The following is a 144,179-nucleotide window of genomic DNA, read 5'->3' as shown; positions in this document are numbered from 1 at the left end:
CCTCGGTAGAGTGCCGTGGCCTCACACAGCTCACAGCAACCTCCAACTCCTGGGCTTAAGCGATTCTCTTGTCTCAGCCTCCCGAGTAGCTGGGACTACAGGCGCCCGCCACAATGCCCAGCTATTTTTTGGTTGCAGTTCGGCCGAGGCCGGGTTTGAAGCCGCCACCCTCGGTATATGGGGCCGGCGCCTTACCAACTGAGCCACAGGCGCCACCCGAATGTAAATATCTTAAAACAATAACTAAGAAAATGCCAGGAAGTCTACGATAGACAGTAAGATGAAATCGTGTCAAATGGTCTATAAAATCAGTGTCTGATGCCCCATGATTGCATTAATGTACATAGCTATGATTTAATCATAAGAGAATGAGAAAAGCAATGGTAATGATGAAATAACAACAGACCCCTCACAAATTCAAAAAGTCTTTAATGACTACTAACAGAAACTACTATGAGAAATATGAAAATCTGAAAGAAATCGACCAATACCTATAAGTACACCACCTACCAAGACTTAGTCAGAATTAATTGCAAATGTTGAACTGGCCTATATCAAGTTATGAAATAGCATTAACTATACAAAATCTCCCTAAAATGAAAAGCCCTGGACCAGATGGCTTTACATCAGAATGCTACCAAACCTTTAAATGAGAACTATTAACTAGATTACTAAAGCTCTTCCAACATATAGAAAAAGAAGGAATATTACCCAACACACTGTATGAAGCAAAGGTCACCTTGATCCCCAAACCAGGGAAAGACCCACGAAGAAAAAAAAAATTATAGACCAATATCACTAATGAATATTGATGCTAAAATACTCAATAACATCCTAAAAAACAAAATCCAACAACATAAAAAAAATTATACACAACGACCAAGTAGGATTTATCCAAGGGTCTCAAGGCTGGTTCATTATACATAAATCTATAAATGTAATTCAGCACATCAACTAAAAAATAAGGACCATATAATTCTTTCAATTGATGAAGAAAAAGCTTTTTGATAATATCCAGCATCCCTTCATGATCAGAAAAAAATAAGAAAATTGATATAAAAGGGTCATTTCTTCAACCTCTTCTAGAGGCCATCTACAACAAACTCACAGCCAATATCTTATTGAATAGAATTAAATTGAAATCATTTCCACTTAGATCAGTAACCAGGCAAGGTTGCCCATTATCTCCATTGCTTTTTAACATTGTAGTGGAAGTTTTAGTCATTGCAATTACTGAAGAAAAGGGGATCAAGGGTATCCACATAGGGTCAGAAGAGATCAAACTTTTGCTTTTTGCAGAAGATATGCTCGTATATCTGGAAAACACTAGGGATTCTACTACAAAACTTTTAGAAGTGATCGAGGAATAGAGCCAATATCTCAGGCTACAAAATCAACACCCATAAATCAGTAGCCTTTATATATAGCAAGAATAACCAAGCCAAAAAACAGGCAAGGACTCTGTTCCTTTCACAGTAGTGCCAAGGAAGATAAATATTTGGGATTAGACCTAACAAAGGACGTGAAAGATCTCTACAAAGAGAACTATGAGACTTTAAGACAAAAAATAGCTTGAAGATGTTAACAAATGGAAAAACATACCATGCTCATGGCTGGGAAGAATCAACATTGTTAAAAGGTCCACACTACCCAAAATAATATATATTTTTAATACAATTCCTATTAAAGCTCCATTGTCATATTATGAAGATCTGTAAAAAATAATTCTTCATTTTATGTGGAATCAGAAAAAACTTCGAATAGCCAAAACATTACTCAGCAATAAAATCAAAGCAGGAGGAATCACGCTACCAGATATGAGACTGTACTATAAATTGATAGTGATCAAAACGTCATGGTACTGGCACAAAAACATAACGTAGATGTCTGGAACAGAAAAGAGAAGCAAAAGACGAATCCAGCTACTTACCATTTTTTGGATCTTTGACAAGACAATTAAAAACTTTTAGTGGGGAAATGATTCCCTATTTAACAAATGGTGCTGGGTTAACTGGCCCCACACTTTTCACCATTCACTAAGATTTACTCTCACTGGATTAAAGATTTAAACTTAAGACATGAAACTATAAAAATAGTAGAGAAATCCATTGAAGAAATGGGTCTGGGAAAGTATTTTATGAGGAGGATCCCCCCACCCCCGGCAATTAATGCAGCTTGAAAAATACACTACTGGACCTGATCAAATGAAAAAAGCTTCTGCACAGCCAAGAACACAGTAAGTAAAGCAAGCAAACAGCCCTCAGAATAGGAAAAGATATTTGCAGGTTATGTCTCTGACAAAGGTTTAATAACTAGAATCCACAGAGAACTCAAACGTATAAGCAAGAAAAGAACAAGTGATCCCAGAGAAGATAGACTTCTCTGAAGAAGACAGGTGCATGGCCTACAGACATAGGAAAAAATGCTCATCATCTTTAATCATCAGAGAAATGCAAATCAAAACTACTTTGAGATATCATCTAACTCCAGTAAGATTAGCCCATATTACAAAATCTCAAGACTAGAGATGTTGGCATGGATGTGGAGAAAAGGGAACACTTTTACACTTCTGGTGAGCAGGCAAATTAATACATTCCTTTTGGAAAGATGTTTGTAGAACACTTAGAGATCTAAAAATAGATCTGCCATTCAATCCTATAATTCCTCTACTCGGGATATACCCAGAAGACCAAAATTCACATTATAACAAAAATATTTGTACCAGAATGTTTATTTCAGCCCAATTCATAATTGCTAAGTCATGGAAGAAGCCCAAGTGCCCATCAATTCATGAATGAATTAACAATTTTTATATATTTACACCATGGAATATTATGCAGACTTAAAGAAAGATGGAGACTTTACCTCTTTCATGTTTACATGGATGGAGCTGGAACATATTCTTCTTAGTAAAGTATCTCAAGAATGGATGATAAAGTATGTACTCAGCCCCACTATGAAACTAATTTATGGCTTTGACATGAAAGCTATAAGGCAGTTATAACATAAGAATAGGGGGAAGGGTGAAAGGGAGGAGAGATAGGGGGCTAGAGGGAGGGAGGCGGAGTGAGGGTGATTGGTGGGATTACACCTGTGGTGCATCTTACAAGGGTACATATGAAACTTAGTAAAGGCAGATTATAAATGTCTTAACAGAATAACTAAGATAATTCCAGGAAGCCTATGTTAAAAATTATGATAAAAATGTGTCAAATGATTCATGCTTCTCCATTCTTGTGATGCTTTACTAAGAAGCATGAATCCTATGTACTAAATTTTGATATGAGGACAATTAATGACAATTAAGGTTATGGGGGGGAGCAGAAAGAGGGATGGAGCGAGAGGGGTGGGGCCTTGGTGTGTGTCACACTTTATGGGGGCAAGACATGATTGCAAGAGGGACTTTACCTAACAATTGCAATCGGTGTAACCTGGCTTATTGTACCCTCAATGAATCCCCAACAATAAAAAAAATAATAATCATGGGAAAAAAAATGTGTCAAATGGTCTATAAAACCAGCGTATGGTGTCCCCTGATCACATTAATGTACACATGTATGAGTTAATAATAAAAAAAGGAAAAAAATAAAGAAACATTCTAAGGTATGATTCTGAAATTCACATTTCTACTTATTTATAAGTATAGTTTTTTAAAACCTGGAGTCTTTACAATAAAAATCAAGACACTTGTACCAAATTTCTCACATTATTTACACATTTAATCTTATCCATAGTTAAATAAAATTTCACTATTTGATAAATTTACAGTTTTTTCTCCCACTCACAACAGTGACATATAACATTTAATTGTGGACAGCATTTTTTTGATAATGATTACTGTTCACTGGCAACATAATTATAATATCTACTACATAAGCCAGCAAATCTCTATAGCAGCACTTGTCCAATAGAACTATCTGTGGTGATGAAAATGTTCTATATCCTGTACTTTGTAATATAGTAGGTAGCATCTAGCCACATAGTGGCTATTGGGTACTTCAAGTATTGCTAATGCAACTAAAGAACTAAACTTTGCATTTTATTTAAGTTATTTAAATAGTCCTGTGTGGCTAAGAAACAGTACAACTGTTGAGTATCTAAGAAGAAAAACACACATACACGTGTTTCACTTAATATCTAACTCACATTAAAAATTGAAGATGACAGAAAAGCATAAAATCTGCGTCAGTAATCAAGGGTAATTATCTTCCTTTTGACTAATAAATGAAAGTATTTAATACCAGAAAAGGAATTTTGAGAATGACAAACTCTGAAATAAAAGCAGCTATTTTGCAAAGAAGAGAGCAACAACACACCTCCTTCTACTGGCAAGAGATAAAGTTGGTGCTGAAAAGCTGAATTGCTCCTTTATACACAAAATTGCTCACAGGTATTTATTTTATACAACTATAACTTACAAAGATTGTGAATCAGAGATTACATAAAAGACGGTGGCCTGGTAACAGTTTTCTGCAGCCAGGTGCAATGAGAGTGGCGAGAAAAGACTCCAGGTATCTCTGGCCAGTGAATTTTGCCCAGAGACTTCCCTTTGGTCACACAGGAAGCCCCTGAGAAACTTCTGGACCCCATAAGGAGGACAGAAGCGCTGGTAAATCTGGCAAATGGTAGGTGCATTTGTTTGGTCGGAGGCTGTCTGCAGCTGTACCCATAGCAACAGCAAGACTGCAAGCAAGAAAAGCTTTACCTATGGGCTGTTTTGGTTTTCTTGGACTTGGGCACTAATTGAAGTGCCTTGGGAGATCATGGCCTGGTGTGTGCAGAAGATTTTGGGTGTTGTCTGGGGCCCCAGTCTGAGATGCTGAGGTGGAAGGGAGTTAATATCATTCATTTGTTGGCTGCCAGCACAGCTGCTTTGGGAGAGCTGCCACTGTGTGTTGCAGCGCTTTGATCAGCCAGGAGACATTGGGGCCAGCAATCCAGTGACTGTGCTGCCCAAAGAAGGCTACTGAGACACTGGGGAAGTGCGAAGTTCCAAGGGTGGCAGATTAACAGCCTTGGTCCTCAGGCGCATAGTCAGATTCTGGACTTGGTGAACTAGATAAGCAGACAGCCACACTGGGAGAGACCCTAGGGATAAGTGCTTTCCTTGTAAAACTTCTGCTTGACCTAGGTTCATAGTTTGGAGTGTCTTTTAAATGGGCTGAGAACATTTTTGGGATTTGAAGCCTGCAGGGTCTGAGAGATCAGCAGAGACTTCAAGTCTCCATCTTGTAAAGCTGTATCAACATTGTGATTAACATCTTATACCTCATAAGATCACCTATTGCCCATATATTATTCATAAAGATATATATACTATTTGGTTCTTCAGGTTTTTTTTGGGGGGGTTGTGTTTTTTTTTTTATTCTTTGTTTAGTTTTTTTCTTGATTTCAAAATTTTTAATTGATTCTTTCTTATTTTTCTTTTCTTTTTTTCCTTTTTTCACTATCCTTGTTTAAATATGATCTTTCATTTTTGCCTCCTTTAACAAGAATTTCATTTTGACAGTGTTTCTGCCCCTATTATTTCTTTTTTTCCTTATAATGTTACCCCATAAGGATTTTTGCTTGTTTGTTTTGGTTTGATTTGTAGTATTTTGGCTTTCCTTTCCATGTGGTGGAGATGGGGTACTGTGTTTGATCTCGCTGGAAAAGAGCTGTTAACCTAGAGGAAATCACCCAACTCAGCACAACCAGAGTTTGGGGGTATTCAAGGTTGGGTCATAGTACCCTAATATACACCTATATTACTCCTATTTCCTTTTTTCAGTGCCTTTCCATTTTTTCACAATATTTCTTTTTACTCACCCCCTCTTCCATCTTTTTTTCTTTCTTTCTGAAATCTTTTTTTCCCTTCTTGCTCTTCAATTTTCTCATTTTCTGGTCCCCTACCAAAAGAACTCATTGAAACTTTAAAGTGTAAGAAGTGAAACAATAATTAGGGTAAGGAAACAGATACAAAACAGCATTCATGAAGAAGAATCAGCAGAAAAATCCTGGTAACACGAAATACCAGTTGAGAGTAACACCTTCTAGGGATCGTGAGGTAGCTGCAGCAGAGAACTACTTCTTTATAGCAATTTTTAGAAAAGACAGAAGTGGAATTTAAAATGCAGATGATGAAAACAATGAATTAAATTGCTAAGAAAGTGGAAAACAATTAAAAAACAATGAAGAAAATTGTTTAGGAAATAGAAAACTGAAAGGAAATCCAAAAACAGAACCAAATAAGAGATGAAAGATATGAACAATATAAAAAGGATATAGCAGAACTGAAGGAACTGAAGCAGCCAGTTAGCGAACTTAATGATGCAATAGAAAGTATAAACACCCGATTATATCATTGAGAAGAAAGAATCTCAGAAGTAGAGGATAAAGCTCTTAAGATAACTGAGATATTTAAAGAGGCAGAAAAGAAGAGAGAGAAAGCAGAATGGTCACTGACTGAATTATAGGACTCTACGAAGTTTTCAAACATACGTTTTATAGGTATTCCAAAAGGGGAAGAATTACCCAGAGAAATGAAAGCCATTCTAGAGAATATTATAAATGAAAATTTCCCCAATATCACCAAAGATTCAGACATATTCCTTTCAGAGAGATATCGGTCCTCTGGTCACCTCATTTAACATAGAATTTCTCCAAGGCATATTGTGATGAATCTATCTATAGTCAAGACAAAAGTAAAGATTTTGAAAGCTGCCAGGAACAAGTGCCAACTGACTTACAGAAGTAAACCCATCAGGGTCACTGCAGACTTCTCTAATGAAACTTTTCAGGCCAGAAGACGGTGGTCATATGTCTTTAATCTACTGAAAAAGAACAACTTCTAGCCAAGAATTTTATATCCCACTAAGATAAGCTTTAAAATTGATGGAAAAATTCAATATTTTATTGATATGCAAACATTGAGGAAATTTGCCACAAGACAAGACTTACCAGAAATATTTCAACCTGTTCTACACACTGACCATCACAATGGACCTTCAGCAAAGTAAACATCCAGAAATTAAAGGACAGAACCTAGTTTCAACAATGAAGCAAAAGATAAAACTAAGCAATGGACTTTCACAAAATAAGAATAGAATGCTACCCTGTTTCCCCCAAAATAAGGTGTGCACCCAAAGATGGCCTAGGTCTTATTTTCAGGGGACATCTTATCTTTCCTGCAAGTAGGTCTTATTTTCAGAAGATGTCTTATTTTCCGGGAACAGGGTACACACTTATCTATTATCTCATTAATGTCAATGCCTTGAATTTCCTACTGAAGAGGCATAGATTGGCTAGTTGGATTAAAAAACAGAAGCCATCTATTTGCTGTTTTCAGGAAACACCCCTCATGTCAAAAGACAAATTAAAACAGATTTAAAGGTTAAAAGTCAATTTTTCAGGCAAATTAAATTCATAAGAAAAGAGAAGTTGCAATATTAATTTCAAATGCATGTGGATTTAAAGCAAATATAGTCAAAAAAAGACAATGATGGTGACTTCATATTGGTCAAGGGATAAATACAACCAGAAGACATTTCAATTCTAAATATTTATGCACCCAATTTAAATGCTTCCAGATTTTTCAAATGGACTTTGCTTAGTTTCAGCAATATGATATCCTATAACACCATAGTAACAGGGGAATTTAATGCCCCTCTCTTACAGCTGGAAGATCATGTAAACAGAAATTAAACAAAGATGTTAGAGATTTAAATGAGACCCTAGAACAACTGTGCTTGATAGACATATATAGAACACTCCATTCCAAAGATAAAGACTATACACTTTTCTCATTGTCCCATGGAACATTCTCCAAAACTGATCATATCCTAGGACACAAAACAAACCTCAACAAAATCAAAAGAATTGAAATTCTACCTTACATCTTCTCTGAACACAAGGCACTAAAAGTGGATCACAACTTCAACAAAAAAGACCTGGAAGTTTAACAACCTTATGCTGAATGACAGTTGGGTGCAGGAAGAAATAAAAAAGGAAATAATTAACTTCCTTGAGTATAACAAAAATGAATACACAAGTTACCAAAATCTATGGGATACAGCAAAAGCAGTCCTGAGAGGAAAATTTATTGCTTCAGAAGCCTACATTTGAAAAACAGAAAAAGAACACATCAACAGAGTTACAAGCCATCTGATGGAATTGAAAAAAGAACAACAATCTAAGCCTAACCCAGCAGAAGAAAATAAATATCCAAAATTAAATAAGAGATTCATGGAACTGAAAACAAAAGAATCATTCAGAAAATTAATGAAACCAAGAGTTGTTTTTTTGAAAAAATAAATAAAATAGGCAAACTTTTGTCTAGACAAACTAGAAATAAAAAAGTAAAATCTCTAGTAACCTCAATCAGAAATGACAAATGGGAAATGACAACTGATTCCACAGAGATACAAGAGATTATCTCTGAATACTACCAGAAATTTATGCCCAGAAATTGGACAACGTAAACGAAATGGATCAATATTTTGAATCACACACTCTCCCTAGACTTACTCCCCTTGCAATAGAGCTCCTGAACAGACCAATTTCAAGTACTGAGATCAAAGAAACAATAAAAAAAAAAAAATCTTCCAACGAAAAAATGCCCTGGTCTCGATAGCTTCACACCAGAATTTTATCAAAACTTCAAAGAAGAGCTTATTCCTATATTGCAGAAATTATTACAAATAATTGGGAAGGAAGGAATCTTCCCCAACACGTTCTATGAAGAAAACATCACTCTGATACTAAAACCTGGAAAAGACCCAAATAAAAAGAAGATTTTCAGACCAATTCCACTAATTAATATAGATGCAAAAATTCTCAACAAAATCTTAGCTAACAGATTACAGTTTATCATCCAAAAAGTCATACATCATGATCAAGTTTGTTTCATCCCAGGGATACAAGACTGGTTTAATATATGCAAGTCTATAAACATTATTCACCATATCAACAGAAGTAAAACTAAAAAATATTTGATCCTCTCAACAGATACAGAAAAAAACATTCGACAAAATCCAGCATTATTTTCTAATTAGAACACTGAGAAGTATAGACATGGGTGGCACATTTCTTAAACTGATCAAAGTTATCTATGACAAACCCACAACTAATATTTTACTGAATGGAGTCAAACTGAAAGCTTTTCCTCTTATAACTGGAAACAGACAAGGTTGTCCTCTGTCACCATTACTATTAAACATAGTGTTGGAAATTCTAGCCAATACAATTAGATGAGAAAATAAAGAACATCCAAATCAGAGCAGAGGAAGTCAAACTGTCCCTGTTTGCTTATGACATGATCTCATACTTAAAGAACTCTAAAGACTCAACCACAAGACTCTTGAAAGTCATCAAAAAATACATTAATATTTCAGGATATAAAATCAATGTCCCCAAGTCAGTTACTTTTGTATATACCAAAAACAGCCAAGATGAGATGTTAATGAAAGACACAACTCCCTTGACCATAGCCCTAAAGAAAATGAAATACGTAGGAATATACCTAACAAAAAAGGTGAAGGACCTTTATAAAGAAAATTATGTAACCTTCAGAAAGGAAATAGCAGAGGACCTTAACAAATGGAAGTACATACCATGATCATAGCTGGGAAGAATTAATATTTTTAAAATGTCTATAATTTCCAGAGTAATTTAAAAATTTAATGCCATTCCTATTACAATGCCAACATCCTATTTTCAAGACTTGCAAAAAACGACTCCATTTTATATGGAACCGGAAAAAAACCCGTATAGCTAAGGCATTTTTTAGTAATAAAACCAGAGCTGGGGGTATCACCTTACCAGATTTTAGGCTTTATTACAAGGCCGTTGTGATCAAGGCAACATGGAAGTGGCACACAAATAGAGACATAGACATTTGAAATTGAACAGAAAAACAGGATATGAAACCGGCAACTTAGGGCCACCTAATCTTCTTCTTCTTCTTTTTTTTTAATAGCCTTCTTGGCATTTTTTAGTTATTGTGCTAAGACATTTACATTCTACATTTACTAAGTTTCACATATATCCTTGTAAGATGCAGGGCCACCTAATCTTCTATACACCTAACAAAAACGGCCACTGGTGGAAAGACTCCTCTATTCAACAAATGGTGCTGGGATATCACATGTAAAATAATTGGATATCCACATGAAAAAGACTGAAGCTGGACCCACCCCTTTCTCCACTCACAAAAATTGATTCAAGGTGGATAAAGTACTTAAATTTAAGGCAGGAAACAATAAAAATTCTCAAAGACAGAATAGGAAAAACACTGAAATATATCGGCTTGGGGAATAATATTATGAGAAAGACTGCCATGGCAATAGCAACAGCAGCAATAATAAACAAAAGGGATTTAGTTACATTGAAAAGTATCTGTACAGCTAAGGAGACAACCACTAAAACAAATAGACAACCTACCCAATGCAAAGGATATTTGCATATTTTGAAACAGACAAAAACTTAATAACCAGGATCTATAGAGAACTTCAATTAACTCACAAGAAAAAAAAAACAACAATCCTGTATATCAATGGAGAAGAGAGATGAAAGAAACTTCTCAAGAGATGACTGACAAATGATAAGCAATCATATGAAAAAATGTTCATTATCTCTAATTATTAGAGAAATGTAGATTAAAATCACCCTGAGATATCATCCAACCCCAGCGAGAATGGCCTATATCACAAAATCTCAAAACTGCAGAAACTGGCTCAGTTGTGGAGAGAAAGGAACACTTTTACACTGCTGGTGGGACAGCAAACTATTGCAACCTTTTTGGATGGAAGCATACAGAAACCTAAAAGAACTCAACCTAGAAATCCCAACTGATCCTGCAATCCCATTACTGGGCATCTATCCACAAGAAAAAACAAACAAACAAACAAACAAAAAACACTTTTATTATAAAGACACCTGTACTAGGCTGTTTATCGCCACTCAATTTACAATTGCTAAAATGTGGAAACAACCTAAATGTCCTTCATCCCAGGAATGGATTGGTAAGCTGTGGTATATGTATACGATGGAATATTATTCAGCAAAAAAAAAAAAAAAAAAAAATGCAGAGTTTTCAGCATTTGTACCTATCTGAATGGGGGTGGAACACATTATTCTTAGTGAAGCATCACAGGAGTGGAGATGTATGAATCCTATGTACTCATCTTTGATTTGAATGACAATTAATGATATAGTGGAGCATGGGGGAAGGGGAGAGCAGACAGAGGAGGGAAGGGCAAAGAAGAAAAAAAAATAAGAAAAGACAAGAAAATGGAGACCAATCTTCACAAAAATTTGTTTTAATTTTGACCAAGTATATTACTTAAATATATATATATATATATTTATGGCAAAACTCATCACCTCCAACATAGGGCCAACGCCCTACTTCTTTGAGCCAAAGGTGCTGCCCTACTTAAATAGTAATTTTCAACTCAACATGTTACTGTGCTTAAATATTAATTTTCAACTCAACATGTTACTGTGCTGTTTAGGATTTTGTATCCTCATTCATAAGTGACATATGTTTTTAATTTCTTCTTTATAATAATATATATTTTTCCAACTTTAATGTCAGGTGTACTAGATCAAGTAGAATGACTTTGATGGATTTCTTCTTTTTCTATTGTCGATAAGATTTAGCATAATCTGTTTTTTGAAATTATCTTTTACTTTTATTTATAAATATTATTTGTCTATTTTCTGATATTTTAAAAAAGGGAAATTGATGACTCTATACTGAATCTCAGTCAAAGCATTCTATAATAGACATACCCTTATTTGACAATGTGAATGTTACTTTCTTTGCAATATTATTATTGTTTAATATTTCTTTTTTTTTTTTTTTTGAAAATTGTCACCTCTGGCTTTGTACTTTCGTTTGTTTTTTGTTTTATTTTTCTGGCACGCGGCCTTCAGACACATGAAAAAATGCTCATCATCTTTAATCATCAGAGAAATGTAAATCAAAATACTTTGAGAATAGCCTATACTACAAAATCTCAAGACCAGAGATGTTACCGTGGATGTAGAGAAAAGGGAACTCTTTTGCACTGCTGGTGGGAGTGCAAATTAATACATTCCTTTTGGAAAGATATATGGAGAACACTTAAAGATCTAAAAATAGACCTGCTGTTAAATCCTGTAATTCCTCTACTGCGCATATACCCAGAAGACAAAAATCAAATCATAACAAAGATATTTGTACCAGAATCTTTATTGCAGCTCAATTCACAATTGCTAAGTCATGGAAAAAGCCCAAGTGCCCATCGATCCACAAATGGATTAATAAATTGTGGTATATGTACACCATGGAATGTTATGAAGCCTTAAAGAAAGATGGAGACCTTACCTCTTTCATGTTTACATGGATGGAGCTGGAACATATTTTCTTAGTAAAGTGTCTCAAAAATGGAATAAAAAGTTCAAAATGTACTCAGCCCTACTATGAAACTAATTCAGGGTTTTCACATTAAATCTATAACCCAGTTACAACCTAAGAATGCGGGAAGGGGGAAAGGGTGGGGAGGGATGAGGGAGGTGGGTAGAAGGAGGGGGATTGATACGATCACACCTGTGGTGCATCTTACAAGGGTATATGTGAAACTTAGTAAATGTGGAATGTAAATGTCTTAGCAAAATAACTAAGAAAATGCCAGGAAGGCTATGTTAACTAGTGTGATGAAAATGTGTCAAATGGCCTATGAACCAAGTGTATGGTGCCCCATGATCAAATTAATGTACAAAGTTATTGCTTAATATTTCTATGTAGCAATTGCCTGATTCCTTTTCTTCATGTATTTATGTTTATTTGTTCTTTACAAGGTTTTTGTTTCTAATCCTTATTTTAAACCTTGTTATTATTATATTTTAAGGCTTTTCAATTTTGTGAAGGCAAACAAATGGAAACCTAATTCACATGTGTATATGTAAAAATAAAAAATGAAAAACAAAAGGTAAAAAGAAAGATTCTATATCAATATATAAGGAAAATAGATATTATTTTTTTGTCAAAAATAGATCTAATTTTCACTTACTATGAATGCTAATCCTCTAGAAAGCTGATCACTCCAGAAAAAAAGTATCTAGCCAACGATATTTAGGAAACTGCAGCCTTCACAAAACAAAAGTTTAGAGTCCCAGGGCGGCGCCTGTGGCTCAGTGAGTAGGGCGCCGGCCTCATGTGCTGAGGGTGGCGGGTTCGAACCCAGCCCCGGCTAAACTGCAACCAAAAAATGGTCGGGCGTTGTGGCGGGCGCCTGTGGTCCCAGCTGCTCGGGAGGCTGAGGCAAGAGAATCACGTACGTCCAGGCGTTAAGAGGTTGCTGTGAGCCGTGTGACGCCACAGCACTCTACCCGAGGGCGGTACAGTGAGGCTCTGTCTCTACAAAAAAAAAAAAAAAAAAAAGTTTAGAGTCTTAACCAAACTGTGAGCAAAAGAAAAGAAAGCACTCCTTCTTTGGTGATAAATTTCTTCGATGGGATTGGCTCAGCAACTGTAGTTCCATGGCTAGGGTCCCAGCCACATACACTGGAGCTGGGGGGTTGAGTCCTGCCGTGGACTGCCAAAAAATAATGACAAAAAATAGCTGAGGGGTTATGCCTTACACCTATAATCTCAGCTACCTGGGAGGCTGAGGTAAGAGAATCACTTAAGCTTGAGCGTTTGAGGTTGCTGTGAGCTATGACGCCATGGCATTCTACTGAGGGCACAGCTTGAGACTCTGTCTCAAAAAAAAAAAAAAAAAGTTCTGGGATGGAGCATAAAAGGAGATGACTCAGAAGTATGAAGTAGTGGGCAGCACCTGTGGCTCAGTGAGTAGGTTGTCAGCCCCATATACCCACGGTGGTAATTCAAACCTAGCTTACTAACATGATTTTTGACAGTATTTGATACTTCACAGGCTAGTGTGCCAAGGTTGCAATTCCTCCCAAGCTGTTGGCCACCTCTTTTTATAGCGGGTTTGGGGGAAATGGCATGCATTTTTCCAATGTATTTTTCCACAGTCTTGCAGAAATTAAAGAAAGGCAGTATCCTATAATATGTAGTGGCATAAATAGGGCTAGTTTATTCTGTCCCAGAACAAGAACCTAGAAAAACAGTTTATATTCCATAGGACTTTTTCCTCTTAATTTTTTGTTAGTCTGTGACAGTTTTTTCCAGGAGTGCCTGATTTAGAGGAACCCACATGGCGAATCTCCTCAAAACCCTTACGCTATAGATGTGACTTTAGCACTGTACTGAAAAATAATATTTCTTCTATCACTCTCGTTTTTCCTTCTCCTCCTTATCTCCTGTTCTTCAATTTTCTTCTGTCATTCTATTTCCCCCATTTTTATTTTTTGTTTCTTTTTATTTCTCTTTACACTTTCTTTCTTTTTTCCTCCCTTTTGTTTCCTTTCCACTTGCTTTTCCTTGCTTGCTCCAACAATTCTCTGCCTTCTAACTCTGTGTCTTTATCAAATAAACTCTGAGACAAAATAACTTAAAGTAAAGGAGGAAGTGAGAGGGAAAAAGGTGCACAAAAATGTGAACAAGAAGAAAGCACTTTGAGGAGGAACACCTAGAATAATTTAGAAACCATGAAGAAACAAAATAGTGCAACTCCTCAAAGGGACCACAAGACAATTTTAACAGAAGTCTTCTCCTAAAAATAATTAATGGATCTGACAGAAATGTAATTTAAAGTATGGATGATTAATACAATACAGGCATTTGATGAGAAAATGAAAAGACAGAACAAAAGTCTGATGAAAGATATGTAGAATTTACAAAATATATGGATAAGCTTAAAGAAATGAAGGAGACAATCAGTGAATGTAAAAAAGCTGTAGAAAGTATCAAAAATAGATTAGATTATGGAGAAGAAAGAACATCAGAGTTTGAGGATAAAGACTTTGAGTTAATACAGGTAGTTGCAGAGTCAGAAAACAGGAGAGAGAAAGCAGAGGAGGCACTTATAGAACTATAGGGTGCCATCAAGTGTTCAAATAAACAAATAATAGGTATCCCTGAAGGGGAGGAAATTTGTCCCAAAGGCATGGAAGCCCTACTGAAGTCTATCATAAATAAAAACTTTTCAAGTTTTACTAAGGATCCAGACACACTCCTTTAAGATGTATATCAAACTCTGATCCATCTCAACTCCAACAAAGCCTCTCCAAGGCACATTGTAATGAAACTGTCCAAAGTAAAGATGAAGGATAATATTCTACAAGCAGCTAGGAATAAACACCATATAACCTACAAGGGAGAGACATTGAGATGACAGTAGACTGTTCAACTGAACGTTTCCAAGCAAGAAGACATGGTCATCCAACTCCAACATCTTTAAAAAATATAATTTTCATCCCAGAATTCTGTATCCTGTTAAACATAGCTTCAAAATTGATGGAGAAATCAAAATTTTTACAGATATACAGGCATGCAGGAAAATCATCATAACAAGAGCACCTCTACAAGAAGTACTTAGACCTATTGTCAATTCTGAACACCACAATGGAACACTACCATGATTAACAACTAGAAGCCAAACGCCAGAGCTTATCTTTCACAGTGGCACAAAGAATAAAAAGCACACAACAAACTGTCCCTTAATAACATGAATAGAATTCCACAACACTTATGAATACTCTCTATAAATGTCAATGGTTTGAATTCCCCACTGAAGAGGCGAAGGCTGGATAACTGGATTAAAACAAAAAAACAAACAAAGTAAACTGGTAGGTTCAAATTCACCCCAGGCCTGCCAAACAACAACTACAACCAAAAAATAGCCAGGAATTGTGGTGGGTGCCTACAGTTCCAGCTACTTGGAAGGTTGAAACAAGAGAATCTCTTAACCCAAAGCTTTGAGGGAACAGTGAGCTGTGACCCATGGCACACACTGAGGAAGGCCATAGTGAACCTATGTCTCAAAAAAAAAAAAAAAAAAGGACACATGCTCGGCGCCTGTAGCACAGTGGTTACAGAACCAGCCACATGCACCAAGGATGGAGGGTTCAAACCCAGCCTGGACCAGCTAAAAAACAATGACAACTGCAACAAAAAATAGTGGGGTGTTGTGGTGGGTGCCTGTAGTCCCAGCTACTTGGGAAGCTAAGGCAAGAGAATCACTTAAGCCCAAGAGTTGGAGGTTGCTGTGAGCTGAGACACCATGGCACTCTACCAAGGGTGACAGTGTAAAACTGTCAAAAAAAAAAAATAAGATACATGCACACAAAAACACAACTATATGCTGTCCGCAGGAGAAACACCTTGCCATGAAAGATAATTCAAGGCTCAGGTGAAGGGATGGAAAACAGTGTTTCAAAAAAATGGAAATCGGACGGAAAAAAAGGTGCCAATCTCATTCCCAGATACAAGCATATTCAAAGCAACTTTAACTAAGAAAGACAGAGATGGACACTTCTTTCTGGTCAAAAAACAATACAACATAAAGACACTTTCATGTTATTTTTTTATTTTTATTTATTTATTTTTGAGACAGAACCTCAAAAACAGAACCTGCCCACCCTGGGCAGATTGCTGTGTTATTACAGCTGGCAGCAACTTCCAACTCCTAGGCTCAAGCAATTCTGCCTCTGGCTACCAAGTAGCTGGGACTACAGGCACCACCTCCCCCCAAAAAAAAAACCTGGCTATTTTTTGGTTGCAGCCATCATTGTTGTTTGGCGAGCCCGGGATGGATTCAAACCCTCCAGCTCAAGTGTATGTGCCTGGCATTTTAGCCCCTTGAGCCACAGGCACTGAGGAGACATTTCCATTTTAAATATTTATTCACCTAACTTAAATGCTCCCAGATTATAAAATTGACCTTGAAAGGACTGAGCAATGCGATATCCTAAAACTCCTTAATAATCAGGGACATCAATACCCCCATGACAGATCTGGACAGATCCTCTAAATAGAAACTAAACAAGGATACAAAGAAGTTAAATGTAAAGCTGGAACAAATGGGAGTAGTGGACTTATAAAGAACACACCATTCCAAAGCAAAGGAATATGCTGTTTTCTCATCAGCTCATGGTACATACTCCATAATACGTCACATCCTAGGATACAAATTAAACCTCAGCAAAATCAAAGGTATAGAAACTATTCCATGTCTCATCTCAGATTGCAAGGCTACAATGGTGAAGGTAAACTCCAACAATAATGTTCATCCCCACACAATCTTAGAAACTAAACATTATGGTAGAATGATAGTTGAGTTCAGGAAGAGTTAAAAGAGAGATTTGTTAATTTTCTGAAACGTAACAACAATGAAGACACAATTTACCAAATCCTCTGAAATACAGCAAAAACAGTCCTGAGAGGAAAATTTATTGAGGTAAATGCCTGCCTTTGAAAAACACAGAGTGAGTACTTCAGCACACTCACAAACCATCTTAGGGACTTGGAAAAATAATATCAATTTAACCCTAAACCTAGCAGAAGAAAGGAAATAGCCAAAATCAAAACAGAGATTAATAAAGTGAAAACAAATCCTTCAGAAAAATAATAGAACAAAAGTTGTTGTTTTGAAAATGTAAATAAAATAGATAAATTTTTCATCAGACTAATTAGAAACAAAAGAAAAAGCTCTATTAATTTCAGTCAGGAATGTTAAAGGGGAAATAACAGATGCCATAGAGATTTAAGAGATTTTCTCTGAATACTACAAGAAACTACACACAGAAATTTGACTATGTAGAGGAAATGGATCAATACTTGGAATCACACCCTCTCCCTAGTCTTAATAAAGAAGAAATAAATCTTCTGCATAGACTAATTTCAACGAATGAGACAAAAAAAGTAAAAATAAAAAAACTCCCAATAACAACAAAAAAAATGCCCTGATCCAGATGGCTTCATACCAGAATTCTATCAAACCTTCAAGGAAGAGCTTATTCCCATATGGCAGAAATTAGTTCAAAAAATTGAGGAGGAAGGAATCTTCCCCAACATGTTCTAAGAAACAAACATCACTCTGATACCAAAACCAGTAAAAGATCCAACTAGAAAATAAGAACTACAGACCAGTTTCGCTAAAGAACATAGATGCAAAAATTTTCAATAAAATCTATCCAATAGATGATAGCTTATCATTAAAAAAAGTCATACACAGCAAACAAGTAGGTTCCATCCCACGGATGCAAGGCTGGTTTAACATAAGCAAATCTATAATTCGAATTCACCATATCAACAGAAGCAAAAACAGGACCATATGATGCAGAAAAAGCATCTGATAAAATTCAGTATCCCTTTTTAATTAGAACTCTGAAGAATATAGGCATTGTTGGAAAATTCCTTACACTGATTGAATTCATGTATGAAAAACCCACACCTAATATTATACTGAATGGAGTACAACTGAAAACTTTTCTCTGCATATCTGGAAGAAAACAAGGGTGTCCTCTATCACCACAGTTATTCAACATAGTGCTGGAATTTCTAGCCCATACAATCAGGCAAGAGAAGGAAATAAAGGGCATCCAAATGGGGGCAGAGGAAGTGACACTCTCAATTTCTGCTGATGATATGATCTTACAATTAGAGAACCCCAAAGACTCAACCACAGTACTCCCGGAAGCTATGGAAAAATACCGTAACTTTCCAGAATATAAATTCAATGTCAAGAAAACAGTAGCCTTTGTATATACAAATAACAAGCAAGATGAGAATGTAATCAAGGGCACAATTGCCTTCTCAGTAGCTCCAAAGAAAATAAAATTCCTAGGAATATGCCACACAAAAGAGATGAAGAACTTCTGCCCACAAAACTATGTATGTCTAAGAAAGGAAATAGAAGAAGACAGTAACAAATGGAAGAACATTCCATGCTCATGGCTGGGAAGAATTAAAATTGATAAAAGGTCTATACTTCCCGCAAACAATCTACAGATTCAATGCCATCCCTTTTCAAATACCAACATCATACTTATATTTTCAAGACTTGGAAAAAATTATTCTTTGTTTTATATGAAAGCAAAAAAACCTCATATAGCCAAGGCGGTTCTTAGTAATTGAAACAAAGCTGAGTGTTGGCCTAGTGCCTATTGCTTAGCAGCTAGGGTGCCAGCCACATACACCAAAGCTAACGAATTTGAATCCAGCCCAGGCATGCCAAACAACAATGACAATTACAACCAAAAAATAGCCAGGCATTGTGGTAGGTGCATGCAGTCCCAGCTACTTGTGAGGCTGGGGGAAAATAATCACTTAATATCGAGAGTTCGAGGTTGCTGTGTGCTGTGACTCTAGGGCACTCTAACGAGGATGACATGGTGAGACTACATCTCAAAAAAAAAAAAATAACGCTGGAGGCATCAAACTACCAGATTTTAAGCTGTACTACAAAGCCATAGTGATTAAAACAGCATGGTATTGGCACACAAATAGAGACATGGAAAACGGGAACCACATATAAAACAAGGAGATGAAACTGAAATCTTACAGCCAACTAATTGTTGATAAACAAATCAAAAACATACATTGGGGGAAAGAATCCCCATTCTATGAATGGTGCTGGGGAAACTGGATATCCACATATAAAAGATTGAAATTGGACCTGCACCGTTGTCACTAGCTAAAATTGATTTAAGATGGATAAAAGAAATAAATCTAAGGGAAAAAAAACTTTAATATTTTCAAAGAAAGTGTAGAAAAAACACTTGAAGTTATTAGCCTGGGGAAAGACTTTATGAAGAAGACTCCATGGCAATTGTAACAACAAGAAAAATAAACAAATGGGTAATAATGAAACTGAAAAGCTTTTGTACTGCTAAGGAGACAACAACCAAAGCAAATGGACAACCTACCCAGTGGGAAAGGATATTTGCATATTTTGAATCAGAATAATGCTTGATTAGTAGCATCTACAGAGAAATCAAATTAAGCAACATAAAAAGAACACAACAATCCCTTATACCACTGGGAAAGAGAGATGAATAGATCCTTCTCTAAAGAAGACAGAAGTATGGTTAACAAGCACACCCAAAAATGCTCATTGACCCTAGTTATTAGAGAAATGCAAATCAAAACCACCCTGAGATACCAACTAACCCCAGTGAGAATGGGCCACATCAAAAAGTCTCAAAACTGCAAGTGCTGGCATGGATGTCAAGAGAAGGGAACACATTTACACTGCTTGTGGGAATGCAGACCAGTATAAACTTTTTGGAGAAAAGTATGGAGAACCGTCAAAGAATTGACACTAGACTGCCATTACATCCTGCAAACCCATTACTGGGCATCTACCCAGAAGAAAAGCAATCCTTTACCATAGGGACACTTGCACTAGTCTGTTTATCACAGTTCAATTTACAATCACCAAACTATGGAAATAGTCAAATGCCCACCAACCTGGATTAACAAGCTGTGGTATGTGCATACCATGTAATGCTATTCAGCCACTAAAAAATATCTTTTGTACTAACCTGGATATGAGTGGAACACATTATTATTAGCAAAGCATCACAAGAATGGAGAAACAAAAATCCTATGTGCTAAATTCTGATATGAGAACAATGAATGACCTAGCACACTGTGGGGTGGTGGTGGGTAGTCCGAACAGAGAAAGAAAAGTGGGGAGGAGATTGGGTGAATAACCAGAGGTGGTTCACATTTTGAGGGAGGAACACTATTGTAAGAGGTTCTTTATATAACACAAGCAATGAGTGTAACCTGTTTTTTTGTACACTCAATGAATCCCCAACCATCAAAATTATTAGAAAAAAATAAAATTTAAAAACCTTTTTTGAAGTGGAAGGAATTGGAATAGTAGCAAAGAGTGTTTTAATTTTTTAAGGGTCAGAGCCACATTTTCAAATGGTATATCAGAAATATTTCTATCTTCATTAGTATTATTTCCTATGGTTATTTATTTAAAAAATTAAAATTTGGGAATATGTATTACTTAATCAGGCATCCATACTAAGTTATTTAATAATTTATATAGGAACTGACCATCTGACCATCGGAAAATATATTTTTTCTAATAACTATTTTGAGAGCAATAAAAATTAAACTGTCAGAACTATTTTTTTTTTTACCACTTTATACATAATGGTTTCAATTTGCCACCATTTTATACTGTATGTACTGACAGTGTGTAGAGGGTGCTAAACTAATCATTAGAAAATTATAATTATTATTACTTGATTCTTTTTTATTTTTTATTAAATCATAGCTGTGTACATAGATATAATCATGCGGCATCATTCACTAGCTTCACAGACCATTTACCAAGTTTCACATATACCTTGTAAGATGCATCGCTGATGTAATCACATCAAACCCCTACCCTTTTCCCATTCCTTCCTTCCCTCCCATCCCTTTCCCCCTTTTCCCATTCTTAAGTTGTAACTGGGTTATAGCTTTCATGTAAAAACCCTAAATTAGTTTCATATTAGGATTGAGTACATTGGGTATTTTTTCTTCCACTCTTGAGATACTTTACTAAGAAGAATATGTCTTTACTTGATTGTTAAAGCGAATTGAAATGGTATTTTTACCCAGAAACAATGAGTATGATAGTTTTGCACATAGAATCTTTAAATGGGTGCAGATTTCTTGCCTTTACCAATGGCTCACACAGGTAACACCCAGCACTTTGGCAGACTGAGATGGGAGGATTGCTTGCAACCAGGAACTGAAGACCAGCATGGACAACATAGCAAGACCTTATCTCCTGTAAATTAAAAAAAAAAAAAAGAAATGAATGTGGGTATATATTTAATTTATTCTTCATACCTGGATTTTGTATTTTTGATGCGTGCTTGTTGTTAATGGGCACTTCCATGGATTTAGAAGTTATGTTAAAATGTAATTTGAAACGAGTTAATGTCTTCTTTCTCATGTGTGGAATGTATTTCAGAAGTATTGAATATTTTTTCTAATGATGTTCAATTGTACTTGATATAAACTTGTCAAGAGGAGAATGCAGCACAAAGAAAAGTTTTAGATGGCTTTTTCAACTTGACTGTTGTTGGTGTATATAAAGGCTACCGATTTATGGATGTTGATTTTGTAACCTGAGATGCTGCTGTATTCCTTGATCACTTATAGGAGTTTTATAGTAGAGTCCCTAGTGTTTTCCAGATACACAATCATATCATCTGCAAAGAGAATCATATCATATCATCTGCATCTCTTCTGACCCTATATGGATACCCTTGATCACCTTTTCTTCCCTAATTGCAGCAGCTAAAATTTCCACTACAATGTTGAAAAGCAATGGAGACAATGGCAGCCTTGTCTGATACCTGATCTGAGTGGAAATGATTCCAATTTAACTCCATTCAATATGATATTGGCTGTGGGTTTGCTGTAGATGGCCTCAATCAGTTTAAGAAAAGTCACTTCTAGACCAATTTTCTTGAGAGTTCTGATCATGAAGGGATGCTGGATATTATCAAAAGCTTTTTTGCATCAATTGAGAGAATCATATGGTCTTTGTTTTTTAATTTGTTTATGTGCTGAATTACATTTATACATTAACATATATTGAACCAGCCTTGAGACCCTGGGATAAAACCTATTTCGTCATGATGTATAATTTGTTTGATGTGTTGCTGGATTCTGTTTGTTAGGATCTTGAGCAGTTAAGGACTCTATCCCATTCACAGTAGTGCCAAAGAAGATGAAATATTTGGGAATTTACCTAACAAAAGATGTGAAAGATCTCTATAAAGAGAACTATGAAACTCTAAGAAAAGAAATAGCTGAAAATTCAACAAATGGAAAAACATACCATGCTCATGTCTAGGAAGAAACAACATTATCAAAATGTCCATACTACCCAAAGCAATATACAATTTCAATGCACTCCCTATTAAAGCTCCACTGTCATATTTTAAAGATCTTGAAAAAACAATACTTCGTTTTATATGGAATCAGAAAAAACCTCGAATAGCCAAGACATTACTCAGAAATAAAAACAAAACAGGAAGAATTACACTACCAGACCTCAGACTTTACTACAAATCGATAGTGATCAAAACAGCATGGTATTGGCACAAAAACAGAGAAGTAGATATCTGGAACAGAATAGAGAACCAAGAGATGAATCCAGCTACTTACCGCTATTTGATTTTTGACAAGCCAATTAAAAACATTCAGTGGGGAAAAGATTCCCTATTTAACAAATGGTGCTGGGTGAAATGACTGGCAACCTGCAGAAGACTGAAATTGGACCCACACCTTTCACCATTAACTAACATAGACTCTCATTGGATTAAAGGTTTAAACTTAAGACATGAAACTATAAAAATACTAGAGGAGAATGCAGGGAAAACCCTTGAAGAAATTGGTCTGGGTGAGTATTTCATGAGGAGAACTCCCTGGGCAATTGAAGCAGCTTCAAAAATACACTACTGGGACTTGATCAAACTAAAAAGCTTCTGCACAGCTAAGAAGATTGTAAGTAAAGCAAACAAACAGCCCTCAGAATGGGAGAAGATATTTGCAGGGTATATCTCTGAAAAAGGTTTAAAAACCAGAATCCACAGAGAACTCAAACATATCAGCAAGAAAAAAACAAGGGATCGGATGGAGCCTGTGTCTCAGTCGGTAAGGCGCCGAAGGTGGCGGGTTCAAACCCGGCCCCGGATGAAGTACAACCAAAAAATGGCTGGGTATAGTGGCAGGCGCCTGTAGTCCCAGCTGCTCGGGAGGCTGAGGCAAGAGAATCGCTTAAGCACAGGAGTTGGAGGTTGCTGTGAGCTGTGTGATGCCACGTCACTCTACCAAGGCCATAAAGTGAGACTCTGTCTCTACAAAAAAAAAAAAAAAAACAAGGGATCCCATCGCAGGCTTTGCAAGGGATTTGAAGAGAAACTTCTCTGAAGAAGACAGGCGCATGACCTTCAGACATATGAAAAAATGCTCATCATCTTTAATTGTCAGAGAAATGCAAATCAAAACTACCTTGAGATGTCATCTAACTCCAGTGAGTTGGGCCTATAGCACAAAATCTCAAGACCAGAGATGATGGCACGGATGTGGAGAAAAGGGAACACTTCTGCACTGCTGGTGGGAATGCAAATTAATACATTCCTTTTGGAAAGATATATGGAGAACACAGAGATCTAAAAATAGATCCGCCATTCAATCCTGTAATTCCTCTGCTGGGCATATACCCAGAAGACCAAAAATCACAACATAACAAAGATATTTGTAACAGAATGTTTATTGCAGCCCAATTCATAATTGTTAAGTCATGGAAAAAGCCCAAGAGCCCATCGATCCACGAATGGATTAATAAATTGTGGTATATGTACACCATGGAATACTATGCAGCCTTAAAGAAAGATGGAGACTTTACCTCTTTCATGTTTACATGGATGGAGCTGGAACAAATTCTTCTTAGTAAAGTATCTCAAGAATGGAAGAAAAAGTACCCAAGGTACTCAGCCCTGTATGAAACTAATTTGGGGCTCTCACATGAAAGCTATAACCCAGTTACAACCTAACAATAGGGGGAAGTGGGAAAGGGGAGGTGGGTAGAGGGAGGGGGATCGCTGGGATCATACCTGTGTTGTATCTTACAGGGGCATTTGCGAAACTTGGTAAATGTAGAATGTAAATGTTTTGGCACAGTAACTGAGATAACGCTGGAAAGGCTATGTTAACCACTGTGATAAAATTATGTGTCAAATGGTCTATGAAGCAAGTGTATGGTGCCCCATGATCATATCAATGTACGCAGTTATGATTCAATGAAAAGTATCTGCTTTCCATTTGATGAAATTGTTATCAGTAGTTTCTCTGTTTTACAAATGATAAAAGTGACATGCAGAAAAAAAAAAAGAGAAAAGTTTTAGAATCTGGTTGATAAAAAGTGAGAAATTTTGTAATACAATACATTTTTTCCCCCATTGCTGAATACATTTATCTCAGTGAATGTCTAAACCCGGGTCTCTGGATGCCTGTGATTTAACTGAGGACTGTCCTTTAAGTGAGGACTGTTTTCATTATCTATGGTGGCAGATAAAATGCACAGACTTTTCTGTGTTGTTGCTACCAGCTTTTGATAATCTTGTGTATTTAATAAATGGAAGACAACTCTTCCATTTCAAATGTAATGCAGATAAGCCAAAAGGTTGGACACAACTACCTGCTGGAGATCTCCAGAGGACGTTGCAAAGATTCTAAGAAAAATTATTCCATGAACCAAAAATAGTTTGAAATTACCTGAAAAATTCTAGTTCAGTCATTCCTAAAGTGTTTATAACTCTAAGCCTTAATATTCATGCCAGGATATGGTTTATGTTAAATAATAAAGACGAACTTAAATGCAAAAAAAAAAATGATAAAGATTAACATGATTTGCCTTTGAACTTTCATGCATAAGAGTGTAATTTTGAAAATGGCAGAACACAGTAGTCTTAGAGAGGCTACTCTACCTGTTCTTTAAAATTTCCAAAAGTGCTAGCTTTCAGACTATGAAGTTTGGTGGACCTATCCCATCTCTGCCTATTGCCTGAGAGGGACAGGAAGACAGACCCTCTTTCTCTGATAACACTGGGACATTAGACAGAGCTTAAGTCTTTTAGCCAATTGTAAAAGAATATTTAAACTGGCATATAACCCGTGGTGGTCTGCTTTGAGGTATCCCATCGTTATTTTTTTTTTTTTATTGTTGGGGATTCATTGAGGGTACAATAAGCCAGGTTACACTAATTGCAATTGTTAGGCAAATTCCCACTTGCAATCATGTCTTGCCCCCATAAAGTGTGATACACACCAAGGCCCCACTCCCCTCCCTCCATCCCTCCTTCTGGTTTCCCACCCCCATAACCTTAATTGTCATTAATTGTCATCATATCAAAATTGGGTACATAGGATTCATGCTTCTCAATTCTTGTGATGCTTTACTAAGAATAATGTCTTCCACTTCCATCCAGGTTAATACAAAGGATGTAAAGTCTCCATTTTTTTTTTTAATGGCTGAATAGCATTCCATGGTATACATATACCACAGCTTGTTAATCCATTCCTGGGTTGGTGGGCATTTAGGCTGTTTCCACATTTTGGCAATGGTAAATTGAGCTGCCATGAACAGTCTAGTACAAGTGTCCTTATGATAAAAGGAATTTTTTCCTTCTGGGTAGATGCCCAGTAATAGGATTGCAGGATCGAATGAGAGGTCTAGGTTGAGTGCTTTGAGGTTTCTCCATACTTCCTTCCAGAAAGGTTGTACTAGTTTGCAGTCCCACCAGCAGTGTAAAAGTGTTCCCTTCTCTCCACATCCACGCCAGCATCTGCAGTTTTGAGATTTTGTGATGTGGTCCATTCTCACTGGGGTTAGATGATATCTCAGGGTTGTTTTGATTTGCATTTCTCTAATATATAGAGATGATGAACATTTTTTCATGTGTTTGTTAGCCATTCATCTGTCATCTTTAGAGAAAGTTCTATTAATGTCTCTTGCCCATTGATACATGGATTGTTGGCTTTTTTTCATGTGGATTAATTTGGGTTCTTTATAGATCCTAATTATCAAGCTTTTGTCTGATTGAAAATATGCAAATATACTTTCTCATTGTGTAGGTTGTCTCTTTGCTTTGGTTATTGTCTCCTTAGCTGTACAAAAGCCTTTCAGTTTAATGAAGTCCCATTTGTTTATTTTTGTTGTTGTTGCAATTGCCATGGCAGGCTTCTTCATAAAGTCGTTCCGTAGGCCAATATCTTCCAGTGTTTTTCCTATGCTTTCTTTGAGGATGTTTATTGTTTCATGCCTTAAATTTAAGTCCTTTATCCATCTTGAATCAATTTTTGTGAGTGGGGTAATGTGTGGGTCCAGTTTCAGTCTTTCACATGTACACATCCAGTTCTTCCAACACCATTTATTGAATAGGGAGTCTATCCCACAAGGTCTGTTCTTGTTTGGTTTATCAAAGATTAGGTGTTTGTAAGATGTTAATTTCATTTGTTGGTTTTCAATTCAATTCCAAGTGTCTATGTCTCTGTTTTTGTGCCAGTACCATGCTGTCTTGACAATTTTGGCTTTGCAGTATAGACTGAAATCTGGTATGCTGATGCCCCTATCCTTATTTTTATTACTAAAAAGTACCTTAGTTATACGGGATTTTTTCCGGTTCCATACAAAATGCAGAATAATTATTTCCAAATCTTTTTTTTTAATTATTAAATCATAACTGTATACATTGATATGATCATGGGGCATCATACACTCGCTTCATAAAACATTTGACACATTTTTATCACAGGGTTAACATAGCCTTTCCGGTGTTATCTCAGTTACTGTGCAAAAACATTTACATTCTACATTTACCAAGTTTCACAAATACCCCTGTAAGATGCACCACAGGTGTGATCCCACCAATCCCCCTCCCTTTACCCACCCCCTACCCTTTCCCACTTCCCCCTATTGTTAAGTTGTAGCTGGGTTATAGCTTTCATGTGAGAGTCCCAAATTAGTTTCATAGTATGGCTGTGTACATTGGGTACTTTTTCTTCCATTCTTGGAATACTTTACTAAGAAGAATATTTTCCAGCTCCATCAATGTAAACATGAAAGAGGTAAAGTCTCCATCTTTCTTTAAGGCTGCATAGTATTCCATGGTATACATATACCACAATTTATTAATCCATTCGTGGATCGATGGGCACTAGGGCTTTTCCATGACTTAGCTATTATGAATTGGGCTGCAATAAACATTCTGTTACAAATATCTTTGTTATGTTGTGATTTTTGGTCTTCTGGGTATATGCCCAGCAGGGGATTTACAGGATTGAATGGCAGATCTATTTTTAGATCTCTGAGTGTTCTCCATATATCTTTCCAAAAGGAATGTATTAATTTGCATTCCCACCAGCAGTGCAGAAGTGTTCCATTTTCTCCGCATCCACGCCAACATGATTGGTCTTGAGATTTTGTGATACAGGCTAGTCTCATTGGAGTTAAATGATATCTCAAAGTAGTTTTTATTTGCATTTCTCTGATGATTAAAGATGATGAGCATTTTTTCATATGTCTGAAGGCCTTGCGCCTGTCTTCTTCAGAGAACTGTATTTTCAAATCCCTTGCCCAGCCTGCGATGGGATCCCTTGTTTTTTTCTTGCTGATGCGTTTGAGTTCTCTGTGGATTCTGGTTATTAAACCTTTGTCAGAGATATACCCTGCAAATATCTTCTCCCATTCTGAGGGCTGTCTGCTTGCTCTACTTACTATGTTCTTAGCTGTGCAGAAGCTTTTTAGTTTGATCAAGTCCCAGTAGTGTATTTTTGAAACTGCTTCAATTGCCTGGGGGGTTCTCCTCATGAAATACTCAACCAGACCAATTTCTTCAAGGGTTTTCCCTGCATTCTCCTCTAGAATTTTTATAGTTTCATGTTTTAAGTTTAAATCTTTAATCCAATGAGAGTCTATCTTAGTTAATGGTGAAAGGTGTGGGTCCAATTTCAGTCTTCTGCAGGTTGCCAGCCAGTTCACCCTGCACCATTTGTTAAATAGGGAATCTTTTCCCCACTGAATGTTTTTAATTGGCTTGTCAAAAATCAAATAGCGGTAAGTAGCTGGATTCATCTCTTGGTTCTCTATTCTGTTCCAGATATCTACTTCTCTGTTTTTGTGCCAATACCATGCTGTTTTGATCACTATCGATTTGTAGTAAAGTCTAAGGTCTGGTAGTGTGATTCCTAAAGTACTATGTTGGTATTTTGATAGAAATGGCATTGAACAGGTAGATTGCATTGGGAAGTAAAGACATTTTAACAATGTTTATTCTTCCCTTCCATGAGCGTGGTATGTTTTTAAATTTGTTAATATTCTCTGCTATTTCCTTTCTGAGGATTTCATAGTTTTCTATATAGAGGTCCTTCACACTCTTCCTTAGGTATTTTATTAGATTTTTCATTTTCTTTGAAACTATGGTGAAGGGAGTTGTTTCCTTAATTAGCTTCTCATCTTGACTGTTATTGGTGTATACAACGGCTACGGCCTTGTGGACATTGATATTATATTCTGAAACATGACTGTATTTTTTGATGACTTCTAGGAGTCTTGTGGTTGAGTCTTTGGAATTCTCTAAGTATAAGATCATGTCGTGAGCAAAGAGGGAGAGTTTGACCTCCTCTGCTCCCATTTGGATTCCCTCTATTTCCTTGTCTTGCCTAATTGAGTTGGTTAGAACTTCTAGCACTATGTTGAATAGTAAAGGTGACAGAGGACAACCTTGTCTGGTTCCAGTTCTAAGAGGAAAAGCTTTCAGTTTTACTCCGTTCAGTAAAATATTGGCTGTGGTTTTGTCATAGATAGCTTCAATCAGTTTTAGAAATGTGCCACCTATGCCTATACTTCTCAGTTTTCTAATTAGAAAAGGATGCTGGATTTTATCAAATGCTTTTTCTTCATCTATTGAGAGGATCATGTGATCTTTATTTTTGCCTCTGTTAATATGGTGGATAACGTTTATAGACTTGCGTATGTTAAACCAGCCTTGCATCCCTGGTTTGAAGCCTACTTGATCATGATGAATGACTTTTTTGATGATAAGCTATAATCTATTGGCTAGAATTTTGTTGAGAATTTTTGCATCTATATTCATGAGTGAGATTGGTCTGAAATTCTCCTTTTTGTTTGGATCTTTTCCTGGTTTTGGTATCAGGTCGATGTTTACTTCATAGAATGTGTTGGGGAAGATTCCTTCTTCCTCAATTTTTTGGAATAATTTCTGCAGTACCGGAATAAGGTCTTCATTGAAGGTTTGAAAGAATTCTGGATTGAAGCCATCTGGACCAGGGCATTTTTTGATTGGAAGATTTTTTATTGTTTCTTTGATCTCAGTGCTTGAAATTGGTCTGTTCATGAGCTCTATTTCTTGGTGGCCGAGTTTAGGGAGAGGGTGTGAATCCAAATATTGATCCATTTTCTTCACATTGTCAAATTTCTGGGCATAAAGTTTCTGGTAGTATTCAGAGATGATCTCCTGTATCTATGTGGAATCAATTGTTATTTCCCCTTTATCATTTCTGATTGAGGTTATTAGATATTTTACTTCTTTATTAATCTTTAGTCTGGCCAATGGTTTATCTGTTTTGTTTATGTTTTCTAAAAACCAACTCCTTGTTTCATTAATTTTCTGAATGATTCTTGTTTTCAATTTCATTGATCTCTGATTTGATTTCTTTACTTCTACTGTGTTTAGTCTTAGATTGTTCTTCCTTTTCCAATTCCATAAGATCTCTTGTGAGATTGTTGATGCACTCTCTTTCTGTTTTTTGAATGTAGGCATCTAAAGTGATGAATTCTCCTTTCAAACCTTCTTTTGCAGTATTCCACAGGTTCTGGTAGCTTGTGCCTTCCTTATGCTCAAGGAAGTTAATAATTTCCTGTTTTATTTCTTCCTACACCCATCTGTTATTCAACAGAAGATAGTTCAATTTCCATGCCATTGTTTGGGGTCGAGCCGTTTTTTAGAGTTGAGTTCCACCTTTAGTGCCTTATGGTCTGAGAAGATACAAGGTAAAATTTCAATTCTTTTGATTCTGTTGATATTTGTTTTGTATCCCAGGATATGATCCATTTTGGAGAATGTTCCATGGAGTGATGAGAAGAATGTATATTCTTTATGTTTGGGGTTGAGTGTTCTATACGAATCTATCAAGCACAGTTGTTCTAGGGTCTCATTTAAATCTCTTATTTCTTTGTTTAATTTCTGTTTAGAGGATCATCCCAGCTCTGTAAGAGGATTGTTAAAGCCCCCTGCTATTATGGTTTTATCAGATATCATATTGCTATTGCTAAGGTATGTTTCAAGAATCTGGGAGCATTTAAATTAGGTGCATAAGTATTTAGAATTGAAGTATCTTTTTTTTATTGTTGGGGAATCATTGAGGGTACAATGAGCCAGGTTACACTGATTGCAAGTGGTAGTTAAAGTCCCTCTTATAATCATGTCTTGCCCCCAGAAAGGGTGACACACACCAAGGACCCACCCCCCTCCATCCTTCCCTCTTTCTGTTTCAGCCCCCATAACCATAATTGTCATTAATTGTCCTCATATCAAAATTGAGTACATAGGATTCATGCTTCTCAATTCTTGTGATGCTTCACTAAGAATAATGTCTTCCAGGTCCATCCAGGTTAATACGAAGCATGTAAAGTCTCCATTATTTTTAATGGCTGAACAGTATTCCATGGTATACATATACCACAGCTTGTTAATCCATTCCTGGGTTAGTGGGCATTTAGGCTTTTCCAAATTTTGGCGATTGTAAATTGAGCTGCAATAAACAGTGTACTACAAATGTCCTTATGATAGAAGGATTTTTTTCCTTCTGGGTAGATGCCCAGTAATGGGATTGCAGGGTCAAATGGGAGGTCTAGCTTGAGTGCTTTGAGGTTTCTCCATACTTCCTTCCAGAAAGGTTGTACTAGGTTGCAGTCCCAACAGCAGTGTAAAAGTGTTCCCTTCTCTCCACATCCACGCTAGCGTCTGCAGTTTTGAGATTTTGTGATGTGGGCCATTCTCACTGGGGTTAGATGATATCTCAGGGTTGTTTTGATTTGCATTTCTCTAATATATAGAGATGTTGAACATTTTTTCATGTGTTTGTTAGCTATTCATCTGTCGTCTTTAGAGTAAGTTCTATTCATGTCTCTTGCCCATTGGTATATGGGATATTTGGCTTTTTGCATGTGGATTAATTTGAGTTCCCTATAGATCCTAGTTATCAAGCTTTTGTCTGATTGAAAATATGAAAATATCCTTTCCTATTGTGTAGTTGTCTCTTTGCTTTTCTTATTTTCTCGTTAGCAGTACAGAAGCTTTTCAGTTTAATTAAGTCCCATTTGTTTATTTTTGTTGTTGTTGCAATTGCCATGGCAGTCTTCTTCATGAAATCTTCCCCCAGGCCAATATCTTCCAGTGTTTTTCCTATGCTTTCGTTGAGGATTTTTATTGTTTCGTGCCTTAAGTTTAAGTTCTTTATCCATCTTGAATCAATTTTTGTGAGTGGGGAAAGGTGTGGGTCCAGTTTCAGTCTTTTACATGTAGACATCCAGTTCTCCCAACACCATTTATTGAATAGGGAGTCTTTCCTCCAAGGTATGTTCTTGTTTGGTTTATCAAAGATTAGGTTGTTGTAAAATGTTAGTTTCATTTCTTGGTTTTCAATTCGATTCCAAGTGTCTATGTCTCTGTTTTTGTGCCAGTACCATGCTGTCTTTAGCACTATTGTTTTGTAGTACAGACTAAAATCTGGTATGCTGATGACCATAGCTTTATTTCTGTTACGGAGAATTGCCTTAGCTAAACGGGTTTTTTTTCTGCTTCCATACAAAACGAAGAATAATTTTTTCCAAACCTTGGAAGTAAGATGTTGGTATTTTGATAGGAATGGCATTGAATAGGTAGATTGCTTTGGGAAGTATAGAAATTTTAAGAATGTTGATAATTCCCATCCATGAGCATGGTATGTTCTTCCATTTGTTAATATCCTCTGCTATTTCCTTTCTGAGGATTTCATAGTTTTCCTTTTAGAGGTCCTCCACCTCCTTCGTTAGGTATATTCCTAGATATTTCATTTTCTTTGAAGCTATGGTGAAGGGAGTTGTGTCCTTAATTAGCTTCTCCTCTTGACTGTTATTGGTGTACACAAAAACTACTGACTTGTAACATTGATTTTATATCCTGAAACATTACTGAATTTGTTGATGACTTCTAGGAGTCTTGTGGTTGAGCCTTTGGGGTTCTTTAAGTATAAGATCATGTCATTAGCAAAGAGGGAGAGTATGACCTCCTCTGCTCCCATTTGGATTCCCTTTATTTCCTTGTCTTGTCTAATTGTATTGGCTAGAATTTCCAGCACTATGTTGAAGAGTAAAGGTGACAGAGGACAACCTTGTCTGGTTCCAGTTCTAAGAGGAAAAGCTTTCAGTTTTACTCCGTTCAGTAAAATATTGGCTGTGGGTTTGTCATAGATAGCTTCAATCAGTTTTAGAAATGTGCCACCTATGTCTATACTCTTCAGTGTTCAAATTAGAAAAGGATGCTGGATTTTATTAAATGCTTTTTCTGCATCTATTGAGAGGATCATGTGATCTTTATTTTTGCATCTGTTAATATGGTGGATAACGTTTTTAGACTTGCATATGTTAAACCAGCCTTGCATCCCTGGTTTGAAGCCTACTTGATCATGATGAATGACTTTTTTGATGATAAACTGTAATCTATTGGCTAGGATTTTGTTGAGAATTTTTGCATCTATATTCATGAGTGAGATTGGTCTGAAATTCTCCTTTTTGTTTGGGTCTTTTCCTGGTTTTGGTATCAGGGTGATGTTTGCTTCATAGAATGTGTTGGGGAAGATTCCTTCTTCCTCAATTTTTTGGATAATTTCTGCAGTACAGGAATAAGGTCTTCCTTGAAGGTTTGAAAGAATTCTGGATTGAACCCATCTGAACTATGGCATTTTTATGTTGGAAGATTTTTTATTGTTTCTTTGATCTCTGTGCTGGAATTTGGTCTGTTCAGGAGATCTATTTCTTACTGGCTGAGTCTAGGGTGAGGGTGTTATTCCAAACATTGATCCATTTCTTTTACATTGTCAAATTTCTGGGCATAGAGTTTCTGGTAGTATTCAGAGATGATCTCTTGTATCTCTGTGGGATCAGTTGTTATTTCCCCTTTATCATTTCTGATTGAGGTTATTAGAGATTTTACTTTTCTATTCCTCATTAGGCTGGCAAATGGTTAATCCATTTTAATTATTTTTTTCAAAAAAACCACTCCTTGTTTCATTAATTTTCTGAAGGATTCTTTTGTTTTCAATTTCATTGATCTCTGATTTGATTTTGGATATTTCTTTTCTTCTACTGATTTGAGGCTTAGATTGTTCTTCTTTTTCCAATTCCATAAGATCTCTTGTGAGATTGTTGATGTGCTCTCTTTCGGTTTTTCGAATGTAGGCATCTAAAGCGATGAATTTTCCTCTCAAAACTGCTTTTGCAGTATCCCACAGGTTTTGGTAGATTGTGTCTTCATTGTTGTTATGCTCAAGGAAGTTAATGATTTCCTGTATTATTTCTTCCTGCACCCATCTGTTATCAACAGAAGATAGTTTAATTTCCATGCCTTTGGGTTGGGTCGAGCATTTTTGTTAGAGTTGAGTTCCACCTTTAGTGCCTTATGGTTTAAGAAGATACAAGGTTAAATTTCAATTCTTTTGATTCTGTTGATATTTGTTTTGTGTCCCAGGATATGATCAATTTTGGAGAACGCTCCATGGAGTGATTAGAAGAATGTATATTCTTTATTTTGGGATGGAGTGGTCTATATGCGTCTATCAAGCAGAGTTGTTCTAGGGTGTCAATTAAATCTCTTATAACCTTGTTTAAATTCTGTTTAGAGGATCTGTCCAGCTGTGTAAGAGGAGTGTTAAGGTCCCCTGTTATTATGGTATTATGAGATATCATATTGCTCAGATTGAATAAGGTCTGTTTCAAGAATCTTGGAGCATATAAATTGGGTGCATAAATATCTACAATTGAATTGTCTTCTTGTTGTATTTTTCCCTTGACCAATATAAAGTGACCATCTTTGTCTTTTTTGACTTTAGTTGCTTTAAATCCACATGTATCTGAAAATAAGATTGCAACTCCTCTTTTATTCTGAATTCCATTTGCCTGAAAATTTGTCTTCCAATCCTTGACTTTGAGCTTTAATTTGTCTTTTGAAGCAAGGTGTGTTTCTTGCAAACAGCAAATGGATGGCTTATGTTTTTTAATCCAGTCAACAAATCTTTGTCTCCTCAGTGGGGAATTATAGCCATTAACATTTATTGAGATAATTGATAAGTGTGGTAGTATTCTATTCGTCTTATTTTGTGAGAGTCCATGGCTTAGTTTTATCTTTTGCATAAGTGTGTAGGTTACCTTCTGTCCTTTAATTTCTGAGTTCTTACTTTGCTGCTGATGCATTGTGGTGGTCAGTGTGAAGAACAGGTTGAAGTATTTCCTGTAGAGCTGGTCTTGTGCTGGCGAATTTCCTCAATGTTTTTATATCAGTAAATGATTTGATTTCTCCATCAATTTTTAAGCTCAGCTTAGCAGGGTACAGAATTCTGGGCTGATAATTGTTCTGTTTAAGTAGATTAAAGCTAGATGACCATTGTCTTCTTGCTTGGAAAGTTTCATTGGAGAAGTCTTTTGTCACTCTGATGGATTTGCCCCTGTAGGTCAACTGGCGTTTACTCCTGGCAGCTTGCAGAATCTTTTCTTTGGTCTTGACTTTGGACAGGTTCATTACAATGTGTCTTGAAGAAGCTCGGTTAGAGTTGAGGCTACCTGGGGTCCGATATCCCTCTGAATGCAATGTGTCAGAATCTTTGGTGATATTTGGGAAATTTTCTTTTATAGTATTCTCTAGTATGGCTTCCATTCCTCTTTGGCATTCTTCTTCCCCTTCTGGAATTCCTAAAACTCGTATGTTGGAAGGCTTCATAAAGTCCCATTATTCTGACAGTGAACGTTCTGCTTTCTCTCTCTTCTTTTCTGCCTCTTTTACTATCTGAGTTATCTCAAGAACTTTGTCTTCTACCTCGGAAATTCTTTCTTCTGCATGGTCTAACGTATTGCTGATACTTTCCATTGCATCTTTAAGTTCCCTACTTGACTGTTTCAGTTCCATCAGGTCTGCTATATCCTTTTTATATTCTTCATATCGTTCATCTCTTATTTGATTCTGTTTTTGAATTTCCTTTTGGTTATTTTCCACTTTATTAGCAGTTTCCTTCATTGTTTCCATCATTTCTTTCATTGTTTCCAACATGTGTATTCTAAATTCCTTTTCTGTCATTCCTAAAATTTCTTTATAGGTGGAATCCTCTGCAGTAGCTACCTCATGGTCCCTTGGCGGGGTTGTTCTAGACTGCTTCTTCATGTTGCCTTGAGTTTTCTCCTCATTCTTTCTCATGAGTGATTTCTTTTATCTGTTTCCTTCCCCTAATTTTCCTTTCACTTCCTCTAGCTCTTCAAGTTCTTGTGCCTGTGGAAGTTGCGGGCGGGTTTAGACGAATTGAACACACGTGTCCACTTTCCGGTTTTCCACTGTTAAAAGACCTCCTCCTGGGGTCTAGAAGTCTCTCGCTGACTCCGTGTATCATCTCATGGGTGATGATAGGCCGATCCCACCAGCCAGAGATGCCTGGAGTCCTATCTCCCTAGACTCACGGTGCCCAGATGTAAGGAAGCTGTTACTCGGCTCTGAAATGTCTTCTTCTTGTATTTTTCTCTTGACCAATATAAAGTGATCATCTTTGTCTTTTTTGACTTTAGTTCCTTTAAATCCACATATATCTGAAAAGAAGATTGCAAGTCTTCTTTTCTTCTGAATTCCATTTGCCTGAAAAATTGTCCTCCAACCCTTGAGTCGGACCTTTATTTTGTCTTTTGAACCCATGTGTGTTTCTTGCAGACAGCAAATGGATGGCTTGTGTTTTTTAATCCAGTCAGTCAATCTATGTCTCTTCAGTGCGGAATTCAAGCCATTAACATTTATTGAGATAATTGATAAGTGTGGTAGTATTCTATTCGTCTTATTTTCTGAGAGTCCATTGCTTAGTTTTATCTTTTGCATCAGTGTGGAAGTTACATTCTGTCCTTTAATTTCTGAGTTCTTACTTTACTGCTGATGCATTGTGGTGGTCAATGTGCAGAACAGGTTGAAGTATTTCCTGTAAAGCTGGTCTTGTTGTGGCAAATTTCCTCAATGTTTGTATGTCCGTAAATGATTTGATTTCTCAGTCAATTTTTAAGCTCAGCTTAGCAGTGTACAGAATACTGTGCTGGAAATTGTTCTGTTTAAGTAGATTAAAGGTAGATGACCATGGTCTTCTCGCTTGGAAAGTTTCATTAGAGAAGTCTGCGGTCACTCTGATGATTTGCCCCTGTAGGTCAACTGGCGCTTACTCCTGGCAGCTTGCAGAATCTTTTCTTTTGTCTTGACTTTGGACATGTTCATCACAATGTGTCTTGGAGAAGCTCGTTTAGAGTTGAGGCGACCTGAGGTCCAATATCCCTCTGAAAGCAGTGTGTCAGAATATTTGGTGATATTTGGGAAATTTTCTTTTTCTTTCTTGTTTTTTTTTTTTTTTTTGTTGTTGTTGTTGTTGCAGTTTGTCTGGGCTGGGTTTGAACCTGCCACCCTCGGCCCATGGGCCGGCACCTTACTCACTGAGCCACATGCACCACCTTGGGAAATTATCTTATGTAATATTCTCTAGTATGGCTTCCATTCCATTTGCCACCCTGGGAAATTATCTTATGTAATATTCTCTAGTATGGCTTCCATTCCATTCCTGGGGTATTCTTCTTCTTCTGGGATTCCTATAACTCGTATGTTGGAATGGTTCATAAAGTTTCATAATTCTGACTGTAAACGTTTTGCTTTCTCTGTCTTCTTTTCTGCCTCTTTTACTATCTGAGTTATCTCAAGGACTTTATCTTCTGCCTCTGAAATTCTTACTTCTACATGGTGTAACCTGTTGTCGATACTTTCTATTGCATCTTTCCCTTATTGACTGTTTCAGTTTCTTCAGGTCTGCTATATCCTTTCTATGTTCTTCATATCGTTCATCTCTTATTTGATTCTGTTTTTGGATTTCCTTTTGGTTATTTTCCAATTTCTTAGCAGTTTCCTTCATTGTTTCCATCATTTCTTTGATTATTTTCATCATGTCTATTCTAAATTCCCTCTGTGTCATTCCTAACATTTCTTTATAGGTGTAATCCTGTGTGCTACCTCATGGTAGCGGGGTAGTTCTGTACTAGTTCTTCATGTTGCCTGGAGTTTTCTGCTGATTCTTTCTCATGAGTGATTTCTTTTATCTGTTTCCTTGTCCTAATTTTTCTTTCACTACCTCTTGCTCATTAAGTTCTCGTGCCTGTGGACTAAGGTTTTGAAGAGTCCTTTTGGTAAAGGACCAGAAGGATGAGAAGTTTGAGGAGAAAGAAAGGGTTGAAAGAAAGGAGGAATGAGAGAAAAGAAAAAAAAAAAAACCTAGAGAATGAGTGGGGGTGGGTAAAAGGAATATTGACCAAAAAAAAAAAAAAAAAAAAGAGAGAAGCACAGAAAGAAGGAGACAGAGCAATATAAGTATACAGTAAGGTACTTTGACACAACCTTAAAAAAAAAAAAAACTTTCTTGAGGTGCTCATGGGTTGGTTCCCTTGAGGTCAGCAGTTCTTTGCTAACCTGATCAGACACTGTACCTCACCTCCACCAAGTAGAGAGGAAAGAAAAAAATGCTATAAATCAAACCAAAACCAGCAAACAGAAAAATTTTGGGATAAAATTGGGTGAAAAATTAAATGATAGCAGTAGAAACACTAGCAAAAATGAAGTTCTAGTTATTGAAAAAGGCAGTAATGGGAAATCATAATTAAACCAGAAAAATTGAGAAAAAAATCCTGTGTGGGAAATGGTTGAAATTAAAAAAAAACAAACAAAAAAAAGCAACATCAAAATAAACAGAAAACAACCAAGCAAAAAGAAAAAAAATCACAACCAAAAACAAAGCAGTATGTATATGTTTTTGAATATTGTCTGGGCAACACGTTGTCTCCTAGGGTATCAGATGTTAATCACAGTTCTCATACGACTGGAGGCTGCTGATTTCTCAAACCCCAGAAAGTAGACACCATAAATCTCTCTTCAGCCCTATTAAAAGGCACTTTGAACTTGTAAACTTGCTGAGAAGATGCTTTCACACGAAATTGCTTGTTGCTGGAATCACTGCTGAAGTGGCTATCCACTTATCCAGTGTGCCAAAACTGGTCTCTGCCCCTGAGGGTTAGGGCTGTAAGGAGTCTAAGAACCTGCCATTAGGCTACTTAGTCAATAGGTTACCAGCTCCAGCCCGATTCTTGCTCTGCGACCCTGAGGGCGGAGCTTGCTGGGGCAGATCACTCACAATGGCTCTCTGTGACACAGCCCAACACTATTAGTTCCGTCTGTCTCAGCAGCTCAGACTGGGGCCCTAAACAACGGCCAAAGTTCTCTGCACTCCCACTCAGGCTCTCCCCAAGGCAGTTCAACTGAGTGCCAAGTCCGAAGACACCAAAACAGTTCACAGGTAAGGCCTTTCCGATTTGCAGTCTCGCTGCTACTATACTTACAGTTGCCATTGGATTTAAACCGATTGAACACACGCGACCACTTGCTGGTTTTCCACTGTTTTAGTCCTCCTCTTGGGGTCCAGAGGTCTCTCGCTGACTCCCTGTGTCCTCACAGGGATGATTATAGACAGATCCCACCAGCCAGAGATGCCTGGAGTCCTATCTCCCCAGACTCACAGTGCCCAGATGCAAGGAAGCTGTTACTCGGCCACCTTCTTGCTCTCTCCTCAGGAACCTCCAACTCTTGTGCTTAGGTGATTCTCTTGCCTCAGCCTCCGAATAGCTGTGACTGCAGGCACCTGCCACAACACTCAGCTATTTTTTTGTTGCAGTTTGGCAGGGGCTGGGTTTGAACCCATCACCATCAGTATATGGGGACAGTGCCCTACAGACTGAACCACAGGCACCTCCCTGAAGTAGCTATTATTGATATTGGAATTTCACTCTTCAGTAGGTCCTTGGTCTTTGGGGCTTGAGGAATGAACCCACAGACCATAGATCAGCAGCAAGATAGGATATTTATTAGAAGTTAGAAAAGAATACAGAAGAAATAAAAGCAACCAGAGCTTCTGTCTGGGGAAAAGAGCTAACTGGTGAGTCTCTATGTGGGTACTTTTATCTAGGGGCATTAAGTCTTCAGAATTATATTTGGCCAGGACTTGGCAAATAGAAACACGTTGTCATCATTAACGAGTGTCATTGACAAAGGAAAGAATGCAGTCCTTCCAGCTCAGGGAAAAAGATCAGGGTGTTCCCTTCATGAACTTGCCCAAGCCTAGGAAAACTGGGGTCCCCTGTCCAGTTATGAATAGAAGAACCTGTACCAATAGTTTTTATTTTTTTTTTTTAGAAAACACATTTTAAAGATAGAAAATTGGAGGCTCAGAGATGATATGCAGTCTTACTGATGTCATCTGGGACTTGGCCCAGTTTGTAAACCTTCACTCATTTTGTGATGTGGATTTAGGAGCCAGACTCACTGGGTTCAAAGCCTGTCTAATTAGCTCTGTAACCTTAGGTAGGCTATTTAGCTTCCCTATGAGCCTATGAAGTAGCTATTATTATTTGCTTAACTTATCAGAAAATTAAGACATGAAATGTGACGGGCATTGGAACTTGTAAAATGTTTAGAACATTGCCGTGTGAGGGCACCACCCCAATTTCTTCCAGCCCTTTAGACCCCTTCAGCATCTTTTTCTTCAGCTTTGAATGGCCATACCTCTGTCTACTTGATGACCAGCGCTTGGGCTTTGCTCACAGGTTCAGAGTGCTGGAAATGCACTCTTGACTTTTTTGGAGCATGAAAGCTCAGATGCTTTGGTTCCATTAGGATAAACAATGGGGTAGCTCTTTTTTCTTTATTTATTTATTTTTATTAAATCATAGCTGTGTACATTAGTATGATCATGGGGCACCATAAACTTGGTTCATAGACCTTTTGACACATTTTCAACACACTAGTTAACATAGCTTTCGTGGCATTTTCTTAGTTATTTTGCTAAGACCTTTACATTCCACATTTACTAGGATTCACATATTCCCTTGTAAGATGCACCACAGGGGTAATCCCATTAATCCCCCTCCCTCCAGCTACCTCCCCCCTCCCTCCTCTCCCTTTCCCCCTTCCTTATTCTTGGTTGTAACTGGGTTATATCGTTCATGTGAAGGTCCTACATTAGTTTCATTATAAGGGTGAGTACATTGGGTACATTTTCTTCCATTCTTGAGACACTTTACTAAGAAGAATATGTTCCAGCTCCACTCATGTAAACATGGAAGGGGTAAAGTCTCCGTCTTTCTTTAAGGCTGAATAATATTCCATGGTGTACATATACCACAATTTATTAATCCATTAATGCATTGATGGGCACTTGGGCTTTTTCTATGATTTAGCAATTATGAATAGGGCTGCAATAAATATTCTAATACAAATATCTTTGTTATGATGTGATTTCTGGTCTTCTGAGTATATGCCCAGTAGAGGGATTACAGAATTGAATGACAGATTTATTTTTAGATGTCTAAGTGTTCTCCATATCTCTTTCCAAAAGGAATGTATTAATTTGCATTCCCACCAGCAGTGCAGAAGTGTTCCCTTTTCTCCGCATCCACGCCAACATCTCTGGTCTTGGGATTTTGTGATGTAGGCTAGTCTCACTGGAGTTAGTTGATATCTCAAAGAAGGTTTGATTTGCATTTCTCTGATGATTAAAGATGATGAGCATTTTTTCATATGTCTGAAGGCTGTACGCCTTTCTTCTTCAGAGAAGTTTCTCTTCAAGTCCCTTGCCCAGCCTGCGATGAGATCCCTTGTTCTTTTCTTGCTAATGTGTTTGAGTTCTCTGTGGATTCTGGTTATTAAACTTTCATCAGAGACATAACCTGCAAATATCTTTTTCCATTCTGAGGGCTGTTTGCTTGCTTAACTTACTGTGTTCTTGGCTGTGCAGAAGCTTCTTAGTTTGATCAAGTCCCAGTAGTGTATTTTTGAAGCAGCTTCAATTGCCCGGGGGGTCCTTCTCATGAAATACTCGCCCAACCCAATTTCTTCAAGGGTTTTCCCTGGACTGTCTTCTAGTATTTTTATAGTTTCATGTCTTAGGTTTAAATATTTAATCCAGTGAAGGCAAGGAAGTGTATCTAAATTGGGTCAGAATAGATCAAACTTTCGCTATTCCCAGATGATATGATTATATATCTGGAAAATACTAGGGTCTCTACTACAAAACTCTTAGAAGTGATCAAAGAATACAGCAGCATCTCAGGTTACAAAATCCACATTCATAAATTTGTAGCCTTTGTATATACCAACAATAGTCAAGTTGTAAAAAGGAATTAAGGACTCTATCCCATTTACAGTAGTGCCAAAGAAGATGAAATATTTGGGAGTTTATCTAAAAATAACATGAAAGATCTATATAAAGAGAACTATTAAACTCTAAGAAAAGAGGTAGCTGAGAATGTTAACAAATGGAAAAATGTACCATGCTCATGTTTGGGAAGAATCAACATTGTTAAAATGTCCATACTACCCAAAGCAATATATAATTTCACCGCAATCCCCATTAAAGCTCCACTGTCATACTTCAAAGATCTTGAAAAAACAATACTTCATTTTGTATGGAATCGGAAAAAAACTCAAATAGCCAAGACATTTCTCAAAAATAAAAACAAAGTAGGAGGAATCATGCTACCAGACCTCAGACTATACTACAAATCGGAAGTGATCAAAACAGCATGGTACTGGCACAAAAACAGAGAATTAGATTTCTGCAACAGAATAGAGAACCAAGAGATGAATCCAGCTTATTAGCGTTATTTAATCTTTGACAAGCCAATTAAAAACATTTAATGGGGAAAATATTCCCTATTTAACAAATGGTGCTGGGTGAACTGGCTGGCAACTTGTAGAAGACTGAAACTTGACCCACACCTCTCACCATTAACCAAAGGGATAGCTCTTGGGTCACACTAGAGGCTCTGGCCAGAGTGTGACTTCTCCTGTTCTTACAAGTTCCCAGTCTCTATCGCTCTTTCTCATTTTTTTTTAGTTTTCCCAACAGCACTTCCATGGAAATTTCCTGGTACATGGGTATTGCTTTTGGGGAGCCTGACCTCACACAGGCTCTCAGGGCTGGGAATGGAGAATGGGTAATGAGTAGAGCGACCTCTTTAAACCCACTGAAGTTTACACAGGTATCTGTCATAGTTGCTTCTGGGTACATGCCCAATGTGATAACAGGCAAGCTCTGGAATACAAAGTGTGGAACTTGGTGTTCTGAGCCTTAAACAATCCTGCTAAGCCAAGGAGCCCCTAGGAGTTCGTGAATTTTGGTGATACAGAAACCAAAATGTGTGCATCAGATTTTTTTAAATCTTCCCTTGGCGCTTGATTAAAACACATTTAGCCTGAATAAAAGCCTCAGCAGCTCTTTCAGAAAGAAGTGACCATCATGATGAAGCTCTCTCATTCCACTCCATGAGCACTTCTGACCCTGTTACCTGCCTTCTGTCTCTTGATCTCAGCCCTTTTTGCACAGCTACTTCTGAGGATTGAGCATGATTAATGTGGCAAGGCTGTGGGTAGTTGGGTTTAGGTTCCTGGCCTTTCTGCCAAGCTGGTAAATAAATACTGACAAGTTCCCTTTCAAGAAACACTGTGAAAGTCCTTAGGAAAGGGAAAATTCTTTCTTTACACCCATAGTGACCCCTGCCACCCTGCCAAGTGCAACTGTTATGAGGTGAGATAAGGACCATGGACTCAAATTAGAATTTCAAAAAGGAGTCTTATTAACCATGGGGCTGTCTCAGCAATGTCTAAAGCAGACTAAGTGAGATAGCATTGGGGGTCTGAAGTTGAGGTTTTTCTAGTCTGAAAGTTGGCAAAGGGACAAAGATGTGGGCTGAACATTAGCAATTAGAAGCAAAAAGAAAGTTGGCAAAAGTAGCAAAAAGCGAGCACGGGGTCACAATGTACCCTTTTACAAATGTGAACCTTGCAATTTAACAGTTTAGCCAATAGGTAACATAAGGGGTAGTTAGATAACAATAAGGTAACATAATGCAGATCTAGCAACTAATGCGTAAGTAAAACCATTTGTCACAGCATTTAGCTCATTAACTTTCATCATAACAGTACTTGGCCCATTTGTTCTTATCTTGTCCTGTTCCAGCCTATCTGGACTGATCTAAGAGTGATGGTGCCTGTCATCATTTCAGAGTTATGGTAGGCTCAGATTTTTTTCCTTCCATCTTTTATCCTACGATGCCCCCTGGTGCATGTCAGTGGCAGGCGGTATCTATTTTATGGGGGTGATGAGGCAACTGGCACTTGTGAGGCTGCTGGAACCCATATCACAACTACTTTGTGTCATACTCAAGGCCACAGACAGGATGTGGAATGAACTTCAGAGTGTGCTCAAGGTCAGGATTGACAATCAGGTCTCTTGACTCTAAAACCATTGCCATCTTTATGGTCTTGGGGTTTTTTAGTTACTTAAACTGCTAACAATATGTTTCCTTAAGTGATGACACCAAGGGTGCTAAGTGCATTTTTATCTCCCTTTTTCTTTTCTGAAGGCACCTGCTATGCACCAGGCACTGGGTGACATGGAGGGAGCTGCGTAAAAGGGCCACCCATTGAGGCTATATCTGCATTCAAGACTTCCTTGTGAGACTGGTCTCAGATGTCCCCTGAGAGAAGAAGTTGTAGAAGGCATTCTGGAAATGTAGTGATCATGATAGACTAGCAGCCCGCAGAGTAGTCCCCCTTAAACTTGGTTTAGTATCATTGATTGTTTGGAACATTTTGAATTAGCTGCCAACAATTTCAAGTTGGCAGTGTCACAGAGCATTCAAATTTCTAGTGTCTTTCAAAAAAAAAAAAAAAGTAACTCCTGTCCTGTGTTCCACTCTGGATGTATGTAGAAGCTTCCTCCTGAAGACAGAGCATGTGTGAGCTAGTCTTCCATAGTCTCCACCATTCTCTGACCTACCTCACCCTGCCTGGAGGGTGGTGGCTATACTATGACCAAGAACGTAGGTTCAACCACCAGGTTCTTGGGATCAGGTCCTTGCTGAGTGATCTTGGGCCCATGACTCCTTTCTGTACCATAGCTATTTTATTTGTAAAATGAAGCTAAGAATAGAGACCATCCATAGGGTTGTTGAGGGGAATAAATGAATTATTTTATACAAACAGCTTAGAACTGAGCCCAGTACATTACTGAGCAACACACAGGAACAGATGATTGATAAACGTAATGACTTAGGTAAAACAGTAAGAAACTATGATAAACAAAAGAAGTCAATCCCAAGTTATTCAATACTGGACGATTCCACTTACATAACATTTTTTAAACAACAAAATTTTCCAAATGGAGGGCATATGACTGAGGGACAGTGGTAGGTGTTTATGAGGGATGGTGGTAGATATGGTTATAAAAAGCAGTCGTGGTTATGGAACTGTTTGGTATCCTGTCCATGCTAGTAGAAAGGGAACCTACACACGTGATGAAGTTGTGCGGAACTCACTCCAGCCTGGGCACCTCAGTAAGACTCAGTGCTGCTTCTTGGAGGCTTTGAGGGTTGAAACCATTTCCTCACCATTTTCAGCTTCTCATGGTGTCTGTATTCCTTGGGTTGTGGCCTCTTCCGCAGCCTTCAAACTGAATGAAAATTATGAATAAAATTATGAATGAAATGGACAGGAGTGCTACTAAGTGAAAGAAGACCATCAGAAAAGGCCATATGCCATTGGAGAGAACTGCTGATGGTGTCAAATAATTGGTGTTTTATTGCAAAGATGGGATCCATATCCTAGTATTAAAAGAGACATCAACACGCTGCAGTTTCTCTTTCTGGATGCATCTGTGTCTAACAAAACTCCCCCAAACCAGCATGGTAGAAAGGCTGCAGGATAGACTCACAGGAAAGACCGCGCATGTCCGCCACCTCCTGTGCACATGTGCCCTTCTGTGTTCATGCTCTGTTTTATTTTCTCAGGCCTGGTGTTTTTGAGCCATCGTGATTCTCAGAGTCTGCTCCCTCTTCTAGGGCCAGAACTACAGCAGATACTGTAGTACTGGATGAGTCTGAAGTGTTGGGGGGAGAATCCGGGAGGCGCCAGTCTTGTGAGGAAGGGAAGGGGGGAATACTACGCACCTCCAAGTGCGGCGGGAGGGCAGCTTTTCCTGAGGACCCAAGGCTGGTCTACATGTGGCCAGCCCTATGCTGAGCCCATCGGGTGGTTGGTGCAACCTTGTTGGTCTGGCTGGTGGAAGAGGCAGTGCTACAGGACTGTAGGCGCACCTGGGGGGCAGGGCTTGTGGGCTCACAGCTGGGAATTGGGCATCCCACGTGGCCCGCTGGGACAGACTCCATTCCCTTGTTATCCATCTGGTTCTGAACTGCTTTCCAGGCATGCCATGAATGCATCTTGGTGTGTGCCGTTCGCAGGAATTACCTAATTTTGTCCCATTTGCTAGAAGAAAAATTTTCTTTCTTAGTGAAGGATAGTAACTTGCTTAGGATCAGTGTTTGTTAGCAGGGAAGACTAAAACTCTCATCTCCTTACTCCTAACCCAGTACAGTCTGCCTTTACACACAGGTCAAATACAAGTTTCCTATAAAACATCTTTTTGAGAAGTAGCAACTGAGTCAGGTAAAGAAACTGAAAGAGATTTTTTTGCCTGGAAGATTTTTATGGCTTTTGGTGGAATCACTACCCAGAAGTAACATTAGGAGGAACATAGCTTAGCTATGACAATTTTAGTGAACTGTCAGTGTTCCTTTATTAAATATGTTCTTAACTTTTAAAGTTAATACTGTCGGGTGGTGCCCATGGCTCGAGTAGGGCACTGGCCCCATATGCTGAGGGTGGTGGGTTCAAGCTAAGCCCCAGCTAAAAAGTACAACAACAACAAAAAATTGATTTAAAGTCAGTACTGTAATTTTAAGAGTTTTGTGAATACCAAAGAAGAATCAAGCTGTTAATTTTCTTTTTTTTTTTTTTTTTTTGGTAGAGACAGAGTCTCACTGTACCACCCTCGGGTAGAGTGCCGTGGCGTCACACGGCTCACAGCAACCACTAACTCTTGGGCTTACGTGATTCTCTTGCCTCACCCTCCTGAGTAGCTGGAACTACAAGCGCCCACCACAACGCCCGGCTATTTTTTTTTGTTGTTGCAGTTTGGCCGGGGCTGGGTTTGAACCCGCCACCCTCGGCATACGGGGCTGGCGTACTACTCACAAGGCACAGGCGCCGCCCACAAGCTGTTAAATTTCTTAGGAATCAAATATTTAAATTCAGTCTGTTAGAAATTTAGTGTCCAATAGCCCTGATTATTATATTACAGTCAAGTGGTTCCTAATTCTCCTTGCTTGTTCTGAGGGGTCAAAAGGTCCTTGCCCGTTCTCTTCCCAGGAAGTATTGTATCCATTGTATATAGCTTTCTACTGTAAAATAATGCTAGAGCTTCAGACAGGCCAGATTTTTCTAAACCTATTCTTTTGTTTTTCTAACCTAGCTATGTCTGCAAAGTTGTCTGCATCTTCCTAATAACACAAAATGAGTAAGGAAAGGTGTTTGTTTATTCACCTCCCATTTTATTTTACAGTGGCGATTGTTAGATTTGTGTGAGTATATTAAGATGAGAAATAAGTAATAGATAAAAATTGAACTTCTTAAATGTTTATCTGGGTAAAGCTTATCAAGACTAAATTATGTAACTAAATTGAGTAACTGTTGCATTGCCCTGCTGACTTCTCTCCCTTAAGTCTTCATCCTTTTCTGATACTACTCTTAGCACAGTTCTTGTTTGACATTTTACTCATTGTGTCCCATTCTTCAGTCAGTACCGAGTTTTAAACCTCGGTCTACTACCCTTCTCATTTTACCTGTATATGTTCTTTGAAAAACAAGCATAGAAAATTGACTAATATTGTTTATTTTGGGGGGTGTTTTAAAAATATGTGATTGTCTTAAGTATTTGATATACTGTTGTTCCCTTGGTTTGATGATAGTTTGAGATCTATGCTTATGTAATTTATTCCTTTTAATGCCATTGTGTGGCTATACTGTATTATAAATAGCATTTTGTTCATAGAAACTTATAGAATTGCCATTTCTCAATAAAGTGAATACTGAATAATGCAATGAACGTCTTTGTCATTCTTTGTGGGCAAATGCAGATTGTGTCCATATAAGAGCAGTGCTTCTCAAAGTAAGAACCTCTGACCAGCAGCCTATGCATCCCTGTGAACTTGTTTGAAATTCAGATTTTCAATCCCCATCCCAAGCTTCTCTGAAGGGAATCTCTTGAGAGTGAGGCTTACCAATCTGTGCTTTACTGAGTGTCTATATGATTCTAATATCCATTAAGTTCATGAGTGTCTGCTCTTGGGTATATATGTATGATTAATATTTTTGAGTTATATGATAGCAGCAAGTTTTCTTATTTTTTAGGTACATTATTGTTCACTACAAGACTACCTTCCCTGGCGGCTCCTGTGTCTCAGTGAGTAAGACGCCAGCCCCATATACCAAGGGTGGCAGGTTCAAACCTGGCCCCAGCCAAACTGCAACAACAACAAATAGCGAGGCATTGTGGCGGGTGCCTGTAGTCCCAGCCACATGGGAGACTGAGGCAAGAGAACGGCTTAAGCCTAAGACTCTGAAGTTGCTGTGAGCTGTGATAACATGGCATTGTACCGTAGGCAAAATAGTGAAACTGTCTCAAAAAAAAAACTACTTTCCCTCTGTCTTATCCAATGATAAAAATTATTTCCTAGTTAATGGTTGAAATGCACCACTGTTATAGTTTTTATGAGTGTGATTATTAATGATGTTGTGCTGCTTTCATAAATTTATAACTTTTCAGGCTTGGTGCCATTGCTCAGTGGTTAAGGGACTGGCTACACCTACCGGGGCTGGTGGGTTTGGGCCCTGTCAGGGCATACTAAACAGCAATGACAACTACAACAAACAAATAGTCAGATGTTATGGGGGGGCATCTATAGTCCCAGCTACTTGGGAGGCTGAAGCAAGAGCATTGATTAATACAGAGAGTTCGAGGTTGCTGTGAGCCATGACACTCTGGCACTCTACCGAGGGCCACATAGTGAGTCTTTGTCTCAAAAAATAAATTAATCAATTAAAAAAATAAAAAATAAATGTTTAAAAAAGGAATAAATAAAAATATTAAACTTTAAAAAATATTTAATTATTTAATCCATCTGTGTCTATTATTGCTATTGCCCTGTTTGCATCCTACTTTGCTACATGCAGAAGAATCCAATGCACACTCCCACAGGTCACACATGGATTATTATGTGATGACTTTTTTGCTTATCTGCAGTGTTTGCCAAACTTATGGACTTTATTTATTTACTCATCAGCTTTTCTTGGTGTTAATGTATTTAATGTGAGGCCCAAGACAACTGTTTTTCCATTGTAGCTTAGAGAAGCCAAAAGGTTGGACATATATGACTGGTATAAAGGGCACTGTTTTGACCTTTAGCTATCCCTTCCCTTTCTTAAGAGAATGAGTCATAAATAAAGACCAAGTAGCACAATTTCAATATATAGTATGCTCATGTTTCTGCCTCGGCTCTCCTTTTTCAGAGCAGTGGTCCCTAAATGAGGTATATGCCCAAGGGATGTCCAAAGCAATCCAATTTGATATCTTGTCCTGTACACTGGAGATCTTTCTATATTCTGTATTATTTGTCTCTGAATTGAAGGATTAGATCCTAGAATATATATGGTAATGAAACAAAATATTGGGCTGACTTTCTACAGTTTTAAATTTAAGCAAGAATTCAAATTTGTAATAAACTTATTGACAATTTATTTGTATGGTTTATAAACGTACTGTGTAAATCTATAGTGCACATAGCATCATAGTAAAAATTCACCCAACAGCTGTATTTCCTCAATGAACCTCAAAACAGAGCTAATTTTTCTTGTTTATAGCATAGTACTTATAACATGTAACTGCATATATATTTTTTTTACCAGATTATATGTTCTTCACTTTTTATTATTATTTCCAACTACAATTGTTCCAGTTATAGTGGGGATTTAATAATTTTTTTGTATAAATGTATACCTTAATGGTATGCTAGAATATTTGTTATGATTTCTTTTTCACCTACAGTATAAAGCAATGAAAAATAATCTGTAAACCATTTTGGTAAACTGTAAACAATGATCATGGTAAGAATTATTCTATTCCATCTCGTTCCATATCACCTAAATCTGAACAATTTCACATTGAGAAGTTCCAGGGATCAATATAATTTAATGATGTACTTGTGGGCTTGAGCCAGGTATAGTATAGTCCTTCGACCATAGTCAGGGATCTCTATATAGGGATGTGATGGTGGAGAGCCACAGCAACTAGGTCTCAGTAGGTAAGGCCTACTTGCTACATAATTCTAAATAGCATATTTTATTCTTATGAAGTCAATGGGCCGGCTGTAGTTCAATGATACATAAGGTAAAGAAAATTCATGTCAATGGATCACTTTTTTTTTTTTGAGACAGACTCTAAAGCTGTTGCCCTGCATAGAGTGCCATAGCATCATAGCTCACAGCAACCTCCAACTAGGGTTCAATTGATGCTCTTGCTTCACGTGTTCTGTTTTTGGTAGGGACAGGGTCTCGCTTTTGCTCAGGCTGGTCTTGAACTCGTAAGCTCAAGAAAGCCTTCTTGCCTTGGCCTCCCAGAGTGCTAGGATTATAGGCATGAGCCACTACAGCTGGCCAGTGAATCACTTTTGACAACTAGAAGATAGTTATATTCACTATCCATTGAAATGTTCTTTCTTTTTTTTTTTTTTTACATGTCTTCCTATTTTGCTTTATTGCTTTTCTCAATTGTCTTACTTTAGAATGCAGATCCTCTAGAGAGGTGATATTTAGAGTTTAGCATATATTAATGTGATAAGTTTTGCCATTTCACTTTTTTAATTGGCTTCTTCTGGCAAAAACTCCAGACTGAAAAGATCTTGGTATTATTCTTCAGTCTCATGATTAGTGCAATAAAAATATACACAGGGCACAGAGGGTGGAAGGCTCAAATACACTGGAGTGGAAGATATGAAAAGTATCCTGCACTTCCTATTTGGTTGATGACTCTCTACCTTAAGGATCTATTTAATACATTTTCAAATATTTAACCTTCTAATATATTCCAGAGATGATTGATTAAAGTTCTTAGTAGCTTAACCTTTCTGATACATTTTTAGTACAAATTTTTATTGACATATAACAGAAATACAGAAAAGTATTCTACTCACAAATGTACAGTTCATTGAATTTGCAAAGTTAACATATTCATATAACCAGGGCCAAAAACACTAGCATCCCCACAAAACCTTTCATGTCTCCTTCCAGTCACTGACTGTTTATACCAGATATACATTTAACTGATTTTTTTTTTCATTGAAATGGTCTAATGACATCTTTGTTGAGCAGCTCTGGAAGCCTCCCACTCCTTCACTGGCCATGAAGTATAGACTGGTTCAAGTTCTAAATTATTTCTGTTAACAGGGTATTGTGTTGTCAAACCAGAGGTAATCTTTGGCCTAGAGCAAAAGTAGGAACCAGAAATACTAGAGGAAGAGCGTCTAAGGAAGTGCCATCCAGGTGAGTTAATGTGCACTGCACAGATGAACATTAGGGGATTTATTATTTCAATGTAGGTTTTTTGAGGGTTGTCGTCTTGGAGATGTTTTTTAAGAATATCTCCTTAGAGGTCCTAAATCTCAGAAGTAACTTGAGAATTGATTCCTAAATCAAACCTTCAAATACTACTCTCATAAAAAATTTTCTCCTTTTTGATTTTTTTTTTAAATATTTACCATTCTTGCTGATAGTCCAATTTTGGCCACCATATATTTATGCTTGTTTTTCTCGGTTACTTTCTCATTCTTAAAGCAATTCACTTGTCCACTTTACCTTAATTATTCTGCATTTCTTCTGTTATCAGACATTCTTCTGTATACTGATTTTTTGACTCAACAACTGAATTTTGAGTAGTTTTTATATGCCACCCATTTTTCTAAGAGTTTAGGATACAGTAGTAAAAAAAATATAACTCCTTTAAATGAAAACAGGTAACACTAAATACATAAATTTATATTTGTATTTATATGCATTCATGTTCTGTGTTGTTAAAGATGATTAAAAATTAAACAAGGTTAGATTGATAATGGAGTGTGCTACTTTTTGTTTGTTTGTTTGTTTGTTGGAGACAGAGTCTCACTTGTCACCTTTGGTAGAGTGTCGGGCAGTCACAGTTTACAGAGTTTATGTTTACAAACTCCTGGGCTCAAGTGATTCTCTTGCCTCAGCCTCCCAAGTAGCTGGGACTACAGGATCCCACCACAACACCTGGCTATTTTTAGAGATGTTCTCACTCTGGCTTAGGCTAGTCTCGAACCTGTGAGTTCAGACAATCCACCTGCCTCAGCCTCAAAAAAGTGCTAGGATTACAGTATCTACTGGAAATATATTTATGAAAGAAGAAGAACAAAAGGCATTATTAGGGAAACTAAGAGACATTGTTGTTGGCAATGAGAAAAATGGCTAAAGAAAGTTCTCTAAATAGAAAGTGAATAACACAAGAATGCTTGGAATATGAAAAAGAAAAAGACAATGGAAGTTGGCAAAAATAGGGTTAAACATATAAGAATATCTTCCAGGTGGTACCTGTGGCTCAGTGGGTAGGACACCGGCCACATATACCAAGGGTGGCAGGTTCAAACCTGGCCCCGGCTGAACTTCAACCACAACAACAAAAATAATAGACAGGTATTGTGGTGGACACCTGTCGTCTCAGCTACTCAGGAGGCTGTGGCAAGAGAATCACCTAAGGAGGTGGAGGTTGCTATGAGCAGTGTGACGCCATTGCACTCTACCGAAGGTGATAATGTGAGACTCTGTCGCTACAAAAAAAAAAAAAAGTATATATATATATTTCCTCATGAGTTACTGAGATGATATTTGATGAGTAGAACAAAAGATAAAATACTGTATGATCTTATGCTCTGGTTGTAGAGAAATACAATTATATTAAAAAGTTGGCAGGTTAAATGATTTAAATTAGAGTTAAGCTTGATACATTTCACTTGAGGTCATAAAATGATGATTGATACTAATGGACTGATAAGTTTCATAAATACTTTTTATACCTAGAACAGCTACTTAGAAAACCATAAAAAGTGGTATAGTTAGAAACATTGTAAGTAAACCAAGATCAACTCTAAAAAATATCTAAGTAACTATGAGGAAAATAAGAAAAGAGGAACAGATGAATGAGAAGCTGAGAAAGCAAATAAAATAATATTGCACAGAGCAATACTTACCTTAAATGGGAATGAACAAAATACACCAGTTAATACACAAAGTGGCAAAGTGGATAATGCAGAATATACAATTCCTGCCATGCACAGTAGCTGATGCTGGTACATCCTAACACTCTGGGAGGTCAAGGTGGTTGAATTGCTTGAGCTCACGTGTTCGAGACCAGCCTTAGGAAAAATGAGGCTCCGTCTCTTATAAAAATAGATAAACTGAGGTAATAGGATCGCTGGAGCCCAAGAGTTGGAGGTTGCTATGAGCTATGATGTCATTGTACTCTACCCAGGGCAACAGCTAAAGGCTCTGTCTCAAAAAAAAAAAGAATGTTAAAGCAAATTTTCAACGTACTCAATACTAACATGAAACCAGTAAACAATCGAATTCACACCCACATCGGAAAAAAAAAAAACAAAAAAACTCATTTTAATTCAGGTTGGGGGTTGGGGGTGTTTGGAATGCTCTCACCGAATGGGAACAATGTGAGTCATATGGCACACCTTTGGGGTATAGGACATAATTGTAAGAGGGACTCCTGTTTGTACTCTCACATTATCCTGAAATTTAAAAAAAATTAATGACTGGAAATTATAACCTATTTTTTCTAGTATTGAATATAAAAGCTGTGTCTTATTTCAGAAATTTCAAACAATTTGCCAGAAGGATTGTTACTCTTCAAGGCCAGTGCTGAGGAAGGATTCCAGACCTCGAAGTGTGTTGTCAGTTAGTAATGTTAACACCAAAGCCTCCTTACATGTCAGTTTTGATGCCATCTTCATGGAAACTGCAAAAGTTGTGAATGTGTGCCTGTGTGTATTACATCATCAATTTTTATTATTTAGCTTGTAAAGTAGCTGTCCATTAATGGCTTTATTCCAGTATTATTCTGTATTAGGTATAAGAGAGCATTGAAATGAACTGTACCTACTGGGCCCCTGGAGGAATCTGTGTGCAAAAATGAATGTTGTAATTTGTGGAGTTAAATGAAGGTGAGATCCTACATAGTTATCTCCCTACATGTAACTGTTTATACTTACAAAGAAGGTGCAGATGGAAATCTCTTCAGAAGGTAGTAACTACAAAATAATAGAGTATAAATTCTCTGTGGTTAGTTTGACATTTGTATTTCTTACCTCAGAGCAACCTCAAACTCCTGGGTTCAAGTGATCCTCTTGCCTCAGCTTCCCAATTAGCTGGGACAACAGGTGCCTAGCACAATGTCTGGCTATTTTTTTTTTTCTATTTTAAGAAGAGATGGGAGTCTCACTCTTGTTTAGGCTAGTCTTGAACTCCTGACCTAAATCAATCTACCATCCTCAGCCTCCCAGAGTGCTGAGATTATCAGGCATGAGCCACCATGCCTAGTCACTGAAAGACTTCTTTAGGAGAGTTAGAAATTAATCCTGAGGCAATGAAAACATAGTATCAAAATAAATATATGCTTAGTGAAATGTGTTTTAAAAAAATCCTACAAATGCATAAGGAAATGGCTTAAAAAATCATAGAGATACAGGCAAAATTAATAAACAGGCCTTTTACAAACAAATATTTAAAAGGGGATTACATATGTACACACACACACACACACATATAAATTTCTTGATTTCATTGATTTCCGCCCCCCCAGAGGGCAAATTGGATCTACATAAAGAGGCCACCACATGCCTAATAGAATGATGAAACTGAAACACTCAGGAAATGTTAATTGTTGGTGAGGCTGGGAGCAGCCAAACTCAGAACTTGTGTGTGCCAAAAATTAAAAAGATTGTAATGAGAGGGATCACAGGAGATCTAAAGAAATAGATTCTATATTCTAGATTCTAGATTTCAGGACTGTTCATTATGACAGTTCATCTCTACTTGATTTACAGATTGAGAACATTGTCAGCTGCATCCCATCAAGGGGTTGTCTACCTGTAGACAGAATGATTGGCGATACTTGGGAAACATTATGGAAAACGTATCTTGTCATTCTTCATAAATTATTCAAAAATTATCTCAAAATGAATAGTAGAATTGTTAAGTAAAAACTGTAACATTTGTAGACCCAAAGAAAGGTGTGCTTTTTGTAACTATGGGAGTAGAAATGAAGTTTTAGACATGACATCCAAAAAATCCACCTTTTATTCAATAAATTAATGAAGACGACATTATCGGTATTGAAAATGTTCTGTGGCTCGCTACCTGTACCTAAGTGGCTAGGAGGCTGGCCACATACACTAGAGCTGGCGGGTTCAAATGAAGCCTGGGACTGCTGAAGAACAATGACAACTACAACCAAAAAAAAAAAAAGAAAGAAAGAAAATGCCCGAACATTGTGGTGGGTGCCTATAGTCTCAGCCACTTGGGAGTCTGAGGCAAGAGAATTGCTTAAGCCCAAGAGTTTGAGGTTACTGCGAGCTATGACACTGCAGCACTCTACTGAGGGTAACCAAGTGAGACTCTGTCTCTCAAAAAAAAGTGTGTAAACACTTTTCAGAGATTAAAATTCTCTGGGAATCATATATGAGAGGTGTAAATAATTGTGCCTAAAGACAAAAGCACAGTAGGAAAGAGGTTTAGGTCAGCTCTATTGAAAGGGGAGGGTGACCCACCTGGGCAGAATAAATATGGTGTCTGCCCCTGGGAGCAGTTGGATACCACATTTATATGCGGCTTTCAGGAGGGCACATTCTACATGCTCTTTCTCAGCTAGGTTCTTTTGGTGAGAATTTCTCAGGGCATGGACTAATTAGATTGTTTGGGTCTTTGTCTTAGGAAGAGAGAAGATGAATAGGGAGGGGAAAAGTGTTTGTGTGTGATTGCATCAGGACTCCCACCATTCCCAACTCTTGTTAAAAGTGGTAATGTGGACAATGATCCATCTTCCAAAACTGCTTTTGGCTACATAGGGCAGTAACTGTCCTCAGTTGTATGAATTGGATGAGTCAGGTATAAGTAGGGCTGCACGGGTTTGGGATACTTTGGGGGAGGTTTGGGGAGTAGAAGGCATTGGATTGCAACTGTTGCTGACACTATTTTTACCCTGTCTTGAATAAATGAGGACAGGAATTAGATAACACAAGGGATAATGGTTAATAAGGGGAGAATCGAGGCCGTGTGAGGTGGCCCCCACCTGTAATCCTAGCAGTCTGGGAGACTGAGGCAAGTGGATTGCCTAAGCTCACAGGTTCAGGACCAGCCAGAGCAAGAGTTAGACCCCTTTTCTAAAAATAGCTGGATGTTGTGGCAGGGGCCTGTAGTTCCTTCTACTTGGGATGCTGAGGCAAGAGAATTGCTTAAGACCAAGTGTTAGAGGTTGTTATGAGCTATGATGGCGTGGTACTCTACCAAGGGTGACAAAGTGAGACTCTATCCCAAAAAAATATATATAAATACATAAATAACAGGTGAATCGCAGCAAAGGAGCCCAAGACTGGTGGGATCCAGTGTACCCACATGCTGTCAAATCAGGGTCTTTCATTTTGAGAACACCGGTAGGTATTTTTTTCTTGAATCTGGGTGATGCCCTCTAGGACCAGAACAGACTTCTTGATGTAGAAATAGCATTACTCCTGTAATAAAGTACAAAGGTCCCCTTCTCCATCAGTGAGTAGACCCAAGCCTCTGTGATTTTGGAAAACTACTGTTGGTAGGGAGTCTAGTGATGTATGAATTCTAACTTATCAGAGACTTAGTGGTGGCTTTTGGCCAGCTCAGGGGATGTTAGTCAGAACTGGTGGGTAGCAATCCCTAGGCTGGCAGTTCTGTTAGAAGCCCCTGCTGTGATGCCCAGTCCTAGTAGGAGATGGGACCTGCAGGCCTTATCAAGGTAAGATGGTGAAAGGTTTGGCTTTGTTTCAGATTCTTATGAGTTGCTATCAAACTAAGAATTTACTTTTTTTTTTTTTCTTATAGATTGTGCTTCTTAGTCACACCCCACACATTCCCAGTGAGTGTGCCATGGTACTGTGTGGGAAAGGTTGGGCAATATCAAAGGGCCTTGGCTTTTAATAAGAGGAGAATTGTTTGACTTGGCCATAGAACTTGTAGGGATATCTGCTTTTTTCCTTCTTGCCTAACAGGTGGCTGTGTCTTGCTGGGCTGCATTTGTTTTCTCTAGTTCTTATTAATGCTGACATATTGGCTGGCCAAATTCACAACTACCAGGTAACATTCAGTCTTGGAAGCTGAGTTCAGACTCTGGTGAGAGTGGGATGAGGTAAACAGGATTGAAGAATGAACAAAGGGGGCCAGCAGTGCCATATCCCTGTTTCTGTCCATTTTCTGTTGCTATAATGGTATACCTAATACTGGGTAATTTATTAGGAACAGAATTTTTTTTAGCTCCTCATCCTGGGGAAGCTGTGAAGTCCAAGAGTGTGGCACCAGCATCTGCTGAGTGTCATTCAACAAGTGAAGGGTGTAATGCAGTAGCAAGCAGGTAAGATAGAGATGTGCCAGGGCCAGGGTCACTTCATAGTAACCTTCTCCTATAATAACAACACTAACCCATTAAAGAGGTCTTCTCTCTTGTGATCAAGTCTCTTGTACCAGGTCTTTCTTCTCAACACTGTTGCTTTGGGGATTAACTTTCCAACACATGAACTTATAGGGGACACCTTCAAACCATAGCCCTCTCTCAAAGCAAATTATGTGTGGCTAAACCAAATGCCTGTCACTGTTTTTTCATTGCTGTATTCTAGATTGTTTAACTAAAGGTCTTTCATCACACTGCCCCAAATAAAGTATTGTGTAATTGTGAGAGAAGCCCTCTACATAGATTTCTTTAAAAATAAATCTGTGCAATTTTCAAGTTGAACCTGATATATATCCCTGCTAATACATATTCCAGCACCGTAATCATACACGATGTTACAGCCTTTCAGTGACTTTCTCTATGTATGCTTTTAACAATAAATACAATAAATCTTTCTCCTTACATCAACAAATGTGGCTGGGCTGTTACTGGGTTCCTAAGACCATTCTGCCCTACATTGTTAGTAAAGCTTTTAGTTACACAGGAAAGAAACCTTAGAGACCATGTCATTGCATTTCTTCTTTGAGCAGCTGAGAGAAATGACACCCATGTTGACACAGTGAGTTAGAATAGCCAGTCTCTTCTATATTCACCTCAGTACCTATAGTGTTTGGAATCCATCATGGTATCTTTATTTCTTAACTCTAGTGCACTGCCCTCTCACTCATTCATTTAGTTTGAATACATTGATTTTCAGAAATCAAACTGAATCACAGTGTTGTACTGTTTTCTTGCCTTACCAAACGAATAAGAGGATAGAAGCACTGAACTTTCTTTGAAGCCCATTTGAACACTAATATCTCAGTCTTACAAATATGTATCATATTTAGGAATACAAAGATGTGAAGTATTATTAAAATTGGTACAAAATTAGGAATTAAGTCAACCAATCAGAACTATGGGTTGCTTCTGAATGTTATTAAAGGAGCCATGGCAGTAGTTTCTAGGTTCTGAACTCTTTCAAAACCCCTTATTCAAATTTACTTTAATAATAAGTTCCCAAATTTGTTTAATAATAAGTTCCCAAATTTGTATTAATAGGGAACACAACACATGGATAACAGTCTAAAATAATTATACAATCCTCCAAAAACAGAATTGGTATTTTTGTGAGTGTTCTCCATTTTATCTCGTACATAAACAAATTCTTTGACTAAAATTACATCATGGTAAGATTTTTCCTCAGTAGCTCTAGGGAAGAGGAGGCTGGCCCTTTTTGAGACTCTATTTATTAATATGAATACTGGCAGTTGTCACACTGTGCTCTAGAATTCCATAAGTTAGCATTATACATTAAAGTTAGGCCTTTGGATTCTAAGTTAAGGCAGACACAAGTAAGGATTGAGTAGGATTTCTCTGTGCAGCAGCAGAATAGGGAGCACACAGCACTAACCTCCTATACCTCAGAGTTAGGATGAGGATAAAGACATCCTTGTAAGACAAGGAACAATGCCTAGTCCATGTGAAGTACTCTGTAAAGAGCAAGAGCCCTTTACAAACTGGAGAAGGTAACATAAGAAGAAAAAATTAGAAAGATTAGGCACATGAGCCTTCCTCCATGTGCAGGAGGCTATCTGTAACTGAGAGAAAAGAGTCACTGTCAGAGATCAAATAGCCTCCAGGAGCTAAAAGTGGTCCTTGGCCAGCACCCAGGAAGAATAGAAAAGTCCTCAGTCCTACAGTCACAAAGAGAACTTATTTCTTCCCACAACCTGTATGCAAGCAGATTCTTGCCAGATCCCATGGACATGAGTGCAGCTGGTTCTGGATCTTGGCATTCTGAGAGTCTGTCTATGCAGACAATCCAGTCAGGTCTGCTTGTACTTCTGGCCTACAGAACTACAATAATGTTGTTGTGTTAAGCCACTCAATTTATAGTCAGTTTGTGTTCAGCAATCAAAATATAGAGTAGGTAAAATAGGCAGTTTACAATAGAGTATAGACAGTATTGTTTCTTCCTTGTATTAGTGAGTCTGCAGAGTAAAATAAGCTGAAGTATACACACAGTGTTGTTAACAGGGATGCTTGGTTGGCAAGTTGAATTAACTGAACAGAATATAACAAGCAGATAACTGCTAAGTCTCATAACTCATTATTTCCATGGGCTAAGTCTCATAGAATGAACTTGGGCATTCTGTGAGGTCTTCTTGAATGCCACCTGACTTTCGGCATTAATCTCTTTTTTTTTTTTTGAGACGGGAGTCTCATTACATTGGCCTAAGTAGAGTGCTATGGTGTCACAGCTCACAGCACCCTCAAACTCTTGGGCTTTAAGTGATTATTTTGCCTTAGCCTCCCAAGTATCTGGGACTATAGGCACCTGCTACAATGCCCAGCCAATTTTTTTTTTTTTGAGTTGTCATTTTTGTTTAGCTGGCCCAGGCCAGGTTTGAATCTGCCATCCTTGGTGTATGTACCTGGTGCTCGCTATAACCACACTGCTACGGGCACCAAGCTGGCATTAATCTCTTCGTCCTGTTTGTTTACAGAGTACTATTGTTCTGGGTTTGAGATCTGAAAAATTGCATTCCAAAATGTAACTTCACTACATAGGACCTTTGTGAAACTCAGGTAATTTAAATACTTCTTATGGCTTTAGTTTCCTCAAGTCCGAAAGCTGAAAAAGAATACTTACCAGCTGTGGTCACTGTGAAGCTTCACAAAGAAAAATGCAAAGCAAATGATATCACCATTGATATCACCCCAGCTGTAATGATATCACCATTGCTGAGTACCTGGGCCAACCCTAAGGTGAAAGATCACTGAATTATTGTTCTTATATGTTCAATCAGGTTCATCTGTGTTAGTAGTTTTCAATCTAGTTTTCCCCATGGTCCTTCTTTGATCATGTCTTGGTATTCTCAAGTACCTAGCATGGTGCCTGGCATCTATCATGTACTTGGTAACTTCTGCTTCAATTAACGCATGAGTGAATAATCTGAATCTTGGCCAAATGAAATGTTTGGTTGCCAAGACGATGCAGACTGTAGTCACTTAGCCCTGTCATGAGATGTCGGTATAAATAGGAAAACTTTGCATTTCAGGAATATTGTGGTCTATATTCCATCCCTCTTGCAGGGCTTCACAGAAAACACACAGCTGTAATAATGTGGAAGCAGAAAACAAACTTTCAGGGCTTTGTCCGCCTCCTTCCCGTTTTCACTGTAAAAACTGTGTAGGTTGTGCCTTACAGACACAACCCTGTTTTACAAAGAAAAATTTTCCTGCTGAGCTTATAGTCCTGAAGACTTAACAAGGAGACTTCTTTGGGGACAATTCGATCTGCACAGCCTTTTTTCTATTTCTGCTTTAAATCTTTGTCTTCAGGCTTGGGTCAGAAGAAACCATTGTAAAGAACACAGAGTCAAATGCTAGTTTCTTTACGGAACATTGGTGCTTCTGTGCAAGTTTCTCAACCTTTCTGAGCTTCCTTTTGTCCTGTGGAAAAACAACAAACAAACTTATACAGATCACTAATGATGCAGCTATGGAGATTTCAGCAGAAGATTATTCTCTAAAAGTCTAGTCCCCAGAGTGTCCTGGAATGAAAAGGGAGTATTTTCTTTGCAGTACTGAAAGGATTTCGACAATGAGCCCACACCTACTTGGCCTAAATCCTTCTATCTCTATCAGGTGCACAAGCTCTCTGGAAGGTCTTGCTTTGAATGATCCCCAGCTGTAACCTCCTCTTCAAAAAAGACATGTCTCTAAAAATGGCTATGAATGCTGTCCTCTCTTAGGCTTCTTGTGGTCTCCACAACAGAACCTTCAAGTCGAGTATTGAAGGCTTATAAAAATGTCTACAGCCTGTTTCTCACCTGCTTTAATGATGTTTCCTAATGGTTAACATTGGCATTGGCATCTTTTGTCTGGGCAAAGTGTTTTAAGACTGGCTTTCCCCTCCCCTAAATAGTTGGTGTAAAAACCCATGAGCTGCTGGAATGCATACCTATGATTTTGTTTTCTACAAAGAGATGTATTCTGGAAAGCAAAGGGATTCTACCTCATTTCCTTCCACAATAGGCAAAGTGGCCCCATTGCTATTGGAAAATGGTCAATACCCCTGTCCATAAAGCCACACACAATGTGTGCAGCAGCTTCAGAAGGGAATAAAAAATAGATATTAAAGTAAATGAAGTTTCTTGTCATCTATTATGTGTGAAAGAGGTTTGATGAGCTTTATTTTATTGATTAAGAAATTTTATATTATGTTGAAAAAAGCACATTATTTTGTTTAAAATATGGACTCACTTCACTTACCTAGGCCATTTCAAGGCAGCTATAAGGAATGCCAGCCAGAGCTAAAATAGCTCTGGAAATACACTTACTAGTAGCAATATATTACCTTTCATATTTCTACTAGGCCTTTCTTATTTTTTCCTACCGTCCCCATGATTCAAGACTCACAGAGGCAGAGTTCCTGCTTGACGTTGTTCTTCCTTTACTATTCCCCCTTTATCACATTTTTTTTTTTTTGAGACAGAGTCTCACTTTTTCACCCACAGTAGAGTGATATGGTGTCATAGCTCAGAGCAGCCTCCAACTCTTGGACTCAAGTGATTCTCTTGTCTTAGTCACTCAAGTGGCTGAGACTTCCAGTGCCCACCACAATGCCACAGGGTTATGCTCTACTTCAGGCTTGTCTTGAACTTGTGAGCTGAGGCAATCCACCCTCCTTGGCCTGCTGGAGTGCAGGGATTAAAGGGAGGATTTACTGCACCCAGTCCCCCTTTATCATATTAAGTTATGTTTGTTGTCTTCCAAATGCTCAATCATATTTTCTAGCCAATAAGTTCACCACTTTCTCTTTCTGAAAACTCCTTTCTTCCTCCTTCCTGATATTCACTTCTGATTCTTTGCCCTTTTTCAGTCTGTTTTGTTGATTTGGCAATACCCGTGTATTTTTTAATAATGAAAAACTATGGGGCGGTACTTGTGGCTCAATGGAGTAGGGCTCCAGCCCCATATGCCGGAGGTGGTAGGTTCAAACCCAGACATGGCCAAAAACTGTAAAAAAAAAAAAAAAAAAAAAAGAAATAGAAATAACTGGGAGAAAACTGCTGAGTGAAAATGATCTATTTGTCTTTCTTCTGTTGGCCTATGTGAAGCAGAATCAGCTTTAATAAATGTCAGAAATAGAACACAGGCTTGGTGCCTGTAGCACAGTGGTTATGGCACCAACCACATAGACCGAAGTTGGCAGGCTGGAACCTGGCCGGTGCCAGCTAACCAACAATGACAGCCATGGTTTGTGGCAGGACCTGTGGTCCCAGCTGCTTGGGAGGCTGAGGCAAGACCATCACTCTAGCCCAGGAGTTTGAAGTTGAGGTAACCTTTGACCATGGCACTCTACCAAGGCATACATAGTGAGCCTCTGTCTCCATAAAAAAAGAAAAATTAGAACACAGAATCAAGTGGGTGGGTTCATGACCTCCTCACCTGCTAATGACTGTTTCTGAAGACGGTCACCAATACTTATTTCTTCTGAAGGTCTTGAGCCTTCAAGAACTCTCATGTATAGACAAGTCCTTAAGATGTTGGAAGAGAGATTTGTGCCACCTTCAGTTCCTATAACCACACAGGTCTCTTACTCTGTCTCATGGAAGAAAAAACAGACCTAACGAATCAGAAATTGCATTTTTGTAAGATACCAGGGGATTCATATCATATTGAAGTTTGAGAAGCACTGATCTGGAACAGTGAGTTAATGCTCCACTTCAATTTGGAATCACGTAGATCAGCACACTTGAACCTTCAGTTAAACTTTGACAGCACACTTGAACCTTCAGTTAAAAAAAAAAAAAAAGAGTAGCGTGGTGCCCGTGGCTCAATTGGCAGGGCAACAGCCCCATATAGCAAGGGTGGTGTATTCAAACCCAGCCCCGGCCTAACTGCAACAAAAAAATTGCCGGTGTTGTGGCAGGCACCGGTAGTCCCAGGTATTTGGGAAGCTGAGACAAGGGAATCACCTAAGTTCAGGAGTTGAAAGTTGCAGTGAGCTGTGTAATGCTACAGCACTCTACAGTGGGCAATAAAGTAAAACTCTGTCTCTACCAAAAAAAAAAAATGCACTTACTGTGATTTGAACTTCTTTTTAAAATAATTAATGATCTTTACAATTGTTATGACATAACTAAGGTCCTGCCGTGGTACACAGGTTGAAAAATCAATGACCAATACCAAAAAAATTATTTAAAAATGCACAGTGGGTCATAGTCATTGGACAGTCTCAATTAATTAGGATGGCACCTAAGCATAGTTGTTTTAAAAATCCCTAGTGGTTGTTATAATGCACAGCTAAGTTTGAAAACCACTGATTGCAGTGAGGAATGAGAAAGCCCACAGGGAGGAAATGCCTGATCAACACCACACAGCACAAGCACTGGAGGTAAGGTTGGTAGACTGCTATTAAGCACTCTTTAAAAACTGCATTGTAGGCTCAGTGCCTGTAGTTCAAGTGCCTAAGGTGCCAGCCACATACACCAGAGCTGATGGGTTAGAATACAGCCTGGGCCTGCCATATAACAATGAGAACTACAACCAAAAAATAGCCAGGCATTGTGGCAGGTGCCTGTATTCCCAGCTTCTTGGGAGGATGAGGTGAGAGAATCTCTTGAGCCCAGGAGTTGGGGATTATTGTGAGCTGTGATGCCCAGGCACTCTACCCAGGGTGACAGCTTGAGGCTCTGTCTCAAAAAATAAAAATAAAAATAAAAAAAAATAAAAACATAAACTGCATTGTATGCACATTTGTCTGAAGTCCACCCCCATATATTTGAAGGATATCAAGAAATGCAAGCTGTCCTCATTTGCCAGGTAGATTTGGATCAGTTATCAAAGTTAATCAAATTTGCACCAAAAAGTAAGGATCTCTCATTTTTCACGCATTAAATTTATGGATTCATTCAATAAAAGAAAATTCCCATATGGGAGGTACTTCTTTAGTGCTGGGACCTTAGAAACAGAGCCTACAAAGAGACTGCAATCACTTTGTTATTTAGTGAGTTGGGTTCCTGTGTGCACAATGATATAGCGCATCGCAAGGAAGCTTGGTTCATAGGTGAACGAAGGATGTTAAGACAAAGAGGTGAAGCAATATATCGCCCAATATCCCTTGGAGACATCACCCATGTGCACTTAACTCAGTAAATGGTCGTTCACACTTAACTTTAAACTAAAAAATTTAAAAGGTATTACTATAGTCTTAGTAAAAGGACAAACATTTATTTTGAAACTCGACAGCTAAAGGAAGTATTTCTAAGGTTTCATAAACAGGGTAAAATATTTTTTTTCAATAAACATCAAACCTTGTATGTTTTATGATTTCTTTTAAGAAGTAGCTAATGCTGGCTCAGCACCTGTAGCTCAAACGGCTAAAGTGCCAGCCACATACACCTGAGCTGGAGGGTTTGAACCCAGCCCGGGCCCGCCAAACAATGATGGTCAGAACCAAAATCATAGGTGGGTGTTGTGGCGGGCGCCCTACTCCTTTGTGATACAGGCGCCACCCAGAAGTATATTTTCTTTAGAAGCCAAATTGGTGCTTTGGAAAAGGCAGCCAAATAAGCAAAGAAGTAATTTTATGAAACTGCACAAGACTTTCCTAAGGGTGTTTTACTAGAATACAAACTACTGGAATAATAATATTCACAATTCAAATATCCACTTTAATCTAACTCATGCTGTCTCTCTTTTTAGGGGGGTGAGGGGGAAATAATTTCAGTCATCTTGGGGTTGAGTGCCCTGGCATAGGTCATTCATAGCAGTGTCCAAGTCTTCATCTTAAGAGATTGTCATTTCAGTAGAAGAGAGAGGCTGCGACTACAGGGAAGTGCCATAATGCTTATATATATATATATTAGAGTGATGGGGTTTCTCTGTTGATCAAGCAATCTACCCACCTTAGCCTCACGATGTTCAATAATTATTGGCATCAGCACCACCATAATTCCATCTAAAAAGGTGAATGAAGAAGACACAATGTAAAAGAAAAAGCTCTCACAGATGGATATGACAATAACTGACACCTCAATGGAAAAGAGTCTCAAAACTGTGTAAAATAATTTATAGAGGTTGTTTCTGAGTCCCACAAGTGATCCTGGCATGGGCAGGTTACAGCTTGGTTTTGCACATTTTAAGGCGATGTAACAAAATTTAAAATCATTCCATAGGTGGAAGGTTTACATGAGTTTGGCCTGGAAAGGAAGGACCTCTGTAAGGGGAGGGGGGAATTGACAGGTTGATACAGGACAAGTGGTGCCCCAGCCAACCTGTGGAGCTGGGGTGGGGGGTGCCGTGTGGACTGGCTTCCTTCGCCTTGGCAATGTTGATGTTTTGATGCACTGGCAAGGAGCAGAGGAACATGGAGGGTAAGCAGGGGGGCCCAGAAGGAGGCTCCAGTAGCCAGAGGGGCAGACAACTTCTGGGGAAACACCAGGACCTAGGTTTCCCTCTGTACTTGTGGCTGAACAGGGAACCCCATTTCCTAGGCCTAGTCAATTTAATGTAAGTTTCATAGGCCTGGGAATGAAAGGCATTATAGCCATTCATTCATGTCCAAGACAAGCCAAAAGTAACTACCAAGCCCTGCTAAATGTAACTAAGGAGTGCTCCAGGTGACTATAAATACACCCTTAGACAAAGAGCCTGGAAGGAGACAGAGACCTTTTCTCTCCAGACTTGGGTTTTCGCTCTCTGCATGGAGCTCTGGCGTGTCTGTATTATTTTCTGTAAATAAATCTTGTCTTACAACTGATCTGTGGTCCGGGCATTCATTCTTTGAATTACCAAGGCCAAAAACCTAATGAAGAGTGAAATTCCGGTGTCAAGGTTGCAGCTGGCTTTAAAGCTGCTTTAATTCCAGGTAAGGGAATGAAGCTCCATTTAAAGGCTTGGAATATGTTCCGCTAAGAGTATCTGGCTCAGCACCTGTGGCTGAAGAGGCTAGGGCACTAGCCACATGCACCTTAGCTTGCGGGTTCGAATCCAGCCTAGATGACCAAACAACAATGATGGCTGCAATCAAAAATAGCCACAGATTGAGTGGCACCTGCAGTCCCAGCTACTTGGAAGGCGGAGGCAGGAGAATCAGTTGAGCCCAAGAGTTGGGTGGTTGCTGTGATGCCACAACACTCTTCCCAGGTTGACAACTTGAGGCTCTGTCTGAAAAAAGAAAAAATAAAAGATAGGAGTGTCTGTTAATGATAAGCAAGCACCCTGAGTGTTTACCCAAAACTCATGCGCTCTGAATTCAATGGCTGGCCTGTGTCTCCGTTAAGGCTTTGTCAGCCTTAGCTTGTCGAGCATTCCGTATGTTACCGAAGATGACTTCCAAATGGAGGGTTGTCTGTTTTCCTTTCCCTTCTTCCTTATGGCCAGCGACTGACTGAAGTTTAAAGACTTGGGCTTCAGATTTTGTTTTAGTTCACAGATGGTAGAAATGATGCTTCTGAGGGAAAGACTCAGGAATGGACAAAGAACTGTCATTAAGTCAGTCCAGCTTTTCGGGTGATCTCATTACTCCGTCACCGTCCCCTAGAGCCAGAGCCCAGGAAGAGAGGCCCGCAGGGAGGTGCTGCTCCCAAAGGAGGCTGCCTAGGCGGCACAGTAAGTTTGCAACCATGATAGCTTTGCTGGAGGAGCTTCCAAGCCAGCCGTTGGTTTGCCCTGAGGTGTTTGCCTGAGGAGTGGGGTGGGAGTGGGTCCAGCTCTTCCACCACGGAAGACACAACCCCTAGCCTGGCCACCCAGGTGGACGCTCCTGGGGGACCTGCGTCACAGTCCCTCCTCAGGCTGCCTCCTCCTCCTCTCACTCCACCCCCTTCTGCACTGACTGCGCACAAGCCTAAGCAACCTCCCTGCCTCTGGGCTTTCAGAAATGACCCTGCCCACGCCAGGTGGGCAGCCCCTTTCCAAACGCGGAATTGTAGGTGGAACCTCGCCTGAGAGAGGAAGTGTGATTCAGTAACTCGCTGGGTGTTGTAGGATAATATTTAGAAATAAACTTATCCTACATCAAGCACACAAAGTAAATTCAGTTTGAGTTTAAAATGACATGCTTTTCTTCCAGAGGCTTAAGAGGCTTGGACCCCCCTGGGTTACTCACAGAGTTAGGCCTTTTTTGGAATTGTAAAATTCCTTAGGGCTTTTCTCTGAAGCAGTACACCCCGTGAAGCCTGAGATCCAAGGGCATGCCACCCTTCCTCAGAGATATGGGCTAGAGGGTTGACATATGTTAACAACATATTGTCAGAGGTCTATAGGTACTCTGCCCTGAGGGAAAGACACAGTCGTTACTTCATACTGAGTAAACTGAGTGAATGCTTGAAGATATTCTTCTATTAACTTTGTTCCCCTATGGCTGCTTTCATCTTTGTGCCCCGCTCAGAAAACTAGTCACTGTTTAGAGGAAGGGATTTACTACACTAGTGGTTACACTGATATGATAAATATTTCCTTTCAAGTTAAAATTCAGCTAATAGATAATGGATTAGGTGTGTACGTGACTGGAAGAGTATAAAACTTAAACTTGGAATAAAGAACTTTGCTGTATGCCATCCCATGGGTATAGTCTGTTTGTTGACTTAATAATTACGGGAGCGAGTTTACACCTACAGCAAAGCTGCTGCTCATTCGACTCTCAGGTCATGCAACAGGTGTGGGCTACAAATGCCAATTCCCTTCTTCTGCTACCTCAGAAAACATTTTCAACCCTTTGACAACTGTCCCTGCTGCTGCTGTGGGAGCTGACAAACTTCTTTTCTGTTCTCTCTGTGGCCCGGGCCAAAGAGGAGTGTTAAAGGGCCAGCTTTGGGTGGTTTGGATCCATCCGCACCCTGGGTCCCTTGGCAGAGGTGGGGGGGGCGGGGGTGCCTGGAAGTCTCCCCACCAACAGGGCATTTGTCTCCCCTCATCTGGGTCTTTCACAGGGACTCTGGCTTCTCTTCCTCCCTGTCTCACCCAGCCACCCACCCTCTTTCTTCAATTGGGAACTCCCCAGCCATGTTGCACACGCTTCAATCCGCTAGGCCTGCATGTCCCTAAAACGGGGTAGATAGACAGACAGTGATAACCCCAGACAAACCCAAAGAGGAAGAGCTCTAGAGACTGCTGTGGGGCTAGATAAGGACCACCAACTCAAATTAGAATTTTTAAAAGGAGTCTTTTATCAATCGCAGGGCATGTTAGCAAAGTCTGAAGCAGACTAAGAGAGCATTGAGGGGTCTGAAGTTGGGGTTTCCTGGTCTAAAAGTTGGCAACGGGCCAAACAGGTCATCTGAAAGTTAGCAATTAGAAGTAAAAATAAAATTTGAGAAGAAAGCAGAAAGCAATAATTGGATCAGGATGACCCCCCTTTACATAAGTGAACCAGCAGTTTAGCGGATTAGCCAATAGATAACATAGAGGGCAGTTACATAGCAATAATATAACATAAGGCAGATCTAGCAAGTAGTGGATAAGTAGTAGTTAGTCATTCTCATGACAACATCACTTGACCCATCTGTTTTAATCTCCTTTTCCTCCACCCAGATCTGGACTAATCTAAGAGTGATAGTGACTGTCATCATTTCAGAGTGAGGGTATTTCTTCATTTTCTCCTTTCATCTTTTATCCTACACAGCAGCACAGTACAGGTCAGCGGCAGGCAGTATCCATCTTATGGGGGTGAGGAGGCAGCTGACACCCATCTCATGGCACCCACCTGAATGACAAACAGGCTCGGGTATGGCAAATGCTGACTCTGGTCGATCCACCCCCCCACAGGCTGAGCGTGGCCTAGGAGAGTTGGGGTGCTTCCCTGCAGCCTCTGGTCTTTCTCAGCAGCTGTTTCGTGCCCTACGTGGATGGGCCTCCCCCTTTTGAGGGGGTGCCTTTGCTGCCCAGGGTGGGTGCCTGTCCATCGTGTCGTGTACCGGCAGTTGAGCTGTTCAGTCTGTGGTGGGGTTGTGGCGGCAGCGTTGGTGTTGGGGGGCAAGAGTTGTGGTTGTGTTATGGGTGCTGTGTGCCCTGGTTGCAGCGGTTCACCGCCTGCCCCCGGGGGTGGCCGGGTCAGCCCGGCCGGTCCTCTCTCCCCCTCTCACATCTCTCCCTGTTGTTGCCGTCTTCCATCTGGTACCCCTCTAACCCAGTCCTTCTGGGCCACCGTGAGCAGTTGGGGCACAGGAGAGCTAACCAGTCATCACGCATGTTTGGGCCACGTGTCCCGGCAGGGACCTGTGGGTCTACGCAGTGTCGTCTGCCATCGTGCTCCAGAACCTACGGGCACCGACCTCCTTCTGTGTGGGGGCTGGTGGGGCACCGAGGTTTGGCGGCGCGTGTGGTTACAGGGTGGGAACGGTTCATCCTAGTGGCTGATGCACCTGCCGTTGGTTGGGGGCTGACTGCTCACTGACATCCGCTTCTGCTGTGCGATGGCACTGTGCGATCAGTCACCTGACTCCCCCTCATTTCTGGCCCACTCTGCCAGCCCCTGCTCCATCGCCGTCGCTCCTGAAACTCCCTGAATTGCCTCCAGGCCTGCCCCCTGACCTACCGCTTGCTCTTCTATCATGTGTTGGACAGTGGGTGTTGGACGGTGGCAATGCTGGGGTGTGGGGGTCTGTGGCATTCGGCCACCGTCGGAGAAGGCAGCCCCCACTCTGTTTCGCCATTGTCAGTCGCTCCCAGGCAGCCCACAGCAGTGACGGTAGTGCCCTCTGCCTCTGCCCGCCTGTGGTGCTCCCCTCCTTCCATATGCTACCTCAGATCAGACATGGCAGCCCGCTGAATCCCGCTGAATTTAAGCATATTAGTCAGCTGAGGAAAATAAACAGGATTCCCTCAGTAAAGGCGAGTGAACAGGGAAGCACCCAGTGCCAAATCCCCACTGCGTTGTGCGGTGTGGGAAATTTGGCCTACGGAAGACCCACTCCCTTGCACCGCTCATGTGGGGCCCTAGTCCTTATGATCGAGGCCCAGCCTGTGGATGGTGTTAAGTCGGTAGTGGCTCCCGGAGCACTGGGTTTGGATCTTCCTGGAGTCGGGTTGCTTGGGATGCAGCGCAAAATAGTTGGTAAACTTCATCTAAGGCTAAATACTGGCATGAGACCAATATTCAACAAGTACCTTTAGGGAAAGTTGAAAAGAACTTTGAAGAGAGTTCAAGAGGGCGTGAAACCCTTAAGAGTTAAACGGGTGGGGTCTGCGCAGTATGCCCGGAGGATTCACCTGACTGCGTGGTCTGGCCCTGCCCACAGTCGGGCGGATCTTTTCCACCCCCTGTTACTCCTGGCCCCTCCACATGGCCACCCTCCACTGCTGTCCCCACTTCTTCCCCCTCATGGGGTTTGGGGTGAGGTGGTGTGGAGGGTGGGATCAGTGGGGGACCACCGCCCCACCGGCCACAGCCCACTGCCGGGCGCATTTCCACCCTGGTGGTGTGCTGCCACCTGCTCGTGGATGGCTGGGAAGGCCCGGTAGGAAACGTGGTTTGGGGCCACCCCGCCTTTTGCTGGGAGAGCCACGTCCTGAGTGATACAGCCCCCGGGTAGCAACGCTGGCTGAACCCCAGGGCCAAGGAAGGAAGACCTTCCTGCACACTCCCCCGAACCCAGCCAGGGGTCCCTGCGGAGGCCGAGTTCTCCACCTAGCATGGTTGTGCTGGTGCTCTCCATGGGGGTGAGCCACAATTTCCTCTGTGTGTCAGGCCTCCATCCTGGCGACAGGTTGGAGGCAGGGTGGACTGTCTGCAGTGCACCCCGGTTGGGTCAGGCTATCAGGTCCAGGGGACCAGTGTTTTTTTCCTCCAGGGGTCACACAAGAACAAAAGCCAAGCGAGCACCTGGGTTTGGCGGCGACGTCGGCTCTCCACCCGTCCCATCTTGAAACATGGACCAAGGAGTCTAACACGTGCGAGAGTCAGGGGCTCGGATGAAAGCCGCCATGGGGCAATGAAGGTGAAGGCCGGCTCCATCGCTGGCCAAGGTGGGATTCTGAGGCCTCTCCAGTATACCAAAAGGGCACCACCTGCCCATCGTGCTGGCCGTGCCCGGGAGGTGGAGCATCCCATGTGTTAGGACCTGAAAGATGGTGTACTATGCCTAGGCAGTGCAAAGCCAGAGGAAACTCTGGTGGAGGCCCGTAGCGGTCCTGACATGCAAATCGGTCATCCAACCTGGGTATAGGTGCGAAAGACTAATCGAACCATCAAGTAGCTGGTACCCTCCGAAGTTTCCCTCAGGATAGCTGGCTCTCTGGCAAACAAGAAACCTGTCCACGAAGTTTTAGTCCGAATAATTAGAGGTCTTGGGGCCAAAACGATCTCAACCTATTCTCAAACATTAAATGGGTAAGAAGCCAGGATTGCTGGCATGGAAACTGGTGTGAAATGAGAGTGCCTAGTGGGCCACTTTTGGTAAGCAGAACTGGTGCTGGGGGATGAACCAAAGTCTGGGTTAAGGTGCCTGATGCCCACGCTCATCAGACACCAGAAAAGCTGTTGGTTGATATAGACAGCAGGATGGTGGCCGTGGAAGTCAAAATCCGCTAAGGAGTGTGTAACAACTCACCTGCCAAATCAACTAGCCCTGAAAATGGATAGCGCTGGAGTGTCCGACCCATACCCCGCCATCGCTGGCAGTCAGGAGTGGATGGGAGCGGTGGGGGTTGTGTGGCGGTGGTGGTTCGTCAGTGGCTATTGGGTGGTTATGGCGTCTGGGGGGGGGTCGGGGGTCCTCCTTCTTCCCTCCCCTCCCTGGGTCTGACTGTGTGGCCATACCCACCCACCTCCCCAACCCTAACCCGCATATGCTACCCCATGATGAGTAGGAGGGCTGCTAGATGAGCCTTGAAGCCTAGGGTGTGGGCCCGAGACAAACGGCGCCAGGTGCAGATCTTGGTGGTAGTAGCAAATATTTAAATGAGAACTTTGAGGGCCGAAGTGGAGAAGGATTCCATGTGAACAGCAGTTGAACATGGGTCAGTCCTGAGAAATGGGAGAGCGCGAGTGATGGCCTCCGTTGCCTCAGCCAATGGAAAGGGAGTTGGGTTCAGATTCCTGAATCTGAAGAGGAGATGGGCTCTGTGAGGCGTCCAGTGCAGTAATGCAAGCGATCCTGGAAAAGCTGGTGGGAGCCCCTGGGAGAGTTCTCTTTTCTTTGTGAAGGGAAGGGCGCCCTGGAATGGTTTCACCCGAGTGAGCGGCCCATGCCTTGGTAAGCATTGTGGTTCCAGTGGCATCCTGTGATCTCTCACTGGCCCTTAAAAATCTGGGGAAAAGGGTGTAAATCTCGTGCTGGGCCATACCCATCCAATCTGGAGAAGGCGTCCAAAGTGAACAGCCTCTGGTATGTTGGAACAATGTAGGTAAGGGAAGTCAGCAAGTCAGATCCGTAACTTCGGGATAAGTATTGGCTCTAAGGGCTGGGTTTGTGGGCAAGGGTCAGGAGGTGGTGAGGCCCTGTGGCAGGGGCCCGGTCTCCTGCAGCGTGGTCTGGGCACCTGAGGGGTCAGTGTTGGTGGTGCCTCTGGACCCCAGCTGGGCCCTTCCCGTGGATTACCCCAGCTGCGGTGGGTGTCGCAACTGCCCGCAGCAAGTCGGGCAAGAGCCGGTGGCCTCCCTGCCATGTGTTGGGTTTGGGGGAGCCAAGAAGCTGGTGTCCCGCCTGTGCCCTGTCCTTCCCTCCCCATGTTGCACTGTGCCAGCAGGCGGTGGGTCCGCCCCCAGTTCTGTGGTTTCCGCACAGTGCTTCGCCTCCTCCTGTTTAAAACAAAGCATCATGAAGGCCCCCAGTGGGTGTTGACACAATGTGATTTCTGCTCAGTGCTCTGAATTTCAAAGTGAAGAAATTCAATGAAGCAAGGGTAAACAGTGAGACTACCTACGACTTTCTTAAAGTAGCCAAATGCCTCCTTATCTAATTAGTGATGCGGATGAATGAGATTCCCACTGTCCCTACCTACTATCCAGCAAAACCAGAGCCAAGGGCACGGGCTTGGCGGAAACAGCGAAGAAAGATGACCCTGTTGAGCTTGACTCCAGTCTGGCACAGGGAAGAGACAGGAGAGGTGTAGAATAAGTGGGAGGCCCCTAACCCCCCGGTTTTGCAAGAGGGGGTGGGGCAGGGTCAGCTGGCCTTGCGGCCACTGGTGAAATACCACTATTCTGTTTTTTCACTGACCTGGTGAGGCAATGGGAGGAAAGCCCCGAGGGGCTTTCGCTTCTGGCGCCAACAAGCCTGTGGGGCATGGCCAGCACCGGCCAAAAACTGCAAAATAAATAATAATGGAGAGAGTTTGGTTCTGAGTCCCACAAGTGGTCTCACCATGCTTGGGTTACAGCTTGGCTTCGCACATTTTTGGGAGATGGGAATGACATACAAAATCATCTGTCCATATGGGATCGCCAATCAATACATGAGTGAGTTTTGCCTGCAAAGGCAAGGCCTCTGTAAAGCGAAGGAAGGAGGGGCTGACATTTTACAGCTGGCCTTCAAGGTTCTTTGAATCCTGGTAGGGAATGATGTGCCATCTAAAAGCTTGGAATTTAAAGTCCATGGCTGCGGTCCATTTCTCTGTGCTCACCCCTGCAAGCGGTGGGAAGAATGCAGGGCGAAGGGGGCGTGGCGGTTGTGTCATGGCAGACCATGACCCGGTGCCAGGCGGGGTAGTTGCCTCCACGTGGCCCTGCCGCCAGCCTTCCGCAAGCCGTGTGTGGGCGAGATCCTGGTATGTGCCTACCGGGCATGGGGTTAGAGGGAGCGGGTTCCTGCTATCTCTCTCTCCAGCGACACCTGTGATCGACCAGCAGGAGGGAGCTTCATGGCTGGGGGGCATTGGAGTTAGTTTTTCTTCCGCCCCGCCTCCCATCCCCCAGCTCTGAACTGAGAGCGCAGCCAAGGGAATGAGGAAGGACGTACGGGCATCCGGGCCACATAGGTGGCATGACTTCTGTGGGAGAGCCCCACGGCTCGACCAGAGGCCTGGGGTAGGTGTTGGCTCTCCGTTGGGGCATCTCCGGGTCGACAAGATGTCTCTGTTGGGACATTGAAAATTTTTTGATATGCTGCCGTGGATCCTGCCACTAGGGAAGGCTTGCGGACTGTTCACTCGCAGAGGGGAGGGGGTATGCCTGGCGTTCACCTTCTCCGACAAAAGTTCATCTTGCGTTTTCTTTTTGCCCACCCCTTATTTATTTATTTATTTATTCATTTATTTATTTATTTATTTATTTATTCATTCTTTCTTTTCCTTCCTTCCTTCTTTCCACCCACCCTTGTATTTATTTGTTTATTTTCCTTTTTTATTTATTTACTTATTTTCTTTGAGACAAGCCTCGGCTCAGGTAGGGCTGTGTGTGTGTGTGTGTGTTTGTGCGTGCATGAGTGTGTCCATCCCTCAGTCCCTGTGGGTCTGTCTGTCCATCCCTGGGGTTGACCAGAAGTCCGAGGCAGGTGTTTGCACTCGGTCTTGTCCTTCCCGGGTCAACCAGATGTCTATGCCGACACTGAAAGCTCTTTGGTTCATTGGGAGGGATCCTGCCGCTAGCGGGTACCCGTAGGGGAGGCCACTCTGCGGCTCCTTCCCCGATGCCACTACAGGGAGCCATAATAGCTCATCTCGGTTTGTCCCTTCATTTTTATTTTTCCTTCCTTTCTTCCAACCATCTATTATTGTATTTATTTGTTTATTTATTTATTTGTTCATTCATTTTGAGACAGAGTCTTTGCTCAGTGAGCGGTGTGTGTATCTGTGTGCATGTATGTATGTGACTGGATCCTTGGGTTCTTGAGCCACGGGTGCTGAGCCTGATTGTTTATTTTTTTATTCATTTAGTCCTTCATTTCATTTTATGTATATACTTAAAACTGTTTTCCTTTTTTCACATCGGATGGATGGGTGGATGGACAGATGGACAGGTGATGTGCTGGCCAAGTTTGCACTGAGGTATGTATGTTCTTTATTTCTTTCATTATTTTTGCTTTCCTCTCACCCAATCCCCTAGTTTCCATGTGCACTTGTGTGTGCCTGCGTGGGTGTGCTCTCCCATGGGCACATATTCTCTTTTATGCCTTTTCCCTTGACATATATGTGCGTCTGTGTGTGCTTGCCATACCTACGTGCAGACGTACCTAACGTAACACATGCGGCAAGCGGGAACACGTTTCCTTCCTGTCCTCCCTCCCTCCCTCTGTTGCGTGAACCGAGACGCTAACGAGCAGCAGCTTTGCTGTAGGTGTAAACTCACTCCTGTAATTATTAAGTCAAGAAGAAGACTATACACCGTGGGATGGCATATAGCAAATTTCTTTATTCCAAGTTTAAGTTTTATACTCTTCCAGTCACATACACACCTAATCCTTTATCTATTAGCTGAATTTGAACTTGAAAGGAAATTTATCATATCAATGTAACCACTTGTGTAGTAAATCTCTTCCTCTAAACAGTGACTAGTTTTCCGAGCAGGGCACAAAGACGAAAACAGCTATAGGGGAACAGAATTAATAGAAGAATATCTTCAAGCATTCACTCAGTTTACTCAGTATGAAGTAAAGACTGTGACCTTCCTTCAGGGCAGAGCACCTATAGACCTCTGACAATATGTTGTTAACATATGTCAACCCTCTGGCCCGTATCTCTGAGGAAGGGTGGCATGCCCTTGGATCTCAGGCTTCATGGGGTGTACTGCTTCAGAGAAAAGGCCTAAGGAATTTTCCAAAGAGCCTAACTCTGTGAGTAACCCAGGGGGGTCCAAGCCTCTTAAGCCTCTGGAAGAAAAGCATGTCATTTTAAACTCACACGGAATTTACTTTGTGTGCTTGATGTAGGAAAAGTTTATTTCTAAATATTATCCTACATTCCCTCTTTTGTTTTTCAAGAATATTATTCATATCTGTCATCATTAAAGCAAACACTTGCGCATAACGTTCATTTTCTCTTTGTGCATGCTTCACTCATTTACAAATCAAATATAAAATGAATCCAATAATTAAAAATAATGCTAATTATCCTACAGAACTTCCTATAAGTCCTTGTATTTTTGGGATAGGATTCATTCATTCAATTCCATCAGCTATGCCTTGTAAAATCTGATCTCCATCTATTCTTTGTAGCTTATTTTCAAAAGTGGAACATATCTCATGTTGTAAATTTACAATTTCCTTAGTCAAATTATCATGGTTTAATAAATGCTTTTTAACAATCTCCCAAGGAAATTTACTCTCATTATATTTAACAGGGGATATACAAAAAGTAGTTATATAGTAGTTACATTTCAACTTCATTTCTTTCTTTAAGCTCACTAATTCATCCCCTAACATAACAACAGCTTGTTCTAAGTCAGCAATTTCATTATATAACTCCGTGTCAATTTGTTTTTGAGCAGTCCATAATTGTTCAGAGTCTTTATGCCAATTAGCCACAAAATTATGTGTTTTAATCCCTTGAGTTAAAGCCACGCTGGAGACCGCAGCACAAGCTGTCACAGCAATAATTCCTAGAATAATAGCAAATAAAAATCTAATAAATCTCTTCATTCTTCTCAACACTTGATCAGCCAGAAGTTGAAGAACTGTCAGGGCAGGAGATTCTTGCCATGGTCTGGTCAAATTCACTGGCATCCACACACCTGTCCTGGCTCTCAACAGATACAGCTGTTCCTTTTGAGGATTAAAACTTAGAGAACTATTGATACAAGTAAAGAGTTGACACACAGGACAAAATAATTCTCCTGTTTTTTTCTTTCCACTTTATGTTGCCTTTAAGCCACACAAAGGGTAATTGAACACAAGCTTGAATGTATCTTTTATCATGAACAGTAAATTCTGTACCATAAGTATGAGATGTGGTGGTTTGATGATAAAACATTCTACCAGTCCAACCCCTCATAGGTTTTAGAGCTGCTGCTGCTTTCCATAAATGATTTTGTTTAGGAAAGCCATAAATTCCAGGTGTGGGGGATGCAAACCCAACATCTGTCCAACTCATAGGTGTTGTCATATTAATACTGATTTTATTTTTATTTATAAGATAGGTAAACTCATCTCTTGGCAACTCAATTTTAATAGGTCTCTTATTGCTGTCAAGTAAAGTTGCCTTGGACTCCAGTCCATTATAGGATCTTTTGAAGTATTAGTTAAGAAAAAAGTTTGATTTCCTTTACATTGAGTCCAATGCACCCATTCCATTTGTAATGTAAAACTGTGCTCCTTACAAGGAGGAGCTTCTACATCTATAGGAGTAAAACCTGGGATAAAACGAGAGATGGAATTAGCACTTAGCATCAACATCTCATGTTTGACATCATTCCCAGAAGCTGGCCAGTCATAATGACTTAGCGAGTACTGTACAGACATATTGAAACACTGGTATTGTTGACCAAAGCAAATAGGAGGGCCGGTCACCCCAGAAGTATAATTAACAAGCTTCATTCCCTCTTCTTCAGGTTTAAATGGTCCTCGGGTATTAAAAGGTCCTGGGAGCCAGACAGATTCATTTGTAAATACGCGGACTGCAGGTTCTGTACAACTAACTCCTCACAGAAGCGGTGGATTAGGGACATATGTCCAATAATGAAATTCCTTTCCTTCTATAGTTGACATAAGGAAAGCAAACATTGCAAAAAAAAATATTTACAGGTGTTAACTTACGCTTTAGTTTGCATATAATTGTCACAGCCGCTTTCCCCAGTTTCCGCATTTGTTGCATGGTCACCATTTCTGGGTGTTCTGATGTCATCTTTCTCTTCTTTCCATTCTTGTGGGTCAATGTTAGACGCTGGAATCTCGTGGCTAATTTGTTCACTCAAATTTTCATCCGATTTCTCTGTCGTTGTTTCTTCATGGGTAACTCTTCTAAGTTTAATATTTTTATCTGGAACCCAAAAAATATGGTCTCCTGTGGAAATATAAGCAAATCCTCTTCCCCATTTTACCACAGTGGCAGGGATCCACAGATTATTGATGTTGTCCTTGTAATATACTGGCTGGTCAGTAGATGAGGGTGTAACCACACTCCAGTGCTTAAATGCTGGGGTTTCATTTTCATCATTCAAATATAAAAAATTTAAAGCAAATAGTGATGAAGATAATCTGTTTTGGGGGGTGGTATACTGCCCTTACCCCTTCTGTCTTTTGAGGATATCTTTTAATGTTCTATTCTGACTTTCAATTATAGCCTGACCCTGGCTATTTTGAGGAATACCTGTTAAATAATTTATTTGATGGAGATTAAAAAATTATCTGCATTTATTTGAAATATATGCTGATTCATTATCTGTTTTTATAGTTTCAGGTTTGCCCATAATAGCAAAGCATTCTAATAGATGTGTAATAACAGCATCTGCTTTTTCCAATGATAATGCTGTTGCCCATGAAAAATGAGAATAAGTATCTACAGTATGATGTATATATTTTGTCTTACCAAATTCTGGAAATTGAGTCACATCCATTTGCCATAGTTCATTAGATTTCAATCCTCTAGGATTAACTCCCTTGGGTAAAGGAGGTGCTACTAAAGGTTGGCAAGTGGGGCAAGATCATACTATCACTCTGGCAGAGTGCCAAGTGATGCCATGTCTCTGTTTTAATGATCTTGCATTAGAATGATGAATATTATGTTCTTGTTGGGCAGTAAGTACTGACCCTATTAATTGATCTACCATATGATTGCCTTCTGATAAAGGTCCGGGTAATCCTGTATCGGCTCTAATATGTGTAATATAAATACCTTTTACTCTGGTTCTTACTAACTTTTGTAGTTTGTGAAACAACAAATTTAATTCTGAATTATTTTCAGTTAAAGTAACAGTCTCAATGTTTTGTACTACAAGTGTACAAAAGATTGAGTCACTAATAATATTTATTTCTTGATCTGGAAAATCACTTAGTAGCATTAGTATAGCAAATAGTTCAGCTTTCTGATCAAATTGATAAGGAGACTGTTCGACCTTTTGTATTTTTTCTCCTATATATCCTGCAATTCCTTTCTTGTTAGCATCAGTATAAAAAGTGAGAGCATTATCTAACGGATGTTCTTCAATAACTTTTGGTAATATCCAATGGGTTTTTTTTAAGAAATTGAATTCTTTTATCTTTAGTATAATGGTTATCTATAATTCCTAGGTAATCTGTAAGAGCGATTTGCCATTCAATGTTGAAGATAAATAAATTATTAATTTGAGAATTAGTAAGAGGAACAAATATTTTTTCTGGGTCTTTACCAATTAATTGTCTGAATCTTTGACGTCCTTTTAAAATTATTGCGGCTATTTTGTCTATATATGTCTCCATTTTTTTAACTGTCTTGTTAGGTAGAAAACACCATTTTATAAAATTATTTTCTTGTGTTAACAGTCCAGTAGGAGAATGATTGGAAGGAAACATATAAATAAAAATGACTGACTTCATCAATTCTATCTATCTGAGATTGCTGGATATGCTGTTCTATCTACTGTAATTCTTTTTGTGCCTCAGCAGTTAATACTCTAGGGCTTTTTAAATCAGCTGGTCCTTCTAAGGTTGCAAACAAATTTTTTAGAGCATATGTGGGAATTCCTAAACTAGGTCTAATCCAATTTATATCTCCTAATAGTTTTTGAAAATCATTCAGAGTTTTTAAAGTATTTCTTCTAATAGATACTTTTTGTGGAATTATTTTTTGTCTAGTTATTTTATATCCTAAATACTCCCATGGATCTGTATACTATATTTTGTCCTCAGAAATTACAAGTCCAAACTGCTGGCAGTTTTCCTTTACAGCTTCAAACATCTGTTGTAACTTTTCCTTATCAGTGTGTGCTATTAAGATATCATCCATATAATGTAAGCACATACCCTCCGGGAAAAGTGTCCTTACTATCTCTAAAGGTTGGTTTACAAAAAGTTGACATAAGGTGGGGCTATTCAACATGCCTTCAGGAAGGACCTTCCAATGGAAGCGTCTTGCAGGTTTTTCTGAGTTCAAGGCAGGAATAGTGAAAGCAAATCTTTCAGCATCTTCAAGATGAAGGGGAATGGTAAAGAAACAGTCTTTTAAATCAATTATGATGATAGAATAGGTTTTAGGAATTAGAGATGGGTTAGGTATTACAGATTGGGAGTTTCCCATCGGAGAAATAATTGCATTGATTCGTCTTAAATCAGTCACCATTCTCCATTTCCCAGATTTCTTTTTTACTAGAAATACTGGGCTATACCATTGACTGGTACTGGGCTTATATGACCTGCTTTTAACTGGTCTTGTACTATGTTATGAAGGGCTTCTAATTTTTCATAAGGGAGTGGCCACTGTTCAACCCATATCTGTTTATCTGTTGACCATTTTAACGGCAGGGCGAAGCACTGAACAGGAGACTCTATATAAAACCCTCATGAAGAGCAGGCAAGCCTAGTCCAGTTTTCTCATTTCCCATTCTTACCATTTCAGGTTTTAAATTAGGAGTGGGGTGAATGGGATTATAACCCATGTTCATCATTATAGTCTTGGCTGGTATGGAAATAGTTGGAATAGTAATCATAGCTAACCACTGTTGTAAAAGATATCTGCCCCAAATAGATAATGCAATAGGAGCCACATAAGGGCGTAGTTGAGCTTTCTGACCTCAGGGCCAGAGCAGTTTAAAGTATTTGTACATTGTTCAATATCCATTAAAGTTCCCATACCAACAAAAGTAGCCTCAATTTTCTTTTTTGACCAGCCCTTAGGCCACATGTAAGAAGCAATTATCAAAACATCAGCTCCTGAATCTACTAGTCCAGTAATTGTTATTTTATTAGCAAAAGTTACTGTTCACTGAGGTCTAGAGTCATTTCAGAAAGTATGCCAAAAATCCTGTTTTCCTGTGCTGCCAAAGCCACCTTCCTTCTTTACAGGAGCGGCCTGTCCTTTATGATAGGGCAGTATTAAAATTTGTGCAATTCTTTGACCAGCTTTTAATTTTATATTTTGAGTAGATGAAGCCATAAGCATAATTTCCCCTTGGAAATCAGAATCAATAACTCCAGGATATATGTTCAAACCTTCCATTGTTAAACTGCTTCTACCTAAAATAAGTCCCACAGAGTCTGGTGGAATAGGGCCATATATTCCAGTCTGAAGTTTTCTAGGTTTTTGTCCAGCTAAGATTTCTTCCTCATAGAGTATTGGTATGTCTAATGCTGCACTTCCTTGAGTTGCATGAAAGAGATTTTGGACATGTAATTTTTCAGGCTCTATTTCAATTAATTGTTCTGATTTACCTGTGCATGTGTTACCACATTGTCCACTGGAAATGGACCTTAATTGCTCGAATTTGTTTTCAGGCCCCAAGCTGGGCCTGATATCTCGTTTTTTGATTCCTGAGCCGTAATAAATTCTACTTTGGGTGGCAGGAGTTTGCCAACTTTATCTCTAACAGATCTACATTCATTAGCCCAATGTTTACCTTTTCCACAGCGGCGGCATAGGCCAGGTGCTTGCAGCTTAACATTCTGAGTTACCGCAGCTGTAGCATGCTCAATTTTAGCCTTGCGTCATTCAGAATGCAGATGCCTTATTTTCCCACAGTTAAAACATTTTGCCTTCATTTTAGTCCCATTAAGTGCCTCCGCCAAGGCGGCAGCATTAAGCTTTGCCTGAAATGCTCCAGAACCAATATCCCTACAAGTGCGAAGATATTGTTCAATGGAAACATTGTCCTGATTCTTGACGGGGGTCAGGGCTAACTTACGATCTGAATTGGCATTCTCAAATGCTAATTGTAATAGAAGCATCTGTCTGGCCTGTTCTCCAGGAACAGACCTTTCAATTGCTGTCTGAAGTCTAGCTACAAATTCAGAGTATGGTTCATTGTTTGCTTGCATGATTTTTGTAAAAAATTGTTTAACCCCATCTTTTTCCTCTAGTCTTTGCCAAGCTCTAATACAAACATCTGTAACCTGCATTAATAAATCTTGTGTTAATTGCAGCTGTTGGTGAATGTCAGCCGCAGGGACAGAACACATTAAAGAGTTAACTGGAGTTCCTTGAGCTCGTTTTGCAAAGTTGCCTCTTCTAGCCACCAAGCCTTGAATTGTAAAAACTGACCAGGGCTCAAGGTAGTACGAGCTAATGTTTTGCAGTCAGCAGGAATAAAGATATGATTTCTGCAATATGAATTTAAAATGCCAATTACGAAGGGTGAAGTGGGTCAATAGGCGAAAACGGCATCTTTCATTGTTCTTAAAAATTTTATTTGTATAGGGGCATGCTGAGCAACTCCTGATTCACCATTCTCATGAATTTCCCTGAAAACAGGATATGCTTGTACAACAGACTCCTTATTATAACCTGATTCTGAAATTTGAACTGAGTTTTCATTAGATATAGCCAATTCAGAAATATCTAAAGGAAAGTGATGCTGTACTGTGAAGCGAGTATCTGGGGGATTAGGCCACACAGGATAGAAGGGGCCTTCCCTCCAGCCTATAGGACCTGCTGGTGCAAAAGGAGTTAGAGGCTTGTAAGGTGGAAGCACATCTTTACAAGAACCTTCTTTAGAGCTTGCTCTAGAGGAGAGTATTGCAGCTCCCTTCTTTTCTAAGAAGGCAATTCTTTGATTCATTGTATGAAAATTTTCAGTCATAAACTTTTTAAGGTGTTCAAACTCAGACTCTTTTTGAGCTGATTCATCAGCCATTTCCACTAATTCTGGACAGGTCTCTGCGTCACTTTTAAGACTAATTAGGTCTCCCACATATTTCTTTTGAGGCTTATTAGATTGGGATTTAGAATGGGAATGTGGCATATCATATACATGTTCATATTCTGAGATATTCCGTAACCTGTTCTGGCTGGTCTTACTGACCCAGCTCGGACAAAGGAGGCGGGGTTGGCCACGCATCAGCGCCAATATTCTCAGTCTCAGAATCTTGCTCAGAACATGTCTGAAACAGTTGATATGTTACCCATATTACCCTACTTATAAAATTGCCTTCTTGGTGTGCACGACCCAGAGCCTTTCCCACTTTCTCCCAGACTTTTAAATTAAGCTGGACTTTCCAGTCAGGTGTAAACCAGCGGCAATGCTTAAAAACCACACGGAAAAGTTCCCTCAGGTTACTGGTTTTTACCGGAATTTTAGTGGCAGAAATCAGAGTTTTTAAAATGGCAATATATTGGTCCTCCAAAGAAGAAGAGAGCTGAAGACTCTTATTATTCCCTCTCATGTTTCTTGATATGCTGGAGACGTTCCACGTACTCTGCGTGGCAATCGCACCATCCCAGTTACAGGGTTCTCAAGCTTACCTCAAATGACTTCAGCGAAGATCTCTCTGAGGCATCCTGGTGGAGGCGGCCGTCCTCCAGCCTGGTGTCCAGAAAGTCTTACTGCTCCTTCGCGATCTTCTGATCCTGCCGACTACGCCAATATGTTGCGTGAACCGAGACGCTAACGAGCAGCAGCTTTGCTGTAGGTGTAAACTCGCTCCTGTAATTATTAAGTCAAGAAACAGACTATACACCGCTTGATGGCATATAGCAAAGTTCTTTATTCCACGTTTAAGTTTTATACTCTTCCAGTCACGTACACACCTAATCCATTATCTATTAGCTGAATTTGAACTTGAAAGGAAATTTATCTTATCAATGTAACCACTTGTGTAGTAAATCTCTTCCTCTAAACAGTGACTAGTTTTCTGAGCAGTGCACAAAGACGAAAACAGCTATAGGGGCACAGAGTTAATCTTCAAGCACTCACTCAGTTTACTCAGTATGAAGTAACGACTGTGACCTTCCTTCAGGGCAGAGCACCTATAGACCTCTGACAATATGTTGTTAACATATGTCAACCCTTTGGCCCGTATCTCTGAGGAAGGGCGGTATGCCCTTGGATCTCAGGCTTCACGGGGTGTACTGCTTCAGAGAAAAGGCCTAAGGAATTTTCCAAAGAGCCTAACTCTGTGAGTAACCCAGGGGGGTCCAAGCGTCTTAAGCCTCTGGAAGAAAAGCATGTCATTTTAAACTCACACTGAATTTACTTTGTGTGCTTGATGTAGGATAAGTTTATTTCTAAATATTATCCTATAGAAGAGAACAAACTTTTTTTTTTTAATTTTTTTATTAAATCATAACTGTATACAATGATATGATTATGGGGCATCATATACTCACTTCATAAACCATTTGACACATTTTTATCACAGTGGTTAACATAGCCTTTCCGGCGTTATCTCAGTTACTGTGCCAAAACATTTACATTCTACATTTACCAAGTTTCGCAAATACCCCTGTAATATGCACCACAGGTGTGATCCCACCGATTCCCCTCCCTCTACCCCCCCCCCTTTCCCACTTCCCCCTGTTGTTAAGTTGTAGCTGGGTTATAGCTTTCATGTGAGAGTCCCAAATTAGTTTCATAGTAGGGCTGTGTACATTGGGTATTTTTTCTTCCATTCTTGGGATACTTTACTAAGAAGAATATGTTCCAGCTCCATCCATGTAAACATGAAAGAGGTAAAGTCTCCATCTTTCTTTAAGGCTGCATAGTATTCCATGGTATACATATACCACAATTTATTAATCCATTCGTGGATCGATGGGCACTTCGGCTTTTTCCATGACTTAGCAATTATGAATTGGGCTGCAATAAACATTCTGGTACAAATATCTTTGTTATGTTGTGATTTTTGGTCTTCTGGGTATATGCCCAGCAGAGGAATTACAGGATTGAATGGCAAATCTATTTTTAGATCTCTGAGTGTTCTCCATATATCTTTCCAAAAGGAATGTATTAATTTGCATTCCCACCAGCAGTGCAGAAGTGTTCCCTTTTCTCCGCATCCACGCCAGCATCTCTGGTCTTGAGATTTTGTGATATAGGCTAGTCTCATTGGAGTTAGATGATATCTCAAAGTAGTTTTGATTTGCATTTCTCTGATGATTAAAGATGATGAGCATATTTTCATATGTCTGAAGGCCTTGCGCCTGTCTTCTTCAGAGAAGTTTCTCTTCAAATCCCTTGCCCAGCCTGCGATGGGATCCCTTGTTTTTTTCTTGCTGATGCGTTTGAGTTCTCTGTGGATTCTCGTTATTAAACCTTTGTCAGAGTTATACCCTGCAAATATCTTCTCCCATTCTGAGGGCTGTCTGCTTGCTCTGCTTACTGTGTTCTTAGCTGTGCAGAAGCTTTTTAGTTTGATCAAGTCCCAGTAGTGTATTTTTGAAGCTGCTTCAATTGCCCGGGGCGTTCTCCTCATGAAATACTCACCCAGACCAATTTCTTCAAGGGTTTTCCCTGCATTCTCCTCTAGTATTTTTATAGTTTCATGTCTTAAGTTTAAATCTTTAATCCAATGAGAGTCTATCTTAGTTAATGGTGAAAGGTGTGGGTCCAATTTCAGTCTTCTGCAGGTTGCCAGCCAGTTCACCCAGCACCATTTGTTAAATAGGGAATCTTTTCCCCACTGAATGTTTTTAATTGGCTTGTCAAAAATCAAATAGCGGTAAGTAGCTGGATTCATCTCTTGGTTCTCTATTCTATTCCAGATATCTACTTCTCTGTTTTTGTGCCAATACCATGCTGTTTTGATCACTATCGATTTGTAGTAAAGTCTGAGGTCTGGTAGTGTGATTCCTCCTGTTTTGTTTTTATTTCTGAGTAATGTCTTGGCTATTCGAGGTTTTTTCTGATTCCATATAAAACGAAGTAATGTTTTTTCAAGATCTTTAAAATATGACAGTGGAGCTTTAATAGGGAGTGCGTTGAAATTATATATTGCTTTGGGTAGTATGGACATTTTGATAATGTTGATTCTTCCTAGCCATGAGCATGGTATGTTTTTCCATTTGTTAACATTTTCAGCTATTTCTTTTCTTAGAGTTTCATAGTTCTCTTTATAGAGATCTTTCACGTCTTTTGTTAGGTAAATTCCCAAATATTTCATCTTCTTTGGCACTACTGTGAATGGGATAGAGTCCTTAACTGCTTTTTCAGTTTGACTGTTGTTGGTGTATATAAAGGCTACCGATTTATGAATGTTGATTTTGTAACCTGAGACGCTGCTGTATTCCTCGATCACTTCTAGGAGTTTTGTATAGAGTCCCTAGTGTTTTCCAGATACACAATCATATCATCTGCGAAGAGCGAGAGTTTGATCTCTTCTGACCCTATATGGATACCCTTGATCGCCTTTTCTTCCCTAATTGCGGTGGCTAAAACTTCCATTACAATGTTGAAAAGCAATGGAGACAATGGGCAGCCTTGTCTGGTTCCTGATCTGAGTGGAAATGATTCCAATTTAACTCCATTCAATATGATATTGGCTGTGGGTTTGCTGTAGATAGCCTCTATCAGTTTAAGAAATGTCCCTTCTAGACCAATTTTCTTGAGTGTTCTGATCATGAAGGGATGCTGGATATTATCAAAAGCTTTTTCTGCATCAATTGAGAGAATCATATGGTCTTTGTTTTTTAATTTGTTTATGTGCTGAATTACATTTATAGATTTACGTATATTGAACCAGCCTTGAGACCCTGGGATAAAACCAACTTGGTCATGATGTATAATTTGTTTGATGTGTTGCTGGATTCTGTTTGTTAGGATCTTGTTGAATATTTTTGCATCTATATTCATTAGTGATATTGGTCTATAATTTTCTTTTCTTGTTGGGTCTTTTCCTGGTTTGGGGATCAGGGTGATATTTGCTTCATAGAACGTGTTGGGTAGTCTTCCTTCTTTTTCTACATTTTGGAACAGGTTGAGTAATATAGGTACTAATTCCTCTTTAAAGGTTTGGTAGAATTCTGACGTGAAACCATCTGGTCCCGGGCTTTTCTTTTTAGGGAGGTTTTGTATAGTTGATGCTATTTCTGAACTTGATATGGGTCTGTTCAACATTTCCACTTGATTCTGGTTAAGTCTTGGAAGGTGGCGTGCTTCTAAGTATCGGTCTATTTCCTTCAGATTTTCATATTTCTGAGAATAAATTTTCTTGTAATATTCATTAAGGATTTTTTGGATTTCTGATGAGTCTGTGGTTATTTTGTCTTTGTTGTTTCTGATTGATGATATTAGAGATTTTACTCTATTTTTCCTGATTAGGTTGGCCAGAGGTTTATCTATTTTATTGACCTTTTCAAAAAACCAGCTTTTTGATTTATTGATCTGTTGTATTATTCTTTTGTTTTCAATTTCATTTAATTCTGCTCTAATTTTGGTTATTTCTTTTCTTCTACTGGGTTTGGGGTTGGAATGTTCTTCCTTTTCCAGTTGCGTGAGATGTCCCATTAAGTTGTTAACTTCCTCTCTTTCCGTTCTCTTGAGGAAGGCTTGCAGTGCTATAAATTTCCCTCTTAGAACTGCCTTTGCAGTGTCCCAGAGGTTCTGATAGCTTGTGTCTTCATTGTCATTTTGTTCCAAAAAATTGGTGATTTCTTTCTTAATCTCATCTCTGACCCAGCTATCATTCAGCATAAGGTTATTTAACTTCCATGTTTTTGTATGGGTATGCAGATTCCTGTTGTTACTCAATTCAAGTTTTATTCCATGATGGTCCGAGAAGATGCATGGAATAATTTCTATTCCTTTAAATTTACTGAGGTTAGACTTGTGACCTAAAATGTGATCAATTTTGGAGTAAGTTCCGTGGGCTGATGAGAAGTATGTGTATTCAGTTTTGTTGGGATGAAATGTTCTGTAGATGTCTGCTAAATCTAAATATTGGATGGTTAGGTTTAAATCTAAGATTTCTTTGCTCAGCTTCTTTCTGGAGGATCGATCCAACACTGCCAAGGGAGTGTTGAAATCTCCAACGATTATGGAGCTGGAGGAAATCAAGTTACTCATGTCTGTTAGAGTTTCTCTTATAAATTGAGGTGCATTCTGGTTGGGTGCATAGATATTAATAATTGAGATCTCGTCATATTGAGTATTACCCTTAACAAATATGAAGTGACCATTCTTGTCCTTCCTTACTTTTGATGGTTTAAAGCCTACTGTATCTGCAAATAAAATTGCAACACCTGCTTTTTTCTGATTACCATTTGCCTGAAATATGGATGACCATCCTTTCACCCTGAGTCTGTATTTGTCTTTTAAGTTGAGATGTGACTCTTGTATGCAACAAATATCTGGCTTAAGTTTTTGTATCCAGTCAGCTAACCTATGCCTCTTTAGAGGACAGTTTAAGCCATTCACATTGATGGAGAGTAAGGATAAGTCTGGTGGAATTTTGGGTATCGAGTTTTTCAAAGGTCCAGTGGACATTTTTAATCCTTTCGCCAGTGTGGAAGTTGGAGTTTGATCCGAAGTTTCTGATTGAGTTTACTTTTGTGGTATAGGATTGGGTTGGTCATTGTGGAGGATAGGTCTGAGAACATCCTGAAGAGCTGGTTTACTTATGGCAAATTTTTTCAACATATGAATGTCATTGAAGTATTTAATTTCTCCATCATAGATGAAACTCAGTTTAGCTGGATACAAGATCCTGGGTTGAAAGTTTTTTTGCTTTAGGAGATTAAAAGTTGATGACCAGCCTCTTCTTGCTTGAAAAGTTTCAGCAGAGAGATCTGCAGTTATTCTAATATTCTTACCTTTGTACGTTATAGTTTTCTTTCGCCGGGCTGCTTTGAGAATCTTCTCTTTCATGTTAACTTTAGTGAAGCTAATTATGATATGTCTGGGAGATGGCTTATTGGGGTTGAATCGTGCTGGGGTTCTGAAGCTGTCTGCTATCTGAATTTCAGATTCTCTAGGCATTTCTGGAAAATTTTCTTTCATAATTTCATGTAGAAGGGCCTCTGTGCCCTTGGCTGCCACGTCATCAGTCTCCGAAATTCCTATAACTCTTATGTTATTTTTTTTCGAATTATCTGAGAGCTCTCTGAGTGAGTGATCCGTTTTTGCTCTCCATTTCTCTTCCTCTTTGAGAGATTGGGAGCGTTCGAAGACTTTATCTTCAATGTCAGAAATCCTTTCTTCTGCTTGCTCCATTCTGTTACTGAGGGATTCTACTGTATTTTTCATATCTTTGAGGGCTGTAAGTTCTTGTTTCAGTGTGTCTAAGTCTTTGGTGGTTTTGTCTTTAAATTCGTTAAATTCTTGAGACAGTTTTTGAATTTCTCCTCGAAACTTTTGTTCTTCAGAGATATGATTGTATATGTGGAAACGACTAGGCACTCTATTACAAAACTCTTAGAAGTGATTAAGGATTACAGTAGCGTCTCAGGTTACAAATCAACATTCATAAATCGGTAGCCTTTATATTGACCAACAATAGTCAAGTTGAGAAAACAATTAAGGACTCTATCCCATTCACAGTATTGCCAAAGAAGATGAAATACTTGGGAGTTTATCTAACAAAGGACGTGAAAATCTCTGTAAAGAGAACTATGAAACTCTAAGAAAAGAGACAGCTGAGAATGTTAACAAATAGAAAAATATGCCATGCTCATGGTTGGGAAGAATCAACATTTTTAAAATGTCCATACTACCCAAAGCAATATATAATTTCAATGCAATCCCTTTAAAGCTCCACTGTCATAGTTTAAAGATCTTGAAAAAAATACTTCGTTTTATATGGAATCAGAAAAAACCTCGAATAGCCAAGACATTACTCAAAAATAAAAACAAAGCAGGAGGAATTACACTACCAGACCTCAGACTATACTATAAATCAATAATAATCATAACAGCAAGGTACTGGTACATAAACAGAGAAGTAGACGTTTGCGAGAGAATATAGAACCAAGAGATGAATCCAGCTAATAACCGTTATTTAATCTTTGAAAAGCCAATTAAAAACATTCAGTGGGGAAAAGATTCCCTATTTAACAAATGGTGCTGGGTGAACTGGCTGACAACCTGTAGAAGACTGAAACTTGACCCACACCTCTCACCATTAACCAAGATAGACTCTCACTGGATTAAAGATTTAAACCTAAGACACTAAACTATAAAATTAGTAGAAGAGAGTGCAGGGAAAACCCTTGAAGAAACTGGGTTCAGCGAGTTTTTCATGAGAAGGACCCCTGGGGAATTGAAGCTGCTTTAAAAATACACTATTGGGACTTGATAAAACTAAAAAGCATCTGCACAGCCAAGAACACAGTAAGTAAAGCAAGCTAACAGCTCTCAGAATGGGAAAAGATATTTGCAGGTTATGTCTCCAACAAAGTTTTAATATCCAGAATCCACAGAGAACTCAAACGCATTAGCAAGAAAAGAACAAGTGATCCCATTGAAGGCTGGGCAAAGGACTTAAAGAGGAACTTCTCTGAAGAAGACAAGCACAAGGCCTTCAGACATATGAAAAAATGCTCATCATCTTTAATCATCAGAGAAATGCAAATCAAAACTACTTTGAGATATCATCTAACTCCAGTGAGACTATCCTACATCACAAAATCACAAGACCAGAGATTTTGGAGTGGATGTGGAGAAAAGGGAACACTTTTGCACTGCTGGTGGGAATGCAAATTAATACATTCTTTTTGGAAAGTGGCTAAGGCCCCACCCACATACACCTGAGCTGGCCAGTTAGAATCCAGCCTGGGCCCGCCAAACAACAATGTTGGCTATAACCAAGAAATAGCCAGGTGTTGTGGCAGGCATCTTTAGTTTTGGCTACTTGAAAAGTGGAGGCCAGAGACTCTCTTGAGCCCAGGAGTTGGAGGTTACTGAGAGCTGTGATGTCACAGCACTCTACCCAGGGTGACAGCTTGAGGCTCTGTCTCAAAAAAATAATAATAATAATAAAATAAAATAACGAAATAAATAGGTACAGAATGGACATTAAAATAAATAAATAAATAAAAAAACTCATAGAGGCCTTAAACAGCAAATTCATTCCCAATATCATAGAGAATGAAATTTAATGAAAATAATTTCCACTTAGATTAGGAAAAAAGCAAGCTTGCCCATTGTCTCCACTGCTTTTTAACATTGTAATGGAACTCTTATACATCACAATTAGGCAATAAATACAAAAACAAGTGTATACATATACATATAGGGGCACAGGATATCAAACTTGTACTCTTCTTAGTAGATATGATTGTATATCTGGAACACTCCAGGGATTCATCTACAAAACTCTTAGAAGTCATCAAAGAATACAGCAGCATTTCTGATTACAAAATGAATTCTCACTAACGTATAGCCTTTATGTTCACCAACAGTCAACCTGAAACAACAGTCACGGCATGTATCCCTTCACAATAGTGTCAAAGATGTTGAAATATTTGGGAGTTTACCTACAAAAGACATGAAAGATATCTATAAAGAGAACTATGAAACCCTAAGAAATTAAATAGCTGAAGACTTTAAGAAATAGAAAAACTAAGAAAATAAATAGTTGATGACATTAATACATAGAAAAAGTTACCATGCTCAGGCCTGAGAAGAATTAAGATTGTTAAAATGTTTATACTACCTAAAACAACATACAATTTTAATGCACTCCATGTTAAAGCACCACTGCCATACTTTAAAAAATAAAAAAAAAAGAACCCTTTGTTTATTTTTTGGAATGGAATCAGAAAAACACTCAAATAGACATGGCATTACACATAAATTAAAAACAAATCAGGAGGAATTATGCTACTAGACCTCATATATACTATAAATCGATAGTGATAAAAAAAGGATGGTACTGACACAAAAAAACAGAGAATTAGATGTATGAAACAGAATTAAAAAAACAAGAGATGAACCCAGCAACTTACCATCATTTTATCTTTGATAATACAATGAAAAACATTCAGTGGGGAAAAGACTCCTTGTTTAACAAATGTTGCGTGGTGAACTAAGTGTATAAAACTGAAACTAGTCTTATACATTTACTATTAACTAATATATACTTTCATTGAATTAATTATATAAACTAAAGACACCGGCTGTGAGATAAAGGGTGAGGGTGATGTTGTTGTTGCTCAGCCTTGTCTACAACCTGTGCGCTCAGGGGATCAGCCCACCTTGTAGTATGAGAGAATCCAAATATTGTAGTCAGGTGTGGCAAAAATCATAGAAATCTAAATAAGAAATAACCTTTTTAAGGGCTATGAGGCTCCCTTTATTCTCAGTCTTTATCTTTTAAGGAAATATGAGATTCTTTTATGCAGCAGATATGTGTCCTGAATTTTTGCATCCAGTCAGGCAACTTGTGCCTCTTCAGAGGACATTGTAAGCCATTCACATATAGATTATTTCAGGACTGTATTGCATATCTATGATGGCAGATATCACCACAAATATGCATGGATCTCATTTGCTCAAGTTCCATTAGTGATTGTGTGTTGAACTTGTGGCCCAACACAATTCTTCTACTTCCCATATAGCCAAGAACCCAACACTTAGACACATCTCATTCATAAGTAAGGAATGTTAGAACTTTTCAGATAGGTGGAAATTCCAAATGATCATCATAAATAAATGCAGGTATTGAGTACACTACTGACCACACTGCCTAACCAGATTTCGAGAGAGTACCTTCAAAGACACACCTACTGTGATAAAAACGCCTATTCTAGATAAAAATGTAGACCTGAGAATTGTGTGATTTCCCATCTTGAAATCACAGTCTAAACATTTGGCTCTGGTTCGTGTTCTCTAACATCACATGCACGTGGTTCTTCCTCATAAATTATTCTCCTAGGCCAATTTTTTCAACCAGTCCCTCCCCTGCACTCTGTCCAAGCATTTTTATAGTTTCATGTCTTAAGTTTAAGTCATTGAATAAGTGAGTTAATTTTTGTCAGAGGAGAAGGTGTGGGTCTGTTTGCAGTCTTCTGCAACTCAACAGCCAATTCACCCAGCACCATTTGTTAAATGGGCAATCTTTCCCCCAATTGGTGCTTTTCATAGGCTTATCAAAAATCAAACGACAATAAGTGTTTGGATTCATCTCATTGTTTTTAATTATTTTCCAAATATCTACCTCTCTATATTTGTACCAGTTCCATGCTTTTTGATCACTATAGATTTATAGTATAATCTGAAGTTTTGTAGCCTTATACCTCCTGGATATTATTTTTTGAATTAATGTTTTGCCTATTCAAGGTATTTTTGTTTCCATGTAAAAAGAAGTACTATGTTTTCCATATCTTTAAAGTATGTCACAGGTACTTTATTAGGGATTGCATTAGATGTGTAAATTTGGAGGTAGAGCATGCATGATAGCAGCAATGATAGATGTTTAGTTTAGCTCTCTCAGAAGAACAGGTGAGTGTGAGTGGGCTAGATTTTTCTTGGCAAGGAATAGTAGTGTAGAAAGCAGTTAGGAGTGTGAATAAAAGTGATGGATTGCTTGATTTGGAGTGTAACCCGGAGCCGGGAAGTCTGCCACAAAAATTTCTATGCCACTGCTGCTGAAGTGGTTGTTGTCATCAGCTGTGGGGGCAACCAGCCCCTCCCTTATGAGGACTACCATTCCTGGTTCATGGGGAAACAGGGTGTTGTGTGTAAAGATTGGTAAAGTGTGGACGCCTCAGCAGAATTAGGCGGCCAGAAAGGGGACCCATTTGAAGAGGTACCGCTGGGTGTCAGTGGTTTCAAAAACAATCAGAGGAAAGGATCCCACTTAGTAAGCAGTCATATTTTGAACTTTCATAAATGGCTACTGTCACAGGTGCCTTTTCCCACGGGCCACACATGGCGAAGTGTATCTCACATGTGGGCAGCCATCCTGCCCCCCAAACTGGTTTAGGATACCCAGCATGTCATGAAAACAGTTGCAGGAATAGATTGTGAATACTGTTTGTGAAAATTTTTTTGTGATCAGTAAAATCAGCAGTTAAGCAGTGTCTAGGAAGTAGAGTATGATGGCAGATGGGATAGATTTTTAGCTCAGTGCTCCCAGAACAACAGATTTTTCCCTTGTTAATTTGCTCATTTTGTTTCAATGTTTCTTATGTTTTGCTAAATTCACAGGATGGCTATTTTCCCTAACTTCAATTTTTACCTTCAATAAGAACAAAATGTAAGGGGGGGATGATGACTAACTGGAGACACCTTTCAATAGAAGCTCCAGTCCAGAGTCAGAGATAATGCCTATAAAGGACACACAAAGATGAAGGATGAGAGCTGAGCTGAGAGAAAAGATAGATTACTGCACGTCTTCTCTGTTGAGGTAAGGTGTGTCTCCAAGGCAAAAAATTTCAGTTAAAGAATTCATGCCATAGAGGACATGTGTCCATTTCCTCCCCCCAAAGAGTTGGTTGTTTACTGTGGGATATCTACTTGTGAATGGTGAACTGAGGTTCCCTTCTCTCACATCAGCAGAGTGACCTGCTAGAAGCTTAGACTCCTTCTCTACAGAGTTCCTGCTTTGAGACTAGAAATTCCCTTTTCTGGCAGGAATTTTGAACAATACTTTCCCTGCCACCTTGAATTTCCCATGTACCATTCCCCCATTGGTTAGTGGTCCAGAAGTCAAACCCTGACAGAGACCATTATGTCCACACTTCTTGGCTAGGCCTGGGCATTGCATAGATGGTGTCAGTGCAGCTATACTATATCTGAATCCAGTAACAGTGCAGAAAGATGCAGAGAGGAAGGTGTCTGGCCTGGAGCTAAGGAAGTGTATTTCAGCAGGGGTTGAGGCATTGATCTCAGATAAATAGGTAGAGATTTAGGAAATGATGATTTTCGTGAAGCCACCTTGAGTCACTTCCCACCCAACATCAGGGTTAATTGTGCTATCCTGCTGGAATCTAATTTTGGACAGTCATCTCCTCACCTCTTTAGTCTGCCAGAGGACACTAGACCTCAGCATATGGAAATACCAGAGCTGCAGAACAGCAGTGAAAAATGTGTGGTTGCTGAGTAAGAAATACATTTGCTGTCTGAATACCCTCAGGTTTAAAATGAGCTCTGGTGGAATACTCACCAATTGCTTCGTATCACTGTCCTAGCTTGTGGCAGAGGGTGGTGGTAAAGAGGAACAGCCATTGACTTTATTTTGACTCTGGTAGGCACAAGGCCCAGGCACATTTGCTTATTGGACAGAACTGGCCACAGATACTAGGTTAACAGAGACTAGCAGTCGGATTACCAGTGCCTGTGGTTCTCAGAGTCTGGTGATGAAAGGGGAACAAAGTGGAGACAAAGGAATCATCTCCCTTGTTCCAATATTTCTACTGGAGAGTCCTTTCTGATACCTCAAAGCATGGTAGCAAGCCACACTATAGTTAGAAATGGACACCTGCTGTCTAGTTGTTGGACACGTTTTGAACTCTCCAGATAGACATGTGGTGAACTCTCCAGCTAGAGAGTGGGTGATGATTGGGACAATTGGTTTGAAACTATTGAACTGAACAAATCAACTGAGGAAACTGCAAGGTAGTACCCCAGTTCTGTTGTGGTGGGAAGGTTTTATTTTCCTCTTTGAGTTCTTGTCTCTTGGGGATATGATGACTTCATTGCTTGTATTTCTCTATGGCTGAGACTTCAATTCAGAATCACTGATTCACTAGGTTTGGAGAGAGATCAGCTGAATACAAGACAGAGTCACTTAGCACCACTACACCAGACAGGTCTTCAGAATCTCAGGCTCTATCACTGTATAGGTCCTTTGAAAATCTGTAAAAAACAATATGCAATAAGCAGTCCAAGCTCGTTGGTAAAGGACTGGTCAACAACAACCCAGGAAGCCACCCATACAATTTCATGTTACCTGCTCATCTAGCCAAATGGAGAAATAAAACATGGGGCACACTTTTTTTTTTTTTTTTTTTTGAGTGAAGAGTGGAACAACTCTGGCAACAGGAATGATCGGACCAAAGAAAGACAAACCAGCCACACCAGAGGATTCCATTCATGAACAGATGGCTGAGATGTCAGAAATTGAATTTAGAATTTGGATGGCAAGTAACATTAACAAAATTGAAGTAAAGTAGGAGTTACAAATTACAGGAATAATTTAAAAGTTTTCTCAAGAATTATTGAGTTCAAAGACAAAAGCGCAAAAGATTTTAACACATTGAGAAAAGAAGTTTCAAACTTCCAAAATATGAAACATACAGTAGAATCCTTCAGTACCAGAATAAAGCAGGCAGAATAAAGGATGTCTGACATCAAAGACAAAGCTTTAGAATGCTCCCAAACACACAAAAAGGAAGAGAAGTGGATAGCAAAAATAGATCATTCTCTAAGAGAACTCTGGTATAATTCTAAGAAAACAAATATTCCTGTTGTCCCTTCAGGAATCTCTCAAGATGATGAGTTTGCTTCAAAAGGTTCAGATGCTATTCTCCAGGAGGCAATCTAGGAGAACTTCCCAAACATCACAAGAGATGCTGACATCCAAGAGCAGAGACAATACCAGTAGGACTCAAGACAAATAAAGCATCTCCCAGAAATATTATAATTAACTTCACAAAAATTAATATGAAGGAGAAAATACTGCAAACATCCATCCGCAGAACAACCATAATTTACAAGTGAAAGAATATTAGAATGACTTCAGATTTCTCTACAGAACATTTTCAAGCTAGAAGAGGACGATAATCTAACTTCAACCTCGTAAAACAAAACAATTTTTTTTTTTTTTTTGTAGAGACAGAGTCTCACTGTACCGCCCTTGGGTAGAGTGCCGTGGCGTCACACGGCTCACAGCAACCTCCAACTCCTGGGCTTAAGGCGATTCTCTTGCCTCAGCCTCCCAAGTAGCTTGGGACCTGCCACAACGCCCGGCTATTAAAACAAAACAATTTTTAACCCAGTATATTGCACTCAGCTAAAACGAGTGTCTTTTACAATGGAATAATTAAATACATTAATGATATTCACCTTTAGAAGAAATTTACCGTTACTAAACCAGCTCTCCAGGATATTATCAGACCCCTCCTCCAGAATGACCACCACAATACTTTACCACAAAAGTAAGCTCCCTGATAAATTTTTGATCAAAACCTAAAATCCACAGTGGGAATAGGATTTAAAATGTCCACTGGACATTTGAAAAATTTACACCAAAACCAATACTAGACTTTAATGTCAATTACTGTGAATGGCTTAAATTGCCCTATAAAGAGGCATAGATTAACTGACTGAACACAAAATTCCTGTCAGATTTCTGCTGCACATAAAAAAAATCTCATCTTACATTAAAAGATAAATATAGACTCATAGTGAAGGTGTAGTCATCGATAATTCATGCAAATGGCAATCAGAAAAAGACGTGTTGCAATTTTTTTTTTTTTATTGTTGGGGATTCATTGAGTGTACAATAAGCCAGTTACACTGATTGCAATTGTTAGGTAAAGTCCCTCTTGCAATCATGTCTTGACCCCATAAAGTGTAACACACACCAAGGCCCCACCCCCCTCCCTCCTTCCCTCTTTCTGTTTCCCCCCATAACCATAATTGTCATTAATTGTCCTCATATCAAAATTGAGTACATAGGATTCATGCTTCTCCATTCTTGTGATGCTTTACTAAGAATAATGTCTTCCACGTCCATCCAGGTTAATACGAAGGATGTAAAGTCTCCATTTTTTTTTTCAATGACTGAATAGTATTCCATGGTATACATATACCACAGCTTCTTAATCCATTCCTGGGTGGTGGGCATTGAGGTTGTTTCCACATTTTGGTGATTGTAAATTGAGCTGCAATAAACAGTCTAGTACAAGTGTCCTTATGATAAAAGGATTTCTTTCCTTCTGGGTAGATGCCCAGTAATGGGATTGCAGGATCAAATGGGAGGTCTAGCTTGAGTGCTTTGAGGTTTCTCCATACTTCCTTCCAGAAAGGTTGTACTAGTTTGCAGTCCCACCAGCAGTGTAAAAGTGTTCCCTTCTCTCCACATCCATGCCAGCATCTGCAGTTTTGAGATTTTGTGATGTGGTCCATTCTCACTGGGGTTAGATGATATCTCAGGGTTGTTTTGATTTGCATTTCTCTAATATATGGAGATGATGAACATTTTTTCATGTGTTTGTTAGCCATTCGTCTGTTGTCTTTAGAGAAAGTTCTATTCATGTCTCTTGTCCATTGAAAAAAGCTAACAATCCCTTATATCAATGTGTTGCAATTTTATTCACAGATATAATGGGCTTTAAACCAACAAAATAAGGAAAGATAAGAACCTTCACTTCAAATTTGGTAAGAGTAACACTCAAGCTGATGAGATTTCAAATATTAATGTTTATACATTCAAGCAGAATGCTCCTCAATTTATAAGAGAGGCTCTCACTGTCATAAGCAAATTGATTTTCTCTAGAACTATTATTGCTGGAGATTTTAACACACATTTGGGTGTGTTAGATAGATCCTCCAATGATAAGCTAAGCAAGGAAATTCTAGACTTAAAATTAACCATTCAATAATTGGATTTAACAGATTTATACAGAACATTTCACTCTAAAAATTCTGTATACACATTCTTCTCATAAATGCATCTAATATTATCCAAAATTGATCACATTTTAGGTTACAAGAGTAACATCAGCAAAGAGAAAAAATAAAAATCATTATTTGTATCTTCTCAGACCATCATGTAATAAAAGTTGAACTCAGTAACAAAAGGAATTTTCAGACTCACACAAAAACATGGAAACTAAGTAATCTTATGTTACATGGTAGCTGGGTCATAAGTGAGATTAATAAAGAGTTTACAAAATTTTTGGAACAAAAACATAATGAAAATGTTCTAATGTTATAATTGGATAAATGAGGTGAAGGCTATATTGATTATATGATGTAAGCACTGCAATTTGTACAAATAATCAACACACTGAAATTGGCAAAAATATATTTATGATCTATGTTCAAAAGACTTAATAAAAAATAAAAATAATAAATCTAAAAAAAATCTATTAAAGACATGTACTATCAAACCTTCTTTGAAACAGCAAAGGCAGTCCTAAGACAGAAATTTAACGCAATAGAAGGCTTCCTCAAGAGAATGGAAAGAGAAAAACATCAACAACATACTGGGATGGATCAAGCAAAAAAAAAAAAAAAAATTCCACCTAAAGTGCAGCAGAATAAAAGAAATACCCAGAATTAGAGTAGATTGAAATTAAATTGAAAATAATAGAATTATACAATAATACACTAGATCAATGAATCAAAAAGTATTTATTTTGAAAAGGTCAATAAAATAGATAGAACTTTGGCTAATCTAACAAAAATTAAAAGAGTAAAATCTCTAATTTCATCAATCAGGAATGACAGATATGAATAACCACAGACTTTTCCTTAATTTAAATAATATTAAATGAATAATAAAATACTATTCTCAGAAATATGAAAATCTGAAGGAAATAGACCAACACTTAGAATTGCGCCACCTTCCTAGACTTGCCAGAAGAAGTGGAAATGTTGAACAGGCTTATATCAAGTTCTGAAATAGCATCAAACATACAAAATATTCCCAAAAAGGATAGCATGAAAGCAGATGGCTAGACATCAGAATTCTTCCTAACCTTTAAAGAGAAAGTAGTACCTATATTACTTAACCTTTTCCAAAACATATAAACATAAGGAATAATTCCAAACAGGATGAGCACTTGGACTTTTTCTATGACCTTGGTATTTTGAATTGAGCTGCAATGAATAATCTGGTCCATGTATCTTTTTTCAAAGTGATTTGGGGTATCTTGGTCTCCTCCTACAAAAGGAATTTGGAGATCTAATGGTATGTCAATTTTTAGATCCCTGAGTATTCTCCAAACTTCTTTACAAAAGAAACGTATTAGTTTTCATACTCACCAGCAGTGAATAAGAGTTCTCTTTTCTCCACGTCCATGCCAACATCTATTGTTTTGGGAATTTGTGATGTAGGCTTCTCTTACTGGATTTAGATGGTACCTCACTGTGGTTTTGATTTACATTTCACTGATAATTAATAATTATAAGCATTTTCTTTTTTTTTCATGTGTCTATACACCATGCACCTGTCTTCTTCAGAGAACATTCTGTTCAAGTCTCTTTCACACATTGAAATGGAATCACTTGTTATTTTTATTTTTTTACATTTCTTGATTAGCCTAGTGACCTTAGATGCGATCAACTTTGGAGGATTTTTTATGTGCTGATGAGAAGAATGTATATTCAGTTTTGTTAGAATGAAATGTTCTGTATATGTCTGTCAAATCTAACTGTTGTATATCCTGGATAGCTGGTTAACTTAAGCTTATTTTTTCCAACCTATGAATATAATTAAAGTACTTAATCTCTCCTCCATAAATGAAAATCAATTTACCTAAATACAGAATTCTGAGTCAAAATTAGTTTGTTTTAGGAGACTGAAGGTAGATGACCATCCTCTTCTATTTGAAATATTTCAGGAGAGATATCTGCAATCATTCTAATATTCTTCCCCTTGTAAGTTATTTTTATTGTTATTTTTTAAGTCTGGCTGCTTGCACAATTTTCTACCTCATATTAACTTTGGTGAAGTTCATTATAATGTGCCTCAAAGATGATTGAATTGGGCTTTGTTTCTGAACCTTTGTGCTATCTGAATTTCAGAATCTCTTTGCATGTCTGGGAAGTTCTCCTTTATTATCTCTTGAAGTAGAGCCTTTGTGCCTTTTAAAGCACTGTTGTCACCTTCAAAAATTCATATAAGGCAAATATTAGTTTTCTTCAAACTATTCTGGAGCTCTCTGAGAGAATGATTCATTTTCTCTCTCCAATTCTCTTCATCTTTGAGCATTTGGGAGCATTCAAAAGCTTTGTCTTCGATATCAGAAATTCTTTCTTCTCCGTTTTCCATTCTTTCACTGAGGTATTTTATTGTATATCTCATATCTTGGAAGCTCTAATTTTTTTTCTAAATGTGTCAAAATCTTTTGTGATTTTGTCATTGAATACATTGATTTCTTGAGACAAATTTTGAATTATTGCTAGACTTTGTAATACCAACATTACTTCTATTCCGTTAATCTTATTTGCCATCCAAATTCTAAATTAGATTTCTGACATTGCTGCCATCTGTTTATTAATAAGATTCTCTGGTGTGGCTGGCTTGTCATTCCTAAGGGGAAGTTAATTTCTTCTGATTATTCATGTTGCCAGATTTTCTGCTGATTTGAACCCATATATATATATATTTTTTTTTTTTTTCACTATTTGGCTAGATTAGCAGATAAAGTGAAATTGGATTGGAGGCTTCTGGGGTTTTGGTTGACCAGCCAGTCACCAAAGAGCTGGGACTGGTGACTTCATCTTTTCCTCTACTACTTTTCTTAATCTTTTTTTTTTTTTTTTGTAGAGACAGAGTCTCACTGTACCGCCCTCGGGTAGAGTGCCGTGGCGTCACACGGCTCACAGCAACCTCTAACTCTTGGGCTTACGCGATTCTCTTGCCTCAGCCTCCCAAGCAGCTGGGACTACAGGCGCCCGCCACAATGCCTGGCTATTTTTTGGTTGCAGTTTGGCCGGGGCTGGGTTTGAACCCACCACCCTCGGCATATGGGGCCGGCGCCCTACTCACTGAGCCACAGGCGCCGCCCTTCCTCTACTACTTTTCAATGAACCTTTACAATACTACAGCCTGAGACTTTGAAACCCGCTTGGGGTATTGGCGCTGGGCGGCTCTGTCTTGTATTCAGCTGATCTCTGTGCAAAGGTAGCGTATCAGTGACTGTGGGTTGAAGGCTTAGCTTTGGAGAAATATAAGCAAATAAAACTTTCCTCCCCCCTTTGCAGGCAACACCCTGAAGAGGAAAATCAAACTTCCCAACTGCAAGAAAACCAGGGTGCCAACTTGGAGAATCCTTGGTTGATTTGTCCAATTGAGGAGTTTCAAACAATTTTCCCAATAGCCCCCACTTTCTAGCAATAGAATTCAAAATGTCTCCAGCAACTAGATAGCAAGAGTCTACTGGTAGCTCAAGTGTGGCTTGCTCTGGTGCTCCAAGGAGCCAGAAAGGCCTATCTAATAGAAGGTTTTGAGCAAGGGGGCTGATGACTCTTTTCCCACCATGATCTCTCTTCACTACTGGACTTTGGCAATGACAGTTCCTGTTAACCCAGTTTCTGTGTCTCAGATCTGTTCAACAAGCAAATATGCCAGGGCTTTCCACCTTCAAGAGTCAAAGTCGATTCAATGCCTTTTCCTCTCAGCCACTACCCTCTGCCACCAGCCAGCAGGGGGAACTGAAGCCTATCTGCCTAAGGTACTCAATGGCAACTGGAGAATGTTTCCTCCTAAGCTCAATTTAAACATGACAATATCTAGACAGTGCATTTATTTCTCCCTCAGCCAGCATACCTTTGCCACTGCAGTTCTGCAGCTCTGGTATCCCTATAGTGTGAAGTCTGGTATCCTATAGCAGACTACAGATTAGGGAAAGTGACTCTCCAAAATTAGATCCAGGCAAGATTGCTCTATTAATATTGATGTTGGTTGGGAGGAGTCTCCACTTGGCTTTGAAAGCCTCTGCAGTTTGAATCTCCACCAATCACTCATAGACACAAGCCCCCGACTGCTACTGAGATACACTTTCTCAGAGCCATACCACACTCTTTATGTGTTTCTGTAGTGTTACCAGATTCACAGACACAGCATAGCTGCACTGCCTCCATCTATGCAATGCCCAGTGCTAGCCAACAAGTGCAGACACTCTGCTCTCTGCAGGGGTTCAACTTCTTGACCATATCATGCAAGAGGGAAAGGGTAGACTGGAAATTCTACCAGGTGGAAGGGAAAATATTTGTCTAAACTTCCTGCCAAACAAGGGAATTCCTAGGCTCCCAGCAGGTACTTTCTGGAGAATGAGTCCAAGCTTCTAGTACGTCACCTCAGTGGAGTTAGAGAAGAAAATGTCTGTTCACTGCTCTGCTCATTAGTAGAGATCCCACAGAATACAAGCAAATCTCTTGGGGGAGGAGAGAGATACATTTCATTCTGGGGATGAGTGCTGTACCTGAAATTTTTTTTCCTTGGAGTAGCACCTTGTCTTGTAGGGAAGACATGCAATTATCTAACTATTCTCTTAGCTTTGCTGCCACTATTCTGCTTTGTTGGGTTCTTTCTGGCTGTTATCTCTCCATTTGGACTGGACATTCTGTTGAAAGCTGGCTCCTGACAGCAGCACACCCCATTTCCCCTTGTTCTTATTGAATGTAAAAATTGGAGTTAGGACAAATAGCCAACCTGAGAATTTAGCAAAACACAAAATATATTGAAACAAAATGAGTAAATAACCAAATACCTATAAGACACACAAGCAAACAGATGCGCAGACAATCAGAAAGTAACAAACAGAAGAAAAAAAATAGTACTACTACTAATAAAATAATAAAAATAGAAAAAAAAACAGAATAGTCTGTTTTCAGCACTCTCTAAAACCATAAAAAGGGAAGAAGAGAAAAAGAAAAATAGTGTTAAGATTAATAATAAAATAATTGACAATAACTCCTAGAAGAAAAGGATAAAAGGCAAAACAGCAAAAAAAAAAAAAAAAATGAGCAAAGAAAACTTGGAAGAAAAGACACCACCAACCAAAACATTATTTATACACACACACACTCACAGAAACACACACAACTATATGTATGCCCTAAAATCAAGTTTAGCAGGAATATATTTATATATTTATGTTGCAATATACTTTCTGGATAGCAGAAGCGCCCTGAGTGGTTTTGAAGCTCATACCTGATTCATGGTTTACACTGTATTTATTTATTTATTTATTTATTCATTCATTCATTTATTGTACAGACAAAGTGTCACTTCGTCGCCCTCTGTACAGTGGCTTGGTGTCACAGTTTACTGCAACCTCCAACTACTGGGCTTAGGCAATGATCTTTCCTCGCCTCCTGAGTAGCTTGGACTACAGGCATTGCCCAACACCCGCCTATTTTTTGTTGCAGTGTGGCTGGGCCGGGTTTGAACCTACCACCTTTGGCATATAGGACCGATGGCATACTCATTGAGCCACAGGTGCCTCCTGGTTTACACTGTTTTTATCATGCTTGCCTGGCTACCCGCTTGGTGCATAGATTCCCCAAGGTATTGATTCCACCAGTTTAAAAAAGAATCTTCACAGGCAGTTTTCACAAATTATTTCTTCAAAAGTTCTCACGAAGTGTGAGGTATCCTGGACCAGTTTTCGGTGCATGATGGCTGCCTACAAGTGAGATTCAAATGGCTGCACCTGTCCCCAGAAAAAAATTTACCTGTGGCATTTGCTATTTCTGAAATTTCAAAAGGTGTCTTCTTCCTGACTCACCACCTAGCCCCAGCCGTGCTGCTACAGATGGCACCCCTATTTGACCACCAAATTCTGCTCAGGAGTCCATGATTCTCCAAGTTTTCCATTCAACTCCTAGTTTCCCCACAAACTGGGAATTGTAATTTTCTGTGGGGGAGGGGCCGCTTCAGGAAAACACAGAGACTTTTCTGGCGTTCTCTGCAGCTCCGGAATACATTTTGAGCCCAGCAATCCGCCACAACGCTGCACACTCCGAACTGCCAATCTACACTAATATTTCCTGCTGGATCACACCTATTCTTCTAGGAGAGTTAAGCTAATAGGCTGTCTTGTCTGCCATTGTGCTCCACCTCCTAAACCCTTCCAAACTGTTGATTTCACCGATCCCAAAAAATCTTCTCCGACAGGCTTCACAAACTGTATCTGCAATAGTTCTCCTGAAGTGCAGGGTATCTGGGACCAGTTTTAGGTGCAGGATGGCTGCCTGCAAGTGATCCACAAATCACTTCCCACAACTGGCCTCTGGGAAAAGGTGCCTGGGGAAGTTCGCCACTTCTGAAATTTCAAAATTTGTCTAGTTCCTAAGCAGCATCCTTTCCTCCTACTGTTATATCTCGCTACATAGCCCCATACCATTCCTAATGGCACCCCTTTCTGACCGCCAAATTTCATTCAGGAGTCCAAACTTCACCAATCTTTTCACACAACACCTGCTTTCCCCATGAAGTGGGTATTGTACTCCTCCACCTATAGCAGTGGCACAGAAATTTTTCTGAAAGACTCCAAAACTCTGAATTACACTTCAAGTCCAATAATCCACTTCACTGCACATCCTGAACTTCCTGTCTACACTAATATTCCATGCCAGTAAAAATCTGGCCCACTCACTCTCACCTGTTGTTCTGCCAGAGCTGAGCTAAGCCTGTAACCATCCACCATCGTGCTCTACCTCTCAGCTAATCACAATCTTAAACTCCTGGTCTCAAGAGATCTTATAGGCTCAGCTTCCTCAGCAAATGGGACTCCAGGTGACACTCAAAGTGACCACTTTGGATCACCTGCCTCTGCCTCTTATAGTTTTAAGATTACGTTTGTGAGCCACCACTTGAGACATTTGAGATATTTTTCAAACTATGTTTTGTAGCCAACAGTGGGGCTTCGATCTTGTCATCTTGGCACTTTGGGAAGCCCAGTCAGTTGGATTGTCTGAGTTTCTGAATCGGAGACCAGCCTGAGCACTAGTGAGATCTCTATCTCTGAAGAATAAAAAATGGCAGGGTGTTATGCAGGTCAATGTATTCCCAGCTGAGGGAGTAGGTTTCCTTAATAATAACACTTGAAGATTTCTGTGAGTTATGATCCCAGGGTACTCTACGCAGGGCAAAAAAATGACACTCTGTCCCAATACATAAATGGAAAAAAAAAATTGGTAGGGATATTATTCCTCATTTTTACATTTGACCACAAATGTAAAAATGAGGAATAGAGTTGAAATTTTATCCCTACATTAGATGTGAACTAGAGAAATTATTCTCTCCTAGGGAAATTGCGTTCCTGAGGCCTGTTTTAATCAAGCCTTTGATTTTATGTAGCTCTAACCTTTTAATATCATAGATTCTTTAGTCACTCTAAATTGCCCACGTAGTGAATGCTTGACACCAATCAGGCTTTTCATTTGACCCGAAAATAGACAGAGTATACCTTCCACCTTTCTGTTTGGGTCCTTTAACCTGGGCCAATATTCCCTTGCCCCAATCAGTCAGAATCAAGGGAACAGATATCTCTGGAGAACAACTACTCATTATATCAACTAGCAATATCCTAATAAACCAGTCACAAACCCAGTTGTCCTGCCTAATTGTCCTACCCCTCCAGAGGCCAAAATAAATCTACCCTTTTATGTGGTACCCATTTTATCTTCCTCCAGAACTACCCTTGTACTTTGCTCAGGAAAGTGTGCCTAGCATATTTTCTTTCTTTCTTTCTTTTATTATTTTTCATAAGACAGATCCTAACTCTTTTGCCCAGACTAGAATGTCATGGCATCATCCTAGCACACAGCAAAATCCAACTCCTTTGTTGAATGGATCCTACTGCCTCAGCCTCTGGAGTAGTTAGAACTAAAGACAAGGGCCACAAATTTTGACTACATTTTCTATTTCAGTGGAAAAAGGGAGGGAGATGAGACCAGAGGGTGTCTTTCTGTTGCTCAGCATTGTCTCAAACCGGTGAGCTTTGGGACTCTGCCCACCTTGGCCACCCAGAACATCCAAATATTGTATTCACATGTGACAAATGTCATTGAACTCTACCTAAGAAACAACCTTACCAGGGGCTTTAGGCGTGTCCAATTCTCAGGTTCGAATGACACACATGGTTTAAGTCAGTACTGTTTTGTATATCAGTGGTGGCAGATATCACCACAATTATCCAATATCTCTTTTTTGCTAATCAGGTTTCGTTAGTGATAAAGTATTGAATATGTGGCCCTAAAAATCTCTTCTACTTCCTATGTGGCCAAGAATCCAAATGTCTGGACACACCTGGCACAAATGTCAGGAATGTTGGAACTTCCAGATGGGCTGATGTTTCCCATGATCCTCATAAATAACTGGAGATATGGAGTACACTAATGGATGACTTGCTTCAGGAGATTTCAAGAAAGGAACTTTAGTGAAACCCCCACAGTCACAAAAAATGTATTCTATAAAAATAAGTAAAATATCACTAAAAGTACAAGAGAGAATTGTGAGACATACCTATCAGGTCTGTGATATCACTCTCCGATCTTTAGACTCAGGCTCTTGGTCTACAACACCCCAGGGCAGCACTAGGTATAACCCACATTCTTCCACTTGCTTAAAAATTTATAAATTGAAAAGGAAATTGAAGGGTTATTGCAATTGCTTGGCCACAGACACAAACAAATTTAGGAAGCAGGAATTTAGTGTGAAGAAAATAACCACACTCTTTTGTTACATTTTCAACCCAATGACAAACCTAGAAAGCCAATACACATACTTAGCAGGAATAAGCTTAATCTTCAGAAGGGTAACCCAATGCAACACCTATTGTGATGTTATCCATGTGACCAGGTACTGACTTCATCCTGTAATGTCCAGGAATCCAGGCTTCTGTTAAAAAATACCAAGTAGCCTGTTATGCCCGCTTCAGCTGGTATCCCATAAGTATTTGAACTGGAACTCTTCTTAGCCCTCCATCCACAGACAGAGAAATGATATTCTATTGTGCCTTGTTGATTCTATTGAAAGTTGAGATTCTCAGCACTAGGCTGACACAATAGTTAAGATTTTGTAGAGCAGTGTGACTCAAATTGCATCATAGCTGACAAAACTGCATGGAGTCATTTAAATAGGATGCTACTTTCTTTTTCTTTAAGACAGTTTAAATTTGTCACACTTGGTACAGTGCCGTAGTAACACAGCTCACTGCGACCACCAACTCCCCAGCTTCTGTGATACATTTACTTCCTGAGTAACTGGAACTATAGGCACCCACTACAACACCTGGCAGTTTTTTTTTTTTTTTTTGCAGTTTAGCCAGGTAGGTATTCGAACTCACCTCCCTCTATTTATGGGCATGGTGCATTAACCACTGAGCAACAGGCAGCGCCCATGGGTCTTGATTTTAAGGACCTCTTTGACAGCTACCTCAACACATCAATTTGAATGGACCTTACAAATTTACTATGCCTGGCTACAGCCTCCAAGTGGTTATAGCTTCACAGGTCTTAAGTATGTCTACTTTACTTGAACAATCAAAGTAATTCTGGCCTTTTTAGATGATGAAAAGTTTATTAGCTGGTTTGTCGAATTGTCTCTGTATAGGTATTTTTGAATATGGTTTCCTTATGTGCTCCAGGCTATTCTTTCATGGAATTAGTCTAGATCATAGCAAACTCAAACTCTAGAATTCAGTCAAATCTCATGCCTGAGACTCCCATGTGCCTATGAATACTGGTGCCTATCACAATGCCTACAGAATTATTCACTTTTTCTTAGGTACAGGGTATGACACTTACAGTCTCCATTATCAGCACCACCTTCTTCAAGAACTCAGATCATTGTCAGCCTGCAAAAAGGCTAGGATAACCAGGTGAGAACCACCACATTTGGTCATTTTCTTTCTTTCTTTCTTTCTTTTTTATTTTTTGTTATTATTCCTCCCCCTTCCCTTCACCCTCTCTCACTCTAAACTTCCTCTCTGCAACTCTGTCTCTCTCATTGGCTTGCTCTCTCCATTATTTTCCTTCCTTCATTCCTTTCTTTCCTCTATCTCTTTCTCTACACCTTAAGGGAAAGTTCCCTAATAAGAAACAAATAAACTATACAAGTGATCTCTGAATGTGTAGTCTTCAACTCTATTCTTGAAATGAGTGAATTTTGGAGTGTGTGAATTATATCTGAATAGAGTTGTTATATTTTAACCTAAGAGCTCCTATCTCTGAGGAAAATAAAGAAAAACCTTGGCCAAAACATAAGCATGAATGAGCAACATACCTGACACTTATAATCACAACAATTTCAGAGGCTGAGTCAGAAAGATTCCTAGTAAGGTGTTTCAGACCAGAATGAGTAACTTTGTAAGACCCTGCATATCCTAAACATAAGTCCAATACTTCTACAGCAGTGATGGCATTGGCCTGTACTCTCAGCAGATGAGAAGGATAACATTGGGAGGATCTCTTGAGTTTAGCAGCTTGCAATTCCTTGAGTGATGATGGTACCAACATATTTTTCTGTGGCACAGAGGGAAATGCAGTATGAATTTATTAGAGATATACTAAGTAGATTCAGGAAAAGTCCAGTAGCACAGAATATATTTTATACATGTATCCCAAATGAGATTTATTACCAGAATTGCCTGGTAATAAGGGAAATTCAATTAATAAAACACACTAACTTAATAGAAACAGTAAAAAAGACCACAATATCACCTCAAGCGACACGAACAAAGTCTTTTGACAGAGGCAACTTATCTTGTTGATGAAAAATTTTAAAAATCTTAGATGAGAAGGGAACATCTTCAGGAGTACTAATGGGATTTACAGATGCTTGGATACCAATAATGTCCTATATTTATAATATGGAATATTTTTTGACAATCAAAAAGTATGAAATGCGTATTTATTTTAAAATAGAAATGAACCTCATAATCATTATGACAAGGAAACAAGGCCAGTTATAAAAGACGACACAGAGAATGACTGAACTAAGAAGAAAACCTCAAGACATGAATTAGTCTAGGAAGTTTTATGAGTTGATCCCCACTACTACGTGTGAAGTATACATGTCTTAACATAATAACTAACATAAGAACATGGGGTAAAGGCTATGTTAACCAGTTAGATGAAAATATTTCAATTGGTATATAAAACTAGTAAATTGTCTTCCTTCATTTCATTAATGTACACATCTATGATTTAATAAAAAAAAATTAAAAAGAAAAGGAAAACATGAAGACAAAGCCAATAGTCTTCTAGGGATAGGGGATAGGTGCGGAAGGGTGGAGGGGAAGATGCGAGTGACAGTTGGTAGTTCTTTTATATTCTTTGTGTGGGGGGAGAAGACACTTCCCTGTAATTAGATTGTGATAATAGTTGCACAATTCTGTGTCTATACTAAGAAAAACAGAATTTTATGCTTGCAATTTTTTTTTTTTTTTTACATAAAGCTACTTGAGAAAGTTTTTTTACGTAAAGCTACTTGAAAAAGTTTTCCAAAAATTTAGGTACTCAAAAGTCTCACAGCATAAGAACTATGCAGGTCATGCCTATACCTGAGAGACAGTCTGCACTATCCCACCTCACACACAGGATACTATGAATTGACATGGAAAGCTCATTGTTCAATCCTGCTGAAGTTGTCATTTTTTCTTTCCTTGATAAATAGTTTATGTCCTAATCCTCTCTAGCATAGTGTGATGTCATCATATCTAACTGCAATCTCAAACTCCTGGGCTCCTGCATATGTACATATATTGCAGTTTTTTGCCCGGGCCCATGTCAAAACCTGACACCTCCATTATATGGGGCCAGTGCCCTATTCCTAATGTGTGACCAAAGGCTCAACATATCTTACTGCCTCATCCTCTTGAGCATCTGAAAGTCCAGGTGCCCCTTTAGAGTTCCCCGTTACTTTGAACCACCTGCTTCTGCCCCCCAGAGTTCTAGGATTACAGGTATGAGCCAACACTTCACCAGAAGTTCTCAAACTACAGTCCTCGTGCCACATGAGGTGGTGTGATTGCATGTGTTCCCACTTTGTTTTCTTACTTCAAAATAAGATATGTGCAATGTGCATAGGAATTTGCTCATAGATTTTGGTTTAAACTATGCTCCGGCCCTTCAACGGCCTTAGGGACAGTGAACTGACCCCCAGTTTAAAAGTTTGAGGATCCCTGTTACAGACTTTGAAGTAGGGATATTTTTCAAACTATGGTTTGTAGCCAGCGGTGGTGCTTCATGCCTGTCATCTTGGCACTTTGGGAGACCAAGTCAGTTGGATTCTCTCAGCTTCTGAATTGGTTACTAGCCTGAGAAATTGTGAGATCCCCATTTCTGAAGAATAAAAATGGCCAATGTGATGTAAGCAATAAGAGTCCCAGTGGAGGGAATAGATTCGTTTATTCACAACACCTGAAGACTGTTGTGAGCTATGATACTGAAGGCAGGAAAATCTACCGAGGGAAACATTAATATCTCTCAATACATCATTGCTTAAGGATTTACCCCTTATTTTCAGGGGTATTTTACCCCTAGATTAGATATCAACTAGAGAAATTATTCTCTCCAAGGGAAATTATATTCATAAAATCTATATTGGTGAAGCCTTTGGATTTTATGTGACTATGATCATTTGATATTCTAAATTCAGGTTTTTTTTGTTTTGTTTTTTTCCAGGCTGGGCCTAAGTCTGCTTCCTTCCCATTCTAGCATGCTGTGATATCATCATAGCTAACTACAATCTCATACTCCATATCTCAACTAATTCTTTTTTTGTTTGTTTGTTTTTTAGTATATTTTTTGATGGGGAACAATTTATAACCTGCCACCTCCAACATACAGGGCCAGGGCTCTAAACCTTGAGCCTTAGCTACCGCCCTATTCTAAATTCGTGTTGTCAGTGGGAAAGTCCCATACAGTGAATTTTTGACACTAACCATGCTTCTCATATGCACACTACAAAATCCAGAATATTTCCTCCTTCTCTTCTGTTGGAGTCCTCAAATCTGGGCCAATATTCCTTTGCTCCAATCAGTTATTTGTCAGGAACCTGACATCTTTGAAATTTCCCCGCTCATGAAATCAACAGGCAATATCCCAATGAATCAATCCCAATACTGTGTGTCCTGACTTATTGATACTCCCCACAGAATCCACAATATATCTCTAATTATTTATTTTGTTTTCTTTTATTAAAGTCTTTGTGCATAGATCATAAAAAAATGCATGCCTTTATGGAATTTGATGTGTTGATTATTTGTACAAATTGGAGTGCTTAAATCCCACTAAACATCATAGGCTTCACCTCTTTTACCCTATTACATGATTAAGACATTTTTGTTTTAAACCTGTTAGATCCAACTTGTACTTGCAATATGCTACATAGGTGTGGTCCTTCTAACAACCCTCCCTCTACGGGAACACTCATCTCCCTCCTTCTCTACTTCCCTTTTCCTCCTTCTTCCCCTTTCATTTATCACATGCTTGTGTGAGTGATTGTAAATTGGTTTCAAAATAGTACTTATTGGATTTTTTTTCCATTCCTGAGATACTTTGAAAGAAGAATATTTTCCATCTCCATCCACATAAACATAAAATAGTTAAAGTCTTCGTTTTTTAAATGCTGCATTGTATTTCATGGTATACGTATATCACAATTTATTAATCCATTCATGGGTTGATGGGCACTTGGGCTTCTTCAATGACATGGCAATTATAAATTCAGTGCAATGAACAATCTGGTGCAAATATCTTAATTTCCAAGTGATTTTTGGTCCTTTGAATATACACCCAGAAGGGGAATTGTACAATCAAATGTCAAGCCTATATTTAGATCCCTGAGTGTTCTCCAACTACCTTTCAAAAGGAATGTACTAGTTGCATTCCCACCAGCATTGCATAAGTGTTCCCTTTTCTCCACATCCATGCCAACATCTGTAGTTTTGGAATTTTGTGATGTGGGCTACTATTACTGGAGTTAGATGGTATCTCGGAGTAGTTTTGGTTTGCATTGCTCTGATGATTAAGGATGAGCATTTTTTTTTGTTTATGTTTCTGTAGAACATGCACCGATCTTCTTCAGAGAAGCTTCTGTACATGTCTCTTGACCACAATGATATGGGATCACTTGATTTTTTTTCTTATTAATATGTTTGAGTTCTCTTTGGATTTTAGTTATTAGACCTTTGTCAGAAATGGAACTAGCAAAAATCCTCTTTCATTCTGAGGGATGTCTATTTGCTTTACTTAGTGTGGTCTTGGCATGTAGAAGATTTTAATTTGATCAGATACCAGTAATGTATTTTTGACGTTGCTTTAATTGCTCGGGGTGTTCTCCTCATAAAGTTTTCTCCCAGGCCAATTTTTAAAGCATTTCCCCTGCATTCTCTCTAAGAATTTTTATTGTTTCATTTCTTAAGTTTAAGTCCTTTAACCAGTGAGAGTCAATTTTTGTTAGAGGAGAAAGATGTGGGTCCAGTTTCATTTTTCTACAGGTCGCCAGCCAAATCACCCTGCACCATTTGTTGAATAGGAATTTTATATATTTTTTTATTTTATATTTTTAATAGGCTTATTAAAAATCAAATGATGATAAGTTTCTGTGTTCACCTCTTGGTCTTCAATTCTATTCCAAACATCCGGCTTCTCTATTTTTGCACCAGTACCATGATGTTTTGATAGCTATCAATGTATTGTATAGTCTGAATTCTGGAAGCATGATTCTTCCTGATTTGTTTTTATTTCTGAGTAATGTCTTGGCTATTTGAGGTTTTTCCTGCTTTCATATAAAATGAAGTACTAATATTTCCAGTTCTTTAAAGTATGACAAAGGTGGGTTAGTAGGGATCACATTGAATCTCTGGATTGCTTTAGATGCTATAGATATTTTAACAATGTTGATTCTTCCCAGCTGTGAGCATGGTATATTTTTTCATTTTTTGACATCTTCAGCTATTTCTTTTTTCAAGGTTTCCTATTTATCCTTATAGAAATATTTTATATTCTTTGTTAGATACACTCCCAGATATTTCATCTTCTTTGGCACTACCTTAAGGGGAATGAAGTCCTTCATTGTTTTTTTGTTTGTTTGTTTGTTTTTTCCATTATTGTTTGAATATGTAAAGGCTACAAATTTGTGATAATTGTGGAACATGAGTCTTTTCTGTATTCCTTGATTAATTCTAAAAGTTTTGAAGTTGATTCCTTGGGGTTTTACAGATATATAATCATATAATCTGTGAAAAATGACAGTTTGATCTCCTCTGGTCCACTTTGTATCTATTTGCTTGCCTTATATTGCCTGATTTCAGTGGCTAAGACTTCCATTTCAATATTCAAAAGTAGTAGAGATAATGGGCATCCTTGTTTGGTAGATGATCTGAGTGGAAATTATTTAATACAGTATTGGCTGTGGAATTCCTATAGATGGTCTCTATATGTTTAAGAAATGTTCCTTCTATACCTATTTTCTAAAGCGTTTTGATCAAGAAAACAGGCTGTATATTGTCAAAATCTCTTTCTTCATCAATTCAAAGATTCATATGGTCTTGATTTTTATTTTGTTTATGTGATGTATTATATTTATGGATTTACATATATTGAACCATCCTCGGGACACTGGGATGTAGCATACCTGGTCGTGGTGTATAATTTATTTGATGTGTTGTTAGATTCAGTTTGTGGGATCACATTAAATATTTTACCATCAATATTCATTAGAGATACTGGTCTATCATTTGTTTTTTTCCTTGTTTAGATATCAGGGTGATATTTACTTCATAAAATTTGTTGGGAATAATTTCTTTATTTTTTTCTATGTTTTGGAAATGGTTAAGTAATATAAGTACTAGTTTATCTTTAAAGGTTTGGAAGAATTCTGATGTGAACCCTTCTGGTCCCGGGATTTTACTTTTGGGGAGATTTCTTATAGTTGATGCTATGTCAGAACTTGTTATAGGGCGGTGCCTGTGGCTCAGTGAGCAGGGCACTGGCCCCATGTACTGGTGGTGGTGGGTTCAAACCCAGCCCAAGCAAACTGCAACAACAAAGAAAATAGCCAGGCATTGTGGCAGGCACCTGTATCCCAGCTACTGGGAAGGCTGAGGCAAGAGAATCACCTAAACGCAGGTGTTGGAGGTTGCTGTGAGCAGAGATGTCACGGCACTCTCTACCAAGGGTGATAGAGTGAGAATCTGTATCTAAAACAAAACAACAACAACAACAAGAAAAAAAAAAAACTTGTTATAAGCTTGATCAACATTTCCACTTCTTTCTCGCTAAGTCTACGGGGGTGGCATGTTTCCAAGAACTGAAAGTTGTTATTTAGCCTTTTTCATTTCTGAATGATGAAATTAAGACTATAACACTTCTACTTCTGTTTAGTTTAGACAAAGATTTATCTATTTTATTGAGCATTTAAAAATAACAACACTTTGATTCGTTGATCTGTCACATTATTCTTTTGTTTTCAATTTCATTTAGTTTTGCTCAAATTTTAGTTATTTCTTTTCTTCTACTGGGTGTAGGCTTGGAATTTTCTTCTTTTCCAGTTGCTTGAAACATCCCATTAAGTTATTGAGTTCCTCTCCTTCCATTCTCTTGAGGAAGGTTTGCAATGCTATAAATTTCCCTCTTAAGACTGTCTTTGCAGTATCCCAGAAGTTCTGATAGATCATGTCTTCATTGTTGTTTTGTTCCAAAATAATGGAAATTTCCTTCTCAATCTCATTTATTCTCCAGCTATCATTCAGCATTAGGTTATATAGTTCTCATGTTCTTGTATCCATATGCATATTCCTCTTGTTACTGAGTTCAACTTTTATTCAATGATGATTCAAGAAAAAACAAGAAATAATTTTTATTCTTTTAAATTTGCTGAGGTTTGACTTGTGACCTCAAACGTGATCAATTTTGGAGGATGATCTATGGGCTGAGGAGAAGAATGTGCATTCAGTTTTGTTAAAATTAAATGTTCTGTAGATATCTGTTAGATGGAAATGTTGAATGTTTATATTTAACTCTAAATTGTCTTTGCTTAGCTTCTTTCTGGAGGATCTATCCAACAATGCCAAAGGAGTGTTAAAATCTCTGATAATTATGGTGCTAAAGGTAATCAAGTTGTTCATGTATGTTAAATTTTTTCTTATAAATTAAGACATACACTGCTTATGTGCATAAATGTTGACAATTGAAATCTCATCATGTTGTGTGTTGCCCTTAACAAATATGAAATGATCATGTGTATTCTTCCTTAAATTGGTTGCTTTAAACTTAAGGCATCTGTGAATAAAATTGAAACTACTGTGTTTTTCTCATTTCCATTTGCCTGAATTATAGATGACAACCCCTTCACCCTGAGCCAATGTTTATCTTTTAAGGTAAGGTAATATTCTTGAATGTAGCAGAGGTCTTGCCTGAGTTTTTGTATCCAGTCAGCCAACCTGTGGCTCTTTAGAGGACAATTAAAGCCATTCACATTAATTGAATGTTTTGATAAGCCAGATAGTATTTTTGGTACTGAGTTTTTTGAAAGTCTAGCAGACTTTTTTTTTGTAGAGACAGAGTCTCAATGTACCGCCCTCAGGTAGAGTGCCATGGTGTCACACGGCTCACAGCAACCTCTAACTCTTGGGCTTACGCGATTCTCTTGCCTCAGCCTCCCGAGCAGCTGGGACTACAGGTGCCCACCACAATGCCCGGCTATTTTTTTGTTGCAGTTTTGCCAGGACTGGGCCTGAACCCGCCACCCTTAGCATATGGGGCCCGCGGCCTACTCACTGAGCCACAGGTGCCGCCCAAGACTAGCAGACGTTTTTATCCATTCATAATTGTGGAAGTTGGAATTTAATAGTTTCTGAGTGAGTTTACCTTTTGGGTGAAGGATTGTGCTGGTCATTATGGACAATAGGTCTCACAATATCCTGGAGAGCTGTTTTTGTTATGGCATATTTCTTCAACATGTGAATGTCATTAAAGTATTTAATTGTTCCATCATAAATGAAACTCAATTTAGCTGGATACAGGATCCTGAGTTGAAAGTTATTTTGTTTTAGGAGATTAAAATTTGATGAGTGCCCTCTTCTAGCTTGAAAGATTTCAGCAGAGAGTTCTGCAGAAATTCTAATATTCTTCCCCTTGTAGGTTATGATTTTCTTACATCTTGCTATTTTCATAATTTTCTCCTTCATATTAATTTTATTGAAGTTAATTAGTATGTGCCTTCGGGATATCTTATTCGGGGTGAGTCATGCTGGTGTTCTGAAACTGTCTGCTATCTGGATTTCAGAATCCCTTGGAATGTATGGAAAATTCTATTTGAGTGTTTCATGAAGTAAAGCTTCCTTATCCTTCACAGCACCCTCATAACTCAGGCATTTGTATGGGGTGGATATTAGATCTCTTTGAATTATCCCAAAGCTCTCTGAGAGAATGGTCCATTTTATTCTCCAATATTTTTTTCCTCATTGAGCATTCTGGAGCATTAAACAGCTTTTTCTTTGATGTCAGAGATCCTTTCTTCTCCTTGTTCTATTTTTTCACTTAGGGGTTCTACTCTATTTCTCAGATCTTTGAGGTCTGCAAGTTCTTGCCTCAATTTGTCATAATCTTTGGTCGTTCTGTCTTTGAATTCATTGAATTCTTGAGGCATCTTTTGTTTTTTTTGTTTTTTTTTTATTTTTTTTTATTAAATCATAACTGTATACATTGATATGATCATGGGGCATCATACACTCGCTTTATAGACCATTTGACACATTTTTATCACAGTGGTTAACATAGCCTTTCCGGCGTTATCTCAGTTACTGTGCCAAAACCTTTACATTCTACATTTACCAAGTTTCGCAAATACCCCTGTAAGATGCACCACAGGTGTGATCCCACCGATCCCCCTCCCTGTACCCACCTCCCCCTTTCCCACTTCCCCCTATTGTTAAGTTGTAACTGGGTTATAGCTTTCATGTGAGAGCCCCAAATTAGTTTCATAGTAGGGCTGAGTACATTGGGTACTTTTTCTTCCATTCTTGAGATACTTTACTAAGAAGAATATGTTCCAGCTCCATCCATGTAAACATGAAAGAGGTAAAGTCTCCATCTTTCTTTAAGGCTGCAGAGTATTCCATGAGGCATCTTTTGAATAACACCTTGAAATTCTACTTCCACTCTTTCTTCCATTCTTTTGATTTTATTTGCTATCCAGATTCTGAAATCAATTTTTGACATCTCAGCCATTTGTTTATAAATGGGGTCTTGGGCTGCATCTATGATATAGTTCCTTGGAGGAGTTGATCTAGTCTGATTACTCATGTTGTCAGAGTTTTTCTGCTGATTCCACTTCCTTTTTTTTTTTTTTTTTCACCATTGGTTAGATGGTAAGGTAAGGTGAAATTGTATTGGAAGATCCTGGGATTTTGTATAACCAGCCCTTTGTCAAGGATTAGGGACTTATGGATGCAGCTTTTTCTCTGTATCTTTGCAGAGGACCGATAGAGTATTACATTCTGCAGCTGAGGGAACCTACTTAGTGTGGAGGGTTTAGGTGGCTCTGTCTTATATTTAGCTGGAACCAGCTAAATATGAGACAGAGTGTGTAAGTGACTCTGATGAAGTCTTAGATGAAGTTTGCTTTCTCGAAGTTGCAGCTTGCCTTTGTAGAGTGACCTACATTCTTCGCTCTTGGCTGGGTTCCCTTTTTTCAACGTAATTGGGTATTTTCTGGATATTATCTTTCCCTCTGGACAGGAGCTTCTGTTAGAGGCCAGATATAGTTTCCCATATTTCCCCTCCCCTGCCATAATATATTTCCTCTTTTATATAGTCCCCTATTCCATGAGCCTACTGACCTCTCTCCTTACTTTAGAAAGTGAGATTTAGAAAAAGTGCCTAGAAAATTTTCTTTCTTTCTATCTTTTATTATTTTTCATGAGACAGAATCTGACTCTATTGCCCAATCTTCAGCCTAGCACATAGCAACATCTAACTCTTTGACGTAAGACATCCTCTAGGCTACACCACTGAAGTAGCTAAATCTACATGAAAGTGCCAGTAGAAACCAGAACTGAGGATGTTATCTGTGGCTCAGCCTTGTCTCAAAGCACTGAGCTCAGGGGAAAACCTCACCTTGGCCTCCAACAACACTGAAACATTATAGTCATACTTGCCAATAATCGTTGATCTCTACTTAAGAAATGATAGGTCATTTGAGGTGTTTACAATCCTCAGGTGCCAATGACAGAAGGTATAATGTCATGACTTTTGACATATATGTGGCGACAAATATCACAACCACTATGCATACATCTCTTTCTTGCTTATCAGATTTAATTAATATTTGCCTATTGAATGTGTGGTCAAACATAACTGTTCTACTTCCTATGTGGTCAAGAAGCCCAAATTTGAATATCTCTGGATCAGAGATCAGCATTGTTGGATCTTTCCAGACTGGCTGATATTTCCCATGATCATCATAAATGACAGAAGCTATAGCATATTCTACCGGCACATTGCCTAACTAGATATTGAAAGCGGTCCTTCAGGTAACATCTACTTTCCCAAACATCCCTATTCAAGACAAATGACTAAATCATCATGAAAAGTAAAACTGAGATTTGTGTGACCTATCGTCAGGTCTGAGATATCACTGTGTGATCTTTGGCCTCGGGTTTATGCTCTACAAAATTTCAGGGCAAAACTAGTTGTAAACCACCCACTTCCATTTGCCTACAAATCCATGACTGTTTGATAAAATCTTTTGAAAATCTTAGATGAGAAGGGAGCGTCTTCAAGACTACTAATGGGATTTACACATGAGTGGATACATATAATGTGCTATGTTCACATGAAGGAATATTTTCATCAATCAAATGTAATGAAGGACACATTTAAGTTACAATAGAAATGTACCTTAAAACCCTTATGATAAGGAAAATCAAGCAAAGGAGGCAAGATGACTTCCTGGAGCCAGATTTCCACACAGGTTCCTTCCAGAAGGATAATTAAAGGACAGAAGTTGATCAAGAAAATGAGGGTATGTAACTAGCCAAGGGAGAACATTGAAGAGACACAATTCCTCTGCTGAGGCCAGCTGTGACTCCAAGGGAAAAAAAAAAAAAAAAAAACAATAGGTACAAAATACATTGCCAAATGGATGGGGAGTCCCCTCCCATATAAGAATGACTCACAGTTTACTTTCTACAAACAAGCAAGTGGAGTTCAAATCTCTTCCTATTTTATGCTATGAGAGATAAATTCTAAAAGTTAGAACTCCTTCCCCAGCGAGGACAGAGTAGTGTGCTATATTACTCTTTTCCTAGGCATTAAACCAAACATAGACTCTACCCACTATTCTGTTCTCCCTGAAATCTCCTCCAAACTCACTTCAAGGTCTAGACACCTTTCCCTGTGGAGTCCAGGATTTTTGGAATTTTTTCAAGAGGTGTTTATGGGGCTTGGGCCGTTCAATGTCTGTGCTGGCTTTGTGGCATGGATGTGGAGCAGGGACATTGGAGCAAGGAAGCCACAAAAGAGGCAGAGGTAGCTTCCTGCAGCACAGTTCAGTAGCATCAGTGCAGAGAAAACAGGGAACATACCAATTGGGATATTTTGAATATAGACTTCCTCACTCTCCTAGCAAACTGAGGGAGCCAGACCTTGACTCCTGTGGCAACCACTGGCAGAACAGTTCTGGTATAGAAACACAGACCTCATTAGCAAAGATTATGCCTGAGATGGTACTATCTGGGTGGGACGTGGTGGGGATGGAGAATAGAATCAGTGTGCACAGAGGCAGTCTACTCCAAGGGCAGAGCTTAGTCATAATTGCTGCTTTTGTGAGCCCAGGATGCAACTTTATCCAAGAGGATCATAGTGGAGAAAAAGCAGGTGTGGCATCAGCACCCGGCCAGTGAGGGGCAGAAACTGAGAGACATTTGTGAGCTCTAATCACGTTCACCCCAAAACAGAGTGCAGCAGCTCATGAAATGGCAGCCTCAAGAAAATTAACACAGTGTCATTGGCATAGGGTTGGGCTTAGTAACAGTTTAATTGAAATGAAACAGTGCCTGTTCCTGAGGTGAATATCTCTGAGACAGAAACACCAATTCTGTAAGAATATAAGTGGCAGCACCCTGAATCTGGGGGCAGGTTTGGACTGAGTGAAACTCCCCAGCTTCCATTACAAACCCGAGTTTGTCAGGCTTCAGTTCCTCTTACAGCTGGTGGCAGAGTGTGGTGGCCTGGCTGAGGAGACATAGATCTCCCTTTTACTCAAATAGTCAAAAACCACTGGACCATCTGCTTATTGGAAGGAACTGGGTCATAGCTCTGCAGTGTTACTAGTGCCTGGGTGAAAAAGAGATGTAAAGTAATGAAGAAGACATTGATTCCTGGAATAATTCATTTGCTGGATGGGCATTTAGAACTCCACAGAGCTCTGAAAATGTTCTTATTCCTTTCATTAGATGACTGTTATCTTGTTGCTGTTGACCTTTTGAACTTTCCAATTACAAACTCTTTGCTGACTGTGATAATTGACTTAGAACTCTTGTCCTGGATCAATCAACATAGGACTATCCAAGGGTTGTACCCACATTGGGTTGTTTTGAGAAGGTTTTATTTTCCTTTTCACATTGTTGCCCATGGGTTGTGGGTTGTCTAATTTGCAGTTATTTTTCCACAGCTGAGACTAAAATCAAGAGTTGCTGATTCACTAGGATTGGACAGAGATCAGATTAAAACAGGAAAGTGCCACTTAGCTGCACTACACCAAGTAGGTCCCCAGTGTCTCAGGCCATAGTACTATATGGATTATTTGAAAAGCTGTAGGATAAAAGCTACAGTAACAGTCCCTTCTTGGACAAAGGGATGGTTAATCACTACTCCAGGAGTCACCAAACCAATTTAACCTTACCTGCTCATTTAGCCAAATGATGAAAAAATAATCATGAGGTGGAATCAGTGAAAAAACTAAAGCAACATGAATCATCAGAGATCAACTCACCAAAGGATCGACTAGGTGGACACACCAGAAGATCCCATTTATAAAATAAATGGCTGAGATTTCAGAAATCAAATTCAGAATTTGGATAAAATTTAAGATTAACAGAATGGAGGTAAAGTTGAAATTAGAAATTCAAGGAGCAGTTCAAAAATTGTCTCAAGAATTCAATGAATTCAAAGACAAAATCATAATAGATTTTGGTATATTGAGGCAAGAGCTTGCATCCCTCAAAGGTATAAGAAATACAGTAGGATCACTCAGTAACCAAATGTAGCAGGCAGAAGAAAGGATCTCTGCCACTGAAGATAAAGCTTTTGACCACTCCCAAACGCTAAAAGGAAGAAAAGTGTAGAGCAGAAAAGGGTCATGCTTTTAGAGAGCTCTGGGACAATGTGAATAAAATTAATATTCAGCTTAAGGGAATTCCTGAAGCCAACAAGGTTGTTTCAAAAGACCCAGATGTTTTCCTTCAACAGATAATCAAGAAGAACTTTCCAAACATGGAAATAAATTTGGGATCTAGATAGCAGACAGTTTAAGAAACCCAACTTGACTCAACCAAAATAAAGCATCTCACAGATACATTATAATTAACCTCTCCAAAATTACTGTGAAGGAAAAAAATTGGCAGGTAGCCAGACATAAAAAAATCATATCCTACAATGGGAAGAATATTAGAATAGCTGCAGATTTCTCTGGTGAAAATTTTTTCAGTAAGAAGATTATGGTCATCGACCTTTAACTTCCTAAAACTTAATAACCCTCGAACCAGTATCTAAGTAAACCGAGTTTCATTTATGATAGACAAATTAAATACTTTATTGACATTCACATGTTGAAGAAACTTACCACAACTATACCATATCTCCAGGATATTCTCACACATATTCTGCACAATGACCAGCACAATCCTCTACAATCAAAGTGAACTCAGAAATTTTTGATCAAATTGCAACTTTTACACAGGGAAAAAATATGAAAAATATCCACTAGACTTTTGAAAGAATTGAAGCCCAAAATACTACCAGAATTTTCAATATTCTCAATTAATGTAAATGGTTTAAATTATTCTCCAAAGAGTCACACTTTGAATAACTGGATACAAATACTCAGACCATATATATGCTGCATACAAGAATTTCGTCTTACCTTAAATAAAGACTCAGGGTGAAGGGATGGTCAGTTATCATTCACGCAAATGAGAAACAGAAAAAGGCAGATGTAATGATGTTATTCATAGATACAATAGACTTTAAAAAACAAAAATAAGAAAAGATGAGTATGGGCACTTCATATTTGTAATTGGTAACACTCAACATGATGAAATTTTAATTATTAATTTGTATGCACCGTACCAGATTGTGCCTCAGTTTATAAGAGAGACTCAAACAGACATAAGCAAACTTGATTTTTTTCCAGAAACATAATAGATGTAGATTTTAACACCCTTTTGGCAGTGTTTTTTTTTAATTAATATTAAATCATAGCTGTGTACATTAATGTGATCATGGGGCACCATACATTGGATTTATAAACAGTTTGACACATTTTCATCACACTGGTTAATATAGCCTTACTGGCATTTTCTTCTTATTGTGTTAAGGCGATTATATTCCACATTTACTAAGTTTCACATGTACCCTTGTAAGATGCACCACAAGTGTAATCCCACCTATCACACTCCCTCCGCCCATCCTCCCCTGTCCCTCTGCTCCTCCTCTCCCTTCCCTCTCCCCATTCCCCATATTTTTATGTTATAACTGGTTTATAGCTTTCATATGAAAGCCAAAAATTAGTTTCATAGTAGGGCTGAGTGCATTGGATACTTTTTCTTTCATTCTTGAGAAGCGTTACCAAAAAGAATATGTTCCAGCTCCAACCATGTAACATGAATGAGGTAAAGTCTCCATCTTTTTTTAAGGCTGAATAATATTCCATGGTGTACATATAACACAGTTTATTAATCCATTGGTTGATTGATGGGCACTTGGAAATATTTGGGAGTTTATTTAACAAAAGACGTGAAAGATCTCTATAAGGAGAACTATGATACTCTAAGAAAAGAAATAGCTGAAAATGTTAACAAATGGAAATACATACCATAGTCATGGCTGGGAAGAATCAACATTGTTAAAATGTCCATACTACCCAAAGCAATTTACAATTTTAATGCATTCCCTATTAAAGTCCCACTGTAATACTTTTAAAATTTTGAAAAAATAATTCTTTGTTTTAAAGAATAAGTTTATAAGTTTTATAAGAATCAAAAAAATCCTCAAATAGCCAAGACATTACTCAGAAATAAAAACAAAGCAGGAGGAATTATGCTACCAGACCTCAGACTATAATATAAATTGATAGTGATCAAAACAGTATGGTACTGGAACAAAAACAGAGAAGTAGATGTCTGGAACAGAATAGAGAACCAAGAAATGAATCCAGCTACTTACCATTATTTGATCTTTGACAAGCCAGTTAAAATATTCATTGGGGAAAAAAATTCCCTATTTAACAAATGGTGCTGGGTGAACTGGTTGGCAATCTATAAAAGACTGAAACTGGACCCACACCTTTCATCATTAACTAAGAGATAATCACTGGATTAAGGATTTAAACTTAAGACATGAATCTATAAAAAATACTAGAAGAGAGTGCAAGGAAAACCTTTAAATAAATCGGTCTGTATGAGTATTTTATGAAGAAGACCTCCCGGACAATTGAAGCAGCTTCAAAAATACACTACTGGAACCTGATCAAACTAAAATGCTTCTGCACAGCCAAGAACAGAATAAGCAAGCAGACAGCCATCATAATGAGAGAAGATATTTGCAAGTTATGTCTCCTTTGGCAGTGTTGTATAGAACCTCCAATATTAAACTAAGAAATTGATGGAGACTGTGTCTATGTGGCTATGGCTCTGACCCTATATACTAAGGATGGTGTGTTCCAATTTGACCCTGGCCAAAAATACCCAGGCTTTGTTGCCAGCATATGTAGTCCCAGCTACTTGGAAGGCTGAGGTAGGAGAATAACCTATGTCCAGGAGTTGACATTTGCTATGGGTTGTGTGATGCCACAGCACTCTATCTAGAGGGATAAAATGAGACTATGTATCTACAAAAGAAGAAGAAGAAGAAGAAGAAGAAGAAGAAGAAGAAGAAGAAGAAGAAGAAGAAGAAGAAGAAGAAGAAGAAGAAGAAGAGGAAGAAGAGGAAGAAGAAGAAGAAGAAGAAGAAGAAGAAGAAGAAGAAGAAGAAGAAGAAGAAGAAGAAGAAGAAGAAGAAGAAGAAGAAGAAGAAGAAGAAGAAGAAGAAGGAGGAGGAAGGGAGGAAGAAAGAAAGAAAGAAAGAAAGAAAGAAAGAAAGAAAGAAAGAAAGAAAGAAAGAAAGAAAGAAAGAAAGAAAGAAAGAAAGAAAGAAAGAAAGAAGTAAAACAAAATGAAGAGAAGGAAGAAATATGTACCAAATAGACAATTCTGAAACGGATAGAGACCATCCACAGAAAACCCATTGCCAATATCACATAGAATGGTTTTGAATTGTAATCATTTCCACTCATCTCAGGAGAAATGTAAAATTGCCCATTTTCTCCACTAACTTTTAACATTATAATGGAAGTTTTACACATTGCAAACAGGCAAGAAATAGCAATCAAGTGTATACATATCTGGTGACAGGAGATCTAACTTACACTGTTCACAGATGATACGATTGTATATTTGGAAAAAATATATTGTATTTGTAAATCAAATACAAAAATTGTAGAAATAAATGAGGAATATAAAAATGTCTCTGGTTACAGAATCAACACTCACAAATCTGTAGCTTTATATACAACAACAATACTCAAGCTGAAAAAATAGTCATGGACTCTATTCCTATCACTGTGGTGAACAAGAAGTTGAAATATTTGGGAGTTTACCAAAAGAAAATGTGAAATATCTTTATAAAGAGAACTATGAAACTATAAGAAAAGAAACAGCTGAAGACATAACAAATGGAAAAAACATACCATGCTATGGCTGGGAAGAATCAACATTGTTAAAATGTCCATACTACCTAAAGCAATATACAATTTTAATGTAATCTCTATTAAAGCTCAATTGTCATAATTTAAACAACTCAAAACAAAATACTTCATTTTATATGGAATCATAAAAAACTCAAATAGCCAAGACATTACTCAGAAAGAAAAACAAATCAGGAGGAATCATGCTACCAGACCTCAGACTATGCTATAAATCAATAGTGATCAAAACTACATGGTACTGGCAGAAAAGCAGAGAAGTAGATGTGTGGAACTGAATGGAGAACTAATAGATGAACCCAGCTAATTACTATCAGTTTATGTTCTATAAACTAATCAAAAACATTCAGTGAAAAAATACTCCTTATTTAACAAACGGTGCTGGGTGAAATTTTTGCCAACCCCATAGTAGACTGAAACTGGACCCACACTTTTATTAATAAGTAAGATAGACCCTCACTGCAGCAAATATTTAAATATAAGACATGAAACTATAAAAATGCTAAAAGAATTTGCAGGGAGAACATGCGAATAAATTGGTCTTGGAGAATATTTTATGAGAAGGACCCCATGGGCAATTGAAGCAACACCAAAAACACTTTACTAGGATCTGACAAAATATATAACATTTCCACAGTCCAGAACACAGTAAAAGCAAGCAGACAGCCCTCAGAATGGGAAAATACATTTGCAGGTATGTTGCCAACAAAAGGTTAATAACCAGAATCCAGAAATACAAAATTATTAGCATGAAGAGAATACGAGTTCACATTTCAGTGTGGGAAAGGGACATGAAGAAAAACTTCTCTGAAGAAGAGATGTTCATGGCCTGCAGACACATGGGAAAATGCTTTTCATACTTAATCATCAGATAAATGTAAATCAAAGCATGTTGAGATTTCATCTAACTCCTGTAAGTTGACTTTACTTCAGAAGTCCCCCAACCATAGGTTTTTCATGAATGTGGAAAAAAAGAACTACATTCACACTGACATTGGAAATGCAAACTAATTCCATCCATTTGGAAACATGTTCAGAGATCACTTAAAGATCTAAAAATAGACCTGCCATTCGATCATTCTATTCTTCTATTAGTCAAATATCCATAGGAACAAAAATCACGACATAATAATAATATTTGCAACAGAATGTTGATTGTAGCCCAATTCATAATTGCTAGGTCACGGAAAAAGACCAAGTGTCCATTGATGCATGAATAAATTAATCAATAGTGGTTTATGTACACCATGGAATATTATGCAGACTTTAAAAAGATGAGACTCTCCACTTTGATGATTACATGGATGGAGCTTCAACATATCCTCTGAAGTAGGTAGAAATAAATGCAAGGGCCACAATGCTTGACTACCTTTTATATTTCAGTAGCAACTGGGTTAGAGATTGAGGATGAGGGTGTTTTGCTGTTTCTCGGCCTTGTCTCCAACACATGAGCTCAGGAGATCAGCCCCCCCCTTCGCATCCCAGATTATCCAGTTATTGTAGTCAGGTGTTGCAAAAGTTATTGAACTCTAATAAAGAAATCACCTTCTTAAGGTCTATGAGGAGTGTCCAGTCCTAAGGCCCAATGTCATATGTGGATTATTTCAGGAGTATTTGTATATCTGTTGTGGCAGATATCACCACAATTATGCATGATTGCTTTTTTCTGTAATCAGGTTTCATTAGTGATTGTGTAATGAAACCATTTCCCAACATAATTCTTCTACATCCTGTACGGCTAAGAAGACAAAAGTTTAGACACACTTGTCTCAGATGTCAGAAATGGTGGAGCTTTCTGGATATTTCCCATGATCATCATAAATAACTGCACTTATGGTGTACACTACTGGACACATTGCATAACCATATTTTAAGAGACTACTTTCATTGAGAGACCTACCATTAAGAACAAGCCTATTCTAGCAAATGAAGTAAAATTTCTTGCAAAATAGAAATGAGAATTGTGTGATTTCCAGTCTCTGAAACCATTGTCTGAGATATGGGCTCAGGTTCTTCTTCTGCAACATCCCAGGAAAGCACAAGCTATAACCCTTGCTTTTTCACATGATTACAAAAATGTGAAAAGGAAAGGAAAGGAAGGGTTGTTGAATCCCTTGGCTGGATATACAAAATTTTGCAACCAGTAATTTAGTGTGGAGAAAAGAAGCTTTTTCAGTTGTTGTCCATGGATGGTGTAGTGTCTCAGTTTCTTGTATTTCTCCACAGCTAAGACTTTAAAACAGAGTCACTTATCCTCTACTATCAGACAAGGAAAGGCTGAATACAAGACACAGCCTCTTAACCCCACACAACAATGGTCAGCCTTAGACCAGTATATTTATGGTTTATATGCAATCCTTTAGGGGACAAAGCTGCAGCCACCAGTCCCAGATCTTTAACAAAGGGATGATAACCACAACTACAGAAGCTCCAGATCAAATTTCATCATATCTGCCCATATAGTCTCCAAGAAAAAAAAAAATAATAATGAGGGGGAATCAGTGGAAAAACTCTGCCAACATAAATAATCAGAGTAGATCAACTCCAACAAGATAAGATATGGCATACACACCACAAGATCCCATTTATAAACAAATGTCTGATATGTCAGAAATCAAGTTCAGAATTTGAACAGCAAATAAGATCAACAGAATGTAGGTAAAGATGCAATTCGAATTTCAAAATGTAATTCAAAATATGTCTCACAAATTCAGCAAATTTAAAGACAAAAATCACTTAAGATTTTGACACAGTGAGGCAGGAACTTGCAACCGTCAAAGATATGAGAAATACAGAAAAAATCCCTCAGTAACATAATATAGCAGGCAGAAGAAAGGATATCTGACATTGAAGACTAAGCTTTTCAATACTCCTAAGCACTCAAAGAGAAACAGAAGTGGAAAGCAAAAATGGATCATTCTCAGAGAGCTCTGCAATAATTCAAAGGGATCTAATATTCACCTTATAGGGATACCTGAAGGCATAATGGTGGCTATGAAAGATACAGATGCTCTTCTTAATTAAATATTCAAAGATAATTTCTCAGGCAAGAGATTCTGAAATTCAGATAAAATACAGTTTCAGAATACCATCACAACCAACCCAAAAAGAAATATCATAGATATGTTATAATTAGCTTTGCAAAAGTTAATAGGAAGGAGAAAATTCTTCAGGCAGCCAGACATAAGAAAAGCATAACCTACAATGGGAAGAATATTAAAATGCCTTCAGATCTATCTGCTGAAAAATTCCATGCTAGATGAGGATGGTCATCAACCTTTAACACCTTCCACAAAATAAATTTAAACCTAGGTTCCTGGAGCCAACTAAACGGAGTTTCATTTATGATAGAGAAATTAAAACTTTAATGACATTCACATGTTGAAGAAATTTGCTATAACTAAACCAGCTCTCCAGGATATTTTCAGATATATCCTCCATAATGATTATCAAAATCCTATTCCACCAAAGTAAACTCACTCAGAAACTTTTGATTAAATTCCAACTTCCTTAGTGGTGAATGCATTCAAAATTTCCACTGGACTTTTAAAAACCTCAATACCCAAAATACTCCCAGGATTATAAATATTCTCAATTAATGTGAATGGCTTAAATTGCCCTCTAAAGTGGCATATGATGTTTTACTACATACAAAAGCCCAGGCCAGACATCTGCATTCAAGAATGTCACATTACTTTAAAATATAAACATACATTCAGGGTGAAGAGATGGTCCTCTATAATTCACTTAAATGGAAATCAGAAAAAAAAAATTGTTGCAATTTTATTCTCAGATATAATGGCCTTTAAAGTAACAAACATAAGGAAAGATAAATAGGGTAACTTCATCTTTGTTAAGGATAACACTCAACATGATGAGATTTCAATTATTAACATTTATGCACCCAAGCAGAATGTGCCTCAATTTATAAGACAGACTTTAACAGACAAGAGCAATGTAATTTCCTCCAGTAGTACAATAGAGACTTTGACACCCTTTGTCATTGTTGGATATATCCTGTCATAAGAAGCTAAGTAAAGAAATTTTAGTCTTTAACTTAACCATTCAACAATTGCATTTAACAGAAATTTACAGAATTTTTCATCCTAACAAAAATGAATACATTCTTCTCATCAGCTCATGGATCATCCTCCAAAAGAGATCACATGTTAGGTCACAAGTCTAACCTCCGCAATTTTCTTTTTTTTTTTTTTATTGTTGGGGATTCATTGAGGGTACAATAAGCCAGGTTACACTGATTGCAATTGTTAGGTAAAGTCCCTCTTGCAATCATGTTTTGCCCCCATAAAGTGTGACACACACCAAGGCCCCACCCTCTTCCCTCTGTCCCTCTTTCTGCTTCCCCCCCCATAACCTTAACCTGGATGGAAGTGGAAGACATTATTCTTAGTAAAGCATCACAAGAATGGAGAAGCATGAATCCTATGTACTCAATTTTGATATGAGGACAATTAACCTCCGCAATTTTCAAACAATAACCGTTATTTCTTGTATTTTCTTGGAGTATCATGGAGTAAAAGTTGAACTCAATAAAAAAAGAAATCCATACTGCATAGTCCTAAAAAAAACATAGAAAGTAAATAACCTAAATCTGAACAATATCTGGGTCATAGATGAGATTAAGAATAAGCTACTCAATTTTTGGAACAAAACAACAATGAAGACACAAATTACCAGAACATCACTTATACCAAAATGTTGTCATAAGAGGGAAAGTTATTGCATTGCAAGCCTTCCTTAAAAGAATGGAAAGACAGTAATTAAACAACTTAATGGAACATCTCAAGCAACTGGAAAGGGAATAGCATTCCCAACCTAGACACAGCAAAAGAAGAGAAATAACTAAAATTAGAGCAAAGCTAAATGATGTTGAAAACAAAAGAATCATACAACAGATTAATCAATCAAAAAGTTAGTTTTTTGAAAAGGTCAATAACATAGATAAACCTTTGGCTGAACTAAAAATAAGTTTAAGAGGAAAATCCTCAATTTCATTAATCAGAAATAATAAAGGCCAAATAACAACAGACTCCTCAGAAATTAAAAAAATCCTTAATGAATACTACATAAATGTCCATTCTAAGAAGTTTGAAAATCTGAATGAAATGAATTAAAACTTGGAAAGATGTCACCTTCCTAGACTTATCCAGAAAAAAGTGGAAATGTTGATGGAGCCTATAACAAGTTCTGAAATATCATGAACCAGGCAATGATTCCCATTGTCGCCGCTGCTTTTTAACATTGTAATGGAAATATTAGCCATTGTAAGAAGTCAAGAGGAGGCAATCAAGGCAATCCAAATAACATCAGAGGAGGTCAAACTGTCACTCTTCTCAGGTAATATGATTGGATAGCTGGAAAACGCAGGGACTCAACTATAAAACTCCTATAAGTGATCCAGGAATACAGCAATGTCTCAGGATACCAAACTAACACTCACAAATCTGTAAACTTTATATATACTAACAATAGTCAAAGGGAAAAAAAAAAACATCAAGCACTGCATTCCCTTTACAATAGTGTAAAATAAGGTGAAATGTCTGGGAGTGTATCTAATTAAGGAGGTAAAATATTTCTATAAAGAGAACTATGAAACTCTGAGAAAATAAATTACTGAAGATGTTAAGAAATGGGAAAATATAGTGGTGCCTGTGGTTCAGTGAGGAGGGTGCCTGCCCCATATATCGAGGGTGGTGGGTTCAAACCCAGCCCCGGCCAAACAATAACAAAAAAATTGCTTGGCGCTGTGGCAGGTGCCTCTAGTCCCAGATACTCGGGAGGCTGAGGCAAAAGAATCACCTAAACTCAAGATCTGGAGGTTGATATGAGCTGTGACGTTACAACCTCTACTGAGGGTGATAAAGTGAGACTCTGTCTCTCTTAAAAAAAAAAAAAAAAGAAAGAAAAGAAAAATAAATGGGAAAATAAATCTTGCTCATGGCTGAGAAGAATCAACCTTTTTAAAATATTTTTAGTACTTACAGAAATCTACAGATTTAATGTGATCCCTATTAAAGCACCTCTGTCAAAACCCCAAACACTGATGGCTTTGAACACCTGAAAAAATTAGTATTTTGATTCATACTAGAACCAGAAAATCATTGCATGTCCAAGTCGTTACTCTGAAAAAATAAAAAATAAAATGGGAGGAATAAGGCTTTCAGACTTTAGACTATACTATACATTGATACTGATCAAAACAGCATAGAGCTGGCCCAAATATAAAGAAGTAGATGTATGAAATAGAATTGAAGACCAGGATCTCAACCCAGACACTTACAATCATTTGGTTTTTGATAAGTCTTTCAAAATATAAATTGGGGGAAGATTCTCTATTTAACAAATGGTCTTGCATGAATTCCTGGTGACCTGTAGAAAAATGAAACTGTGCCCACATCTTTTTTTTTTTTTTTCTTTTTTAACAAAAATTTACTCTCACTGGTTAAAGGACTTAAATTTAAGACACGAAACTATAAAAATGTTTGGAAAGAGTGCAGTGGAAACACTTGAAAAAAATGATTGGACTGAAGACTTCACAGTGTGTGCAGTTTCCAGTGACTAAAAGAGTCTGCTTTTTCAAAGGGTCAGAGTTATATAAAATCTAAATGGTTGATTAATAGTGGTTTTAGGAAAACAATTTTCCTATGAGAGAATAATTTCTCTAGTTGACATCTAATCTGGAGAAAAATTTCAACTCTCGTTCTGGAGACAAAAGTAAAAATGAGGGGAAGTTCTTTATCCAAGGTTTTCTCTATTTGTGTATTTAGACTGTGTCTCATTTTGTTGAACTCTGTAGTGCACTGTAGTATCATAGCTCAAAGCAGACTTAAAGTGTTGTCATCAATTGAGCCTATTTACTCACCTGGAACTCCAGGCACCTGAATAATATCTGGGTGTTTTTTATTCTTTAAAGACAGGGATGTCACTAGTGCTCAAGTTGGACTTCAATTTAGAAACTCAGAAAATACAACTGACTCGGCCTTCCAAAGTTTCTAGATGACAGTTATGAAATACCACCACTGGGCAGCAATGATAGTTTGAAAAATATCTCAACTTCAAGGTCTGGAGTGAAGTAATGCAAACACTCTGGGAGGCAGCATTGGGTGGTCCAAAGTAACTGGAAACTGTGGGCTAGCACCTGGACTCCCAGATGATGAGGAGGCTGAGACAATAGAATCTTTTGAGCCCACGACTTTGAGATTACAATTAGCACTGGTGGCATCTTGGCACTCTACCAAGGAGGAAGGCATCAGTCTCTGTTTCAAGGAAAAAGAAAATGACAACTTTGGTAGGATGAAACAATGTGTATTTCATGTCAATTCATGATAATCTGTGTGTGAACAGGGAGATAGGGCTGACTATCTTTCAAGAACTGTCACTTCCTGGGTACTCCTTATGCTGTGAGCATTTTAAACACCTAAAGTTTTGGAAAACACAGTTAAGTAGCGTCATTGAAATAGGTAGTTCACACATTAATAGTGTCCAATTCTGTGTTTCTTATTATGGTCACACAACTTTTTAGCTATCATCACAATCTAATTTTAAAACTTTGTCTTCTCCCACACACACACAAACAACATCAACAGAAAATAGTCATTTTCATCTTCCCCATTACTCTACCCTTCCTCACCTGCCCCCTACTCCTAGCAGACAATTGGCCTTGTCTTAATGTTTTCTTCTTAGTTCAGTCATGATCTGTGTGGTCTTTAATAATTGGCTTTGTTCCTTTATATTAGTGGTTTTTTGTTTGTTTGTTTGAGAAAGAACCTCAAGCTGTCACCCTGGGTAGAGTGACGTGGCATTGCATCTAACAGCAAATTACACAGCTCAAACGATTTCCTGCTTTTTCCTCCCAAGTAGCTGGCACTATTTTTTGGTTGCAGCCATAATTGATGTTTGGCACACCTGGGCTGGAATCTATCCCACCAATTCAGGTTAATATGGTGGGAGCTTTAGTGCTTGAGCCACAGGTGCTGGAACATTTTTTTAGGGTTCAATCCTATTTTAACATAGAATGTGCACTTCATTCATTTTGACTGTTGAAAAACTTTTCATCATGCGAAAATAGTACATTATAAGTATACAATCGTGTATAAATCCCATCAATAGTCTTGAAGACATTACCTTCTCATCAAAGAATTTTACAGGATTTTATAAAGAAGATTATGTGGACTCTGTCAAAAAACTTCAATATCTTTTGATGTGACTGAGTAGTTTTTCTTACTGTTTCTATGTGTGTTCTATTAGTTGATAGTGTCATATTTTCATAGACTGACAATCTAGGGTAATAAATCCCTTCTGAGATACATGTACAAAATATTTTGTATGCTACTGGAATTTTCCTGCACCTATACAGCATACATATTATACTTTGGATACTGTGTTTCCTTGTTTTTCCCAGAAAAATACATTGGTACAATCATATCTCAAGGAAATACAAGCTGCTAACAACAAGATATCCTCCCGAGTTTATACTTTCAGAAAATGAGTGTATAGGCTGATGACACCACTGGTGGAAAATTTTGGCACTTATTTCTTGGAAAAGTATGGTCTTACTATTTTGTTCCATCTGGTCTGAAACCCCTTAGCTTCCAGTGTTCTTTCTGCCTTGGCATCTTAATTTGTTGGGATTATAGGTTTCAGCTGTAATGCTCATCCATTCTTATGTTTTGGTGAAGTTTTTTTTTTTCTTTTTCATCATAGATAAGAGCCTGTAGATTAAAAAAAAATACAACCCTATTCAGATATTATTTTTTACAGTTCAAAATTCAACCATTTCAATTATAGAGTGCTAGACTATGCATTCAGGGATCAATTGTACAGTTTGTTTGTTACCAGAGAAGTTTCCCTTAAAGTATAGAAGAGATTGATAAAGGAAAGAAAGGAATGAAGGAAAGAATGGAATAGATAGAGCAAGCTAACAATAGAGATAAATTAAAGTAAGGAAGGATAAAGTGAGGTACAGCCAAATGGAGGGAGGGATGGAATCAGAGAAAGAGAAAATGACCAAATGTGTTGGCTCACACTCATATTCCTAGCCCTCTGGCATACTGAGATGAGGGCAGTTCTTGAAGGAGTGTGTTCTGAGAATGGACAGAGCAAGTGTTTCTGCTTAAAATTGAAAAATTATTCTGTTTCTACTTAAAATTGAAAAATTAGACAGGCATCTTTAGTCCTCAGGAAGGTGAATTGAATGAATCGTGGAGTTTGATATTGCTTTAATCTAGGCTGAGGCTACAATAGACTAGCACATACATAAACCATATCTTTAAAATACCCATACACACACCCATGCCACATCAAACTGAAAAACCAACCAACAAAGATTGTCATCAAATAAACTGAACAGAATGACCTTGATGGTTTAAGCAAAGTAGACATGCTGAAGACCTGTGAAGCTATGACCAAATTGAGGCATAGTAAATTTGTAAGTTTCTCTCAAAGGAAATTTTTGGGGTAGTTTTCAAACAGAATCTTGAAGTAGCATAGCAAGGGCTGTCCCTGTATCTCAGTACATAGGGGGCTAGCCCCATATAATGAGAGTTTTGAGTTTGAAACCAGCCATGGCCAAACTGCACGCACGCTTGTGTGCACCCCACACACAAACACACAAAATAGCTGGGTGTTGTGGTGGGCTCCTGTAGTCCCAGCCAATCCAGAAGTTGAAGGCTCATGTGAGCTGTGATGCCATGGCATTCTATGGAAGGTGAGAAAGTGAAACTATGTTTCAAGGAAGATAAAAAATAATACAGAACATTCTATTTAAGTACTCCATTCAGTTATGTCAGGTTTGATGCAGCTTGAATGAAATTGCTGTATAAAATATCAATTGTTGTGTCAGCCTAGTGCCAGGAATCTCAACCATCAATAGAATCAATAAGGCATAAATGGGACATCAATTATCTGTCTGTGGATATAAGGCTAAAAAGAGTCCTGGTTCAAACCCTTGAGGGATACAAGCTGAAGTGAGCAGAAATGTCAACTTAGTATCTCAGACCAGAAGCCTGGATCACAGGATATTGTGGATTGAAGTCACATTATCACCCTGGATGACATCCCAATGGGTGTTGTTCTGGGTTCCCATGTTTATGCTTCACCTTACTCATGCTATCTGGGTTCATTGCCGGATTCAAACTGCTAAAAAAGAGTGTTGTTCTGTTTTCCACATTCAATTCCTGCTTCCAAAAGTTTTTGTGTATACATCCAAGAGATTCAACAACAATTTCTTTTTTTTTTTTATGTCATGGATTTGTAAGCAAGTGGAAGACTATGGTTTATACTTAGTGCTGCAATGTTACAGACCAAGAGCATGAGCCTAAAGATCAGTAATTTTATGGACCTCGCAGTTATGTCATACAATTCTCAGTTCTACTTTTCCTGGGATTATATATCTTTCTCTAGAACAGGCTTGTTTCAAACAGTAGGTGTATCGTGAATGTCCTATATCAAAATCCAGTTTGGCAATGTGTCCAGTAGTATGTTCCATAGCTGCATTTATTCATCATTATAATGCTAAATATCAGCCTATTTTGAAATTTTCAACAATCCTCCACTCCATACTGGGTGTGTCCAAACTTTTGGCTTCTTAGCCACTTAGGAATGATAAGAGTTATTTTGTACCACACAATCAATATACAATCACTAGTTAAAAGTGATAAGCCAAAAAGAGATTTGTGCATAATTGTGGTAATAACTGCCACCACGGAAACACAAGACAGTCCTTACATAATCCCCATATATCATCGGGGCCTGAAGATTGGACACTCCCTGAATTCCATAATAAGATCAGATAAATTATCTTAAGCACAAATAATTTCCTTTTGCCATGCATGACTCTAATATTTGGTTTCTCTGGGAAGCCAAGGTGGGCTTATCTCCTATGCTCAGGGTTTGGAGACAAGGCTGAGTAACCATAAGATATTATCAGCCCTGATCACAAACCCAGTTTGTACTAAAATAATAGTTAAAAAAAAGGTTGTAAATGGTTGTGGCGAGTGTCTTTAGTTCCAGCCTTTCTAGAGGGCAAGGCAGGAGGATTCACACAACCCTATATTTGAATGTTGCTTTGGGCTAGTCTGATGCCATGACAGTCCTGCCTGAGCAAAATACTGAGAGTCTGTCTCATGAGAAAGAAAGGAGATAGAGAGAGAGAAAGAGAGAGAGAGAAAGAGTGGTGAGAAAGAGAGAAAGAAAGAAAGAAAAAGAAAAGAAATAAATAAAATGTGTTAGGTACAGTTTCCAAAAGCTGAAGTAGAAGGTGAGATCAGTAGACAGATGAAATATGGGACTACCTAAAGTAGGAGATTTATTGTGGTTCCCATGAGTTAGGATAAGAGGGTTTGAAATCAGTTCATTAGAATATTGTCAGTTTATCTGATGGGTAGGTGTTCTCAAGCTATGTCTGATGCCTGGGCTCAGATTGATTGGGGGGAAGGGAATATTGGCCCAGATGAAAGAAGAACAACAAAAGAAGTGGAAAGTATACTCAGGATTTTGTGGTGTGCATATGAAAAGCCTTATTTGAGTCAAGAATTCACTGTGTGATGTGGTAGCACCTGCGTTTCAATGGGTAGGGCACCAGCCACTTACAATAAGGTGGGAAGTTCAAACCCAGCCATGGCAAATCCACAACAAAAAAATAGCCAGGCAATGTGTCCGGCACCTGTATTCCAAGCTACTCAGGAGGCTGAGTGAAAAGAATCACCTAAGCCCAGGAGTTGGAGGTTGCTTTAATCTGTGTGATGCCAGGACATTCAACTGAGGGCAATAAAGTGAGACTGTCTATTAAAAAAAAATCAAATGCATGGACATCCAACAAACCAACCAACAAACATTTTCATCATTCAAAATGGCCAGAATTACCTGATGGTTCAAGCAGTGCTTAAGACCTGTGAAGCTATGACCAAATGGAGGCTGTATCCAGGCATAGTAGCTTCTTTCAAATGGAAGCTTCTTTCATGGAAGCTTCTTTCAAATGCATGTTTTTGGGTAGGTATCAAACAGGTCCTTGAAGTAGCATCCCACAGGTATTTCCTGTGCTCAATGGGTAGGACACCAGCTCCATATTACAAGGCTGGAGATTTACAAACCGTCCCTGGCTAAACTGCAAGAATAAATCACTAGGAGTTGAGGAGGATGCTTGTAGTTACAGCTCCTAAGAATCGCCAAAGCCCAGGAGCAGGAACTTGTTGTGTGCTGTCATGCCACAACACTCTGTTGAGGATAACATAGTGTAACTCTGTCTAATGGAGGAAAAAAAAAAAAAAAGAAAAAGAAAAAACTTCCTTCTTAGGAGATTCCATGCATTTTTTCAGCTGTGTTGAAGCTTGAGTCACACTGCTGTACAAAATCTCAACAGTTGTGTCATCCTAGTGGCAGGAATCTCAACTGTAAATAGAATAAATAATGCACAAATGGGAGATCACTTCTCTATCTGTGCATGGAGGGCTATGTAGTGTCCTCATTAAAATACTTGAGGGACACCAGCTGAAGTGAGCAGAAAAGACCACTTAGTATTTTTGAAAAGAAGCCTGAATCCCAGGAATTTATGACATCAGGTCACTAAATGGTACCTGTAGATGATATCACAATGGGTTACAATTTTAAAGCTTATCTTGATTCTGGTAAGAAGGTGTAGTTGATATCTGGGTTTTTCATTTAGTTCAAACTATTATAAGTGTGGGGTTCTGTTCTCCATACTCAATTCCCGATTCCAAATGTTTGTATATCCAGCCAAGGTATTCAACATCCCTTCTTTTCCTTTTCACGTCATGAATTTGTAAGTAAGTGGAAGAGTATATTTATAAAATACTAAAACTAGTGTTTCCCTCCAAAATTACAGAACAAGAACCCAAGCACAAAGATCAGACAGTGATTTTACAGATCTGAAATTGCACAATTACAGTTCTAATTTTCATGAGATTGTATTTCTTTCTTTACCAGCTTTTTTTTGCTAGTAGATGTCTCAGTGAAGGTTCTCTCTCGAACATGGTTAGGAAATGTGTTCATTAGTGTGCAGCATACCTGAAGTTACTTATGATGATCATGGTATTTATCTGCCTATCTGGAAAGTTCCAAAATTCCTGACCTCTGGAACAGGTGTGTACATGTGTACAAACATTTGGCTTCTTGACCATATATGAAGTAGAAGAATTATGTTGGGCTACACGTTGAATACACGATCACTGAAACCTGATAAGCAATAAGAGATCCATGCATGACTGTGGTGATATCTGCCACAGTAGATATGCAAAATTTTCTGAAATAATTCATATGTGTACTGAGAATTCGACAGTCCTCATGGCCCCTAATAGATCATTTCTTAATTAGAGTTCAATGACTTTTGCCAAGCCTGACTACAAAGTGGGATACTCTGGGAGGCCAAGGTGGCCTTACTTCATGAGCTCACCTGTTGGAGACGATATTGTGCAACAGCAGGGCACCCTCAGCCTTGACCTTCCACCCAGTTTCTACTGAAATAGAAAAGATAATAAAGCATTGTGGACCTTCCCTTTAGTTCCACCTATTCCAGAGAATATGTTCCAGATCCATCCATGTAATCACAGAAGTGGAAAAGTCTCCATATTTTTAAAGGCTGCATCATATCCCATGGTGTACATGTACCACAATTTATTAATCTATTCATGCGTCGATGGGCACTTGGGCTTTTTCCATGATGTAACAATTATGAATTGGGCTACAATAAACGTTCTGTTGCAAATATCTTTGATATATCATGATTTTTGTTCCTCGGGATATATAACTAATAGGGAAATTAAAGGATTTAATAACAGGTCTATTTTTAGATCCCTGCGTGATCTCTAAACACCTTTCCAAAAGGAACACATTAGTTTGCAGTCCAAAGCACAGTACAGAAGTTTTCCTCTTTTTTTACATCCATGACAACATCTATGTGTTGAGATTTGTGATGTGGAGTCATCTTACTGGAGTTAGATGATATATCAAAGTGGTTTTGATATGCATTTTCTTGATGATTAAGGAAGAAGAGCATTTTTCCATGTGTCTGTAGGCTGTGCACCTGTATTCTTCAGAAAAGTTTCTCTTCAAGTCCCTTGCCCACACTGAGATGAGATCACTTGTTCTTTTCTTGCTAATAGGGTTCTAGTTCTCTGTGGATTTTAGTTATTAAACCTTTGTTGGAGACATAACCTGGAAATATCTTCTCCCATTCTGAAAGCTGGATGCTTGCTTTTACTGTGTTCTGGGCTGTGCACAGGCTTTTTAGTTTGATCAGATCACAATAATGTATTTTTTGTGTTTCTTCAATTGCCCAAGGGGTCCAAACTCTGTGTGATACAAAATATTTTCACTATTGCTTCCGCTTGCTACAGAATACACCCAAGATTCTTATATATGTTAAAGATTTTTGTGCTTGTTTTCTTGCTTCATTTTGTTTTGAAAGTTAGCCTCAGCACTGTCATTCTACAACTGTACCCTCTGGTGACAACTTCTTTGTAATAATTGCTTGCCTGTAATAATAATAAAAGGTAGCAGAAAATGAAAAAAAAAATTACCAGACTCCAACTTTCTCAATTGTACTCCCTGCAATTTATTCTAGTATTTTTATAGCTTCATGTCTTAAGTTTAAATTTTTAATCAAGAAAGAGTCTATTTTAGTTAATAGTGAAAGTATGGGTCAAGTTTCAGTCTTCTACGGGTTGCTAGACAGCTCACCCAGCACCATTTGTTAAATAAGAATTTTTTCCACTGAATATTTTTAATTAGCTTATCAAAGATCAAATTATGGTAAGTAGCTGGGTTTGTCTCTTGGTGCTCTATTCTGTTTCATATATCTACCTCTCTGGTTTTGTTCCAGTACTATGCTGTTTTGATTACTACACTACCAATGTATAGTGTAGTCTGAGTTCTTGTAGGGTGATTCTTCCCTCTTTGTTTTTATTTCAGAGCAATATCTTTGCTAGTCAAGTTTTTTATAATTCAATATAAAAGGAAGTTGGTTTCTTTCTTCTTTTTTTTTTTTCAGGTCTTTAAGTATGACAGTGGTGCTATAATAGAGACTGCATTAAAATTGTGTATTGCATTGGGTTGTACGGACATTTTAACAATGATGATTCTTCCCATAGTCTGTTTTTCCATTTCTTAATATCTTCAGCTATTTATTTTCTTAGATATTCATAGTTCTCTTTATAGAGATCTTTCACATCCTTAGGTAAACTCCCAAACATTTTATCTTTTTTGGAACTACTGTGAAAGAAATAGAGTCCTTGACTTTTTTGCAGCTTGATTATTGTTAGCGTATACAAAGGCTGCAGGTTTGTGAGTATTGATTTTGTAACCCAAGACCCTGCTGTATTCCTTGATCATTTCTCAGAGTTTTGTATTTGAATCCCTGTGTTGATCCAGATATACAATCATAAATCTGCGAAAAGTACAGTTTTGATCTCCTCTAACCATGTATGAACACACTTGATCACTTTTTATTTCCTGATTGTCATGAGTAATACATACCTTATAATGTTAAGAACGAGCAGAGACAATGGGAAACCTTGACATGTTCCTGATCTGAGTGGAAATGGTTTCGATTTAACTCAATTCTATATAATATTGGCAGTGGGTTTGCTGTGGATAGCCTCTAGCAGTTTAAGAAATGTCAATTCTGTACATATTTCTTTGCTTTGTTCATATTTTTCTTTTCCTTTTTTGTTTCTTTATTTCTTTATGTATTATTTGTTTATTTATTTATTTTTTGTAGAGACAGAGTATAACATTGGTAGAGTGCCATGGTTTTTACACAGTGCACAATTTTCAACTCCTGGGCTTAGGTGATTCTCTTGCCTCAGCCTCCCAAGTAGCTGGTACTATAGATGCCAGCCACAACCACCAGCTATTTTTGTTGTTGTTACAATTTGACCAGGGCCATGTTTGAACCATTCACCATTGGTATATGGTGCCGGTGCCATACCCAGTGAGCCACAAGCTCCTCCATTTGCTTAGTTTCTTATTTGAGGATCTATCCAACACTGCCAATGGGTTGTTCAAATATCCATGTATTATGGTGCTGGAGGAAATAAAGTTGCCCAGGTCTGTTAGAGTTTTTCTTATAAATTGAGTTGCATTCTGATTGGCAGGATAAATTTTAATAATTGAAATCTCATCATGTTATCCTTTACAAATATGAACTCCCCACTTTCATCTTTCCTTACTTTTATTGGTTTAAAGCCTACTTTATCTGTGAATAAAATTGCAATACTTTCTTTTATATGATTGCCATTTGCCTGAATTATAAATGACCTTCCCTTCACCCTGAGTCATTATTTATCTTTCAAGGGAAGATGAGATTCTTATATGCACCAGATAACTGGCCTGATTTTTTGTATTTAGTCAGGCAAACTGTGCCTCTTCAGAGGACAATTTAAGTCATTCACATTTACTGAGAATATTGACAAGTCTGGTACTATTTTGGGTATTTATTTTTTTGAAATTCTAGTGAATAACTTTAATCCTTTTTTACACAGAAGAAGTTGTATTTTTAGTAAAAGTTTCTGAGTCAGTTTACTTTGGTGGTATAAAATGATGCTGGTCTTTATGGAGGATAGGTTTGAGAATATCCTGGAGAGCTGGTTTAGTGGTGGCAAATTTCTTTAATGTGAGTGTCTTTGAAGTATTTATTTTCTTATCATAAATGAAACTCAATTTAGCTGGATACAGAATTCTGCATTGAATGTCCATTTATTTTAAGAGATTAAAGGTCAATGACCACCCTCTTCTAGCTTGAAAAGTTTCAGCAGAGAGATTGACAGTCATTCTAATACTATTTCACTTGTGCTTTTTTTATGTCTGGTTGCTTGCAGAATTTTCTCTTTCATATTAACTTTGGCAAGGTTGATTATTATATGTCTTAGAGATGCTTTATTTGAATTGAATCATGCTGGGGTTCTGAAACTGCTGTCTAAATTTTGGTATCTCTTGCCATTGTGGGGAAGTTCTTCATCATTTTCTCTTTACTGTAGCATCTAGGCCTTTCAAAGCATCCTCTTTGGCTTCAGGAATTCCCATAAGGTGAACATTAGTTTTCTTTGAATTGTCCCAGAGATCTCAAAGAGTGATCCGTTTTTGCTCTCCACTTCTCTCTCTCTCTCTCTCTCTCTCTTTTTTTTTTTTTTGAGCATTTGTAAGAGTAGCTTTATGTTCAATGTCAGAGATGCTTTCATCTGCCTGCTTCATTCTGCTTCTGAATATACTGTTTTCATACTGATTCCACTGTATTTCTTAGACCTTTGAGGACTGCAAGTTCATGGCTCTATGTGTCAAAGTCTTTGGTGACTTTGTCTTTGAGTTCATTGAATTCTTGAGACAACTTTTGAAGTGTTCCTTGAATTTCAATTCCAACTTTACTTTCATTTTCTTAATCTTATTTGCCATTCTAATTCTGAATTAAATTTCTGACATCTCAGTCATTTGTTTATGAATGGGATCTTCTTGTGTGTCCACCTTGTTCCTTGGGATAGTTGATCTACTCTGATGATTCATTTTGCCAGATTTTTACCACTGATTCCACCACCATGATTATATTTCACAATTTGGCTAGATGAGTAGAAAAGTTGAAAATGGGTTGGGGGCTCCTGGAGTAATGATTAAACAGACTTTTGGTTAGGAGCTTGGACTGGTAACTGCAGCTTTTCCTCTATAGCTTTGCAAAGGATCTGTACTGTACTACTTGAGACAGAGGGGACTTGCTTGATGTGTTTGGCCTAGGTGGCTCTGTTTTGTTTTTGTCTGATCTATGTCTAATCTTAGTGAATCATCAACTCTTGGTTGAAGTCTCAGCTGTGGAAAAATGCCAGCAAATAAGACATCAGGCCTGGCAAAGGCAACAACTGGAAAAGGACAATCAAACCTTCCAAAACAACAAACCAGGATACATACTTAGATGGTCCACGGGTGATTTGCCTAGGTCCAGAATTCCAAATCAATTGTCAAAATCAGCATACAGTCTTAAGTTGGAGAATTCAAAAAGTCAATAGCAACTAGATATCAGGCATCTCCTGACAGGTGTATGAATGTTTCCTGTGATCTTTGGAGTTAGAAGGTCTCACCACGAAAATTAATCATTTGGGATGCTTGGTGCCTCCTTCCCCATCTTGTACCTGTGTACAAGCAGTCACTTGTAATGCCACAGGGCTATGACCCATTTTTCTCCAATGAGCAGATGTTCCAGAGATTTGCGGCTGACTGAGTCTCAGGGAGATCTATGTCTCCTTGGCCAGGCTGCTGCACTCTGCCAGTATGTGGCAGTGGGAACTAAA

The sequence above is a fragment of the Nycticebus coucang genome, chromosome Y (assembly GCF_027406575.1).
Source record: "Nycticebus coucang isolate mNycCou1 chromosome Y, mNycCou1.pri, whole genome shotgun sequence".
Taxonomy (NCBI): domain Eukaryota; kingdom Metazoa; phylum Chordata; class Mammalia; order Primates; family Lorisidae; genus Nycticebus; species Nycticebus coucang.
Note: the sequence above shows the minus strand (reverse complement) of the source record.